This window comes from Narcine bancroftii, chromosome 6, assembly GCF_036971445.1.
Source record: "Narcine bancroftii isolate sNarBan1 chromosome 6, sNarBan1.hap1, whole genome shotgun sequence".
Lineage (NCBI taxonomy): Eukaryota > Metazoa > Chordata > Chondrichthyes > Torpediniformes > Narcinidae > Narcine > Narcine bancroftii.
This window is the reverse complement of record NC_091474.1, coordinates 196,339,095-196,483,273: the sequence shown is the minus strand read 5'-3', so window position 1 is coordinate 196,483,273 and position 144,179 is coordinate 196,339,095. Positions and strand designations below refer to the sequence as shown.

Here is a 144,179-nt window from a genome sequence, read left to right as displayed (position 1 = left end):
TCTCTGCAGGTGCATCTGCTCTCTGCTAAGGCATTAAAATTGTTATATTTCCCTTCTTTCTACATTATATTGGCAGATCTCCTAGAACGCTTCCACCAGCGTTGTCTCCGCTCCATCCTCAACATCCATTGGAGCGCTTTCATCCCTAACGTCGAAGTACTCGAGATGGCAGAGGTCGACAGCATCGAGTCCACGCTGCTGAAGATCCAGCTGCGCTGGATGGGTCACGTATCCAGAATGGAGGACCATCGCCTTCCCAAGATCGTGTTATATGGCGAGCTCTCCACTGGCCACCGTGACAGAGGTGCACCAAAGAAAAGGTACAAGGACTGCATAAAGAAATCTCTTGGTGCCTGCCACATTGACCACCGCCAGTGGGCTGATAACGCCTCAAACCGTGCATCTTGGCGCCTCACAGTTTGGCGGGCAGCAACCTCCTTTGAAGAAGACCGCAGAGCCCACCTCAATGACAAAAGGCAAAGGAGGAAAAACCCAACACCCAACCCCAACCAACCAATTTTCCCCTGCAACCGCTGCAACCGTGTCTGCCTGTCCCGCATCGGACTTGTCAGCCACAAACGAGCCTGCAGCTGACGTGGATTTTTTACCCCCTCCATAAATCTTCGTCCGCGAAGCCAAGCCAAAGAAGACATTATATTGGCAGATCCCACATACTTCTGTTTGGAAAACTGACAAAATCTGGAAGTATGTAGAAATGGGCAAATATTGTGTCTAGTTCTAACTAATTCTAGGGCAGAATAGTTAGTGCAACAGTTAACGCAACCCTATTACAGCACCAGCGACCAGAGATCAAATCTTTCATGGTCTGTAAAAACTTGTATGTTCTTATCGTGACTGCATATGTTTCTTCTGGTTTCCTCCCATGTCTAAAGACATACAGTGTTAGTAGGTTGAGGTAAAACATAGGATTCTGTTGACACCATAATTAAGTGAAAAAACACAAACGCTGGAGAAACTCAGCCGGTCAAACAGTGCCTTTATGTAGCAAAGGTAAAGATACATCACCAATGTTTTGGGTTTGAGCCCTTCATGAAGGTGTTAGTATGGTCACATGGTGTCTTTGGACAGCGTGGGCTCGGGGAAGGGCCTATTACCGTGCTGTAACTTAAACTAAATTAAATCAGGTATATTGAAAGGAGACATCAATCATAGAATATATGATACAATACATAATACATTTACCACAGCGGTTAGCACAAAGCTGTTACAGCGCCACCAATTGGGACCAGGGTTCGAAGCCTGCGGTGACTGTAAGTTCTCCCCGTGTCTTCGTGGGTTTTTTCCCAGGGGCTCTGGTTTCCTCCCATCCTTCAAAACGGGGGCTGTAGGCTAATTGGATGTCATTGGGCAACATGGGCTCATGGGTCAAAATGGCCTGTTACCGTGGCATATGTCTAAATTTAAAAATTAATAACTGGATGTAGAGCGCGTCGAAAGAACCAAAGACTTGTTAAATAGAATCTGTACTATCACACTGGACAAATGGGAGAATCTCCTAGTTTCTGCGACATTGACGCATTGGATGTAATGAACTTGACTTTATGAAATGTACTTAGTTTTAAAACAAATATAACAATGGCACTTAAGAAATCTGATTACATAAATTTTCAGGAAAATCTGTTAATGCTTAGTTATCTCTTCGTTCCATCTTGCTTCAACCATAAGGTTTTGTAGCTTTTTTAAATTATTGCATTTTAAACTGAAGGCAGACTTGTTTAGATATCTACTGACATTTTGATCATGAATAGGAAGTGACTGAAATATTTAAATATAATCTACAAAGAACATCAGAAAAGGAGGATGAAAAAGAAATTGGACCTATGAAGTGTCTTTTAATGTCTTCAAAGTGTCCTGAATCAATTCATGACCGGTTTTCTCTCAGTGCTGTTATTGTATTGAGCAGTCCTGCTCAATATTCAAATTGGAAATCCTTGACTGAGGCTTAATTACATTCAATGACAAGAGTGCAACCATCCAAACAAAGCTCACACTTAGAAATTCAGATAACATGATTTGGTTATGATTTTCAAAAGTAATGATAAGAATTATGCTGGTTGACAGGACTAAAATTAATGATAAGACTGGTATCTTTTTCTGGCACCAAAAGTTAATTGGTGCACCATCTACTGAAAAATAATCAAATATTAATAAAACCAATGATTGTTTTATCTTCAGTACAGAAGTTGGACAAACGGAAAGAAATTATTGGAATTTCTAAAAAAGATATTTCTCATGAACAAACATTGTAATTTAAAACTTAGTTGGGTTTGAAGGTAGTGACTTAAGCACAGATTTCCAACTGGCACTTAAATGTATTGTAGCATGTGTGCTAACGGGAAGTGTGGAAATAATGACACACACCCAAGAAGTTGAAGTTGAAGACTGATTTATTGAGTTGGCAGCTCTGCTTATATTCTCGCCCCACAGCTGATGACAGGAGTGACGTCACGGCGGCACCTCCCTTGGCATTTCCGCCATTGCTCATTGTTTCCCACCATGCAGGTGGTCACCTGGTATGAATGTTATTGGCCCCCACGGGATCTGCGTGGTCGTCGCATTCGTAAGCCATCTGTTGTACCAGATCATGTCCTGGTTAGCGGGCCACTACACGACCCCCACCCCACCCCACCTTACCGCCAATATCCAGCACACATGTCAACCCATTGTGTCTGATTACTTTATACGGCCTCTCATATAGCCATTGCAGAGATGTTTGGTGTGCCCCCACCACCCCAAGTAAAAACATGCTCACAGTCTTTGGGGATGTAGGCTTTGGCCTTGCCGTGCGGAAGAGGCTGTGGAGGTGTTAGAATACCCAATATTTCCCTCAGCTTAGTCAATGAGGCTATGGGGTCCTCTGGGTCCTTGGCAGTAGCCAAGATCTCCCCTGGTATCACCAACAGCGCGCTGCACACCATCTCGGCTGCTGAGGCATTGAAATCTTCTTTCAGTGTAGTGCGGATTCCCAGGAGGACCCAGGGTAGCTTGTAAGTTCGGCCCCTTGGGCCAAACCATCATGGCCACCTTGAGGTGTCTGTGGAACCACTCCACCAACCCGTAAGGCTGAGGGTGGTAAGCCATGGTATAGTGGAGCTGGGTTTCCAGAAAATTGGCCAGCGCCACCCAGAGTCCTCAAGTGAACTGTAAACCTTTATCAGAAGTCGTATGCTCTGGGACTCCGAATCTGGACACCCAGGTGTTAATCAGTGCCCGGCGCAGGTCTTGATGGTTGTGTCAGCCAGCAGGATTGCTTCATAGAAACATAGAAAAATAGGTACAGAAGTAGGCCATTTGGCCCTTCAAGTCTACACCACCATTCAATATGATCATGGCTGATCAGTACCTGCTTCCTGCCTTCTCCCCATACCTCCTGATTCCCTTAGCCACAAGGGCCAAATCTAACCTACTCTTAAAAATTGACAGGGAACTAGCCTTAACTACTTTCTATGGCAAAGAATTCCACAGATCCACCACTCTCTGAGAGAAGAAATTTTTCCTCATCTCAGTCCAAAAAACCTTCCCCCTTATACTTAAACTGTAACCCCTGGTTCTGGTTTTTCCAGCATTGGAAACAACCTACCTGTGTCTAGTCTGTCTAAACCCTTAAGAATTTTATGTTTCTATAAGATTCCACCCCCCCTCAATCTTCTAAATTCCAGAGAATACAAGCCTTGTCTACCCAACCTTTCTTCAAGTCCTTCCATCCCTGGTATCAGTCTAGTGAATCTTCTCTGCACTCCCTCTATGGTGAGGATGTCCTTCCTCAGATAAGACCAAAATTGCATACAGTGCTCCAGATGTGGTCTCACCAAGGCCCTTTACAGCTGCAGCAGGAACTCTGTACTCCTGTACTCAAATCCTCTTACTGTGAATGCCAACATAGTATTCACCTACCTCACCACCTGCTGCACTTGCATGACTGACGCTCAGCAACACCCAAGTCTCTCTGCATCTCCCCTTTTCCTCAACAGATACCATTTAGATAATAGTCCACATTCTTGTTCTTACCTCCAAAGTGGATAACCTCACATTTATCCACATTATATTGCATCTGCCACATCTTGGCCCACTTGCCTAACTTGTCCAAATCATTCTGCACCCACCAAGCATCCTCAATACAGCCAACCCCGCTCCCCAACTTCAAGCCGTCTGCAAATTTTGAGATATTGCTATCTATTCCCACATCTAAATTGTTGATATATATTGTAAACAACTATGGCTCCAGCATGGAGCCCTGCAGTACCTCACTAGTCTCTGGCTGCCATTCCAAATAGAACTCATTTATACCTACTCTTTGCTTCCAGTCCATCAACCAATTCTCTATCCACCTCAATACCATGCCTCCTACACCATGCTTTTTAAGTTTGTACGCTAGTCTTCTGTGTGGAACCTTATCAAATGCCTTACGAAAGTCTAGATATACCACATCCACTGATTCCCCCCTATCCACTCTACTGGTTACATCCTCAAAAAAACTCTATTAGATTCATCAGACATGATTTTCCCTTCACAAAACCATCCGTCCAATGATGCCACTACTCTCCAAATGTACTGTGATTGCATCTTTAATAAGTGATTCTAGCACCTTCCCTACGACCGATGTCAGGCTAACTGATTGGTAGTTTCCCAGTTTATCTCTCCCTCCCTTCTTAAAGAATGGGGTTATGTTGGCCACCCTCCAATCCTCAGGAACTAATCCGGTATCTAAAGAGGTTCGAAAAATTATCACTAATGCTTCCATTATTTCCTGAGCGACTTCCTTCAGCACTCTTGGATGCAGATCATCTGGCCCTGGGGATTTATCCGCCATTAATCCCTACAATTTAACTAATACAACCTCTCAACTTACGATTATTTCCTTTATACCCTCCCTCACGAGGTCCCCGATCCTCAAAAATTTCCTGAAGATTAGTTATGTCCTCCTTGGTGAAGACAGAACTAAAGTAGTCATTTAGACAGTCTGCCATACCTTTGTTCCCCATGATTAACTCACCCGTTTCTGTCTGCAACGGACCCACATTTGTCTTAACTAACGTTTTTCTCTTAACGTATCTATAAAACCTTTTACAGTCATTTTTTATGTTCCCTGCCAGCTGCCTCTCAAAATCTCTTTTACCTTTCTTAATTAATCCTTTTGTCCTCTTCTGCAGAACTCTGAATTTCTCCCAGTCATCAGGAATATTATTTTTTTGGCTAATTTATATGCTGCTTCTTTGGATTTGATACTCTCTCTGATTTCCCTCGTTGGCCACGGATGCGCTACCCTCCTTGATTTATTCTTTCTACAAACTGGAATGTACATCTGTTGTACTTGCTCCAATTTATCCTTAAATGATTGCCATTGCATTTCTACTGTTAGTCCTTTAAGTACCATTTGCCTATCTATTTTAGCCACCTCATGGAGCAGTCAATCAAGGTGAGGAGCTATCTCGCCCTGCAGGAGATTGGTAGCAGCCCTACAATGTCAATATGGACGTGGCTGAACCTACATCGTGCTGGATCAAAAGTATGGGTGGAGGGTGCCTTGACCTCTGTCTGCATTTTAGACATCTGGCAGAGCGTGCAAGTCTTGGCTCATTGACTGACCTGTTTTCAGAGGCCGTGCCAGATGAACCTACTGACCACCATTTTGATAGAAGTTCTGATGGCTGGTGCACCAAGTTTGCCCCGCATTAAAAACCTGTCACCTCCTGTGGTGAATCTATGTCGAGCTGTTAGTCTACCACTCTGCCTAGCCCTGCCTTACTGACATTAGACGTGCATTATCTCTACCACTTGGGTATAACTGTGTATGCACCCATTGTCTTTCATTATTGTACCATTAGTTTCTGCTAATAAAAGCCATGATTATGGTCTGACTACGCCGCCATTGTCTACTTCATTAACTGGCACTTCACCTCCATGCTGCCAGCTTAATGTGGTGGGGTTTACCAGTGGAGACATTGCAGTGGAGCATCTAGTTACCAAGGCCGATGGCGACATCCTCCAGCCTGAGCCCCGAAACTCTCATTCTGTATACTGGGATCTCAAGGTCTTCCTGCTACACCCTGGCTAGAACAGAATAGGCTATTCCCTGGGACAGGGCCTGGACGGACTCAATTGCGAGGTGGAACAGTGCATCAGCCACCACATTAGTCTTACCTGCGATATGTTGGATGTCTGTGGTGAACTCAGACACATATGAGAGGTGTCGCTGCTGCCTGGCCGACAGGTCAGACACTTTATGGAAGGTTAAGGTTAACGGTTTATGGTCTGTGAAGGCCCTGAATTGTTTACCTTCCAAAAAATAACTGAAGTGCCTGACTGCCAGGTACAGTGCCAATAGCTCCCAGTCAAAGGTATTTGAGTTCGAAAGGCAGGAGGTGCCTACCAAAGAAGACAAGGGGCTGCCATGGTCCTTCAATGAATTGCTCCAATTTGTCCCCGTCCACTGTGCTGGAAGTGTCTACTGTGAGAGCAGTTGGCACCTCTGGTCTGGTACCAGAAGGGTGGGATTGGCCAGTGCTTCTTTGGCCTTTTGGAACACCTCCAAGGCCTCATTGTCCCAGGTAGTGTCTTTACCTTTCACCACCATGAGTGCGAAAAGGGGGCACATGATGCGGACCGCTGCCAGTACGAATCGGTGATAAAAGTTAATCATACCGGAGAATTCATGCAACCCCTTCACTTTGCGGGGCTTGGCGAAACATCGAATGGCCTCTACCTTTTTGGGCAGGGGTTTCGCTTCATGCCTGTTGATTTGATGCCCCAGGAAGTCAATCATTTCCAATCCAAACTGGCACTTAGCAGGGTTTACAGTTAGTCCAAATTCCTGCAGCTGGACAGATAGTCAACTTAGTTAGTAGGGCCGTGTGATTGAGGCTGGCAATGAGAACATCGTCCAAATAGTTGAAAGCAAATGGGAGATCCTGGCCCATCACATCTATGAGCCACTGGAAGGTCTGGGCTGCATTCTTAAGTCCAAAGGTCATTCTCAGGAATTCAAAGAGTCTAAAAGGGGTAATGATGGTGGTTTTAGGGATGTCATCAGGATGGACCAGGATCTGATGACAGCCCCTAATGAGGTCGACTTTTGAAAATAGCTGCGCCCCTTCAAAGTTAGTGGTAAAGTCTTGGATATGGCGCATGGGGTATCATTCCAGTATGGTGGCCTCATTGAGGTGGCAATAGTTGCCATGTTGCATCATCCTTTTGCTGCCTTCGGTACCTTGTGCGGTGGGGGGGAGGCCCAGGGGCTGTTGGAATGCCTCACTATCCCCAGCTCTTCCATTTTTTAAAACTCTCCCTTGACAAGGTTGAGCTTCTTGGGGGGGAAGGCGGCACGCCCTGGTGTGGAGTGGGGGGCCTTTCAGTGAAGATGTGGTGCCTTGCCCCATGCTTTGATTCAGCAGAGGAAAACTGTGGCACCATGATCTAAGGGAACTCCACTAGAACGCATGAAAATGAATTGTCGGACAGACAGGCAGGTAAATTGGCTTCACCCAGGGTGTTGTTCGAAAAGTCCTGGCGTGCACCAAATGCCACCGTTTAAGGTCCACCAGCAGGCAGAGGGTTCACAGGAAGTCTGTTCCCAGCAGCAGTTGCATCACAGCTGCAATCGTGAATGTCCACGTGAACCGGTTGCTGCCAAAGCGGAGAGGGACAGTGCAGGTATCAAATGTTTGTATGGTGGTGCTGTTCGCTCCCCTCAGAGCCAGGCTCGGCTTGCCATTCTGGATGTTGTAGGCCAAGGTGGGGGGGGAAGGAAACTTATTTTGGTGCTGGTATCAATAAGGAAGCGCCTTCCTAACAGAGAGTCCTGCACATGGAGGAGGCTGTCACATTGGGCAACCACCGTAGCCATTAACGACGGTTGGCTATGGTATTTCCCTGAAACGCGCAAAGTGGGCGGCATCGACGGGTCTCCGTACCCCATCATTGGTGATAGTAGCAATACTGTTGGGCCAGGGAGTCCACTTGCCTCTCTGTTTGCTGTGGCTGTGTGCAAGGCCTAACGATCTGCTCCACCAAGATGCCATTTTCTTTTTTGACTCTCCAGAGTACGTCCGCCTGGGCTGTGGCTTTCCTGGGGTCATTGAAGTTCTCTTCAGTGAGCAAGAGTCAGATATCCTCGGACAACTGCTCCAGGAAAATCTGCTCGAAGAGCAGGCAAGGTCTATGTCCCTCAGCAAGGGTGAGCATTTCGCTCATGAGGGCAGACAGGGCCCTGTCCCCCAAACTGTCCATATGCAACAATCAGGCAGTGCTCTCACGCCATGAGAGCCTGAAGGTGTGGGTTAATAGCACCTTGAGGACATCGTATTTGCCTTGTTCAGGTGGCTGCTGCAGGAAATCAACGACTCTTGCTGCCATTTCCTGGTCGAGCGACCTTAGCACGCAGTGGTAATGTGTGTTGTCGGCATTGATCTGTCAAAGGTGGAACTGGGCCTTGGCCTGTTCGAACCACACATGTGGCTGCGACTCCCAGAAAGTTGGCAGCTTCAGCAAAACCATGTGAGGAGCCGTTTGGTCCATCATCTTTCAGACCAACTGGCGGTTGGACCTGCCATTGTCGCCAATGTAACGTGCGCACTACCATGAAGTGTGGAAAGAATAACACACACCCAAGAAGTCGAAGTTTAAGACTGATTTATTGCACTGGCAGCTCTGCTTTTGTTGGATTGTGTGGCATTCCTGCTGTTACTCATTGTTTCCCCCCATGAAGGTGGTCACCTGGGACAAAGGTGGTCACCTGGGACAAAGGTTGTTGGCCCCCTCGGGATCTGCACAATTGCTGCGTTTGTTAGCCAATTTGTGTACTGGTTCACGTCCTGATTAGCGGGTCATTACAGTATGAACATTTCAAGGTTACTGTAAGTTTAAAATTACATTATATGGAAGATAATCATTTTAAAATGTTCCATACATTCATCACTATTTAGTGACTTATCAGTGGAAAAATATGAAAACATGAACATAAATGTTCATTTTCATCTGTCTGATGGCAATTCATCAGGATAATGTATGATTACAGAGCAAAATCATTACATTCTTGAAGAAGGACAGTTAAGCATTTAAAACATACTCAAAGGTATGATGGTTGGCAAGATATTTGACCACTGAAAATTGCCCTTTGTATGTAGATGAGAGAATCTGGGGGAGGTTGATGAAAATATAGGAAGAATAAAAAACATAAATCGGATGAAATGAAGCCATATTTCTTCAACTTTTCAGGTGTCAATTCCTAGTCTTTCAAATAAGGGTTATTTAAAGAAAAAAATAATTAATTTATTCTGATATAATGGTGATTTTGCTGAAATTTTTCCTTTAGATCCTATAAGTTGATCTCGCTTATACGAATAAGTGTCTCAGTACAGGTAACTTGTATTTTTGTAACAATAAAGGATTCCACTTATAAATAAATTGACTTATCTTATTTTGAAAAATCTGATCCAATTCAACCTTTGCCCACATTGGTGGTTGATCAATATTAAATAGCCTATTAATGAACTTTAATTGCGCTGCCTCATTATAATTTTGAAAGTCTGGTAATTGAAGTCCACTTAATTCATAACACCATGTTAATTTGTGCATAGAAACTCTTGACAATTTACCTTTCCACAAGAGTAATTGAATTACTTTATTTAATTCCTTAAAAATTTTCTTTGGTATTGCACTTGGAATAGACTGATAAAGATATTCTATAGGGGATATATATTCATTTTTATACAATTAACTCACCCAATTAAAGTTAATGGTAAATCTCATAATGGATGAAAATCTATGTGCAGAAAATAAAGTTAAAAAAGTAATACTGTCAAGTTTGACTGGAGAGGTTATGTTCAGTTCTCATCACCTCATTATAGGAAGATGTGGAAGCTATGGCGAGGGTGCAGAGGAGATTTACCAGGATGTTGCCTGGATTGAAAAATAAGTCTTTATGATACAAGTTTACCAGAGCTATGGTTTTTCTCTTTGCAGCAAAGAAGGGTGAGAGGTGACTTAATAGAAGTCCATGAGTTTCTGAGAGACATAGATATAGTAGACAGCCAGCACTTTTTTCCCAGGGGTGGAGTAGCAAACACCAGAGGACATCTGCACAAAATGAAGGGAGGAACATTCAGGGAAGACATCATGTTTTTTTTTTAAATGTTGTGGGTTCCTGGAATGCCTTGCCAGGGGCAGTGGTGGAGTTTGCAATATTAGGGGTATTTAGGAGCGGCAGGCATGTGGATAAAAGAAAAAAAGAGGTAGGGAGGGAGGGTTTTATTTTGTTTTATAAGAACATATAGGTGGCACAACATCGAGGGCCAAAGGGTTTGTTCTGTGCTGTAGTATTCAATGTTTACTTACCATAAAACTCCGTAATATAGATTTTCATACTTACAAAGACAATCTAATGGTGGTTTCCAATCAGTTGTGCTGAAATATCATCGATTGGAACACGGACTGACCTTTTGGACTATGAACTGTCTGCTGGGAACTCTGTGTGACTTGTGGGTGCAGCTGAGTCAAGCTGTGCAGACAGAGAGAGAATGGAACATTCAGAATGGAACATTCAGGACAGCAGTTGGACCAGAACTTGGAGTAGCAGAACTGCAGCAGTTGGAAAGGCAGAGATCAACCAGGAGAACTGTGTGAAAGGCACATGTTTCATAAGGTAATGAAGGGTTAAAAAACCACAATTTGATAACCAAGGGAAGTCATCTTAGATCCTCTTTTTCAAGGATACGTAAGCTTACAGCAATTCAACATCAGTCATTTCTCTCTCGAACATTCAATACGACATCCTTTCATTATTCAGATGGGGGATCTGAATTTGGACATTGAGCTTTGGAATTGAATTCTGGACACTGTTTTTAGACTGACTTATGTGAGACTGACCTGGGGTTTTACTTGGTGGATTTTTTTTCTCTTTTTGAATAATGGGCATAGACTGTAATGGTCTTGGGGTTTTTTTTTTGACATGTGTGCTGTTTATGAAAAAATCATATTTGTATATTTGTTATAGTTACTTATAGTGGGGTTAATTAGGTTGAGACATTATAATGTTAATAGTCATTCATAAACTTAAATCTTAATTTTAATCCTTTTGAACTGCGTATTCTGTTGGCTGCTGGTTTGAGGTAAATAACAAAGTGGGGAACTCTTCGGGATCCAACAGATTGAGATGTAACAAAGGGAACATTTTCTTTTGAGATGTGCATTTCTTTCCTACATCCATTTGTAGGAAGCTTCAGGTTCTAGCAAGCTGCCATGCATTTTGAAATCGTGATCGAGTCCAGCATCATGTTTTTTTTTTTAAAATCCAACAGCTATCAGACTCTCAAACCTCCCTTCACTACTCCAATATTAAATGATTTTCTAATACTACAAAAAGATCTATCTGTACTATTGAAGAGCCATATTTTTTTTGCACTACTCTAAACTGTGAATATTTATTATCTAACTATCTTCTATATTTATCTTTCCATGCAGGAGTTTAATATATAGTACTGGAGTTGATTTTTCTCCCCCAAAGTACCAGTTTGACTTTTGAAAATAAGAATTTTGGTTAATATATACATATTTCACCTATGTGTATGTCTATAACCTAATTATTGTTATCACATTGTTCTTCTCTTGTTTGGAACATGCAAATGCACTGAGCTCTGACTTAACTAAATTCAAATATGTTTTGGCACAAATTTCTGCTTTGGTTGTATGTGGAATATTTAGGTGTGGAAATAAGAAACTTTATGATTTGTCTCAGTTTCGCCTTTCTTTTTCAATATCTTTATTAAGTTTTCAATAATAATGAACACAAAAGCCATTAAAAGCAGAGTAAGCACATAAAGAGTAAGCAGATATAGTTATTATATGTTGAAAGAAAACTATTATATATAAACAAAGCACTTTAACAGACAAAAAGTATATTACACACTTAAACAAATATAAAATGGCCAATTGAAAAAGACAAGAAAAGATATTACTATTCTACAAAATCTAATCCTTTCCCTTCTAAAGTTATTGGCAGTTGCATATAATTTACTACAACATAGAGAGGACTAAAATCATAAAACAATATCTGAATAATCTTATAAATTATGAAAATAGTTGATAAAAGGAATCCATAATTTAAAAAAAAAATTCAAACACGTTACATTGGTAGATCATCGGATTTTTTTTCCAAAGTTAAACATGCCATCATATCAGATAGCCATTGAGTATGAGTAAGAGGGACAGCATCTTTCCATTTCATCTGTATTGAACATCTAGCAATAATGGAAGCAAAGGAGATTACATAGGATTGAGAGACCGTTAAATGCAAGTCAGTTATTTTAGTTCATCCAAATAGGGCAATTAAGGGATTTGGTCTCAAATTTACATTAAGGACTAAAGATAAGGTTCAAAATGTATCTTCCCAAAAAAAGGGAAAGAGAAGTACAAGACCAGACATGTGGAACAGAGTACTCTGTTCAGTCCTGCACCTGTCACATTGCGAAGAAACGTTGGAGTAAAATTTAGCCAATTAAGCTTTAGAAAAGTAGGCTCGATTGTAAAAGAGAGTGACAGTCACAAAAACTAGAATTTACTAATTTTAAAATAGAATCCCATGTAATATCTGAAAATGAAAGCTGAAGATCTTGCTCCCATAACTTTTTAATCTTATCTAGGGAATTGTCCCTAGACTTTAATAATAAATCATATATAACTGAAAGCAGCTTTTTAAAATTCACTTTAAATTTCTATAGTATTTATATAAATGACCTGAGGAAGTCTCAACAATAAAGAATTCAAAAAAATCCTAATTTGTAGGTATCTAAAAAAAGTGATTCTAGGGTAGTTTGAATTTAGAAGATATTCAAATGAAGTTAAATTAATAAAGGATGGAATACCCAACTTAAATCATTCACTAAAATTGAGTCATGCACAGAAGGTGAGGGAAAAAAATAATTAATATAGGGCTAGCAAGTAAAAAATCTATACTATCCAAAAGATTTTCTAAATTGAAGCCAGATTCTCAAAGCATGTTTAAAAACAAAATTATTGATTAACTTAGAAGCTGAAAAAGGTAATGGTGCTCCAAGGATTGAAATAAGAGAGTATTTTTTAGTCGAATTGATTTCTAAATTAATCCAATTTAAAGCGTCAATTCTATCATTATAATGAATACAAAAAAATGATATTAGGTGGTGCCAAACCACCCTTCTTTTTAATATTTTGTAGGAGACTTATATTTCCAAATATATGAGGAAATGATTGAGTCAAGTGAATAAAAAAAGTTTCAGGAACAAAAACAGGAACAGCTTGATAGATATATAAAAACTTAGGTAATATGTTCCGCATTAATTTGCCTAATTAAAGACAATGAAAGATGTGACCATTGAGCAAAGGACTTAACATAATTCAATAAAGTAAGAAAATTCTCTTTAAATAAATTATTATAATTTTAATAATAGTGACACCTATATAATTAAATTGATTTTTAGTTATTTTAAAAGGAACAACAGTATCTAGGAAACCAGATGATGTCAATACAAACAGTTCACTTTTCTGAAGATTTAGTTTATAGCCTTAAAATTGATCAAATTGGTGAAGCAGAGACAAAATAGATGGGATCGAATGATCAGGATCTGAAATATACAACAAAAGATCATCGGCATATTAAGAAACCATGTGAACTCTTCCACCTCTTAAAATTCCAAAGATATCACTAGATTGCTGAAAGGCCAGGGCCAATGGTTCTAATGTCAAATTAAATAATCAAGGGCTAAGAGGACAACCTTGCCTAGTCCTATGGGAAAGATTAAAGGGTTTAGATTTTAAAGAGTTTGTAAAAATTGAAGCAACAGGAAATAAATATAACAATTTGATCCAATAGATAAATTTAGGGCCTAAGTTAATTTTTTCTAACACTTTAAATAGATAGCCTCATTCTACCCTATCAATGGCTTTTTCAGCATCCAGGGAGATAACACATTCCAAAGGAGAGACCGGAAGGGAGTAAAGAATGTTCAAAAAATGACGGATTTTAAACTGTGAGTAACATCACCTAATAAACCCTGTTTGATTTTCAGAGATGATAAGAGGAATAATGTTATCCAACCTACGTCAATTACTTAGACAAAATCTTAGCATCAGGATTGAAAAGAGAAATAGGCCTATAAGAGGAATAATCAGATAAATCCTTGTTCTTTTGGGGGATAAGTGAAATTGAAGCTTCGTAATAAAAAAAAGCAGGTAATTTTCCAACAGTAAAAGATTAAGAAAACACTGAATCTAAATAGAGTACCAAAGAATGCGAAAAAGTTTTATAAAACTCAGCTGGGGGATTATGGGACCAGGAACTTTGCTGGATTGTAAAGAGTTAATTGTTGCACCAATCTCCTCAGGGGAGACAGGCTTATCCAATGATAACTGGTGTTGTGAGAAAACCAAAGGAACAGTCAGCCTATCAAAAAATGTCTCCATACCGACTGAATCTTTAGGAGATTCTGATTAATAGAGATTGGAATAAAATTGTCAAAAGGCTTAATTTATCTCTAAATGGCCAGTGGTAATCATCCAATTATCTTTACGGATTTCTGAACTAATTCTCTTAGCAATGAAGCCTTTCAATTGATTAGCTAATAACTTTCCTGTTTTATCTCTATGTGCATAGAATTCTGATTTACTCTGCAAAAGTTGAGTCTGAATAGGATAAGTAAGAAGTAAATCAAACTTAGTTTTAAATTCAAACTTTTTTATATAAAGCTCAGGTTTAAAAGTCGCAGTATATTGTTGATCTAGCATATTGTTGATCTATTAGTTTCAGTTGATTGTCCAATTCATCTCTTTTCAAATTAGCTTTACTTTTTTTAATATTAATCATAAAAGAAATGATTTGATCTCTAATATATGCTTTAAAGGAATCCCATAGAGAATTCCGAAGAAGTTTTTCTTCAAAGAAGAAGGCAGTTTGATATTTAATAATCAGGATCTGATAATAGAACAAGATTCAAATGTTTCGTAATCTAGGTAAATCCATAATATTAATTGATAAAACAACCTGAGAATGATCAGAAATTAATATGTTCTTGATTATTGGAATTGTTTATCTATAATTAAATAATCCATTCGTGAATATGTATGATGTACATCAGAAAAAAGGAAAATTCCGTGTCATGAGGATGAAAAAAAATCTCTAAGTGTCAATAATGCCACACTGAAGCATGAATGAGTTAATAGGCATAGCAGACTTGTTTAAAGTGGCAATTTTAGGAGATGAATGATCAAGTGTAGGATCTAGCCAGCAATTCCAGTCTCCTCCTATGATCAAAAAATATAGATTTAAATATGGTAAGAGAGAAAAAAGCCATTCAAGAAATATGGATCTTTCACTATTATGGCCATAAATGTTAACAAAAACAAACAATTTATCATAAAGTTTACTGAATAAAATTAAATATCATCCATTAGGATCAGCAATTACACAGTGTGTATTAAATGGAATAGATTTATCTATCAGTATTGAGACTCCTTTAGACCTAGTCATAAAATGCAGAACAAAAGTGCTGTCCCTTCCAAAATCTCAACAAATGAAAGGTATCAGATAGACAAAGATGAGTCTCTTGTTTAAAAAACCCTGTTTTAAATATTTTAACATGTGGAAATATCTTGCATCATTTAATAAGATGATTCAAACCACAGACATTGCATGAAATTATTTGAATATTTTTATCCATCTGCAAATTTAAAGTCCAATATTAGAAAAAGTAAAATATTGTGATCAATATAATTAGTAAGCAATTAACACCTTAACTGTACTAAAGCTGCTGCATTTTTTCAACACCAAAACAGCTTCACAAATGGAACCCAATCTGCAACTCTCCCCAGAAAGGGATTCCAAGCTAATCTTGAAAATAACGAGCTAAATTTCTGTGGAAGGGTAAGTTTCCCCAGAGTCTCTATTGATAAATTAACACAGAATTATGATTTGGAAGGATTAAAGCTCCCAGAAATTAAAAAAAATATTATTGGACAACCCAAATGAAGTTCGTCACCTCCCTCTTTGACGAAGAAAAGTCTTCTTGGGTAAAATTGAAACTGCATAAGGTTGGTTAGAAGATAACATAAAATTTTATATATAAATAGAATTCTAAATTACTATCTGGTCCTAAAGAAGCCCCCTTACTATTACAATTTGGAATAAACTCAATGGTCAAATTTGTGTGGGGGTGGGGGGGGCTCTCACCCAAAACACGCCAAGCTCAAAATAAATTAATTCTGTTAACAATCGATTATAAATTTCTAGAAACTTTGTTTCAGAGTGGGATCAAATATATCAAAAATTGTTTTGAGCAGGACAATTTATGACATTTGAACAAATCAGGAATAAATATGTAGTTTTAAATACATCTTTTTTTTCTGATATCTTCAGTTAAGATCTTATTTAAGGGATAAATTATGTCCAGTACTGACCTTACCACAATGTACTGAAATAGGGACTCTGATTCGAAAAGGGATCACAAAGAAATTTATTTCAAAATCGTATTTCTTCCTTCAGGCCCTAAATAAAGTCGAGAGAGAGATGGGAATCAGATTTGGGTGTAGAGATCTTTGTCAGGACAGTATGAGCAATACAATTAATGGAAGGTATAGGTGGTGCAATATAATATTTTTGCATTAGCTGTACCTTACTCCACAAAAATTAAATAAATTGATATATGAATTAACCAATTTATGCTTTCGATGCAGTCCAGACCTGGTCATGCCCCAAGGTAAGATCCTTCTGGGATGATTTGAGGAATCTCCTGGAAAAAAAATTACTGGAATTTGATACCGTCAGGTGCAAGAATTGTTTTTATTGGTGAAATTAGCAGATATAACACTTAAAAGGAGATTATCGAAAAATCAATTGAAATGAGTTGAACTTGCTTTAGCAGGGGCCAGGAAATGCATAGCCATTACTTGGAAATCTGAGTCCCAACTGAGTGTGATGCACTGGAAGTCAGAAATGCATAGTTGTGTTCCCCTGGAGAAAATTACTTACAACCTCAGAAATTGTTACATGTTTTAAAGAATATGGAACCCGTATTTAAGATAATACAAGAGTTAACCTTTGATGATATCCTCTTCTGGCCTCCAGTACCACTATCTCCAGTATCCCTAGTGATGTCTATATCAAGACATTTATCCCTTAAGGGAGGAAGTAAGCTCCAAATGACTCATATAACATTTCATCTGTATGTATTTTATCCTTTTGGAAACAGATGATTTTGTCACATCATATGCGAAAATTACCCCTTTTTCATTTTTCCTTTGGGGAGGGGTCTTTCTTTCTTTCTATTTTCTTTTATTTTTGTCTGTTTCCTACTTTTTTTAAAGAATTGGCACTGAGTGTAATTTTGTATTTATAAACAATAGTGCAGAATTTGATAACTGTTAAAATGTGTTAATTCTTCCTTCTTTGTGTATCAACATGTACTTTAGTTCTGGTATCTTATTGTATATATCAGTGACGTTTCTCTGATTTTGTTTGTTTTGTAACTTCATGTTGATTGAAAATCCTTAATTAAAAAAAGAAAAATAGCAAGCTAGCAGAGAGAAAAAGAATCAAACCTCCCCCAGCTCTAACCATGCCTCTGTGACACACTGAACATGTTTTGACTAAGTGGGAGACCACAAGATCAGAAAACAAAGATGTCGGTAACTGAACTTAGAATTTTAAACAAAATTCACAAAACTTCAAAGGAATAATCTAACACTGAATCCCAACTTTAATTCAGAAAAAAAAGGTGAAATAGGACATTAACAGTCCTATAAAAAGAAAAGAAACGCAAAGAAATATGAACTTTTCCTTGCAACTATAAAAGTGGTCAACCAAAGAAATCTGAAATTTCCCAAGAATCTAATAAATGGCAAGCAAAAGTTAAAATTTTGTTAATGGTCAGAGATTGTGTTAAATCTTTCCAAGATTTCTTTATTGACCAAAATTTTGCCTCTTTTGAACAATTATCTTCTAAATTTAAAATGTCTAAACATCATTTTTTTTAGATATTTATAGTTCAGGAGCTTTATAAATTTCTTGGCTTGACGTCCTGTTTTGTGGAAACTCCCAAAATGTTTGGCCTGGAAATCAGCCTGAAGAAAACTGAGGTCCTCCATCAGCCAGCTCCCCACCATGACTACCAGCCCCCCCACATCTTCATCGGGCACACAGAACTCAAAACAGTCAACCAGTTTACCTATCTCGGCTGCTCCACTTCATCAGATGCAAGGATCGACAACAAGATAGACAACAGACTCGCCAAGGCAAATTGCGCCTTTGGAAGACTACACAAAAGAGTCTGGAAAAACAACCAACTGAAAAACCTCACAAAATTAGCGTATACAGAGCCGTTGTCATACCCACACTCCTGTTCGGCTCCGAATCATGGGTCCTCTACCGGCATCACCTACGGCTCCTAAAACGCTTCCACCAGCGTTGTCTCCGCTCCATCCTCAACATTCATTGGAGTGACTTCATCCCTAACATCGAAGTACTCGAGCTGGCAGAGGTCGACAGCATCGAATCCACACTGCTGAAGATCCAACTGCGCTGGGCAGGTCACGTCTCCAGAATGGAGGTCCATTGCCTTCCCAAGATCGTGTTATATGGCGAGCTCTCCACTGGCCACCGTGACAGAGGTGCACCAAAGAAGAGGTACAAGGGCTGCCTAAAGAAAGCTCTTGGTGCCTGCCACATTGACCACCGCCAGTGGGCTGATATCGCCTCAAACCATGCATCTTGGCGCCTCACAGTTCAGCGGGCAGCAACCTCCTTTGAAGAAGACCGTAGAGCCCACCTCACTGACAAAAGACAAAGGAGAAAAAACCCAACACCCAACCCCAACCAACCAATTTTCCCCTGCAACCGCTGCAACCGTGTCTGCCTGTCCCGCATCGGACTTGTCAGCCACAAATGAGCCTGCAGCTGACGTGGACATTACCCCTCCATAAATCTTTGTCCGCGAAGCCAAGCCAAATAAAAAAGAAAACTCCCTCTAGATTTGGAATTAAAAATAATAGAGAAGATTTATAATCTTAAACCCAATACTAAAAAGTTGTTATCACTTCTCTATGAGTAATAATTCCCTGGACAAAACTAAGAAACAATGGGATCAAGATTTTCAGCAAGAATTTTCAGATGCTACATGGAATTCAGTCTTGAAATTGGTTTATTCATCTTCTCTATGCACCCGACATTCATTATTGCAATTTAAAGTAGTACATCGAGCTTATCCAAAGTTCAATTGGTTAAATTTTATTCTAATTTCTCATAAAAATGTGATAGATGTAAGACTGAAGAAGGTACATTATTTCATGCTTTGGTGATATTCTTTGCTTTCCAGTTACTGGGGAAGTATCTTCTGTATTTTGTCTTTAGTTCTTAATTTAATTTGGATCCTAATCCTTTTCTAGCCCTATGTGGAATAAGTAAATCAGTTAATTTAAACTTGTCTGGGTTACAATCCCATGTAGTTGCCTTTGTTCTTCTTGCCAGAAGAGCTATACTTATGAGATGGAAGGATGTTGTCCCTCCTACACATACTCTATGGTTATCTAATGTGATGGCTTGCTTGACTCTGGAAAAAAAATTAGATGCTCTACTAATGTAATGAACTTTAATTTTCTAAATTTATGGAGTCCTTTCTTAAATTATTTTCAGAATTTATAAGATTATTAGATCCTATTTAGTTATCCTTTCTTTCATGCATTAATGAAACATATATGTTTAATCATAATTTCACAAGGCAAGGGTTAGATTATTAGAATAGTTTTTGTTTTATTTACATTTTGGTTTTTGTCTCTTTCATGGGTTCTTTACAGCTACTTAGTGAAGAACACAACATGTATATACATAAAAACTCAAAATATTGGAAAGAGAAAAATAACAATCAAACCCAATCAAACCCAAAATAACAACAGTTCACTGAATAGCTTGGACAGAATGAGACTGTTCAAGAAGTCGGCCACTTCGTTAATATGTCCAGCAAGGTGATTCACAGCCAAGCTGGAAAAAGGAAGGATGGTTTGAAGCCACCTTGGTAACTTCTTTATACTGGGTACCTTCCTTCATGATCTCTGCAGCGTAGTCTTCAATGATCCAAATGCTGTCCACGATATTTCAACATCCATACAAGTTGATCTTTGATCCGAAATCGATGTAAGCAGAGAATAATTGAATGAGGTTTGCAGCCAGGAGCTAGTTTAGGAATTAGAAATCTGTCCCCTCTGCCAACTTCTAGTACAATAGTAGCAAGTCTTGACCAAACACCTCACGGAGTAATTTAGCAAACAATTTGATAAGGTGGCCAGATAAGTCCGATAATTCTTAAATTGTTTCTTCTGCTCCTGGCCTCCAAATCCATGACTTTCTTCAACAAATAACATTAGATCTGTTTAACACAAGTGTTATGTCATTGCAAGTCTTGAAGATGGGCTTCCAGAAATTCATCTGAAGTTTCCAGATTCTTAATTTTGGTATCATGAATTTCAATAACAGTCTGTAACTCATCCAGTTTATTGGCAACCTGAGCAATAGATACCTTGTTATCTTTTCCATCATTTTTAGCTTCTTTAATGTCTTTTCTCATGTATTCCTCAATAATAGAGATCAATTCCCTTGAGGTGGAGGTTTCTTCTTTTTTTCCCCACCCTTAGCTCCTCATTAAACATTTAAAAAAATAGAATTTTAGGGAGAGAAAAAGGGTAAGAATAACTTTGGAAAAAAAATATGGAAGTTGGAAGAATTAAAATAGTTAGGAGCAGGTAATAGAAGCTGTTATCCCATGGGCTCCTTTCATAATTTAATCCATCTTTTATGATCTGAACTGCTTTTTCATCAAACCTTTTGAAAGTTCCAGCCTATTGTGTTTAGTGTGAGTTCAAATTCTAGCACTTTGCCAAGATCAAAATAATATCAGAAAAAACAAAATCTGCATCCTCATTTGTATCCAATTGAATAAAAGTAGTAGAGTTTATTATATTATGTAAGTAAGTACAAGGTATAGTTGACAAAAATTCTTACTTGCTGTAACCACAGAGTTGTAATTATACTATTGGCACTGCTCCGTATAAGCAAATATTAAGTATAAAACCATACTTGCAGTTGAGCAGTTAAAATATGGGCATGTTTTTATGAAACCATTTTTTTTGTAGTTACCATCTATCCAGCAGAGGGAATTGGACAGAATCACCACAGGTCTTGGTAACTTCAAATCATCTCCCAAATATTGCATTCTACATAGAGCAGAAATTGAGAGAAGGTTCAACAGAGATGTACAAGATCGTTACTGGTATTGATGGGATATATTAGAGGGAATATGTTTCCATTGGCACATAGTTCAAGGATAAGGTGCTTAGATTTAAAGTTTTGAGCCAAATAGACAAGAGCAAAGAGTAATGAGAGCATTGTTACTCAGAGGTTAGTTCAATAACCTTTAAATAATTGAAAAGGATAAAGGTAGTTAACAGTAATTTGACACAGTTAATCTGCTACATGTAAATTCTATAAAAAGTTTGTTCATTTTAATATTCCCCAATCTGAAGGAATGAAATCTCGTTAATACATTGCTGTTACTTTATAAAGTTCCCATTTGATGCCTGTCTATTAAGGTATTTATGAGACTTACATTATTTTAAGCCAATAGACTAAAAAGTAAATGCACCTTTGTTGACCTCACCAAAGCCTTCGACACCGTGAGCAGGAAAGGGCTTTGGCAAATACTAGAGCGCATCGGATGTCCCCCAAAGTTCCTCAACATGATTATCCAACTGCACGAAAACCAACAAGGTCGGGTCAGATACAGCAATGAGCTCTCTGAACCCTTCTCCATTAACAATGGCGTGAAGCAAGGCTGTGTTCTCGCACCAACCCTCTTTTCAATCTTCTTCAGCATGATGCTGAACCAAGCCATGAAAGACCCCAACAATGAAGACGCTGTTTACATCCGGTACCGCACGGATGGCAGTCTCTTCAATCTGAGGCGCCTGCAAGCTCACACCAAGACACAAGAGAAACTTGTCCGTGAACTACTCTTTGCAGATGATGCCGCTTTAGTTGCCCATTCAGAGCCAGCTCTTCAGCGCTTGACGTCCTGCTTTGCGGAAACTGCCAAAATGTTTGGCCTGGAAGTCAGCCTGAAGAAAACTGAGGTCCTCCATCAGCCAGCTCCCCACCATGACTACCAGCCCCCCCACATCTCCATCGGGCACACAAAACTCAAAACGGTCAACCAGTTTACCTATCTCGGCTGCACCATTTCATCAGATGCAAGGATCGACAATGAGATAGACAACAGACTCGCCAAGGCAAATAGCGCCTTTGGAAGACTACACAAAAGAGTCTGGAAAAACAACCAACTGAAAAACCTCACAAAGATAAGCGTATACAGATCCGTTGTCATACCCACACTCCTGTTCGGCTCCGAATCATGGGTCCTCTACCGGCACCACCTACGGCTCCTAGAACGCTTCCACCAGCGTTGTCTCCGCTCCATCCTCAACATCCATTGGAGCGCTCACACCCCTAACGTCGAGGTACTCGAGATGGCAGAGGTCGACAGCATCGAGTCCACGCTGCTGAAGATCCAGCTGCGCTGGATGGGTCACGTCTCCAGAATGGAGGACCATCGCCTTCCCAAGATCGTATTATATGGCGAGCTCTCCACTGGCCACCGTGACAGAGGTGCACCAAAGAAAAGGTACAAGGACTGCCTAAAGAAATCTCTTGGTGCCTGCCACATTGACCACCGCCAGTGGGCTGATAACGCCTCAAACCGTGCATCTTGGCGCCTCACAGTTTGGCGGGCAGCAGCCTCCTTTGAAGAAGACCGCAGAGCCCACCTCACTGACAAAAGGCAAAGGAGGAAAAACCCAACACCCAACCCCAACCAACCAATTTTCCCTTGCAACCGCTGCAATCGTGTCTGCCTGTCCCGCATCGGACTGGTCAGCCACAAACGAGCCTGCAGCTGACGTGGACTTTTTACCCCCTCCATAAATCTTCGTCCGCGAAGCCAAGCCAAAGAAAAATGCACCTTAGTACCACAATCTGAACAACAAATAAAAATTCTGTTAACAATCCAGCGCACAGATGATAGTCTATACCAGCCATTCTCAATGGGAGCCATATGACCCTCTTGGGGCCACAGCTCATTTAAGGGGAAGGGGGCACATGGACTGAAATCCTTAATTAAGAGGAGCTCAAGGTGTATTATGGGCATGAAATCTGAATGGATTAAACATATTTTGGGGAGGGAAAAAGCTTTGCTGCTAGACTTGGCTGTGTAGTTGCCAAGTAATGCAAGATTTTTTCCAAGGTTCAAGGCATTTGGAGACAATCTAGATTGACCTAGAATAAACACAGAAAATTAACATTATTTTCAGAGCATTCCTTGCTTTGACATGATTGCATTTGACTGACGTGAAACCATTTTTGGCTATGAATTGCCTTCCACTTAGTTTTTCTCTTTTGTTCTATTGCCTCCAGTTCCAGGCGTGCAAGCCGAAAAGTTTTGCTCCATTTTTCTTGCAGACATAACTACACTTATTTTGGTTCAAGTTTTCGTGAAGGATGGAGAATGTATCAATGGCTTGTTTTTATTGAAGATCGCAGGTAATGCTCATTATTTTCCATAAAATTTAATTCAGTTTGTTAGCTAACCTTTATAGGAAGTGTTTCATTTTGCAACAGCTAATTATTGTTACTTCAAGAAATACTTTTACCAATGAGTTACTCGGCAAAAATGTGTTGGCACTATTCAGTGGAATACTTTATAGTTTCATTACATCTCTGCAAAATCCTTCTCTGTCCAGGTGTCTGATTTGTTTGAATACATTTTCAAATGAAAGTATGTGACCTAGCAAGCTGAAACCAAACCTTTAGAGAAGATAAACCCTTGGATTACTTCAAATCCTGAAATAATTTCAAGAGAAGGCCAACACTCAAATAGATAATTACTGAAGCATTATAGAAATGAGAAAATGGTCTTCTTGTATCATACAAGATACGTGAATTAATTACTAAAGTGGTAATCCTCAAAATCACTGAGTCACTTATTTTGCCTTCAGTGTCCTTAATAATATCTGATGTCAAGAACTTATTCAGAAAACTTCTTTGAGTAATTTCATCATCCCTCAAGCAAATCTGCAGGAGAGATTTAATGATTTAGTGCAGAGAAATGGACCAGAGGCCAATCCACAGGACCATAAGAATGGTAGAGAGGATCACTGAGCCTCCCTCCCATTGACGTGATCTACTGAGATCGTTTTCTGAAGAGGAGCACAAAATCATTAAGGACCCCCCCCCCCCCTCCCTGAACACACCATTTTTCAGCTGCCATTGGGGAAGGGATACAGGAGTATCAGAGCCAGAACCACCAGGCTGAAGAACAGCTTCTTCCCATGGATAGTGAGAATGCTGAACGACCAAAGGAACTGCTCACACAAAATATCTGAGACTCTCATATTCATGAAACAATATTTATTTATTTGTATCAATGAAATACTTGTTCTGCATATGTATGGTTTGTCTGCAAGTGTGTTATGTCTGGTTGTGCGTCTGCATGCTTTGCACCGCGGACTAGAGACTGCTGTTTCGTTGAGTTGTACTTGTGCCATCAGATGACAATAAACTTGACTGAATGACCTTTTAAACCTTAATATCCCCTTTTAGATATTAGATTCATTTGGGAACAACCCACTGATGTTGATACAGAAATTCAAGAGAGGTTGATTAATCTTCAGAGTGATATAATTGCACTCAGTATGTTCAATCAATTTAAAAATATTTTTTTGGGTTAAGAGTGACCTGCTGAATAGATTTCCAAAACTATGGGAAAAGACCAAAATATTTTTTCGTTGGCTTTCCTTAAAAAATTCGTTGTATGTAGATTCAGCAAGGTAGTTTCCTTGACAAAATCCAGGAACAAACTTGATATTATAAAGAGAGGTGACTTTGATTTATAACTATCCAATTTGGAACCTGACATCAAAAAAACTTGCATAGGAACATCAAGCTCAAGGATCTCACTAAAATGTTCATTTTATAAGAATTATTTCGTAAAGTTCTTTTTATTAAGTTTTCACATCCTCAAATTTATGTTTAAAGTTCGTTCATGACTCATTGTGTATAAACCATTGTGCTCTGATAATTTTTTAAGAATATTTTGTAATATGAATGTTTTCTTCTTTTCTACATGTTCAATAAGAATGATTTCCTATTTATCGGTTGCCGCAGTTGTTAAGTTCAGAATAAAAGACTTATTTTCCTTTCACCTCATGTAATATAAATACTTTTTATGTTTTTTTTTACGTAGTCAGTAGGAGAGAAGAGTGGAAGAAACTAACCAAATGACTGCTTCACAGGAAAGGGAGAGCATAAACTTTCAACCGAGTCCTAAGGGAGTTTACAAAAAGGTTGAGAATGGCTGGTCTATACTATATATTTTCCATTTTCCACTTGCTGGTTTCATCTCCTATATGTCTCATCATCCTGATGCATGTTGAGATGTTCAAGGCTATTTCTTACTAAAAAGATAAAACAAGAACTAACATTCATATAGAGTATCTTATAACTTCAGACATATTAATGCTCTTCACAGCCAGAATTTTTCAGAATTACACTGTACTAATGCAACCAATTTGGGCTCTTCAAACAGGTTTGGGCATTGATTTGTAATGCCCTACTTGTCTTCCACTTGTTCCATGGGATAGTTTCTGTTTACTTGAAAAGGCAAGTTAAACTCTGTGACTGACATCTCATCGAAAAGGTAACTTCCTCCAGTAGCATAATACTCAGTCAGTCGAGGAGACCTGCACTGTGCTGCAATTTTAAGAAAACCATTAGGGAGTAGCATTGACCACCCACTATACCTTTCCTTCTTTGACCAATGATGCTGTCCATCAGAAGAAACTGTGAAGAACCCTTCACAAATTTGGCTGCACTCAGTAATCCCGCAATATTTTCTGATTGCTTTACAAGTCAGTCATCCACAATTTTAACCAGCAGGTTCACCACAGACAAAATCCCACCATACTGTGTCGTTACTTCACAATCTTTCTCACCAATAATTACCTTCATTTCTTACTATCCTGTTCTATCATTTAAAAACTTAAAATACTTAGAAATACAGGAACAGGAGAACTTTCATTGACTAGAAGGCCCAATGTGATATATTTCACATGGAAGGGGTAAGTGAGGAACTTGCTGGGAACAATGTTGAACATTTGTTTAACATGGAAGGTTAGTTAGGAAGGTGCAGTCTTTAGGTATAAATTTTGAGATAGTCAAATGGATTGAACATTGGCTGAAAGGGAGAGGCCAGAGAGTGGTAGTGGAAAATTGTCTGTCAGGTTGGAGGCCGGTGACCAGTGGTGTGCCTCAGGGATCTGTATTGGGCCAATTGTTGTTCGTTATATACATTAATGATCTAGATGATGGGGTGGTGAATTAGATTAGTAAATATGCAGATGATACTAAGATAGGCGGAATAGTGGATAATGAAGAAGGTTTTCAAGGATTGCAGAGGGATTTGGGCTGCTTAGAAAAGTGGGCTGAAAAATGGCAGATGGAATTTAATGCTGATAAGTGTGAGGTGCTTCATTTTGGTAAGTAGAATCAGAACAGGACATACGTAGTAAATGGGAGAGAATGATGAATACAGAAGGATTTAGGAGTAACGGTACATCGTTCTCTGAAGGTAGAAACTCACGTGAATAGGGTGGTGAAGAAGGCTTTTAGAATGCTGGCCTTTATCAATCATTGCATGGAATATAGGAGTTGGGAAGTGATGTTGAGATTGTATAAGGCGTTGGTGCGGCCTAATTTAGTGTTCTGTGTGCAGTTCTGGTCGCCTAATTATAGGAAGGATATAAACAGAGTGGAGAGAGTGCAGAGAAGATTTACCAGAATGTTACCTGGGTTTAAGCATCTAGAGTACAGGGAGAGATTGGGCAGATTAGGTCTTTATTCTTTGGAGCGTAGAAGGTTGAGAGGGGATTTGATAGAGGTATTTAAGATTATGAAAGGGATAGACAGAGTGGATGTGGATAGACTATTTCCATTAAGAGTAGGAGAGATTGAAACAAGAGGACATAAGTTAAGAGTTAAGAGTTAAGGGGCAGAGGTTTAGAGGTAACATGAGGGGGAACTTCTTTACTCAGAGAGTGGTAGCGGAGTGGAACGAGCTTCCGGGAGAAATAGTGGCGGCAGAGTCAATTTTATTATTTAAGAAAAAGCTGGACAGGTATATGGATGTGAAGAAGGTGGAGGGTTATGGTCATTGTGCAGGTAGGTGGGACTAGAGAGGAGTGTTTAGTTCGGTGCAGACTAGAAGGGCCTAATGGCCTGTTTCCGTGTTGTAATTGTTATGTTATGTTATGTTATTATGATGTTGTGTCCAAGAATAGGTTCCATGAGAATCTTTCAATGAGAATGGGTTCAAAGAGAATCAAGGCTGGACACTTGTTATCAACGAACAGTGGTTTTTATTTACACACGGGAATTCACAGAGGGAACACACACACACACACACACACACACACACACACACAAAGATCAACCCAGAATAATACACAAATAACAACACATTGGGTGCAAGTAAATTGCTGCTAAACTTCCGATTTGGAATGCAAGGGTTAAACACACAATGCCCATCCACCCACAGGCACAGCACACTAATGAACAGTAAATTAACTATAACTAACAAGTGTTTCAAATGAACCTGGTTTTCAGCATTGACCACAGCACAGGATCTGGATGGTCCCATTGCAGTTGGCCCTCTGATGCTCGAGGCAGCAGCAAAAAAAGCCAAACAGGCTTCATGCATGCCTTTTCAATGCAGGGCCCAATCATTTCCAATCTCAGGCCTGTTGGAGAGGTCACATGACCATCCACAATCCACACTACGTTCCATCCCTCGGAAGTCACCACATTATGCCAATCCATTTACAGGCTAGTACCCCACAAATGTATTTACATTACACACAACCCATACCTACTGATGGCCTACCATCCACCCCCCAGCCCCACAGGTCCACCAGATTCTATTTCTTCAAACTCGTCCCTGGCTCATTTAATTTGTTCACCAGCTCTCATGTGTGGCAAGTGAGTGGTAATCCCCGAATGGCCCGGAATGCAAGTGTCCTCCTACTTACTGACAACAGCACCAGTACCACCTCTGTTCACGTGCAGGTAGTTCAAGGTCATCCTGACTCCTCCTTCTGCCAAAGTGCTACAGCCACTTCATTGCTAGTGTCTCCACCACAGTGGCCATTCGTCCAGGTGCTCCTTCACATCTATGAGGCATATGGTGGCACACATCCCAGATACTGTATCATTCTATGGAGTCAATCTGACAGCCACGCATCTAGGACATACCATTTAGCCCCCAGGAGCATCCACCTTCACTGGGCCATGAGCTGAGGATCCTCTTGTGCCTGGATACTGTTCCTGCTCGCACTCTCACCAATTACTTGAAGCAGTGCTGGCTGTACCGTCTGTATAAACATTCCCAAGACCGGCTCACAGTTCAGGGACTCACTCTGAGAGTTGGGACTTTGTATTGGCCAGATTGTACACAGGGAAAGACCTGTCCAACTACCCCATTGGGAAACTGGATGTGCATTGTTACTAGTGTGGGGTGAAGTGATTGGCGACTGTTACCTTCCCAACAAAGGAATATCAAAATCCACAGAGCTGGGCAGTTTCCCTACAGAGTCTCTGTTTGCAGTATCAACAGGGATCAGTGTTCGCAGCAGCCCTTAAAAAGCATTCAAGTTGTTGGCTTTCTTGGTGTATTCATCAGCCACACGTCCAACCACTACTGAGTGTCACCATCACCAGTTCCACAGCCTGCAGGAAAATCACGTATGAAGGAAGGAAACTCACTGTCTTTGGGTTAATCTATGTCCATGTAGACAAGTCATTCCCGTTTCCCCGGTAATGCCACCCATTGCTAATCCATGCGCTACAAACCTCCCTCCTTCTCAGTGCCACTTTCCTGGCCGGAAGACTCAATGCTCTACCTATCCACCTCTCAAAAAGGGCACACCACAGGACACTCAACAGTGAGTCCACGTGATGGTTAGAGGGAAAGGTTACATTGGTTAGCATTGTGCAAAATCATTGCAATGACACAGGTCCAGTTCAAACTTCTTGAACCCAACCCGCAGCGCCAAATGTTGTATTCAAGAATAGAGTCGACGAGTTATCAATGAACAGTGGTTTTTATTTACACACAGGGAAATTCACAAAAGGGAACACACACACACAGACCAACCTAGAATAATACACAAATAACAAGTGCAAGTATATCACTGTTAAACATTTTGAACTCCCTATTGGGAATGCAAGGGTTAAACACAATGCCCATCCACCCAAAGGCACAGCACACTAATGAACAGTAAATTAACTACAACCAACAAGTATTTCAAATGAACCTACTTGCCAACATTGACCACAGCATGGGTTCCGGGATAGGCCCATTGCAGCCGGCCCTTTGATGCTTGGCTGGGGCTGGCAACCTGGACTTCAGTGATGGTTTTGAGGCAGCAGCAAAAACAAAAGAACCAAACAGCATGGTTTTTCAATGCAGGGCCTGATCATGCAACTTGCTTGGACAAAATGCACGTCAGCCTCACCTCTAACCCTTGATTGGCAGGTGAGGTCACTTCTGATCTCAGGCTCGCTGGAGAGGTCACACGACCATCCACAATACAAATGGAAATTGGGATAACCCAGGAAATAGTAGGCTAGTGGTCTTCACATCGGTGGTAGGGAAACTATTGGAAAGGGTACTTAGGGATTGAAGTTACGCACATTTGGAAAGACAGTCAGATTACAGCAAGTCAGCATGGCTTTGTGCAGAGGAAGTTAGATTTTTTTTCAAATTTGACCGAGTGTTTTGAGATGGTGACAAAGTTAATTAATGTGCGTAGGCCAGTGGATGTTGTCTATATATGGATTTTAGTAGAGCATTTGACAAGGTCTCTCATTTAGGTTGACCCAGAAGTAGAGATGCATGGGATCCAAGGAAAATTGATGACGTGGTCCATAGATGAAAGAGGGTAATGGAGGCAGGGTGTTATTCTGACTGGAGCTTGCGACCAGTGGGTTTCTGCATTGATCAATGTTGGGACCTTTATTTTTTGTGATGAATTTATACACATATATCTATATAAATTACTTGAATGATGGATTAGTCAGTTTGTACACGTCACTAAGACTGGTAGAGCTAGGAACAGTGCAGAAGGTTATCAAATAATAAAAAGGATATGGATCAGTTCCAGAAATAGGCAGAAAAAAAAGACAGATGAAGTTTAATCAGATAAGTGTGTGAGAGATGGGAAAATTGATCTAAAATTATGAACATGGAAGAAACTGAAGTTCATCAGTAAAATGGCTGTAACCAGTTCAAACAGGATAAGCTTGGGGCTTAGGATGCAGGAAAGCAGAGTCAGCACGATTAACATAAGAATCTTCTAGTCTTTGTGACAAGACCATAGGACTAAGATAAGGAATGGTAAGGTACAATAGAATGTAGGAAGTTGAGGTAGTCTGGATCAGATAAGGGTCTCCTAGCCCTGGACAGAAGTACCAAGTCATACATTTCTAATTAGCTAACCATACACAGATTTATACATATGAAATTAGCCAACCCTAGATAGAATGAGTCAACTCTGCATATCAAGAGACTGTAGCCCCGAGAATCAGGAAGGTGTGAATAAGGACAATGACATGAAGGGACACCGACAGGATACCCCCCCCCTGGTTCTCCAAGTATACTGAAATTGCACGTAGGCAGGCAGGATTGCCTAATGCCAAACCTCTCCAGCAGGAGGCAGAAGAATGTAAGGGGGAGGGTATTCCTACACTGAAATCAACTGTATAAAAGTTGGGTGAGCCCCAGTGTGTGTGTGTATTCCCAGGGTAAGGGGAAGCACCCAACTTTGCATTGTTGTAGTAATAAATGTTCTTTGTTCTCAATTTTTGTCTCGAGCAATTTCTTTAAAGGTACTTTAATTCCTAACAAATGGGGGCTCGTCCGGGATCACACTCCCTCCACTGACAGAGTACCCCGACGACGAGAGTAGGTGCACCCCGGCTGATTCAGCTGGACTCACGGGCGACGGGTGGCTGGTCAGTGGAAGAAGCGAGTGATATCCGAGAAGAGGCATTGAGAACAAACGGCGGAAGGACGCGCGCTAGAGCAGTACTGCCAGAACTCGGTAAGAGTATTTTACTTGTTCCTAAGTATGGGAATAGCGGGCAGTAGAGATGAGAGTCCTGACACAGGACGTGACCACCAGATAGCTACGTACAGCCCGCTTGGGATGATGTTATCTGAGTGGGGCACAGGAAAGACCCGCGGTAAAGACAAACTGACGACGGTCAGGTATTGTTGTAATGAATGGGTGGGATACCCGGTTAAAGGGAGCTCCGTGTACTGGCCAAAATTCGGATCCGAGGATGAATGGATGTGTGAAGCTTTGAACTTATGGCTCTATCAAAACCAGCCAGACAATGTTGAGAGCAGGGAATATGCAGCCTGCTGGCTCAAGGGATCCATTGAACAGCTGGTTTTGAATGAGAAAGAATTCAGGAATAAGAGAGAGGAGGAACCTCTTGTCCCTGAACCACAGGGTTGGGATGTGTTACATTCCCTCCCTCCACCTTATGTTCCTCCTATGCCGGCTCCTATCTTTCCTTCCCCTCCTATTGCCTACCCTTCTGCACCTCCCCCTCCTCCTCCCATACCACTAGAGAAGAGAGAGGAGAACCGGAGTGGTATGGTGACTCGCTCACAAAGCGCTCGATTACCACCCCCGTTAACAGTAGAGGTAGAGCATTGTTACTCCGAACAGCGTGAGACCCCTCAGGAAGAAGTGGCAGAACCTTGCGATGTATTCCTCAGGGAACAGGAAAACAAATCAAAGAAACCAGAAATTAGCTGGATGCGACCCCTACGGGAGGTTCCCGTAGGAGAAGGTCTTGGGTTCGTAAATGTGCCCCTGACCAGCACTGAAGTACGAAATTTTAAGAAAGAACTGACCTCCCTGATAGAAGATCCCCAGGGATGTGCCGAACAGTTAGACCAATTTTTGGGACCAAATATATATACAATATGGGGTTCTCGACATAGAATCCCCAGCAGGGGAACAATTGGTACTAACAGGTTTTGTTACCAACTCAGCCCCAGACATTAAGAGAAAATTACAAAAGACAGAAAATTGGCATGAGCAGGGAATAACCCAGCTTCTACAGATCACACAAAAAGCATTTGTCCAGACATCTGAGGATAAGCAGAAAGCAAAGGCTAACATTCTGATGCAAGCAGTTAAAGGAATAGTAGATGAGTAACATGAAAAAAAAAGGCAGGGACTGTGTGCCAGCTCCTGAATGTTGGGAGAAGTGCAGGGAGTGGGAGAGTAGAGACCAGAGATAATTTCATAAATCACGACTTCCCACTTCAGTCACTGACCAATATTGATTAAAATTCATGCTAAAAATTAAATGTCATAAATGATCGTTTTTCAATACTGTAGAATTAGCGAATTTAACTACCAGTTAATTCCAATTTATGAAATAAATTGTATTTAAATGTGATTTTGCACAGGGAGTACCTGAGAGTTGAGTGATGTTATAACATTTGCAGGGAGAAATGTTTGCGCAAATAGGGTGAGTTCTATACATCTTAACTTTAAGTGTATGTGAGATAAAGAAAGGATCTGATGTGTAAAGTGGCTGGATCAGCCAGTTGAAGGGGGAGTGTGCATGTCCCTTTAAGTGCACTGTGGCACTTGAAATTGAGGCTTCAGGCTCTTGTCTTGCAGTTAGAGGTATGGAGCCCTATCAACACATTTAATACATTTCTTCTACACATTCAGCAGTCAAGGTCCGTGAGTTTAAAAATCACCCACCTCTGGAGAATAAAGATACCTCTGGGGATTCCTATGGGGATTCCTATAAGTTTAATCATTAATTTCTCTGGTGCATTTTCCTCTGGAGTGAAATTAATGCCTCAGCACAATTTCTCTGTATTGCCGCTGTTATTTAATTCATGATAACTTTCCCCATTCATCAGGTTTATATTTAAATCCGGTAGTGCAGAAGTTACATTGTAAATAATCACGGAGGTAAACCCTGCGCAACTGGATTCAACTTAATGGAGAAATAAACCTGCGAACTGGTCTATGGTGCTGTGTGAGTATTGCAATAGGTGGAATATGATTTAAATTGGTGGCATAGTTCAGAACAATTGGGTGCATAAGAATAATAATATCATTGAGAACTCACAGATCTTGTACCAGATGCTATTCAGTACATCTTGACTTAAGGACTGGAGAAATTGGCATGTTAGAATGAGATTGGCATGGTACCAATATTTCTTGATTCAATAATGACTCCACAAGCTCCAGGATTCATGCAGCAGAACTTTTAAGTGGAATATAATAGAAACTAGCCAGTACTTAAATTATTGTGTGTGCAATCTTCATAAGAACATCTTTTAACTTTTTTTTGGTGCCTGTTTTACAGACTGTTTTAAATAAGGCCAGCTCCTGTGAGCTGTGGCACAAGGCATTTTACTTAAGGCAGAACTAAAGGTTGAATATGTTTCAAGTTCTCTTGCAGGGGCTCTTGTGCTGCAATGTCTGTTATGTACTCACTCTAACAAATTGGAGGGTTGTGCCCCATACAGACAAGCAGCTCCAACTGCATTTTAATAAGGTCTAACATATTCAAAACCCATGCAAATATGGTTTGTGTTTCATTTTACAATTTTTACACTAACACAAAGGAAAGTCAGATTGTTACAAAGTGCCGTAATTTAACATTTTTTTTCGTTTCTTTAATGGTTTATTCAGTTATTGTTGTATTTTACTTGTCTTTTGATTATTCAGTTCTTATTGTATTTTATTGCAGTTTTCAATGAGCTTTACATTTATTGTGCTTTATTCAGTTCTTATTGTATTTTAATGCTGTTTTTAATGAGCTTTACATGTATTGTTCATTGTTGTTTACTAATTTCTTTGGAATATTGTTCGTTAATGTTTTAAGCCCCCTGGAATAGGGGCAGCAGAGGTTACAATTCAGCTCCTTTAGAATGTAGACAGGGCATAGATTTAATGTATAGTCATAATGGGATATAAGGGATCCCAATACGGACCAGGGGAATTAAACAGCTTTAGTGGAGTACATCTAATTTGTATCATAGCCTACACAGGTATTAAAGACAGGAGTTTTGAAGCGATAGCACAAAGGACATGGTGGGACAAAGACAGACAGAATGGTAGTCAGGATTGTACATGTAACAGAGAGAGAGAGAGTTAATACATATGCTAATGTACACAGACAGGCTGCAACTCACAAGTTCAATTATACATATGCTAATGTTAGCAGACAAGCTGCAACACACAGTTAAATCACAAGAAACAATCCCCCCCCTGCTTGGTCACTTTTCATCACCCCATGAAAGGGAGCACCAGTTTCCAACAACGTGAGCTGCTTGACACTTTAATATCAGGCTCCAAACAGCCTTCGGAGATCGGTGGCCCTAGGGTTCGGGGCTGAAGAGGACATCAGATACGAGCCACAATCAAACGGAACCGCCTGACTACTGCTACTCGTTCGCTGCTGAAGGCAGCGCTTCTCATAGACTGCTACTCGTTCGCTGCTGAAGGCAGCGCTTCTCATAGACTGCTACTTGTTCGCTGCTGAAGGCAGCGCCTCTCACAGACTTCGTCGGGACAACACTTACAAAGGTCGTGTGCTTCAAAGACACTGCTTCAATATTTCAACGTATGGGATGGACTAGACTCTTTACTGAGAACTGGAGCCTGATACTCCAAACCCTAATAAGCAGCTGGACTCACTCCCCTGACCTTCATGGTGCTCCCCTACCTAAAGACTTTACACAGGTGTTACAATTCGGTTATTGACCAGCTGGGTAAAACTACACCTTACACTTGAAAGATCAGTATTACTGATCTAAAAGAAAAGTGAGGAAGGGGGGGGGGGGGGATCAGTCACACTGACACTAGTAGCCAAAGATCAGTAACACTGATCATGGTGAAAGATCAGTATTACTGATCTAAAAGAAAAGTGAGGATTGTGAGAGATGGGAAAATTGATCTAAAATTATGAACATGGAAGAAACTGAAGTTCATCAGTAAAATGGCTGTAACCAGTTCAAACAGGATAAGCTTGGGGCTTAGGATGCAGGAAAGCAGAGTCAGCACGATTAACATAAGAATCTTCTAGTCTTTGTGACAAGACCATAGGACTAAGATAAGGAATGGTAAGGTACAATAGAATGTAGGAAGTTGAGGTAGTCTGGATCAGATAAGGGTCTCCTAGCCCTGGACAGAAGTACCAAGTCATACATTTCTAATTAGCTAACCATACACAGATTTATACATATGAAATTAGCCAACCCTAGATAGAATGAGTCAACTCTGCATATCAAGAGACTGTAGCCCCGAGAATCAGGAAGGTGTGAATAAGGACAATGACATGAAGGGACACCGACAGGATACCCCCCCCCTGGTTCTCCAAGTATACTGAAATTGCACGTAGGCAGGCAGGATTGCCTAATGCCAAACCTCTCCAGCAGGAGGCAGAAGAATGTAAGGGGGAGGGTATTCCTACACTGAAATCAACTGTATAAAAGTTGGGTGAGCCCCAGTGTGTGTGTGTATTCCCAGGGTAAGGGGAAGCACCCAACTTTGCATTGTTGTAGTAATAAATGTTCTTTGTTCTCAATTTTTGTCTCGAGCAATTTCTTTAAAGGTACTTTAATTCCTAACAAGTGTGATGTGTTGCACTTCAAGGTGGGGGGGGGGGGGGGGAGGTCAAATGTAGGCAGGACTTTTAAAACATTAATGTGCAGAGAGATTTAGGGAGAGAGGTTTCAGGTCCAAAGATCCTTAAAAGTGGCCAGCAAAGGAGATAAGGTGGTAAAGAAGGTGTATGGTATGCTTGCCTTCATTGGGCAGGCCACTGAGGATAAAAATTAGGAAGTCATGTTACAGCTGTATAAAAACTTCTGTGGACATATTGTGTGCATTTCTCATTGATCTATTACAGGAAGGATATGGAGCTTTTGGAAAGTGTAAGAAAGGGATTTACCAGAGTGATGTCTACTTCAGAGGGTATGAGCTGAATAAGAGGTTGGACAAACCTTTTCTGGAGTGTCAGAGGCTGAGGGGGTAGACCTAATAAAAGTTTATACAATTATAAGAAACACTGATAGAGTAGATAAAAAAAATCTTTTTCCCAGGGTAAATATGTCACATACAAGAGGATGTATTTCATTTGAGGAGGGGGCGGGGGTCAGGAAGCTAAAAGTAAATATGCAGGCAAGTTTTTTTTAAACACTAAATGATGAGTGCCTGGAACAGGCTGCCTGCCAGGAGTAGTTGTGAAGCCAGACATGTTGCATGCAAGAGTCTTCTGGGTAGATACATAAAGGTACAGGGATTATTTGCAAGCAGTAGAATTTTAGCTTAACTTGGACATCATGTTCGATTTAGACACAGGTCAAAAAGCCTGTTCATGTGCAGTACTATCCTAGATTCTATTCCCTCAAACTTATTGTGCCGTTGAATAAGATCATGTGAGGTATCAAGAAACAGAATTAAATACAATCTCAATGATTAATAAATTTTTTTGGCAACTAGGCATGAAAAAATATAGACCTAATGTGTAAAATAGTTTTTGTTCAAATGGGCAAAAAGATTGCAGGAATATTTGAACCAGACACTTTTGGAATTTGTAACAGCAGTATATTATTGATATCAGATTTGTGCAAAAAAATTTCAAATAGAAGAGTCTCTGGATTGATTGGGTGGGGGGGGGCGTGGGTTGCGATGGGGCTGGGTGGGAGTGTGTTTGCCATGGCAGCGCTGGACAGCAGTGGTTGCCGTGGTGGCGCTGGACGGGAGAGGGGCATCAGGCCATCTACAGTGAATCAGAGCCACTGGATGTGAGCTTTGGTGTGCAGACGACATCTGTGGAAAAAATGTTGGTTTTTGGAGGTTTTCAGATAAAAGATTTTGACCCTGCATTTTTATTTATTTTAATTTGTATTAATGTTTTACATTGATATACATCAGTTAATAATGTTTGAAATAAAATTATTTTAATTTGTATTATCCTTAGTAATGTTTAAAAACTATCCACAGCCTTTTCAAATACTTGTAAATGTCTTTGATTTCACAAGCTCTTAGCATGAGCAATCCAAAAAGGTCATGTGTTTGTGAGCTACAGGCTAAGGCAATCACAATCTAGCCTATTATCTCTACTGTCTTTTATTTTATCAGCAAACTCCTAAGAAAGTAAACAGTGCATCTTTCATCCTATTAATTTTAATTGGTAATCTCTACTGCTGGGAAATGCACTGACTTGGAGGCCTCTTGAACACAATGCAATGTCAGATGCACATCCATATCAGTTTGGAAAGTGGGAGTTTAAGAGTTTGCTCTGAACTACTTGGAATCCCAGCAGTTTTCTTAAAGTTACTGGAGACTGGGTCAAAACTAGAGAACTTCCGTGTATTGTAACCTCTTAGGAGTAACCTTAGTGAGTTCCTTCTAGAAGCCAGTATTTTTTTTTAATATAAAGATTGGCTATAATGGCCCACAAGTAGTTTGAAAAAACTCATGTGGCCATTTAACCTTCTAAAACATACATCTTTGGGACATGGGATAAAACCAGAGAATCTGGAGGAAACATATGCAGACACAGAGAATGTACCAAATCCTTAGCAGGGGAATTGAACCTGGATTGCTAGCAATGTAATAGTGTTACGTTAAATATATCTCACTAGTAAGGCCAGCATTTCATGGTCATCTCTAATTACTCTTCGGAAGGTGGAAGTGGGCCACCTTCTTGACTGCTGTAGTCCTTATACTGAAAGTAATCCCAACAATGCTATTTGGTAGAAGTTCCATATTTAGACTGAACTGCATTGAAGGAATAGGGATTCATTTCCAGCTCTGTATGGTGCATGATTTGAAGGGGAACATGAAGGTAGTAGTACTCGTCCTTTTTGGTGGTTGAGCTTGCAAGTTTGAGAATTACAAATAAAGTAATATAGGTGAATAACTGATACTCAAAAGGTACCCACTGCAGCCACAGTGCAGCAGCATTAAAGAAAATTAAGGTTTAAAGAATTTTAAGGTTTAAAGAATTGGTGGAGTTCCAATCAAACAGGCTACTTTTCGTTAATGGTAATGGGCTTCTTGGGTGTGGTTGCAGCTGTATTCCTCCAGGCAAGTGGAGAATATTTCATTCTGCTTCTTGCTTGTATCTTGTAGATAGTGGAAAGCATCCAATACGTCAGTAGGCTTGATCTCGAAGCAGGATACCCAGGTTCTAATCTAGTCATGTCTGAACAGCTTCTGCTGCTGAGGAAATTGAATGCAACTGAACACTGCACAACCATTATTGTAAAGGAAATGTAACCGGAGTGTGGTTTCACAAGGGAAAGTAGTAAAATGATTCATGGAAGATTTGGTTTATGTTTTCAAAGTTGCAAAAGAGACAATACATTATGTTGGTACTTCATAGTCTGTACTTCAATGCAAGGAGGATATGGAATAAAAGAAATTAATTGAGAGCATGATGATGAAAGAAGGGCAGGAATATTGTCACATTGCTGGTCTTCAGAAAATATAAAGTTGGCAATATTATAAAGTAAATAATGATAGCTATGGAGCCAGAATTATAGTCATAAAGATTCAACCAGGAAACAAAAAAACATTGCTAAAAGTAGCAGAACCTCTGACACAAAAGGTGTCGACAAAGGTTGTATCCTTTAACAGCTGAGGTATAGAATACAAGTGCAAGGAAGTCTTGCTAGAATTGTGTACAGTATGTTAACCCAGATCTCGAATCCTGAATCCAATGCTTGAGATCACATGACTTGAAAAGTTTAATAGAGAAGATTTATGATAATACTACCAAGGCAAATTTTTAACCTTAAGGAAAGATTTGGTGGGCTGAGTTTGCTTGCTTTATAAATAAAAAGCTGAAATGTATTCACACTGTAAAAAAAATTATAAAGGCTTTATGGTAGGAATGGGGAGGAGCCTAGTTGATACTGAGCAATGCCAATTTAAAGTAACCGGTGGAGAATTAGACAGCAATTGGGAAAGAGAAAGCCACCTATTTGCTGTTAGGGATTTGGCATTCAGGTCAATGCTGGTACAAACATTATCACACATAAGCCGCTCGACTACATACTTTATAAAGTTTAAACTTCAAGGGCACATTTCAAGAACTTTTAGAAGTGACATCATTAGCTCCTTTTGACGGCAGGACCTGCTATAAATGAGCAAAATACATGTCTGAACAGCTTCTGTGCAGTGCATCAATATTTCTCCTCGTCTGCAACTTTAACTATTTCCTCAATAAATTCCCTTTAATTGAAAACTAACGCTACTCTCCCAGACCGGAACGTCTCTCTTTCCATCAACATTGCCCGTCCTTGTTCAGTGATCCACTTATATCTTCTAAATCATCTTTATAGACATGCATTCAGGTCTAAGGTCAGAGCAACTGGATTTAAAAGTATTGCCTGAAATCCAGTGGCAAAATGGGTCTTCTTACAAAATGCATTCGAGGAATGAGTGGACGACCTGGCAACTTGCGCTACCTGGACTGACACACCCTCCGGAGGGAGGGAGGGAGAGAGAGGGGGGAGGGAGGGAGAGAGAGGGGGGGAGGGAGGGAGAGAGAGGGGGAGGGAGGGAGAGAGGGGGGGAGGGAGGGAGAGAGGGGGGGAGGGGAGGGAGAGAGAGGGGGAGGGAGGGAGAGAGAGGGGGAGGGAGGGAGAGAGAGAGGACTGCAACTCCCGTCATCCTTTGCCGCCGTGGCCGCGAAGTCCCGGATGCACGTGACACGTTTCCATCAGGAAGGGAGCAGTGCAGAGCGTCAAGTCCTAGGGTTGAACCAAACATGGACAGTTTGCTTCATAAACGCAGCATCTGCCCTACGGGGACAGACACAGTGTCTCTCACAACTCCTCGACAGGTACCAACGTTTCTTTGGCGGAGATGGTGGGAATGGTTCTATTGGTCATATGCCGCCTCGCACTCGCTTCAGCCCCCCCCCCCCCTCTCTCTGGTGAACTGAAAGGGGTCTCCTCGGTGCTGGTCGCGGGCAGAATGGCCGAGTTCGTGACTATCCCAACCCGCTGAGATTGCATTCAGAAGTCGCCAGGATTCAGCTCCACAGAGTCACGGCGGCCGCGCTCCAGCCATCACCCGGGCGGTTGGAAACAGCCGCCCCACTCCGTTTCTGAGCGGCCCAGCCGGAGGTCCCGGCGCTGTGTCATCCCCCTCCCCCCCCTCCCCCCCCCTCCCTCCCTCCCCTCCCTCCCCTCCCTCCCCTCCCTCCCTCCCCTCCTCCCCTCCCCCCCTCCCCTCCCCCCCCTCCCCCCCTCCCTCCCCTCCCTCCCCCATCTCCATCCCTCTCTCCCTCCCCATTCCCATCTCCCTCTCCCCCTCCTCCCTCCCCATTCTCCAAACGACAGGCTGTATGTGGATGGTCATCATCTCGACTGAAAACCCCATCCGCTGGTTTTTGAGGAGACATTAGTTTCAACGGTGACTCCAACACTCGGCACCAATGAAAAGTTGTGTCTTTATTTCTAAAGATTGGAAAAGATCCAGTCAGAATTTCCTCTTGAACAGGCCCAGGCGAGCTGGTGCTCTGACAGGCTGAATTTCCCCCAACATTTCCAGGTGCTGACTTGTTAAAAAACACCACACACACCAAATACTGGAGCAGGTCCAACCGTGTCCTTTATATAGCAATGGTAAAGCTGCCCTGAATCTGTCCCTGGTGCCTGAATTTGATTTGCCTCTGTGGAGAATAACTTCGTGTATGATTTCAACCAATGGTGATGACCTTAAAAGTGGGCTTCCTCTTTTCTTATTCATGCTTTAAACATTAGTGTAAATTAATTTATGAAATTGGCATCAATTGAGACATTTATTATTTTAAATTCGACGTAAATTTGTTGCATGATTCAAGCTTGAGAACATGTTTTTTTTCCCTCCCTTTGATTCTTTTGCTCCATTGATAAAACGTTGTGGTCAAAGATTTGTTTTTCTTGCGATAGTTTTCCAGTAAATTAGTGTTACTCCTCTTTGGAAGTATGTGACTTTGTAGTTCAGCCCCTTACTTTATTTTCTGGTGACTGTTAGCTTGTATTTATGCTGATAAAATCTATCTTATCAGTGGTATTTAAATTGTTTATAATATTTGGTTCAACTTCACTCCAACTCCTTTAAAATATAATCTAATTTCTGATCCGTCAACCTGCCAAGCTTTAAACTGATTGATGTGTTAAGAAGAAATAATGCACAGAATAATTAAGGAAAGATTTCTGGGGGAAAACAATCTAGATATTACAAAATTATGATGAATAGTGCCTGAGAATGGGTGTATTTGGATGGTGTGGGCCAGAAGGGCCTGGTACTTTATTGATAAATAAAGAATAGTAGCAAAGGATAGAAATAGAACTATTGGACTTGCTCCAAAAAAAAAATTCTTCCAGAATGATATACACTTAGTTAGTTTTGGGGGGAAAAAAACTAAAAATTCTCAATGATAAATAATGGTAGTAAAGCAATACATCATTAAAACATTAAGGATTCTGTAGAATAATTCATGAGACCAACCAACCAAGGCCAATTAGTAATTTCTGAACTGCAAATCCACTTGTCATGGTCCACGTGGATATAGTCAAGAGGCTCTGTGGAAATTGTTGCTATAGGTAGCTATGGAAGCAAAGTTGTTGGATGTATTTAAGGCAGAGATTGACTGATATTTGATTAGTCAGGCCATCAAGGGTTACGGGAAGATAATTGGGGAGTGGGGCTGAGTGGGAAGATGGATCAGCTCATGATGAGAATAGTGAAGCAGGCTTGATGGGCCTACTTCTAATCCTACATCTTGTGAAGAACTGGGAAAAGGGTGGTACTGAAAGAATTTGTAGGAGGAGCAGAGTGATTGTCAGGATCACTCGTGTAGCAGTGATCCAATGAGAAGGGGTTTGGCTGGGTGGTGTTTGGGAAGAAAAGGAATGTTTTGTTGTGTCTAGAGTGGAATAAAAGTCTATTTCAAGATGAACTGGAAGGAACTAGTGAGTGTATTCTCTTTGATTAGTTTGTAAGTTGTTGTACAAATTTACAACAGCACTGATTTATATATATGGCCTAAATGAAAAAGCTGGACCATAAAAATAACGCTTTCTGGATTGTTACCTGAGCCACATACAAATTTGCAGAGAATAGATAAGATTAGGGAGGTAAAGGTGCTCTTCAAAAACTGATGTGGATGAGGTGGGATGGTATTCCTGGGACATTAGCATCAGTATTGGGAAAGGAGGGAATGTTTCTGAAAGGACAAATTTCACCTGAATGATGCTGGGAACAGGATCATGCAACTAAGGGTGTGGATTGAGCTTTAAACTGAATAGCAGGGGAGTGGATTCAACAGATTGGAAAAAATAGGATAAAGAAAGGGGAGAAGAGATCATTGAAGTCTCCTGCATAAAAAGTGGGACAGAAAGTTTAGAAAATTATATTAATTTAAATTCTGGCAATACTGAGACAAATGTGGGACAAAAGGTGTTTAAATACACAGTGTACAATGAGCTTAAAGAGCAGTTAGAAATTGTCAGGTATGGCACTGGGCAAAACACATGTGATTGAAAGAGGATCACAGCTGAGAGCTACTTATTCTGTCAAACATGTAGCTGTGCAGAGGGGGTGGAACTGTTGGTTTAAAAAAAATGTTAGATCAAATCCATAGCAAGAAGGTACAAAGGCATCCTTGTGGGTAGAGTTGAGAAATTGTAAGGATAAAAAGACTGATAGAAATTTCATGCAGGACTCCAAAGAGCAACCAGAAGGTAGGGTGCAAATTATAATAGGACTTGGAGAAGACCATCCTATTCTGGTCATTAGGAACTTCAGTATGCAGGCAGACTGGAAAAATCAGGTTGGTGCTAAATCCCAAGTGAAGGAATTTATGGAATGCCTCTTGTAAGGTAAAACATCATGAGATGGGAATGTGTAAGGAGTTACCCTGTGCAGGGCTGTAACAAGATGTGAATGCATCCTTGTACTTACAAGATAAGAGAGACATTGATGGATTGAGAGGCAGGAAGCTAGCAGGGAAAGGATAGCAACAGTTTTAGTCATTGGACAAGTAATGATATGATGATGTTCTAAGCACGTATCCAAGGGTATAAAAAATCACCATTTTGCTGATAACGGCAGAATGCATTCTCCGACTAACATTGTTAGTTGCAAGTGTTACAATCCGGTAATAAAGAACAAAGAACCCTGATTTCGACTCAGTCTGGTGTTTGTCTCACTCATTCATGAACAAAGCAGACCTAACACTCTGGGATGGCTTTTTAGGAGGAACTCGTAATCAAACCTGCTAGGGAAAAGACAATACTGGATTTGTTGTCATGCATTGAACTGAATTTAATTAAGGAGCTTAAGGTAAAAAAAACCCTCAGGAGGCAGTAACTTACTGAACTTACTCTGACAGAACTTACTCTGCTGTTTGATGGGTGAAATCTGATGTGTCACTATTGCAGTTCAGTAAAGGCAACTGTGCGGGCATGAGAGAGGCCCTTCACTTCTTCCTGGACCAAAGACCCAACCAGTCACCCTCCTCTGCCTGGCAGAATGCCCTCATTTTAAATAACGTTTTCTTTAACTCCTCTCATTTCCTTCAAATTAAAGGAGTATGTATGCGCACCCACATGGGTACAAGCTACACCTGCCTGTTGGTTGGCTTTGTGGAGCAATCCATGCTACAAGCCTACACAGGCAAGTCCCCTCAACTGTTCCTCCGTTATATCGACGACTACAATGGGGCTGCCTCATGTAACCGCGATAAGTTTATCAACTTCATCCACTTTGCAGCAATCTCAAACTCACCCGGCCCATCTCTGACAACACTCTCCTCTTGGATCTCTCTGTCTCCATCTCGGGAGACCAGCTTTCTGCCAACATGTACTAAAAACCCTCTAACTCCCACAACGATGTCAACTACACTTCTTGACACCCTGTCCCCTGCAAGGATCCCATCCCCTTCTCTCAATTTCTCTGTCTCTGCTACATCTGTTCCCAAGATGAGGTCTTCAAATCCAGATCTTCCAAAATGTTTGCCTTCCACAACTGTGGCTTCCCTTTCACCACTATCAATTCAGCCCTCACTCGCATCTCCTCCATTTCCCCCCTCTTCTTCACCTACCACCCAACCAGTCTCTGCATCCAACACATCATCTACTGGAATTTCTGACACTTGTTACAGGATCCCACCACCAGACACATTTTTCCTTCTCTCTTGGCCTTCCATAGGGACTGCTTCCTCCGTGATTCCCTCATGCACTCGTCCTTCCCCACCTATTGCCCCCCTGGCACCTTACTCTGTGGCTGCAGGAGGAGCAACACTTGTGACCACACCTCCTCCCTCACCACAATCTGGGGCCCCAAACAGGCTTTTCAAGTGAAGCAACACTTGTATATCCACAGGGCTGATTTACTGCATTGGTCACTGCTTCTCTGCTTCGGAAAGACCAGTCACTGATTGGGAGATCGCTTCACTCAGCATCTCTTCAAGACTGTGTGGAGCAGTCAGTAGTAGGTTTGGTCTCTAGGACCATGCAGAGGAGTGCTGTGTCTCTTCTTCCTGGATCCACACCAGCTCTGCTGCAATTTTTCCTGCGTTTAGCTTATTCTTTCACAAAGGGTTCCGGCACAAAATGTTGGTTAGTCTTTACTTCGTGTAGATGCTGCGTGACCTGCTGAGTCTCTCCAGAACTTCTGTGTATTGCAATATTTAGATCAATCCTGCTTCCTAGGTTCATAACTTTTGTTGAGTTATGACTGTTCTTGTGGTTGCCCATTTATTTTTCAAATCTGATGGAGAGGTTTTTTTTTGCTTCACTGCTCTTTTGAAGAAAGATACTGACCCCCCCCCCAGTTATTCTGGGTGGAAAAAATATATTCTCAAATCCCTTCACTGACCTCATTGCTCATGCAGATCTTTGATGTTCACTCTGCTTAGAACTCATTATTATACACACTTCAATTAACTCTCAGTATCCTTTGTAATATAATGTAAGCAACCCCACCTAAATCTGGCTTCTGTGATAATGAAAATGTTCCATCCTTGGCAACATTCTGAAAGTGACTGCATCCTCTTTAGTATCACATCCTTCTTGCAGAAGGGTGACCATCATTGTACATGGTTCCAATATGATCTCTGATCTTGTATTCTCTGGACGTGTCATCTTAACTGTCCTTTCTAACAATCCTCCTATCTTTCAGGATCTATAGACTTGCAAAACAGGAACCTTTGGCATTTTAATATTTAATATTGCAATGTGTGTTGTTCATAAGACCATAAGTCATAGGAGAAGAAGTAGTCTGCGCTGCCATTTTATCATGAGCTAATGCATTTCTCCACTCAGTCCCCACTGCCTGGCCTTTGATTCCCTGGCAAGAACCTAGCAAAATCTATCAATTTCTGCCTTAAATATACCCAATGACATGGCCTCTTCAATGGCTTGTGGCAACAAATTCCTCTTATTTAACAGCCTCTGGCTAAGAAATTCCTCTGCATTTCTGTTTTAAGCAGATGCCCTTCAATCCTGAAGTTGTGCCCTCTTGTCATAGTCTATGGTAAAGATTAATTGATGCATGAGGGCATTCAGGTTTAAAACTGATGGTGACAATGGTGCTGTGTAATATGTTGGCATTTGGGGGAAAACCACTCCAGTGGTTTTGTAATTTCAGTGCATTTATTTTCAATATTGTTTTCACTTTTAACCATAAAACTTTACATCTTTGAAACAGATGATTCCACCCACCCCAAGTTCTAAAAATTATTTTTTATCATTAACACTAATATTTAATGCGAAGGATTATGATAATTTTTTTTAATGGGTATGAAGGTTTTAAATTAAATTTTAAATTTAAATGTTTAAAAATTAAATTTAGACAAAAATTAAATTGCCAATTTGCACCCAATCAACCCCAGTATGTTTTGAATGGTGGAGGAAAACCCACACAGACGCTGGGAGACCATACCAACTCCTTACAGACAGCACGGGATTTGAAATCTTCCCTCTGGATTAGTATTTTATCTTTCAGGATCATTGATTAAAGTCATATCTCTCAAACTTCTCACTTTTCATTCCCATCAAAACAAACTATTAAATTTTCCCTTAACCTTCTCTGCTGCATTATAAATAGCTACATCTTGTGCATCAACTCATGACTGGCTTCCCATTCTTGGCATCGTCCTGGTGAACCTTTGCTGAATCTGCTGTAGCTTGGCCTTACAAATGTTTGTAAAGTCTCACTCCTATATTTTATGACAAACTCCTCAAACTCAAAATGCTGTTGACATTTTTATGGATTTTACTACATTTATCCATCCATTCAAGCAATTATTAACAATTTAAGTAAATTCATAACTTGATGTCTGGGTTATTGTAAACATGAGCTTTGCATTATACATTATTAGCTGTTTGTGATTAATTTAATGTTTTTATTTCCTTGGCGTTACTTCTGTATATGGTAGAAATATTTTATCCTGTTATTCAGAATCCAGAAGAGTTTTACCAGTATGTTGCCTGGTTTAGGGTGTATGAGTTATAGGGAGATATTGGACAAACTTGGGATGTTTTTTCTGGAGCATAGAAGGCTGAGGGGAGACCTGATAGAGGTTTATAAAATTATGAGAGGCATTGATAAGGTGGACAGTCTTGACTGCATTTCCTGAATAAAATTGTCACACACCAGAAGATGTGTTTAAGGTGAAGGAAAGAAAGTTTAGGGGAGGTGTGTGGAGCAAATATTTCCTATTTGTGAGGAAACTGTTGTGCCTCATGAGCCTAACTGAGTTTTTTTTGAGGCTGTAACAAAAGAAATTGAAGATAGGGTGGTAGATTAGCTTGCCTGTTAAAAGCAGAGTAGTAGACGTGAAGTATTCTGCCTGGAGATTATTGACTAATAGTGTTCTATAAGGATCTGTTCTGGGTCACCTACTCTGTGATTTTTATAAATGACCTGGATGAGGATGTAGAGGGATAGGTCAGTAAAATTGCAGATGATGCTAAAGTTGGAGGAGTTGTGGATAATTTTGAAGGCTGTTGTAGGTTACAAAAGGATATAGACGGGATGCAGAGTTTGGCAGAAAAATGGCTGATGGTGTTCCATCTGGATAAGTGTGATGAATTTTGAAAGATAAAACTTGAAGGCGGAGTACATGGTTAATGGTAGGAAACCGTATGGAAGAACAGCGACCTTAAGGTCCAAACCCATAGGTCTCTCAAGGTTGTTGTGGATGTTGATAGGATAGTTAAGGAGGTTTGCTGGGTTTCATTAGTCAGGGGATTGAGTTCCAGAACTGTGAGAGGGATGTTGACCACTTTTAGAATATTGTGTTTAATTCTGGTCATCTCATTAAAGGATGTGTAAGCTATGGAGAGGGTATAGAGGAGGTTTAGCAGGCTGTTGTTTGGATTGAAAATTGTCTTGTAAGAGGCAAGGTTAGCAGAGCTAAGGCTTTTCTCTTTGAAGGATGAGAGATGACTTAATTGATTTCTGCAAGATTGAGAGGCATAGTTAAGATACAGCCCCAGGGCAAACACCAGAAGACATCTGTCCAAAGTGAAGGGAGGAAAGTTTGCGGGGAGACATCAGGGGTAAGTTTCTTTTTTACACCTAGAGTTGTGGGTATTTGGATGCATTGCCAGGGTTGGTGGTAGGGGTTGGAACAATTGGGGCATTTTTTTTGAGGGAGGGTCCAGTTTACTTTTCTGTATATATAGGTTGGCACAATATCATGGACCAAAGGGCCTATACCTTGCTGCAATGTTCTATGTTTGAGAGCCTGGAATGGGTTGCCAAGAGAAATGGTAGTAGTAGTTCTAACATTTAAGAGGCTTCTTGGTGGACACATTAATATGAAGGGGATGGAGGGATACATTATCAGCATGGTTTTAGCTTAATTTGGACAGCATGTTTGACATAAACCTATTGGCTGAAGGGGCAATACTTGTGCTGTTTTGTTCTATGTTCTAATTCCATGGGAAGTTGCAGAGATTCTGATTTGAAAAGAGATGACTATTAAAAATATTTCCAAATTTAGTTACATGCAGACCATTGTTCGTATTTTTTTAAACTTGTGAAGAAATGTTATGGGTTTACTAATTGTACTTTTTCCATTTATAAATAATGATCAGTTTTGTGTATTTGGGAATGTGGGTAAATTTATTGGCTATCCCAATAATCACATGGGACTGGATTTGTCCACGACTTGTGGTTTGCACAGTGTGCAGCTTCGTGATGAACAGCATGTGCAGAAGTGAAGTGACTAACCTTTGTGTGTGCTAAACATGTTGGACTCAATATTTGAATTTTCCAACTTCAACTAACTCACTTATTCTTTGTCTGTATTGCAAAAGGCCATTTTTACCTGTCTCATTTTTTAGCTCAGTTTTTCTTTTTCTGTTTTTATATCTGGGCTTCTGGGCTTGATCGACAGCTTTAATACTGGCAACACCTTATACAGTCCATGATTCTACCTGCTATGTTTATTCCTTTGGTCTCACCCTATTAGAGATGTTTGCTTCATTCTGCACAGTACTTTCCACCTTCTCTGCTGTTGAAAATTAACTTGTCCCTTCCTCAGTTTAAAAAGTTTTGTCCTGAAATTTTAACTTTTTCTTCCTTTAGAATCTAGAGTCTAGATGCTGCCTGCTTGCTAGTTATTTCCAACATTTGCAGTTTGTGTTTTGATTTTCAATTTTTTGTTTAAATGTCCATGTTTATGCTCAGATGTCAAGCTGCCATGATATGTGGTAGGATTAAGATTAAATTGGTGAGGTTCCCAGTAGTGTAGATGATAGTTGGGGGAGGGGATGAGAGGAGAAAATAAAAGTGGTATAAATCTAATTCAAAATCTCAGCCCAGATAAAATCGACATATTTTTGGGTAATTTTGTTGAATATTTTACCTTAGTCAATGTTTTCTACCTGATGAGTTTTGGCAACTTGGATATAGTAACTTGGATATAGTAAGCCAATAATATTTGTTAGCTATTCACCAAGACAAATGATTACTTAAACAAAAGTTGCTTTTAATTATCTTTAAACCTGAAAACAGAATCACACTTTAACTTATCAATATTGACTGAACTAACCTAACTTAGCCCCCTTCTAATTCGAAGCGCATATGTGTGTAATGTGTATAAAAGTTCAGAAAAGTTTTTTGATTCACAGTCCAATCTCACTTCTCATTCTTCCAAGTTCACTTTTTAAATAATTTTTTTAAATTTTTCAAACTGTAAACCATGACAACCAAAATATGTACAAATATTTCCTCATTAAATATACACAATGACATTTCCCCCCTTTTTTCCCCCCTTCCCACCCCCCTCCAAAACCAATAAATATTCAACATATACAATACAATAAAACCATAAAACAATGTCTTCACACAAAGGAAAAATAAACCAGAAAAATGTGTCATCTACTTTTATACACTAAATCAAATAGTTTTGTCTTCTTATCATTTTAGGGGGTGGAGGTCCGAGGCAAGCCCTCTTCCATGTATGGTTCCCAAATTTGTTTGAACAATGTGACTTTATTTTTAAAATTATATATTATTTTTTCCAATGGAATACATTTATTTATTTTCATGTACCATTGCTGTATTCTCAGGCTCTCTTCCATTTTCCAAGTTGACATTATACATTTTTTGCTACTGCTAAGGCTATCATAATAAATCTTTTTTGCGCTTTATCCAATTTAAGGCCTAATTCTTTATTTCTTATGTTACTTAAAAGAAAGATCTCTGGATTTATTGATATTTTGTTTTTTGTGATTTTATTTATTATCTGATTTAGTTCTTCCCAAAACGTATTCACTTTTGTACATGCACAAATTGCATGTATTGTTGTTCCCATTTCTTTCTTACAGCGAAAACACCTATCTGATAATGTTGGATCCCATTCTTTTAATTTTTGTAAGTTCACTGATTGAAGGCAATTCTTATAAAATTTAGCATTCATAAAGTTCACCAGGCTTTAGTGCTTGAAAGGTAAATGGTTACTGCTCAGGAAGGTTCTTGTCAGTTTTCAGAGAGAGATTTGTTGTATGCTGGACACCCACAACTGAATCCTTTTTAATCAGCCACTTCAGTGTCTTGCCAAAGAAACTTTTCCCTTCAGGGTTCTCTAGATGATGACCTCTTTCTTTCAGGTCACCACAGAGTTCCTTTTTAATTTCCTTATTTCAAGTGAAACATTAGACAGCCAGTCCTCTCCTCTTGCATGAACCACAAGGACTTTGACCAGACCGAACTAAGCACTCACAACCTGCCTTCCAAATGGGGTTTTCCACAAGCTTGCCAGGTTGTCCTGTTCCAGTCCCAGCTGCTGCTGCTGACATTGAAACTGCAGAACTGATCTCTCTCTCAGAGAGAAAGCCTGTTTGACTCTCGCTGCTTGCAAAACTACATGACCATCCTAGAACAGCAAGTTCCACTCCAGACAGCTCTGACAAGTTTTTTCATCTGTTGCCTTTTTGAAAACAACAATCCATTAGTGAAGTCTCTTGGCCATTCTCCAAAGCTTTTGCAAAGGCTCTGGGGCCAGCATGTCTAGCAAGAGCAGAGCTCCAGTATTTTAAATAAGATCTGTTTTAAAGAGTTTGACCTACGCTAAAAAAAACCTGCCACAATTTATCTCCCAAAAACTTATCTATATACAATACAAACACAACATAATCTGTCACAGCCATTTCCCATTCCCATCCACAGCAAGTTTTTAGCGTTGAATAGAAAGGTCAGAGAGCAGTTAGATGTAAGCTTCATGTCAAATATTCTTTAATACAAATGAATCACTATCAGTGCATTTTCAGTGGAATTTCACTTTATTTTATTTTATTCTCCATAAGATCAAATGATGTAGTTCAGAAATAAGCACTTCTTAACTGGGACCTCCCAACACAAAGTAGGTGAGACACTTTTCAAATGCTAAAGTAGATTATTTTTTTTGTGCAACATTTGGAGAAAGTACTACAATGGTGTGGAAGAAGGACCTTTGACTTTTCACCCTATTTGTCAATGCTGATTCCCAGCAGAACAATCCCATCAGTCCCATTCCTTGTCTTTTGTTTCCTGCAGTCCTGCACCTTTTTCTCTCTCGCAAATGAGCCGGTTTTTGTTTCTTTTATAATTTACCAACACTAAAGGGTAATTAATAGTAACTAATTATCCGAAAAGCATGTTTTGAAACCCACATTATCTTTTCAAATAATAAACCCCAGGCAATTTCTTTTTAAAGTTAATGAGGTTTCAATTTTTGCTTTCTAAAATAAATCATTAAAGATACTATTTTCTCAACTATCTCTTTTATCAAAATAACCTGCAAAACAAAATAAAATTTTCAACATTTTACTAGCTTGAGCTGTAGCCTGCCTGCCTTGTTCTTTCACTCATTTTGCAGCCTACCAATTAGCAGTCCAAGTGCACTAAGAATCGCATTGGAGCCTGGATGTCTGGAAGAACAGTCTGCTACTGACACAAGGTAAAGTTGTAGCTCCCTGTAACATGGTGCTAGGGAGGCAATGGTCAGAGCATCAAAGGTCTTCCCAGCTTCTCACCAGAAATGGAGCCATATTCTGGCTGTCAAGGCAATAACTGGGCCAGGTGATGCAACCTATGGTATGGCTCAAGTCCCTTGAAGGGTGAACTGTGTAGAAGTAGGAGGCTTCCTTCTTTGAAGGAAAATATTAATTATTTATTTCTTTACAATAATCCATGTCATCCAAAATAATTATTCTGACGAGAATTTTCAATCTATGTTTTTAGCTGGATAAAACTTGCTTTCGGATTTAAAAAAAAATTGTATACTCTTTGAAACATATCATTCACAATTGTGTTTTAATGTGGTCATTATTTAAAGGATAATTCTGATTTGGCAGAATCACAAATAGCAATGAGGAAACATACAGGAGGGAGATAGATCAGCTCACTGAATGGTGTAACGACAACAACCTTGTGCCCAGTGTCAGCAAATCCAAAGAGATGATTGTGGACTTCAGAAGGAAGGCAGGGGAACATGATCAAGTCCTCATTGAGGGCTCAGTAGTGGAGAGGGGCAAGAACTTCAAATTCTTGTGTGTCAACATCTCCGAGGATCTGCCCTGGAACCTCCATATTGATGCAATCACAAAGGCGGCTTACCAGCAGTATACTTTGTGAGGTGTCTGAGGAGATTCGGTATGTCACCAAAAACTTCTACAAGTGTAACGTGGAGAGCATTCTGGCTGGTTACATCACTGTTTGGTATGGAGGCACCAATTCTCAGTCAAGAATAAACTCCAAAAGTTTGTTATCTCAGCCTGAGACATCAAAGGTACAAGACCTCACTTCATAGAGGACATCTACATGAGGCAGTTTCTTAAAAAAGCAGCCTCTATCCACAAAGACCCCCACCTCCCAGGCCACGACCTCTTAACTTTGCTACCATTGAGGGGGTGGGGGGGGGGGGGCGGAAAGGTACAGGAACCTAAAGATGAGCAATCAACAGCACAAAGAGAGCTTCTTCCCTGTTGCTATCAGATTCCTGAGAAATCAATGAACTGCCTTACTTTTCGTGTTCTACTTTTTTTTTGATTTATAGTAATGTTGAAAGATGGTTATAATATGAATGTTTGCTCTATGATGCTGTTGCAAAACATCAAATTCCCAATTCTGAATTTAACTTTAGAAGTTTTCTGTCATTGGGAATGTTGTATTCAAGGTTCCTTTTCACATAGTTCATCGATATCTGTGGTGTAATTGCGTCTTTGAAATGTATCATGCATATTTGTGTCTCAACATGTCTAGAGTATGGTCACATTATTATTGGTGGTAATCCATGGGAACCTTTCAGTAATCACAAGTATTACGTAATTACTAGAACAGAAGTTCAGAATATTCTGGATTGGTGGGGGTGGGGGGTGGGGAGGAAGGAAACATTGTCTATTTACTACATCCTCCTTGAAAGTGGTTATTGATTAAGATCTTCTTGTGGATTAACACACCTTAAGCTAGCTTTGCACCTTCAGTCGCAGACTGGTATCTGTTCCATAGAGATAATATCTGATTTGCATCACGCTGATTCAGAAGAAATTTACTACATGGAGTAGTAAACTCCAGGCATACCTTTCACTTTCTGTACTTTTACCTGGGCTATCTTCTACTTCTCCCTCCATGACTCCTTCATCCATCAGCCATTCCTATTGATTTCCCCTTTGGCACCTTCCACTGTGGCCGCAAGAAGTGCCACACTTGCTCCCATGCCTCCTCCCTCACCAACATTCGTGGTCCCAAACAGTCCATCCAAGTGAAGCAGTGTCTCACTTGTGTATCCGTGGGTGTCATCGACTGCAGTGGGTGCTCCCGCTGTAGCTTTTCTGTTGTGGACGCAGGCTGGGAATTTGCTTCACTGAGCACCTTTGCTCTGTCCTCCTCAATGACCGGGTTCTCCCATCGGGCAACCATTTTAATACTGTACCTCGCTCCCTCATTGACATGTCTGTTCTTGGCCTCGTATACTGTCCAGTCAAGACTACCCATAAATTGGAGGAGCAACTCCTAATGTTCCATCTCGTCACTCTCCAGCTGCATGGCGTTAACATCCATTTCAGTGGTTTTTGCTATCCTACCCCATTTTTCCTCTTCTTTCTTCATCCCTCTGTCTTTCATCCAGCTCTCCACCCCTTTCCCTCTCCATTCATGGAGGTATCCTCCTTCCCCTTGTTTGCATGGGTGCCCTCCCTCCCTTGTCCATCAGTTAGTTACCTCCTGCCTATGGGACTATGCTCCTCTCCCATATTTTTTTTGCGCGTCTGCCCACATTTTGTCCATACCTTGATGAAGGGCTCAAGCCTGAAATGTTGGTTATGAATCTTTGTCTTTGCTGCATAATGTACACTGTTTGACCTGCTGAGTTTCTCCAGCATTGTGTATTTACTTCAACTACAGTGTTTGCAGACTTTCATGTTTTACTCATACAGGTACTTTGAGACTTTGTGTTCATGACTCGATTGCTGCATTTTATGGTTATTGATAACTTGCTGTGTCTTGTTGCATGATTGTCTGGATAATGAATTAGAATCAATATTAAATTATTTACTTTCTGTAAAATTAAACTCTTAGCTCCATTAGTAAAACTGAACCAAGTTACCATTCTTTAACATAATGCAAACTAACAAAAGAAAACTGGTTCATGAAAGATTGTCTACCTTTAATTCTACAAATGAACTTGCTACAATAATCTCACATCAGAAAGTTAGCACAATTTGCTTATTGCAACCAAAACAGAAACCACCTCAAGGATCCAACTGAACAGTTTGGAGAGCAGTGGTGGGGCATACTTCTGAATTGTTTTTCATTTATTCCATTTTGAAAATGTGAATAGACTGGTTTGTGGCTCAGGTGAAAATTCAGTTACCTTGTAATATTCTGAGTATTCTAGTTCACTAAACAATTTTGTAGGGTTTTTTTCTGTGTATGATGAAAGCAAAGAAAACATTTAGATTTATCAATCTAATAGCTATTTCTGTGTTTAACTCGTGCAGGGGAATGCTGTATAAATCTGGATGAAGTAAGAAACTACACTAAGAGGAAGCAAGGTATCTAGTGTACTAGAGACATCAAGTTAACCTCAATGTATCCCATGTTAACAGTTTTGAGTATGTTTTATTATATTTGCCTGCGACGTAGAGCCAGATCTGGTACAAGAGGAGAAATAATGAATTGTCGAATAATGAATACTCGGCGAGCAATTGAGTCGAGCAATCGCATCCTACCTCTCAGCGTTGAACTGGTGCAGCATGTCAAAGAAGTGGTGGACTTCAGTTCTCAGTATGGCAGTGAGAATAGCTTATCGTACACTATGTGGAATTTGTCTGGATTACCCAATGTTTACCCAAGTTGCGGGGATTTCACTCAAACAGCTGTGTTTCGGACATATGGAAAATGGTGGGAAAAGTGTCCAAGTTCCCGTCAGCCTTTCAGGAGGATGCCTCGTACTTTTCAGAGCCAGGAATATGTTGAGCTAGTTTTTGAAGAGGCTGTGTATCCGACTACTATTGATATTTTGGAGACCTATCACCCTGGAGCAATTGTCAGGATCTTGGCTTGCTCAGCAAATCCTTACTCCCAGACATCTCCATCAGAAATTAGGTAAAGACAGCTTCAAAAATCTTGACAACTGTTTAATCTGTTGTGTGTTTTAGTTATGCATAACATTACCTCACAATATAATGTGCAGATAATCATCTTTGAATGCCCTGAAGTAGAATCTAACTACATCCTCATTTTGTGCTTTCTATTGATAACTTGCAATCAGGGTATCAAGTGATGTACTGAAATTCAGAATCTGTACTTTTAGATTATAATCCTGCATTATTGATAATCTTTTGTTCCATTAATTCTATAGAAGCAAAGGGATTATTTGCCCAAGTTTTTAAAATGGTCATTCATTCATTTTTAGTTGATTTTATAGAGCTAGTTGTGCCGATGGTGGATTGTTCAATTAGATTGAATTTATCTGAAGCATTATAACTGAAAATTATAAGTTCAAAATTGTACAATAAAGTGTACATGAGGGAAGATATTTAGCTTTCTATAGAATGTTGTAGTCTATCAGAGGAAATGGTGTTAGTTAGGATATCTGAAATGAACATTGTGTATTTTTTAATCCTATCAATAGAGTATGATACTGCTATAGCAGATTGAGTATGGGACTGAATAGTATTAAAAATTGATATTTACTTGTTACACTAAGAACAATAAAATCCAGACTGCTTGGGGACTGGGATGGTTCAGTTTTTCCCGATTCTCGGGCAATACTTTTAAAATTTAAGGAGAATAAACCGATCAATTTTGATAGTTTATTAATGAAACATTTTTCATATAAAATACAAAGTACAAAAAAAAATTCTTGCCTTTCCGTGACTTCTGCGTGATCGCTTGTTGCCACTGTGTGTCTGTGGTGCTTATGCATGCGTGCACACAAAAGCCAAGAGTTTTCAAGAAGTCCACAGTCTCAGGTGATCTGGATTTTTACTGTAGGAACTTGGATTCCAAACGACTTTATGATAACAAAGACAGCATGTTTATGTGAAAGGTATGCTTTTGTCTTTCATTTTGGCATTAAGGCTCATGAAGAAAGTTTTATTTTCTGCATCCTTAATTTCAAATTTTCCTATTTAGCGCAGACTGAATTTGTTGGTTTCTAAACCTTATCAGAATTATTAAGTCTGTCCTGGAAACTTTCAGAATATTTCACTGTAGGTTTTATCCTGTGCTCCCATCAAAATTGGTAACAACTGCTAGGTTAAACTTGAAAGACATTTGAAAAGATGAGAGTGACGGGCAGTCTTGAACCAATAGTTCAGGATGCAGCTACAAAAATGTGTAATTTCTTTACCATGTGCACTTGTGTACTCTTTGATGGTATCTATCTCTCCATTCTTTTCATATGGTCCTGAATATAAATATACATTATTTTTGTTTAAATGATCTAAATTCAGTTTGCCACAATAGTAAATGTGATTAGAAGGATTGATAATTGTGAATCAACCAGACTTAAAAACCTAAATGGTTCGCTGATATCCTTTATGCAAATAAATGTACTATCCATACCAGATCTAGTTTTCACACGAGTCCACATGTGCTTGATTTTTCATGAACTAAAGTGATGGGCACTAGCAGCAGGTCAATAAAGAAGTTACTGAGACATTTTACTTCATAATGTATCTATAATATAGATTTTGTTCATGATTACTTTTTTAAAAGATAAAGATTAATTTAATTTTATAATGTCATCAGATATTATGTTCTGAACTGATTTTATGATAATGTTTTAATTTAAAAAATTCTAAAGACCCCAAATATTGTTTGTAATGGAAATTCAATGTTAGGGAAAACCAATTTGTCTTCAACAATAGTGAATCACAGCCAAATGACTTATTAAAATTTTCCGCTTGCTTGCTGAATTGCAGTTAGTCACCAGTGTGAAGTCAGGACTGCAGTTGTGCATCGATACTGTTGATATATTTCTGCTTTAAGTAATTGTATTTCATTTATCAGGGCAGTTGCTTTTGCAGCTTGTCACATCTTGCCCACCTGGGGCATGGTGAAGCAATTCATCCAAACAGGGAACGACATTTGTTTCCTCTGGTCAATGAAAGGAAAATCAAGAGCAGGCACTAAGATTTCATATAATTCTTGATCTTTCCAAAGTCTTTGTTTTTGGAAGGGAAAAGGTTACTGGTACACACAGTTTATACTCCTGATTGATAATTGCTGCCTTTTTATGAGATTTCACTCACCTTGCTTTGTTTGAAGCACTCCTGAAAATTGTCACCTGGGATAGGTGCTGGTTGACTATGGCCATGCTGTGTATCCCAGCAAAGAGTCGATGTTTTCCAAAAATGAGCAGTGAAATTGAGAGGAAAAGCAGCATTGAAATCCACCTGTGGGTATAGCAAAACATTCCTTGATTATCCCAGTTAACAATTATTGCCAATTGTAAATGCATCCCCTTTTCTAAGTAATGCAGGGAACATCAGCTAGTAATTGTACTTGCGTTAGAATATAGAAAAATTACATCACAGTACAGGCCCTTCAGCCCACAATGTTGTGCTGACCTATATAAACCTACTCACCAAACTAATTCTTCATTACCTCACACATGTAGCCCTCTATTTTTCTTGCATTGCAAAATCTGAGTGTCTTTCAACCATCCCTATTAGACCCGCCTCCACCACTATTCCTGGCAATGCATTCCAGGCACTCACCACTTTCTGTGCATGTGTGTGTATATATGAGGCAACATCCCAGTTAATCTCTATACCCTCCCATAGCTTCTACTTCCTTCCTCTAATGAGGTGACCAGCTCTGAACACAATTTTCCAAATGCAGTCTAACCAGAGTTTTATAGAGCTGTGGTATTACTGTTAATGACTCATAATGAAGGGCAGTATACCATAAGCCTTCTCAACTACCCTATCGAAATGTGCGGCAACCTTGAGAGATCTATGAATTTGGACCTCAAAGTTCCTCTCTTCTTCCACGCTGTTAAGAATCCTATCGTTAACTATATACTCTGTCTTCAAGTTTGACCTTCCAAAATGCAGCATTTCACACTTATCCAGATTGAATATCTGCCATTTTTCTGTCCAACTCTGCATCCTATCCATGTCCTTTTATAACCAACGACAACCTTCTACACTATCCTCAACACATCCATCCTTCATGTCATCTGAAGACTTGAAGACTCATCCCTCTACTTCTTTGTCCAGATCATTTATAAAATTCAGAGAGATGGGGTCCTAGTACAGATTCCTGCAGAACTCCTCTAGTCACTGACCTCCAGGCAGAATACATTCCATCGCTTCAACCCTTTGCTTTCTGCAGGCAAGCCATTTGAGTCCACATACCAAGGCTCTATGGATCCCATGCCTCATGACTTTCTGAATAGGTCTATCATGGGGGAGCTTGTCAAATGCCTTTCTAAAATTCATATACACCACATATGCAGCCCTACCTTAAATCACTTAATTAAGTTTGTGAATCATTTTTTTAAAATTTGTGGGAATGGTTGAACGAGAACGGCCATTGGAGACCCTACAGCGCGACTGTGTGTCACCACATCGAGAACATCATCAAGTCCAATGCCAGGGGCAGCGTGGTCCTGGGCCCTAAGTTTGTGAATCATGACCGAACCTCTCAAAGCCATGCTAACGATCCCTGAGAAGACTGTACTTCTCCAAATGCTCGTAAATTCTGTCCCTAAGAATCCTTGCCAATAGTTTCCCCACCACTGATACAAGACACACTGGTCTATAATCCCCAGGATTTCCCCTTTTACTTTTTAAAACCGAGTCCACATTTACCATTCTCCAATCCTCCGGTACCTCTCCTGTGGTCTTGGAAGATGTAAAAATTCTAGCTCCAGAAATCTCTTCCCTCGCTTCTGCCAAAACCTGGAGTATACCTGTATGTCATCTAGGGACATCAATACTATTGTTTTTAAGAAAATCGAGCACATTTTTAAACTTTAACTCGCTCCAACACATAAGCTTGTTCTGCACTGAGCTCATATTGACCAATTCCCTCTGTCTAGAAAGTATTAAAGGAAAGTATTCATTTAGGACCTCCCCTAGCTCCTCTGCTTCCGGGCACATGTTGTTTTCTTTATCCTTAAGTGACCCTACCTTTACTCTTGTCAGCCTTCTGTTCTTCATGTTTGCATAGAATGTCATGGGGTTTTCCTTCATCCTACCTGCCTACTCATGCCCCCTTCTAGCTCTCCAAAGTCCTTTAAGTTTCTTCCTTGCTCCCATATAATTCTCATAATCCTTTCTGTCTTTTACTTCCTAAACCTTGTGTATGCTTCCTTCTTCCTCTTAACTCGCTGTCTCGTCTCTTTTGTCAACCATGGTTCCCGTATCCTACCATCTTTTCCCTGTCTCAATGGGGCAAGTGCCCAGAATCCTGCCCGAGTAGTCCCTAAACATCCTCCACATTCCTTCTGTGCTTTTCCCTGATAACATCTGTTCCCAGTTTACTCTTTCCAGTTATTGCCTAATATTGTAAGTATCCCTTCCCCAATTAAACACTTTACCATTTTGTCTACTCCTATTCTTGCCCATATCTATGCTGAAGGTCAGGGAGTTGTGGTCACTTTCACTGAAATAGTCCCCCACTGGGAGGTCTGACACCTGACTGGGTTTATTACCCTGCTTTAGATCCAGTAAGGCTTCTCTAGTCGGCTTGTTCACATACTGAGTCAGGAATTCTTGCACGTATTGGATAGATTCTTCCCCATCCACCTCTCTTGCAGTTAGGAGGTGTTGGTCAATATTTGGAAAGTTGAAGTCTCCCATAACACCAACCCTGTTATTTCTGCACCATTTCAAAATCTGTCTACTCATGTGCTTCTCAGTGCCCCAAAGGCTATTTGGGAGCTTATAGACTACCTTCCTGTTTTAGAACCACGCACACTGACTCAGAAGACAGTCCATCCACAATGTTCTCTCTTTGTGCAACTATCCCTGATTTGTAATGGTTCTCACCTTCCCGCCGCCCCCCCCCCCCCCCCCCACCACGCAGCCCTTTGTTTTACCTCCCACCTTATCCCTTTTTAAGCCTCAAAAACAGTGGTTCTCGACCTCTTTCTTTCCACTCACATGCCACTTTTAAGTATTCTCTATGCCATAGGTGCTCTGTGATTAGTAAAAGATTGCTTAAGGTGGTATGTGGGTGGAAAGAAAAAGTTTGAAAACCACTGTTTTAATCATACCTAATTGAATGGTTACATGCACAGTTTCATAATTCCGAAGGAAATGGACCAGTGACAATTTCTCTCAAGCAAAATATTTCATTAACAATTAGGTCTAGAGCAGTGGTTCTTAACCTTCCCTTTCCATTCACATACCACCTTAAGCAATCCCTTACTAATCATAGAGCATCAATGGGATAGGGATTACTTAGTGGTATGTGAGTGGAAAGAAAAAAGGTTGAGAACCACTGCTCTAAAGCCTGGTATCTGCATCAGCCAATCCTGTCCTTGTGTTAGCCATGTCTTTGTAATGTCCACAACATCATAATTTCATGTACTGATCCATGCTCTACCTTCATCTCCCTTATTCCTATATCTTCCTGCATTGAAATAAACACATTTCAAACCCTCCAACTGACTATATTTACGCTCCCTCCACTGCCTGACTTTCCTCACAAACTTGCTACACATTGCATCAACTTTTCCACCATCTCATTCTGGTTCCCTGCCAAACTAGTTTAAACCCTGCAACAGCACTAGCAAGCCTTTCTGGCAAAGATATTCATCCCACTCCAGTTCAAATGCACCGTGTTGCCGATACAGGTCCCATCGTCCCTAGAATAGAGCACATTATTTCATGCTTGAAAGACCTTCTATCGTTATCTGTGCTGTTTAACTGTGGATCTGTGTTCTGCTAATGCTTCTGGTCTGCTTAAAAAAAATTCTTGATTATCCAAAAAATCTGTATATTCACACAGTTCAGGTCCCAAGCACTTTGGATAATCAGAAATGCACTTATCTCTGTCTATCTATATACCAAGATAAATGATCATGGTGTAGCTGGCTCAAGCAGCCAAATGGCCTACTGCTGCTCTCATTTTTCATTGTTCTGGTTTCTTTCCTTTCCGTACATCTGTCTAAAATCATTCATCCACTGCTTCTTGCCCATGTTATATTTCTTGTCGTACCTTGCTCTTTTTTTTAAAAAAAGACCTCTAAGTACATTGTAAGCATCATCAATATTTTTTCTTTGTCAGATTGTTATGTGACTATCCAATCAGAATTCTGCCATCCAAATTAAAGTAGAATCACAATGTTCATCTGACATTCTAGTGTTTACTGTTTTAACTGTAGAACCACAGAATGAATAAACAATGGAAGGAATACAGTGGAAGGTATTTAAATATATACACAAACTTTTGTATTCATAGTTGAAGGCAATGTAATGAATTTCTTCATTGTGTTACAGATTGTCATCCTAATGACCAAATAAAGATTGAAGGAACACATACATATTTGTATAAATTACGTTGATTTTTATCAACTGAACAATCTGATGAATTAGTATTGAATTAAAATTTCTACACATCTTTCTTTGTAATTACTTTCCCACATTAGTTTCAGGTTGAATATCCACATAATTAGAAAAGTCAACATTCAGTTGTCCTTGGAGATGGATTCTTTCTTTAAAATCTTCCAGATTTAGTGAATTGTTCATCGATTGTTACCCATGCCATGTTTAGTATCTGAAGAGCAAGAAAGCTTGGGAGAGAAAGTTGCAGTACAGAATTTGAGATTGTACAGAGAGACATTTTCTTGGCAAATCTAGCAGAGTTCTGTATTCATATAGCCATTTTCGGAGCGGAAACAGGCCATGTTGGCCTTTCGAGTCCGCACCAGTTCACTAGAACAACTCCACTAGCTCAAACCTCCCGCTCACCGCCAATAGCCCTCCAACCTCCTCACCTCCATGTACACATCCAACCTTCTCTTAAATGACCAAAGGGACCCTGAGGCAACTATCTCATTTGGAAGTTCATTCCATTCTGCCACCACTCGCTCAGTGAAAAAGCCACCTCTAATATTTCTCCTAAAGTGTTGCCCCCTTACCCTTAACTCATGGCCTCTTGTTCCAACCTCCCCTGCCCTCAGGGGAAAGAGTCTGTTTATGTCTAGTCTCTCTATTCCTTTCATAATTTTAAATATATCTATCAAGTCCCCTCTCAGTCGTCTACGTTCCCATGAATAAAGTCCCAGTCTCCTTAATCTCTCCTTGTAATCCAGATGCTGTAAGCAAGGCAACATCCCTGTAAACCTTCTCTGCACCCTCTCCACCTTATCTATATCCTTTCTATAATTTGGAGACCAGAACTGAGCACAGTACTCCAAACCTGGCATCACCAATGTCTTAAACAGCTGCAGCATCACCTCCCAGCTCCTATACTCTATACTATGATTTATGAAGGCCAACATACCATATGCCTTCTTAACCACCTTGTCTACATGGAAATCCACCTTCAGTGAACTCTGTACCATCACCCCCCAGGTCCCTTTGCTCCTCTGCATGCCTCAATGCCCTCCCCATAACTGTATCAGTCCTATTCTGGTTATTTTTACCGAAATGCAACACCTCAAACTTGTCTACATTGAATTCCATCTGCCATCTTTCAGCCCACTCTTCCAAACAAACCAAATTCTTCTGCAATCCAAGAAAATCTACCTCACTATCCACCACTCCCCCTATTTTCATATCATCCATGTATTTGTTTACCCAGTTAACCACACCTTCCTCTAAATCATTAATAAACAATGATAAATAACAAGGGACCCAGCACTGATCCCTGAGGCACCCTGCTTGTCACAGGCTTCCAACCTGACATACATTTGTCCACCATGACTCTCTGCTGTCTATCTCCCAGCCACCTCTGAACCCATGTCACAATCTCTCTACTAATTCCTAGTGACTGAACCTTTCTTATTAACCTTCCATGTGGAACCTTATCAAAAGCCTAACTAAAATCCAAATAGATCACATCCACTGCTCGACCTAATTGATGTTCATCAAACATCACTTTCCTTTTACAAACCCATGCTGGGTGCCCCTAATCAATCCCTGCCTATCCAGATATGCATATATACCATCTCGAAGAATAGCCTCCATAACCTTCCCCACCACTGAAGTCAAACTTACTGGCCGATAATTACTTGGCCTACACCTACTGCCTTTTCTGAACAATGGAACAACATTTGCAATCCTCCAATCCTGTGGTAGCACCCCCTCCTCCAGTGATCTTTGAAAAATCACTGTCAGTGATTTTGTTCCCTGACCTCCCTTAAAGTCCTGGGAAAAATCCCATCAGGACAAGGAGACTTATCCACCTTAATTGACCCAAGAAGCTCCAAAATTCTCACTTTACTAATCCCTATCCTTTCCATAACTAAGCCCTTTGCCTCTCTTATTGCGCATAGCCCAATGTCCCTCCTTTTACTGTTCACATATCTGTAAAAACCCTTAGGATTCACCTTCACCTTATTAACTATGGACTCCTTCATACCTTCTTTTTGCCTTTCTAATTTCCCTCTTAAGGTTCTTTCTGCAATCTAAGTAACAACCATACATCTCAATCCCTTGTTTTTTATATTTGGTATAGGCCTCCCTCTTGTCCTGAACCAACTTCTTAATTTCACCAGAAAACCACAGCTCCCTCGAACCTTTAGTCTTCCCCTTCGGCCTGACTGGAACATAAAGATCCTCTACTCTCAAAATCTCACCCCTAAATGTCCCCCAAATTTCCTCTATATCCTTTCCGGCAAAAAAATCAGCCCACACAACTCTCTGCAAATCCCTTCTAATTTCTCCAAATCTAGCCTTCCCCCACTCAAAGACCTTCAACCTCTGACCCGACATCCCTTTCCATCATTAAGCTAAAGCTAATGGACCCATGATCACTGGATCCGAAGTTCTCTCCAACGCTTACCTCCATCACCTGCCCCATTGCATTCCCAAACAACATAGCTAAAACCGCTCCCCCTCTAGTTGGCATCTCCACATATTGCTGCCAAAAGCAATCCTGAACATAATGCATAAATACTAAGCCATCCTGCCCTTTTACTGACTGTGTTTCCCAATCTATGTTTGGAAAATTGAAATCCCCAACCAACACCACCCTATTTCTCCTGCACATCTCACCTATTTCCTTGCACATTTGCTCTTCTAATTCCCTTTCCCAATTTGGAGGCCTATAATATACCCCCATAATAGTTACCTCCCCCTTCTTATTTTTCAGCTCTACCCACACTGCCTCCCTCGACGAGCCCTCCAGTCTACCTTGCCTCAGCACTGCTGTAATATCCTCTCTGACAAGTAATGCCACCCCTCCCCCTCTTAATCCACCAACTCTGTCACATCTAAACCAGCGAAATCCTGGAACATTCAACTGCCAGTCACAACCTTCCATCAACCACATCTCGCTGATGACCACAACATCATAATGCCACATGTCAATCCACACCTTTAGCTCATCCAACTTTCTTACTACGGTCCTCGCATTAAAATGTACATCTCAGGGATCTCCTACATCCTACCTTCTGCATATCCTCCTCTCTACCTTTCTCACAATTTTCACTACAACATCTTTTTACTACTTCCTGCTTTTCCTCCCTCAAATTATTCAAACTTGTCTCTTTCCTTAGCCAACTAACCCTCACCCTCCTGTCGTGTCTAACTTGAATCCCTGTCCCTAACCATTCTAGTTTAAATCCCCCCCCCCCCCCGACAGCCCTAGCAAATGCCCCCACCAGGAGACTGGTCCCTCTGGGATTAAGATGTAACCCATCATTACGGTATAGGTCCCATCTTCCCCAAAAAAGGTCCCAGTGGTCCAAGAACTTGAAACCCTGTCTCTTACTCCACCCCTTTAGCCACGTGTTTAACCTCAACCTAATTCTATTTCTGCCTTCACTGTCACATGGCACAGGAACCAATCCAGAGATTACCCACTTAGTGGTCCTCCTTTTAAGCTCCCTACCCAACTCCCTATACTCATTCTGCAGGACCACTTCTTCCTTCCTTCCAACATCATTGGTACCAACATGTACCACAACCTCAGGCTCCTCACCCTCCCCTTTTAGGATGTTCTGAACGCGCATAGTCACATCCCGGACCCTGGCACCAGGGAGGCAAACCACCATCCGGTTTTCCTTATTGCATCCACAAAAACCTCTGTCTGTCCTCCTAACCATTGAATCCCCTATAACTATCACCCTTTTCCTTTTATCCCTACCTTACTGGGTCACAGAGGTTGACACCAAACCTCTGCCCACCATAGTCTGACTATCCCCCTCCTCAGTATTCAAGGTGGAGTACTGATTTCTGAAGATTACAGACTCGGGTACTTGCACATGAACCTGAGCCCTCCCTTTCCTCCCCTCCTTCCGTGGCCCCTGTGCGACCACCTGCCTGTAGCTCTTGTCTACGATAGCCTCATTCTCCCTAACCAGGTGAGGTCATCGAGCTGCAGCTCAAGTTCCTTGATCCGGTCCTTCTGGCCACACTCCTTGTCCGTGATGACCTCACTCTCCCTAACCAGAGAGAGGTCATCGAGCTGCAGCTCAAGTTCCCTGACTCGGTCCTTTAGACGCTGCAGCTCAGCCCACTTTGTGCACACGTGGATGTCCGGGAGACGTGAAGACTCCTTGACTTCCCACATGTGACACTGAGAGCAGAAAACTGCCCTCACACTCCTCCTTCTCCTCACACCTTACAAAGTAAAAAAATAAACAGATATATATTAAATTAACTGTGAATGTCTTACCTTTCGTCCAGCACGCTCGTCTTCCGCCTCTGCTCGCTGAAGCCTCAAAGACCCACTCCTTCACTGGGCCGCTCCCTTATACTTACCCTCCTTTTATTGGCCCCTTGGCCAATTAACCCCCTCACTCTCTCCAAGCAGCTCCTCCTCCAGGTAGTCGCCCGAGGTCAGGAATGTAAATGTCATAGAAACCAGTTTACACTGATCCAGCATTCTCCTCTTAAAGGTTACAGATCCAATGATTGCTGAATGGACTGAAAAGTTGTTTTGAACTACAACAAAAAATTGAATCACAAAATAAAATCATGTTAACTTTATCATTTGGAAACTCGTACTCTTAATCCTCCATTGCATTTTTTCTCACCTTTTTCAGCTGGTTGACACAATCAACTCGAGCACAAAAAACATTGCTACATTTTTTAAACTCTTTTTTGCAGTGTTAATTATGGAATATGAATGCCTTTTGTTTTTGCTTTCTGATATTTGTGTCCAATGGTACATAATTACATCAAGCATAATTGTCATGTTATAATATAGGAAGTCAGCACAAACTATGGACAAGCCACAAAAATAGAAGTGATGTTTCGCTGAATATAATAAGAACATTAAAGTATTGGTTTAAGGACAATTTTACCTTTAGCCCTTTGATAATTAAGAAAGCATAATCATGTTGTTTAATCTTTTAATCCATATGTAATCAAAAAGAGCAGAAAGAATGAAAGGCTTTTACTTTAGGGCAGAGATGGCCAAATGTTTTTGGTTGTGGACCACATAGAGAAAAATATTAAGGAATCATCGGCCAAACAATATTAAGCCTGGCATTTTTCAATCAGTTACTCTGCAAAGAAAAACTGATTTCAGACCAGTAAATCCCTGACCCATTGAACATTAATTTTCTCTCTAAATAACTATATGACAGTTTAATCATTGATATTACAGTAGTTTATTGTCGTGCTCACATATTACAGAAGGCATTTCTGTATCTGCTGCTCTGAAATTTTATTTAAATACAATAACACTCTCATTCAAAAGCCCATGCAAAATTTAAAAAGCCGGGTGCAAAATGAGAACTGGAGAAAAGATTAAGAAAGGGACAAGGAAGTCAACATTCCTCCACAACTTGGCCCATGTGCCCACCTTTAATACTTATGATGCAATGGTGTAAAGTTAATAGATTCCTTGAATATCAAACAAACACCTTGATTCTGTGATTGAAGTATTTGTTTTTCCACAGTCTGAAATTTTCAACACTCCCTTGCTATTTTCTGTCTTTTCAGTTCCATCATGTTTAATCAACTGAGGTGAACATTTTTAACTGAAAGAAACTTTCCCCCATGATGAGTAACATTGTAACTGTTGAATTAGTATTGTTCAAAATGGCAGAGGCATCTAGTGTTGAAATTAAGAAGCGCAATGTACATACAGTGCAATTTATTGTTGGAGACTATGTTCTAATAGGCTAAATTCTATTTTATTTTTTTAAAATCCAGCTTGGGCCACTTAAAAATGGGCAATGGGCTGCAGTTGGCCCGGGGAACATAGTTGCACCATCCCTGGTTTAGGGACTTGAACTTTAGGGACCAGAAGTTAACATCTTGTTGGTCATTCTGAAGGCCAGAGTACCATTTGAATAGGTAAGGAAAACATGGATAGATTGAATATATAAGAAATGCAGATCACTTTTTCAGGCATGTGAATTTTATGCATTTCCATGTTTTTAAAATCCATTTTCCACATTTTTGAATAATTTCCGTGGTCAGGAGCTCAGATTGGAGCCCATTGGTCGTCTCACTTCTATCTTTGAGCAGAAGTGCAAAGAGAACCTCGGGCTCCCAATGGGTAGAAGCAGCGGGGCCTCGGTAGAGAGGCGTCAGTGATTGGCGGTGGCCAGCATATGTTTGTTTTTGAAAGTCAAGAAAAAGGTAGAATAAAGCTGCGACTTGATAATTGTAACTGGGAACAAAGTGAAATAAAGCAGTGAACATACCATGAAGGTAACAAAAAGGCATGGAGAAAGAAAAGAATAATTTGACAAATCACTCTTCGATGAACATTTTCAAAGTCAATAAAAATATTAGTATACAATGACATATTCATGTTATTTTGTAATGTCTGTTTTCACTTTGAAATACAAGAGGCTTGAAACTGGTATATTTTCAAAATTTTTCCAAATGGGGGCGCTGCCTCCAAGCCCCTCGCAAGGGGCGCTGCGGCCCCTTGACTCCCACTGTACACCTCATGCAAGCGCTTGGCTGTTTTGACCTCACTCACATGCCTGCTTTTTGATGTAACTCCATGATTTCTACAAAATGAAACTACACATGATTAAATGTCAAATAATATGTGAAAAATACTTTTAGAAACAAATTTGACAAATGTATTCTCATTAAAAGGAAAACCTTTAAGGTAATATATAATGCAGACAAGATAAATACATGCTATAAATTGTTAAACTACAATTTTCTATCCTATGGTCAATAGCACCAACATTCGTAGCAGAGATTAGAAATTATTAATTTATTGTACAATTTTTATTTTTGCAAAATTTGGGTGGGAATGTGAAAAATGCAGCAATTTTTCAGCATTGCACTAATCGGCACAGTTAGCCTAATGGTTAGTGCAACACTGTTGCAGCGCAAATGATCGGCACCGATGTTTAAATCCCACGCTGGCTGTAAGGGGTTCGTACGTTTTCCCCATGTCTGTGTGAGTTTCCTCCTGATGCTCCAGTTTCCTCCCACCATTTGAAAACTTACCTGGGGTTGCAGACCATTTGGGTATAATTGGGTGGCATTGGCTCGTGGGCCAAAAAGGCCTGTTACCATGCTACATGTCTAAATTTTAAAATTTTAATTTAAAAAAAGTATGACTAAATATTTATCCTTTGAGACAGGCTGACATAATTCATGTTTTGTGTCTACAGATGGGAAACTCTATGGGCAGGGGACCCTGGAAATATGAATGGCACACAGGCTCGCCAATTTAAACCATTTATTAAACAAATTAACTTCACAACCAACTTGATTCGACTGGAATTAAACAGTTCTCCCCTAGAATACTATACTGAATTGGATGCCGTCTTGCTACATGGTGTCAGAGATAGACTTCTTCCCCTATGTAAACCATCCATGTTAGATCTGGAATATGATGACAAGGAAGAACAAGGTTTAGAATTCTTCAATGAACAGATGAATGGAAAAATCTTGTCTGAATGTACCAAGAATGGTTACTTTGAAAAATTGCCTTATGAGGTAAGAATAATGATAATTTGCATACAGAATATCTTTGGAACATATTTAATGAATTACTGGATTTTTTAAAAGATATACTCATTAATATGCTTTTTATTTGCCTTGGGAACTCTGGTCTTGGCTACATGAATTTCTAAGTAACTTGATCCCAGACATTCATCAATTCCATTGTCCAATCAATAAGACGAGGCACAATATTTTGTTGAAAGATATCGGCAGCTTTATGGGTGACGTAGCTCATGCATAGGTATGATTTTGTATTCTACATTTTGTACGCCTCCCCTGGGGGTGTTTACTTTTTTCATTTTATAACTTAATATTTTGAATACTTTAGGACAAGTGTTAGAAATTAGGTCATCAATGTAATAAAATTTTAATTCTAATAATGCCTCAGATTATTATGTAAGTATAACATATTCTTACTTAAAGCCTATTTTCAGATAAATATCAGTGCATACATTGGAAACTGCTATAGAATGAAACTGCTAAAATCCTATTTTGTGATGAACTATTATGCTCCTTTGGATTAGATAGTGCAATAATATTTTTAAAGCAAGAACTTTAGTTATATCGGAAATATTCCAATTCCCAAACGCAACAACTTGCTCACAGAATCTATCAATAAAGTGACTTTTACTAATGACACTGTGGATTGATCTTGAACTACAAGGGGTGATAAAGTTCCCCAACACATCTGAAATAATCCTAACACTCCAATAGAAATTCACTCCCTGAATACGATAACTGGGAGATGTTGATTTCCTTCATACAGTTTCTGAAGAAAGTATACTTAATGTGTTTTTTTTCAGCTGAACTCCTTATAAAGTAGAAGTTAATAAATCCAATTGCAAGACTATTACACACTGCTCTGTAGGCAAGGAGAGGCTTTTTTTGTTGTTGTTGCAGGAACAAAAAATACAAAATAATGAAATTTTATGTTCAGTGAGGGATTTTTCACTGCAAGAAGCTTGTTTCCTTTTCCAAAGTACAGTGTATTTTGGTGATTTCTGCTTTGCAAGGTGAATGATTGGTACTGGATTTCAAGATAGTTCTTCTAATTTATGAATTAACTGGGTGCTCAAACCTGCAGGAGCAAACCTTGAGTATTTCATTATTACCAGCAATCATTTTATTGTAATATAAACTACGTAATTGATTCTGACCATGAAAAGTAGAAAAAAAAGACATCTTTGATAAAAGTAGAATTTGCTGAATGAACTCTGTGACTATTCATTTCTTAGCATCTGCTGAGTGTGGAGATTCAATCATTTTGGAAATATTAGGAAGTTTTTAAAAATAACCATTCTAGTAAGGATTTGTGACTGTCTAATCAACTGTTAATGATAATTATCAGCAAAAAAATTAAAATGCTGGAGGAATTTAATGGATTGAGCAACATCAATGGGCAGGAAGAAATTGTCGAGATTTTGGGTCAAGATCCTGCATCAGGATAGACTCAACCGTCATCATTTCCCTTTACAGATGTTGCTCGAACCATTGAGTTACTCCAGCATTTTGTTTCATTTTTGCACCAGTTTCCAGCATCTGTTGTCTCCATTGATAATTATGACATCATTCATGCTCAGAAAAAGGCTTCAAGACATTTTAATTGAACTTGTAACAAATGTAAGTTCTGGAAATCATTTGTAAATATTTGAATTTTAATGCAGGTTTTATTGATGCTTGTCTCGTTCATTATGCTTTTCTGTATATCTTATTCTTAAGACTGCTGGAGGTAGATTTCCCTTTGTTTCATTCCAAGTTTTGAGCATGGCAAAAAAAATGACAAAGAAATGCTTTATAAAGCATTGTTTTATTTGACATAATTAACATCATTGATTGATAATGAAAATATTGATATTTGGCGGCCTGGTGCAGCGGCGATCGAGCCAGCGCTCTGGGCAGTTAGTGAAACCAAAAGCCAGTAGCCCATGCAGCGGCACTGGCCCCAACAAGCGAACCAGCGGGTGAACGGCAAGGGCAGCTTAAAGGCCAATGACCCCAAAATTACACTGGCCTTGCTGTGCAGCCAACAAGCAGGGACTGTGCACAGGGAAGAAAGGCATTGTTATGCAGCAAAGTACCCGCGCGCAAGAAACTCACTTTCGTTATGCATGTTGTGACATCAGCCAAGGGGAACCATGGCAGGAATAGTGCAAGTATAAAAGTTGGGCCTGATCCCTAATAAAACTCAGAGCTTAATCTGACGACACCACGTGTGTGTCTTCTTTCGAGTAGCGTGCAACTAAAGATGAGTTTATTGCCATATACATAAGTATAATGTATCCTCCAAAATTCTTACACTGCAATCAAACAGGTACTTGCTTTTTAAAAAAAAACTCCAATAGTGTACATTGTCTTAACACATGGAAAGATAAATTTGAAGGATGGTAGATGATAAACATTCACAATTACAGGAATGCAAGAAACTAAAAGTAGTGCTTCAGTAGCACAGTCAGGACTTATTATATGGTGCTGGAAACTTTATGATTAGGGTAGTAAGAGGAAGGTTCAAGAGCCTGATAGCTATTGGTTAAACACTGATTTTGAACCTCACAATGCAGCACTTCAGTCTTCTATACCTTCTCCCCAAAGGCTGCAGTTACATTATGACTAGGGTAAAGGTGGGAGGGGTCCTTTATAACGTTGGATGCTGCTTTGAGGTAGTGCCACTCATAGTTCTCTTCATTGGATGGGAGCTTGTGATGGATCTGGCTTTGTTTGCTACTTTCCAGAGCCTTCTGGACACTCAAATTACTTAATCAGATCTTGATGGAATCAGTCCATATGCTTTACACTGTGATAGAGTAGAATGACTTGCCAAATCTCAAAATTCTTAGGAAGTAGAGATGCTGCTATGCCTTCTTCATATTTGGGTCAATGTCCTGGCTTCAGGAGAGGTTCTCTGATTATGTGGACTCCCAAAAATTTGAAAATATTAATCCTCTCCACCTCAATCCCATTGATGCTGACAGATAGCCTCCCCCTTCCAAAAATCCATAATAAGGTCCTTGGTCTTGAAGATGTGAGCAAAATTCTTATTCTCTGGCACCACCCAATCAGATTTTCAATCTCCATGAAGTGGTCGAAATTCCATTAAAATTGTACATATAGAATGTAGAACCTTACCGAACTAGAGCAGGCCCTTAAGCCCAAAAAAGCCTGTGTTGACCATCACACCAAATTAAGCTAATCTGCCTCTGCAGGATAAGTATCCCTCCAATTCCCACACGTTCACATTCTGTTAAATTACTCTTAAATGTTGCGATCAAATCTGCTTCCAGCACTATTCCCACTCCTCCTGCCACTGACCGCATGTTCTCGGCAGCTACCTCTCTTGACATTCCCAGCCTGGAAAATAGATTCTGACTATCTACCCTTTCTTTGTCTCTCAAAACCTGATAGAATTTTATAAAATTGTGCCTTAGCCCTCAACTCCAGAGAAAACAATTTGTTTGTCTCTTTGTTGCTAATACTCTCTAATACAGGCAACTGATCTATATCCTGTTGTAACTTTTGACAACCTTCTTTACTATTCACAACTCCACAAATCTTTGTGTCATTTTCAACCTTATTAATCCACCTATCTACATTTCCATACACATAATTTGTGTATGTCACAAACAACAGACATCCCAATACTGATCCCTGCAGAACACCACTGGTTACAGACCTCCAGTCAGGGAAACACCCCTCCACCTCTACAATCTACCTTCAATGGTCAAACCACTGTTAAATCAAATTTACCAACTCACCAAATGTCTTAATCTTCTAGATCATCCTTCCCAGATATGCCCTACCAAAATCCATGTACAGCATCCACTGTGCTACCCTCAGCAATAATTTTCTATCCCCAATAAGCATGTGTTTTATTTTCCAAACATGTGTAAATCCTAACTTTATTTCCTCTCCCATGGTTTCCCTACCTCTGTTGTGAGGCTTACCAGCCTATACTTTGCAGGATTATTCCTATTGCCCTTCTTTAACAAAGGAACACTTGTTTCCTAACTCTGGAGAAAATCATATTTTGGTATGTTTGTCTGGAATTCTTCATCAGAACAGAAAAATAAACTATAATAAAAACAGAAAATGCTGGAAAAACTCAGTGGGTCAAACAGCATCTGTCTCAAGAGAAACCATTAACCCCCTCCTTCAAATGGAAAAAGTTGCTTTCTCACTGCTGAAGTTCCTTTTTTTTGGGCTGTTATTATTACACTTGACTAGTTTTTTTTAGCTATACAATTTGTATTTATTTTTTTAATTATTATACTGTGTGCTCTTTAGATGTGGACAATTCAGTTGAGGTTGCATTTACTGCCTGTGTCTATTTAGCCTGAAATGGTGTAATTCTTTTCAAATTATATAAGGAATATAAGAACATAAGAAACAGGAGAAGGAGTTGTCCATCTGCCACTGCCCTTCATTAAGATCATTGCTGATCTGAGTGTGGAATCTTCTCCACCTACCTGCCTTCCATAACCCTTAAATCCCCTACAATGCAGAAATCTTTCCGATTTTAAAAAGTTTTAAATGCATTTAATGAGGCAGCCTTTGTTGCTTCTACCCCCTGGGGAGAAGCAGTCCTCCTCATCTGTGCCAAATTTACTCCCAGAATCTTGAGACAATGATCCTTTGATCTAGTCTAACCTATCTGTGGAAGCAACTTTCTTATCTGTCCTTTTCATCGTTTTATGTTTCTACAAGATTTTCTCTCATTGTTGTGAATTCCAGCAAGTTTTGTCCCAGGTAACTCAATCTCCGTACATGGGCTAATCCCCACATCTCCAAAAGCAACTTGATTGACCACCTTTTTTTCCAAAAATATACTCTTTTTACAATAAATTATATATAATACAATAAATTGTTCAAGACTTTAAGCTTCATAGGGTAAATCATTTACAAAACAAAAAAAACTGTTCAAAACTTATTACAATGTCAATCATCTTGTCAATGTACATTTCAAGTTTTATATTCTTCTGTTAATATTCTTGATACCCTGTCACCACCCATGTGGCACCATATTGTTTCTCCCCCCGCCCCCCCCCTCCACATCCCAATTTTCTGATGGTTATGAGGCTTCCCCTCAATGTCAGGGCCTCAGTACCCAGTAATGGGAGGACTTTAAACTGCTTTTTAAAATTTTAAACATACAAATTTTATTCAAATTATATCATTACAAACACAAAACTCACATAGAGCTACAACTAAAACCAAAACCCACCTTAACATGTGGCAACAAAACCGTGAGAGGCAGTCATTACGACCACCTTTCTATTACATAGTATTGCGCATCAAATTAAAACAATTTTCGTTATCAACCAAACACGTGATCCCTGTAAGGTAAACCCGCATTGCCCTTGCGATGGCTGCACCAAGTCTCAATGTGTCCCTGAGCACGTACTCTTGCAGCCTGGTGTGTGCCAGTCGGCAGCAGTTCAGGACTGACATTTCAGTATGCTGAAAGGCAAACAGTTTTTGGGCTGAGTTAATGGTTTTTCAGCACTTCTGGATGTCAGACTCAGAGTATGTCTCTTGGAACAGTCCGTAGATCAGAGTCCTCTGTCACACTGCCACTGGGGATGAACTGTAACAAAGCGCCTTGCATCCCTCTCTGCACACTTTGTGAATCTATATTTGGCAAAGAGTGGAGCAACAGTCTCCACTGCAACTGTCCTGGGGACAATCTGTGTGGAGGGTGATGTTCCACTTATGCAAGAAGGATCTCACTGGGAGGGCTCTTCTGACCACCAACCCTGGCAATGAGGCATTCTACCACATGACCTGAACGGTCTGCTCAAACCATCTCACCAGATCCATCGAGTCCTCCTCTCTGTTTCTACAGCACTTTTCGTGCTGACCACTGCCTAGATAGCCTTGTGGTCAAAGGTGTTGTCCTGGAAAAACTTTGCCATGAAGTATAGGAAGTACGGCAAGCTCCAGCTAACTGGGATATTGCACGGTAACAGGGCAAGGCCTATCCTTCACAACACTTGGTACTTTGTATTTTGGTTCCATGAATTGCCTGATGCAGCCACACACAAAGGTGTTCATCAGGACTCCCCAGTGACCTGATGGGAAGTGACTGAGGAGGGGTGAGGGGAAGGTGTGGTGGCGTTGGCCATTTGCCTCCTTGTTGCCAGTATGTAAATAGTTGCGCATTTTGGGCAGACCTTGCAGAGGTGACCTGCTTCCCCACACAGTTTGCAGCATGCTCTTTCTGCAGTCCTTGGTCTGGTGGCCTGCCTTGCAGTTTTTGCTGCAAGATGACTGGACTGCCTCAAGTGTGTTCTCTGGGCTGTCTGGCATAGATCAGGTACCCACGATTTTGGAGATGGAGAGAATTTATAATTTGCATCCACTTTTTGTTCTAAATGCATAAAATTTTTGTTCTGTTAAATGACACAAAATGAATGAGTGGTTAAAACCAAATTTATATCATCAAGCATTTTCCAGTAAATGAGCTCATTTATTTTTTGCACTATTTATGATTACTATTTCTGTGAAGAGCATAACATTTGTTAAAAGGTTCAATTTGGGAATAGCATTAAGAATTTAAAATAATTGTATCATTACATTTTTGTTCTTTTTTGCATTTACAAAGCAGAAGGAGCTACTTTTTATAGCGAATCATCTTTTAACACGTTGTTAAAATTCAAGGAGATCCGTCGTCCAGACATTTTTTGCAGCATCCTCAGTATTTCTCTTTTATGTGCATTTTGCAAGCAAGTTGATCTAAATTTATAATGACTTATAGTTCAGTACTGTTTTGAAGTTTGTTGTAGTTTACAGCCTCAATTAGTGTAGTCATTTATCCGTTAAATTGTATATGTGTGTAAAAGACTGGGCTGTTGATACATTTTCTGGCATAGAACTTTGATTTCTATTTATCTGGAAGGACCACTGTCAATTCATGTACATCTCATCTTGTCACTGGATGAGATAGAAAATTGATGTTGTACTGCACAATTATAATTGCATTGATCTCAGAAAGTTTAGTACTTACAGCTGAATCTTTCAGGAAAAATTGGTGAGAAAAGAACTAGAGGACATGGTTAAGGGTGAATGGTGAAATGTTTAAGGGGAACATTAGAGGGGACCTTTACTCAGAGGGTGGTGAGAGTGTGAAACGAACTGCCAACTGAGGTGGTGGATGCAGGTTTGATTTTGACATTTAAAGAAAGTTTGAATAGGCACATGAATGGGAGGAGTATGGAGATCAGTGGTTTGGGAGCAGGTCAGTAGGACTAGGTGGAGTACATCACCCCACCTAGTCCATGCCAGTTTCTGTGCTGTACTGTTCTATGGTTCTAAGACATTTACAATTTCTGAGCACTAAGTATGTGAATTAATATGTATTCTGAAACTGCATGTTTCCAGCAAAGGTCCACCTGCTGGAGTCAAGCAAGCTGGTGATTCTGCCAGAAATTCACATAGAATATGTGAATCGGGTGCCTGATCCAAGTTTGGATAATGTTGCATGAAACATTGCACAGAATGTTTCTGTTTTATAGGGGCCTTTTAAAGTAATCGCTGACAGTAAAATAAATAAGGATTATAAGCAGAAAATTCAAAGAACACATAGGTCAAGCTGCATCCATGAAGGGGGAAATGGCTTCAAGTTGCAGATCGCTTGTCAGAATATGCAGTGGTACAGTTAACTCCATTATGTTGAATGTAGGTTTTTTAGGCACCAATAAATGTTTTGGGTCTCGTCACCCATTCTACTCCCATTTCTTGATGACCAACATGCACTCTCATTTGCACTGCAATTTTCTGAACAGTGCTGGCTGGTAGGTTTTGCAAGAAACGGAACTATTCTTTGCGACTTGGAAACGTGAATTTTTTTTCAGATTTCTCTCCCCACCATGAAACTTCATGATTATAATCTGGAAAGAATGCAACTGATTTTCATTTTTAAAAAATCCTTGTGGAAGATTTATCTTGTGTTTTTTTTTAAAAATGAAACCGAAATACATTATTTATAATAAGGTACAAATCACAACAACTGGTTTATGTGAGGTATTTGTTCACATGGGTACAAGGAGATTTTTGTCTTTCTCCTTCCCAACCACCTACACGTAAACGTTCACTCGCTAACCCTGCAAGATCATTGATCAAATTAGTGTTTTAGCCAAATGTACTCAATTTTCTGAAATTTTGGCAGTATTTGATGTGGCTCCCTATGTTTTTTGTGGTTTACAATGTACTGCTATTGTGACTTCCTCTAGTTATTGTGTAATTAAACAGTCATCCATCAGCCTACGATGCAAAGTACTGCTAGGAGATGACAAAACATTAAGAAAAGCTTTGTAGACAAAATATACATAAACCTGAGACTGGCTAGGACAAGAGATCTGAGTTTTGCAGTGAAAAGAGTACTTGTTTATGAAGAGGAAGTGTACTCTGTAAATGAGCTGGGGAAGTATGGTATTTACTTCACATTTTGACACTGTAAAATTACTTGATGGATTTATGTGTACTTCAAAGATATGGTACTTCTATTGTATATGTTGAATATTTATTGGTTTTGGAGGGGGGTGGGACGGGGGGAGGGAGGGTAGGGGGGGAAAAAGGGAGAAAATGCCATTGAGTATATTTAATGAAAAACGTTTGTATATGTTTTGGTTGATATGGTTCACGGTGTGAAAAATAAAAAAAAAATATTTAAAAAAAAGATATGGTACTTCTCAAGCTTGAGAAAAGAAAAGCAAGTTACTTTTGAAAATGTAAAGATCACAAAGCTGTCTTGCATTTGATTACACAACTGGTGAAAGTGTTTGGAGTTTTAAAATTTCTTCTACAGTGCATTTAAAAATGTTGCATAGTGGATCAAAGGCAGAGGGCAGTGTGTTCCTTCTGAGATCCTGCCTGTGAATCTGTAAAATTTCACTGCTGCAGCAAAGAGAATTATTCTCTCCTGTCCTTGTGCATAAGAAGCAAATATGCCACTTTATGATTAAAAACCACTGTCACTGAACAATCATTATATTTATTTATAAATGATATTTATTTACCAATCCTTATTTATTATCTCTGTCTTATGGTAATTTAATTTACACTTTTGAATTTGGTGCATCTTGCTTACCTGTGTGAATGTAGTAAGAAAGAATGTTGGTGCATCTTTGCATTGTAGCTATGTAACTGACAATAAAGTCATATCATTATCATATTTTATTCCACCAAGCTATAAATAGCCAAATAAACATTTATCATTAAATCATCCATATTATATCACATTACTAGAATTAAAATAAAATTCACCCCTTATCTCCAAAAATCTTTTTTCTGTTCAATTTTTGTCAGGTTCAAGAAGTGGAACTTGAAGCAATCTTGGACAAATGGCTAAACCTGGAAACAGAATTGTATTGGCACACAAACTTTTTGAGTCCATGCCCATTCTTTTCATAGTTATCCAACTAGTCTCACTCCCCTTCCCTTTCCCAGTAATTACTTTCCACTTCCATTTTGAAAGACACAATTGAATCTACTCGCATGGCCATATAACTTTTCTGAAACTTGTTTTATTTTTGTACCATGCCATCTAATTTTATTAAGAAGATCTTGTCTGGCATTCAATACACTATTTTCACCTGCTTATTCCCTGGTTACGTCTTAAATGCCTTCCGATGTTTTACCAGTATAAAGGCTATATAAATGGAAGATGTTGGTGAATTTCATTCTGCCATGTATGATGTCTCTGCAAGCAAACCTGTTATACTACGTTCACAATTCTAACATTGCGTAGCTGGCTCGTGAAAGTCCACCTAATATATAAATGTATTGCTCACTGCTTGCTAAGAAAAGGAAAACCCATATAAATATTATGCTGCAGATCAGGATCCTTTTATAATCATTATCTTTCCAATATTTTAGTTACTTGTGACTTGCATCCTGTTTTAGAAATCCTGAACAATTTGAGCATAAGATAAGCATTTCCATGCTCAGGCAAAACCATGAATGTTTTCAGTCTATAATTAATAAATTGTCAAAATTTAAAAAAAAAAACAGGATTTGTGGAATAAATAATGTTGCTTAGCTAGTATTGAGCTTTATATTCTGGTCATTGAATTCTAATGTTACTGAGTAATTTACATTATAGTAAGAAGAAAATATATTGGTATGTACAACTTTTCATATGGGGAGGAAGTTTGGTAGTCAAATTAACCTGCTCTCGTCAATAAAATTTTCTGCAGTTAATTTAGTATAATTCACTATATAAATCACCTACTAGGCTATAAAATAAGTGAAGCAAATGCATAACCAATGACCCAGGTGAAAACGTCTGGAGCATACAGTATTGCATAAATATAAGTATATGTCACAGGCCAGCAGTGAAATCTGATAAATATCTTCACAGATGAAGCTGACCAGATAACTCATGAATGACAAAGTTGCAAGTGAGTGATGATCATTCTCCTGAGTGGGGTTATTTATCAGCTTGCACTGCTAATTGCAGCTGTATCCTGTCGATATTGAACGTTTAAAAGTATAATTTTTAAAATCTATTTTATGGCAAGTCTGATGCTGTGAAAAATACTCCCGTCTCCTCTTGCAGGTGTTGTATAAATGCGAATGCCACATTCTTCTTTCTATTTAAACTGCGGTGGTGATTAATCGAGATATTTACATTTTTATTTGTGAATTGGTAAATTCACTTGTCAAGTTTTGAACAAAGTTGATTGGTTTCCATGGTGAGATGAGGACAGAGGGATAAATGTGTGAAGCATAGGCAATTGCCTTTTAAATCAGCCATTTTCAATGGGGGGGGGCACAGCACATTTAAAGGGGGCCACACACTGAAATTATATTTTTGGATTTTTTCTATAGTACAGTAGGAGAGAAGTACAACCATGGGCAGCACATTTAGCACAATGTTATTACAGTGCCAGTGATTGGGACCAGGGTTTCAATCCCACACTTTCTGGAAGGAGTTTGTACGTTCTCCCTGTGTCTGCATGGATTTACCCCAGGGGGTCCAGTTAATTGGGAAGCACAGGCTTGTGGGCTGAAATCGCTTGTCACTGTGCTGTATGTTTAAATTTAATAATTTAAGAAACCAACTAAACATGACTGTTTCACAGGGAAGGGAGCCCATAATCTTTGAGCAAAGTCCTAAGTGGGTGGGGGGGGGGGGGGGGTCATAGCCAAAAATCAGTTGAGAATAGGTGTTTTAAATGACTGTGAGTATTTTCGATGATTAAAGAATTACAGTTGAGGAATAGTTTTAAAAATCCATTATACAGGTTGCTGCACGGCACGTAATAGTATTTTAGTCTGATTTAGGATGCATCTTTTCACAATGAAATTATAGTTGTGTGTACCAAGATGCAGAGAAAAGCTTTATCTGGCATGCTATCCAGGCAAGACAAGCCAACAAGTAATGCAATAATAAAGCAAGATTGCACGGTACAGTGTTATAGCAAGTCAAAAACTGTAAGGTATATCACTAGTGAAACCAGCAGGATATAGAGAAAAGTACAATTAAACAGTGCAGGGGTGTTGTCTTTTACCAATGAGTAGTTAATTCAAAAGTCTGATAACAGTAGGAAAGTAACTGTCTTTGAATGAGAGGTGTCTTTTGTTTTTAAGTTTGTTTCCTCAGAAGGGAAAGGAGAGTGTGACCTGGATGGGATGTGTCCATTATATTGGCAGCAGAAGGTATAAATGAAGACAGATATAGCTGAGTTAAGTTAGCAGGAGTCTGGGAGAAGGAGTAATATGTTAATAAATTTGAGGTATCCACTTTGGAAGGAAAAAATAGTAAATTAGGCTACTGATCATCAACACAGGCACCCCTCCCCCCCCCCCCCCCACCCCCCAAAGGATGCATGCTTAGCCCACTGCTCTACTCATTATACACCCATGACTATATGGCCAGGCACAATTCCAATGCCACCTACAAGTCTGTTGATGACACCACATTTGTTGGCAGAATCACAAACGGCATTGTGCAAGCATACGGGAGGGAGATAAATCAGCTCGTTGAATGGTGTAACGACAACAACCTTGCCTCATTGTCAGCAAAACCAAGGAAATTTGATTGTGAACTTCAGAAGGAAGTCAGGGGAACATAACCCAGTCCTCATCATGGGCTCAGTAGTGGAGAGGGTCAAGAACTTCAAATTCTTTGTCAATATCTCTGGGGATCTGTTCTGGAGCCTCCACATGGATGCAATTACAAAGAAGGCTCACCACCGGCAATACTTTGTGAGGTGCCTGAGGCAGTTCAGTATGTCACCGAAGACTCTCGTAAACTTCTACAGGTGTACCATGGAAAGCATTCTGGCTGGCTTGCATCGCTCTCTGGTATGGAACTGCCAACTCTCTGTCCAGAGGGTGGTTAACTCGGCCTGCAACATTGATTTCTTTCATAATAGGTAAGATAGAAGCAGGGTGGTTATTTCCACTGGCTTGCATGTAGGACTAGAACTAGGGGGCATAACCTCAGGATTTGGTGGAATAGATTTAAGACAGAGGAGGAACTGCTTCCAGAGTATTCTATCAATGTATCGTTAGAGTATGCCTTATTAAATATATTTAATAAGGCATGGATTTTTGAATAAAAAGGGAATTAAGGGTTATGGGAAATGAGTAGGTAAGAGTTGAGTCCATGGCTTAATCAGCCATGAACTTAATGAATAGTGGTGCAGGTTCAATGCGTCAGATGGCCCTATTCCTGCTCCTATTTCGTATTGTGTGGTGCTCACCATTTTGCAATTTCTTTTTGATTTTTGGACAGAGAAATTCCTGTACAAAGCTGTGATGCATCCATAGTAAACTTTGTATGGTGAATCAAAAATAATAGTTCAGAGATATTGAGGACCCTCCGAATTTCTGAAGACATCTGAGAAAGCAGTCATGACTAGGCTTTCTTAGCTGTAGCCATATTATGATTGACAGTCTCTTGGTGATGTTCCAGTCTAGGAACTTGAAGGTCTCTGCCATCTCCACCTACATACCATTGGTACAGATGAGACATTCCCCTATCCCTTCCACCATTTTCTGAAGTCCATGACCAGCTCCTTGTTTTGATTGCATAGTTGTACTGCTGTGCCTTGGATTTTTAGCCCCATCTTGCATCTCTTGCTGTACCTGTGACTTCTTCATGTGCTCTGATCGTCTTTTAAGTGAAACAAAGCTGCCATTTAATATATTGTCTTTAAATATTATAAAGAAGAGCAAGTTTCAGAATTATTTTTATGGTAGATCTGAAAATTGTACCACACTTCAGTTTCAATGCCAGCCTAACAGTTGATTAGAAGTGTGTATTTAGAGTGTGATTCAAATTGCCACAAGTAAAGGCTGAATGTTTTGCTCATTAAAAAAATTAATTTTTTGGGTGAAAATGAAATCATCAAAAGACACTCACACTCGACCCCCATTTTTTGGGCTGTCCGGGCCTCCCAGGAACAACTCAAAAAATTTTAAAACTATTCCCCCCCCACCCCAAATCACAAGTAACAAAGCTGTTGTTATTTAAAAAGAATTTGGCCTACCAGACAGCAATGGAGCTGGAGTGGTGACATGGTGCTCCAGGCAGGAGCAGACATCTTGGCCTACCAGCCAGCAGCAGCAACGGCACATGGAGCTGGAGCGCTGACATCATGCTCCCAGTGCAGCCTACCAGGCAGGAGTGGTGTCGACGACCTCATCGTCCCATATAGGAGTGGTTATGGCGGCGCCTAGCAGTGGGGAGGTGTTGGGGAGTGGTGACACCGGTGGTGGGGAGGTATTTCTAGCATTGGCTTGTATTGCTGAATTGACGCCAATCTTTTTTTTTCATTCTGAAAGGTATATCCAGTGTATAAATTAAATGCCACCCACCCCCCACTGAGAAATTTTTTAGGGTTTCACGACTTGACTTACTCACTGAAATATATGGTGATTTTTTTTTTCTAGGCTTAGACAAGATATAATATGAGAAAACTATTGAAACACTGTTGGAGGTTTAGAGTCTTTCCATTTAAATAGGATGGCTCTTCTAGCTAACAATATAAAGGAGACCAGAACCAATTGAACAGGTACAGAAAAAGCTCCCTATGTCTGGGTCAATAACCCCAAAAAGAGCAGTTATTGGATTGGGCTGTAACTCCACCTGGAGTATAGTTGAAAAGATATTAAAAATTTCTTTCCAATAGTTTTCTAAGGATGAACAATGTAGCAATTTCAGATTTGTATCTGTCACAAATAGGGTTAATATTAGAAAAAAATACCAGCCAATTTATCTTTGGACATGTGAACATGATGCACCACTTTGAAATGGATTGATGAATGTTGGGTGCATATAGAAGAGTTATTTACCAGTTTAAAAATCTTGACCCACAGATTCTCAGGTAAGAGTCTTGAACATTCCATTTCCCAAGCCTTTTTTAATATTATGAAGGATGTAATTTTAATAATCTATCATGTATAATTTGGATTAATCCTTCTGAGAATGATTCAATTGAAAAAATATTAACAACTAAATCTGGTGGATATACAAATGGAATATCCAGTAATATGATATTTAAGAAATTTCTGTCCTGTAAATATCTAAAAACATGAATATTTGGTAAGATATTTACTTGCTAGCTGTTCAAAAGGCATTAAACAACCTATCCCCTCCCTCCCTTTTCTACCTATCATCTCCTGCCCTGCCACTCCCTTCCCCCTCCCACTCTTATTTTGACACTTACTAGCATTTTCTCATACTTTCATGAAGAGCTCTAGCCTGAAATGTCAGTTGTGTATCTCCACCTTTGCTACATAAAGGACACTGTTTGACCTGCTGAGTCTCCAGTATTGTGTGTTTTTACTTAAACAATCTGTTTGTTTTTTTGTTCAGTAACTATACAAGTATTAAAATATTTTTTGATGAGTCTGCATTCATTAAGATTTGAAAAACACATTTTGGAATGCAAATTTCTTGTGCATTATTTGTAGGACTTCACCATCCAAAATAATATTTATTTCCAATGATAGAGGAAAAGAGCTTGGCAAGTCAAACTGTCAGGTTGCATATTTTTAGGGCCCCCTTGAGGTTTGCCCTTTGCCTAGGTCTAATGCAAGCTGTTAGTGCTAACAGATCATCCCAGTGTGAAAAGACTTGGCCTCTGGGAGCTCTGTTTGACACTTTGGTAACTTGCAGAATGTCACTTCTTGGTCTCACTGATGTGTGAAACTTGCAATGCTGTTAAAATGATGAAAAGTAGTTAAATTCAGAATGAACCATAGAACATTACAGCATGGGAAACAAACCTTTCTAGTCTGTGCAGATCTATTATTCTGCCTTGTCCCACTGACCTAAACGTATTCCATATTCCTCCCATTCATGTACCTGTCCAATTTTTTTAGTTAAATGTTAAAATTGAGCCTGCATTTGCCACTTCAGCTTGTTCAACACTCCCACCATTCTGTGTAGAAATTCCCCATTATATTCCTCCTAAACTTTTCTCCTTTCACCCTTAACCAATGAGCTCTGGTTTATATCTCACCTAATCTCAGTGGAAAAAGCCTACTTGCATTTATCTATGCCCATTGTAATTCTGTATTCCTCTGTCAAATGTTGCCTCATTCTTGTATGCTCTAAGGAATAAATTCCTCACCTGTTTAACCTTTCCCTGTAACTGAGTTCCTCAGGTCATGGCAACAGCTTAGTAAATCTCTCCACTCTTTCAATTTTATTGATATATTTCCTTTAGATAGGTGACCAAAACTGCACCCAATACTGCAAATTTGACCTAACCAATGTCCTATACAACTTTATCATAACATCCCAACTCCTTGACTCAATACTTTGATTTTTGAAAGCCCATGTGCCAAAAGCTCTCTTTCTGACCCTACCTTCTGTGACACCACTTCAAGGAATTGTGTATCTGTATTCCCATATCCCTCCGTTTTACTGCACTCTTAAGTGCCCTACCAGCTACTGTGTATGTTCTATGTTGGTTTGTCCTTCCAAAATACAGCACCTCACAGTTGTCTGCAATTAATTCCATTTGTTATTTTTCAACCCACTTTTCCAACTGGTCCAGACCTCTCTGAAAGATTTGAAAGCCTCCATCAATGTCTACTACACCTCCAATCTTTGTATCATCTGCATAATAAGAAAGAAGGGGACTCAAATGGAAGAGAATCTATCAAAAATCAGAGTGGCTTTGGGGGGAGAGTCACGTGATGGAGTAGTGGCCGGACGGTGAACTCCAGCCCTCTCCAGAAAAGTCGGGAAAAACAAAGGAAAACACAAAGGCACAGAAATAAAAGTTAAAGAAAAGTAAGTATAAAGGTGGAAAGAAGATGGCGACAAAAAAAGAAAAATCGAAAGCAACGGTAAGAAGAGAGGAAGAGAAGACAACGGAGGAAGAAGGTGAAGGCCTTACCTGTTCGAAGAGGCCCGTGGTGGAGAGAGAAACCCGCTCCCTCAGGTCGGTAGATAGTGGACTACAAAAATGGCTCGCTGAGCCGAGTAAAAGTGCGCAACCGCACATGAAAAAAAACACACCGACGGGAGGGGGTACCAGCTGGGGAGTCGATCTCCACAGCCGGCAACGACAGCTGCAGAACACCTGCAGCAAGAAGAGAACTCAGAAGACAATGGAAACAAGAAAGAAGAGAAGAAAAGGGCAACAAAGAAACAACAGATGGCCAACCCAGAGGAAGAAGAAGAGGAAGAGGAAGAGTACAGTGAAATAGAAGAAGAAGAGAAAGGCAAGATAACGGTTGTACTTTCTCTTATTAAAGGATACATGGAGTCATTTAAAGAATGGCAAACACAGGAATTTAATGATTTAAGAAAAAGAATAAACAACACAGAAGAGAAAATGAATAAAATAGATATGACCTTAACAGAAATGGGAAAGAAAATGGACAAGATGGAAGAGCGGGCAGTAGCAGCAGAAATGGAGGTAGAAGACTTAAAAAAGAAATTGGAGGAATCTAATAAAAAAGCGATAGAGACACAAGAACTGTTAGCTCAAAAAATAGATATAATGGAAAATTATAACAGAAGAAATAACATAAAGATAGTGGGCCTTAAGGAAGATGAAGAAGGCAAGAATATGAGGGAGTTTATAAAAGATTGGATCCCTAAGACCCTAGGATGTCCAGAACTACAGCAAGAAATGGAAATAGAAAGGGCACATAGAGCATTGGCCTCTAAACCACAACCACAACAAAAACCAAGATCTATTGTCGTAAAATTCCTAAGATATACTACAAGAGAAAAGGTACTGGAGAAGACAATGGAAAAAGTAAGAGAGGGCAACAAACCACTGGAGTATAAAGGGCAAAAAATCTTCATTTATCCAGATATAAGTTTTGAACTCCTAAAGAAGAGAAAGGAGTTCAATACAGCAAAGGCGATTTTATGGAAGAAAGGGTATAAATTTATACTAAAGCATCCAGCGGTATTGAAAATATTTATTCCAGGACAACAAAACAGACTATTCTCGGACCCAGAAGAAGCACGAAAATTTGCAGAACAATTACAAAAATAGACTGAGGGATGAAGACGGGTAATGAGAGTAAAAATGATCACGATTGATATGTATGTGGGTAAAGAGGTATAAGAGTGAATAGATACAATGTGCATACGTGAATGTATCTGTACTTAGAGGAAAATATAGATAGTATAGACAAGAATTAATAAGGGAAGGTAATGGAATAGAGAGAATAAGGAGGGAATTAAAAGAGTGACCTTTGTTACATATGAAAAGTGAAATCTTTTCTGGGGGGGGCTGGGTGGGGGGAAATAGCGGTCACTGCAAAATCATTTGACGCTTGCGAGTGGATTCGCAAACCCAAATGGAGAGGGGAGATGTGGTTGTCCGACAAGGGATAAAGGACAACTCAGGAGGGGAAGGGGAGATTGGGGATAAAGAAGATATAAATAGGAGAATAAGGAAAATGTTGGATGTTGTAGGAATGTTGTCTTATAAAGAGTTGAAAATAAGAAAACAGAAATGGAAAAGGAGGAAAGGTAATGATGGAAAAATGGAAAGAGAAGATAAACAAAGTATAAAATGGCTACGCTGAACTATATGACTTTAAATATTAATGGAATACATAACCAAATTAAAAGGAAGAAACTGCTAAATTTACTGAAAAAGGAAAAAATTGATATAGCATTTGTCCAAGAAACACACTTAACTGAATTGGAGCACAAGAAATTAAAGAGAGATTGGGTAGGACATGTAACAGCAGCATCGTATAATTCAAAAGCAAGAGGAGTGGCTATATTAATTAGTAAAAATGTGCCATTTAAAATAGAAGAGGAAATAATAGATCCAGCAGGGAGATATGTTATGATGAAATGTCAGATATATTCGGAGTTTTGGAATCTACTTAATGTATATTCACCTAACGAAGAAGATCAAAAGTTTATGCAAGATATCTTTTTGAAGGTAGCTAATACGCAAGGGAACATACTAATAGGAGGGGATTTCAACCTGAATTTGGATCCAAATATGGATAAAACGGGGAAAAAAATTAACAGAAAGAACAAAGTAACCAAATTTATAATTAAATCAATGCAAGAAATGAAACTTTTGGATATATGGAGGAAACAAAACCCAAAAGAAAAGGAATACTCATACTACTCGGCTAGACATAAAACATACTCAAGAATAGACCTATTTTTGTTATCAGCTAGTATGCAGGATAGAGTAAGAAAAACAGAATATAAAGCGAGAATACTATCAGACCATTCACCCTTAATATTGACAGTAAAGCTAGAGGACATCCCTCCAAGAATGTATAGATGGAGATTAAACCCCATGCTACTTAAAAGACAGGATTTTAGAGAATTTATTGAAAAACAATTAAAAATGTATTTTGAAGTAAATACGGAATCAGTGGAAGATAAGTTTATACTATGGGATGCAATGAAAGCATTCATTAGAGGGCAAATAATAAGTTATGTAACCAAGATGAAGAAGGACTATAATCAGGAAACAGAGCAGTTGGAAAGGGAAATAGTAAACATAGAAAAAAAATTAGCAATGAAGGAAGATACAACTAAAAGAAGAGAATTGGCGGATAAAAAAATAAAATATGAAACATTACAAACATATAAGGTAGAGAAGAATATAATGAAGACAAAACAGAAATATTATGAACTAGGTGAAAAAACGCACAAAATCCTAGCATGGCAGCTTAAGACAGAACAAGCTAAGAAAATGGTATTGGCATCAAGGAAAAAAGACAAACAAATTACATATAATCCAAAAGAAATTAAGGAAAACTTTAGAGAATTCTATGAACAATTATACCGAACTGAAAACGAAGGGAAAGAAGGGAAAATAGATGAATTTTTGACTAAAATTGAACTACCAAAACTACAAATAGAGGAACAAAATAAATTAACAGAACCATTTGGAACAGTAGAAATACAAGAGATAATAAAAAAATTACCAAATAATAAGACACCAGGAGAGGATGGATTTCCAATAGAATTCTACAAAACATTTAAAGACTTATTAATTCCGCCCCTCCTAGATGTAATCAACCAGATTGATGAAACACAAAGCTTACCAGATTCATGTAAAACAGCAATAATTACAGTAATACTAAAACAAGGGAAAGATCCACTCTCACCAGCGTCATATAGACCAATATCTTTGCTAAACACAGATTATAAGATAATAGCTAAACTATTAGCAAACAGATTAGCAGAACAGGTACCGAAAATGGTAAATTTAGACCAAACTGGATTTATCAAAAAAAGACGCACAACAGACAATATTTGTAAATTTATTAACTTAATTCATGCAGTAGAAGGAAATAAAGCACCTGCAGTAGCAGTTGCTTTAGACGCAGAGAAGGCAAAAATTGCAAAAATTCAGTTTACCGGAGAAGTATATTAATTGGATTAAAGCATTATATAAGGGACCGTTAGCGAAAGTGACAGTAAATGGACATGTATCAAAGCAATTTAACTTAAGCAGGTCAACACGGCAGGGATGCCCACTATCACCTTTATTGTTTGCGCTAGCTATTGAACCACTAGCAGAATTGATAAGAATAGATAATAATATAAAAGGAATAAAAATAAAAGACAGGGAATATAAAATCAGTCTATTTGCGGATGATGTTATAGTGTACTTAACAGAACCAGAACTATCAATAAAAGAATTATATAAGAAATTGAAGGAATATGGAGAAGTGTCGGGTTACAAGATAAACGTAAATAAAAGTGAAGCAATGCCTATGAATAATGCGGATTTCTCAAAATTTAAGAAGGAATCTCCATTCAGATGGCAAATGCAGGCAATAAGATACCTAGGTGTACAAATAAACAAAAATCTAGGCCAATTATATAAACTCAATTATAATCCACTAATGAAAAAATTACAGGACGATTTAGAGCATTGGAAAGATCTACCACTAACACTGATAGGAAGGATAAACTGTATTAAAATGAACATTTTTCCAAGGATATTATACTTATTTCAGGCATTGCCAATACAACTGACAGAAAAATTCTTCAAAGAGTTAAAGAAAATAATAAGGAAATTTTTATGGAGAGGGGGGAAACCAAGGATAGCACTAGATAAATTAACAGAATGGTATAAACAAGGAGGCTTACAATTGCCAAACTTTAAAAATTATTATAGAGCCGCACAATTAAGATACCTATCAGATTTTTATCAAACAAGGGAAAAACCAGACTGGACGAGATTAGAATTAGATAAAATAGGGGAAAAGATACCTGAACACATATTATATAAATGGGATGAAAAATTGGTACAACATAGAACTTCTCCAGTATTACATCATCTCCTCAATATTTGGAAGAAGATTCATGTAGAAAGAAATAAAACAAATTATCAATTACCAAAACTAATATTGACGCAAAATAAGCTACTCCCTTTTACAATAACCTTTCCTTTAAAGAATGGGAAAAAAAAAGGGATTAAAAGAATAGAAAATTGTTTTTCAGGAAGTAGATTCTTATCCTTTGAATAAATGAGAGATAAGTACAATATAACTGGAGATACAGCGCTGGCATATTACCAACTGAGATCCTACTTGAAGGATAAATTAGGAAGCAATTTGAGTTTATCAGAGGGAAGTAACCTTGAATATGTGATTACAGATACAATGTTAATCAAAAGATTTATAACAAATATGTATATTAAACTGCAAGAAAAGGAGAATGAGGAAACAAATGGTAAAACTAAACAAAAATGGGAACAAGATTTAAATATAAAGATAAAAAAGGAAACATGGGAGAAATTATGTTCTGGAACGATGAGAAATACAATAAATACGAGGCTACGTATGATACAATATAATTGGTTACACAGACTATACATTACACCGCAAAAGTTAAATAAATGGGACCCAACAGTACCTGATAGATGTTTTCGATGTAAAAAAGAAATGGGAACAACAATTCATGCAATCTGGACATGTGAGAGAGTAGAAATATTTTGGGATGATCTCAATCAGATATTAAATAAAATAATAGAAAACAATATACCAAAGAATCCAGAGATCTTTCTCCTAAGTAACATAAAAAACAAAGAATTTGGAATTGATTTGGAGGATGCACAAAAAAGATTTGTTAAGATAGCCCTAGCCGTAGCAAAAAAATGTATTATGTCAACCTGGTAATTGGAAGATAATTTGAAAATACAACAATGGTATATAGAAATGAATAAATGTATTCCATTAGAAAAAATAACATATAGTTTAAGAAATAATATTGAAATATTCGAACAAATATGGGAGCCTTACATTAAATACAATAGCGAAAACCTACCGGGGACAAACATTACCTAAGTTGATGGAAGGAGAAGGAAAGAAAAGAATGGACTCAGTAGAATTTCTGGTGTATTTTTGTTGAATGACAACATTGTCTGACTGGTTTAATGCAACCTAGATTGTATACCTAAAATGGATGAGGGGCGGGGGTGGGGGGGTGGCTTGGGAGGAGTGGGGGGGGGGGGGGAGAAAAAGTCACTGTATATGTGTAAAAAAGAAAAAGTGTATATCATGGCTAATGTGATTTATGGTGTGAAAAATAAAAAAAAATAAAAAAAAATCAGAGTGGCTTTCTGTCCATGAAAGTGGATGTCATGCTCAAATGTTTTATATGAATGAGGTCATCATTTATGCTGTCTTCATCTGTCTTCACATCTTTAAGAACATAAGAGCAGGGGAAAATGATTTTACCTCTTGAACCTTCTCTGCCACTCAGTAAATTGAGATCAATCTTCTAATTCAGTGATTTTTCTGCATTATTCCTATATTACTTGAATGCTTGAATATTTAGAAATGTATCTGTCTTAATGCAATCAATTTACAGCACCCCAGTTCAAATTCAAAATTGCCTATTCTTTCTATTGATTCTGTGATGCTTAGTGGATTACAGTTGGCTGAGGAAAGCATTCCTCTTCCATCAATCTTATTGAGGTCTGTAAGAATTTTGTACACTTGATGTTTTTTGAGTTGCATGGTTTTTTTTTTCTGAGTCTGGATTAACGGACAAATAGAACAATGCAGGTGATGTTTTGTTAAAGATTTAAGAGAATTTGGGTAGCAAAGAAAGATTGATAATGGAAAGAGCTGAGTACATTGCCTTTGAGCAATGGAGTGCTAATAGACAACCTCTATCTTTATTCCATTTATATTCTCTTTAATCGGTCATTCAAATCCTAATGCAATAAATGTACAGGCAGAAATATCTTTTTAAAGCATTAAACATGAACGTCTGCAGATACTGTGATTGTAGTGCTAGATAAACTCAACAGGTCATGCGATATCTATAGGAAGTAAAGAGTAACTAACGATTCAAACCTGAGCCCTTTGTCAAGGACCCAGGCACGAAAAGTTTATTACTATAGATGCGCTGTGACCTGCTGAGTTTCCTCAGCACTTTTGTGCATTACACTGTCATCTTAAAGCATTTGTTTTGTTTGGGGGAAAAAAACTGCAACTTGTTTATAAATAGACAAATGAGCTGGTAGATTGCCTAAATATCTTGCAGCCTATTTTGTATGTCTCTGGAATTGTATTCTGTATCATGTCATTAACATGCAATAGAGCTGGTCTTCAGAAAACAAAGCTGCGATTGAGTGCAGAGAAGTTTCAAAATAACTGTAAAAGTAAACAGTTTGGCCTATGAGATTTATAGTTGTTATAAAATGTTTCATTCATCTTTTAATCATATTTTTGATTTCAAAATTGTGTGATTATGTTGCTCAGAAGACATAGGTTGGGTCTAGAAGAATATGAATCAAATGCAGGCAAATGGTACTAGGCTAGCATACCAACTTGGCCACATGAATGGGTTTGGGTCAAAGGGCCAGTTTTGTGCTGTATAATTCTGATTCTAAATTGTCCATTCAACCTCATGGAATTATGTGATTAGATCAGTAATTTCAAGAGGAGTCCTATAGAAGTGTTAATATTTTGTTGATGGTTAGAAATAATTTTTAGACGAGTTTTAATTATATTTGTAGTTGCATTACTTAGATTGTTACTAATTATTTATGCACATTTCTTTCCAAATTTACTTTGTCTCTCAAAAAAAAATGGTGGCACTGCCGGAGCTGCTCTTGCAGTGGCGCTGCCACTGGAGTGGGCCTGCGGAGAGTAGAGACACAGCACTCATCTGCAGGGCTCTTTTGCCCAGTCCAACCCTGAACAAGCTTTAAACTGCCTTTTAAAAAAGTCAATGGTTTATTTCAAAATCCAATGCAAAGGCTCTGGGCCCAAGTGACTCCTCTGTTCGGCAGCAGCCCAGGGGAGCAGAGGACCAGCATGGAACAACAGAAAAGCAGAGGAGACAACCCTATGAGATGGGGACCACAGCAGTGGACCAGTGAGGGGTACTGTGGCTGAAGAACACACAGGTGACGGACTGTCAGTGACTCGCGGCGAGAAATGCACACATGCTGCGGACTGTTGGCAACCTCAGTCAAAGAACTCGGTCCAGGCTCTGGAGTGCTGGAGACTGGCTGACGAGTGTACCGGATATCAGAATTGGGATGCCAGAGGGCGCTGAAGGTTTTCTGATAGTGTTGAAGGTTTGGATCTAGAACTTGGGTAGCTGATGGTTTGGACTGGTCTGTGTGGCTGTAGGAGCGCTGGAGGCGAATCCACGGACATTTAGTAACTCTGGAGGGACTCTTTTGCTCTTTCTCTGATTGTAAGAGGCGCTCAGCAATTTTTGCTGATGGTGAATCTGTCTGTCTTATGGCAGACAAGTTAATTTTATGTAATATTATACTTGTTTTATTGCATGATAATAAATAAATCTTGATTTCACGTAGCAGTTGTTAATTTTATATTGCAATTCCCTGAGCAAGCAAATTACAAAAGTAACTTCTGAAATCTTGCTACCTTGGTTAAAGAAAACCACCATATGGGCATGGAAGAAAAGTGCCGGCACTTTGTCTGTCATATGATAATATAGGTTGCATGCATTCTATTCTTGAATGTTACTAGAATTTGTAGCAGTACACTGAAGCATGATTCATAACCTCTTGGGGCAATGGAACTGAAAATACCAGCCCCTTGTGATCTACATCCTTTTATCGACATTCCTTTTCTTCTCTTCACCCTGCCCTTCTCTGCAACTTAAAGCATACTTTTCCAGTTCTGATAAAAGGTCATGAACCTAAAGTGTGGACATTTGTTTCTCTCCCTCAATGGATGATGACTGACCCCCTGTGTGCTTTGGCAGCTCAACTCTTTATCTGCTTAAAATTTATTGGAGTATACAACATTACACTAATAAAATTGTCTTTGACTTAACCCTACTACATATGCTTCTTCCCTTCCCCACTTCCGCTCCACCAACAAAAAGAATGACGCATCCTGATGATGTCATCAGAATACACTAAGAAATGTATAAGTTTCTCTTCAGTGTCTAGTATTCCTCCCTTATCCAACACCACTAAAATGTCAATAAGTTTATTTGGCGCTTGTGCAATCTTGATATAAACAAAGTGACTAATGTATTGATTCATAAAACTATATCAAATTATATTTGAATTGCAGCCATAGGAAACTTTGGTTCTTGGAGACATTTCTGAAAGATGTGTTATTTAAAGCCAATTTGTTTTGTATAAAACATTTAGTTTGGACATGTATATTTTCAGATGCTGAACCAAAATATTATGATTTATAAGATGGGTTGCATTCATAGAATAACTTTCCACTTCTATAAACCATGGGATGAGGGGCACCAGCTGATGTCATTCCAATTAACAGGACTATATCAGCATATTCAAAATCTGGGAGCAATTGCTAAACAGTAGTTCAATAAAACACCTTATAGTTTTGTCTCCAAAACCAATAGCTTCTATTTATTATACAGCACAGTAACAGGCCATTTTGGCCTACGAATCCATGCCACCCAAATTAACCTACACCCCTATACATTTTGAACCAATTATTTTTATGCAATGAAAACTCACTTAAGTATTTTGAATTCTCATTTTGACCCTATTGAGTTCAGGAATAAGGAAGAGATGAAGAGGAAAAAAGAAAAATAAGCAATAATCAAAAGATTCAAAAAAGATATTGTTATGAGCCCATAGAAACCCAAAACCATCAGCAATAGATAATCACCAAGACAAATGGTTACTTAAACAAAATTGCTTTTAATTATCTTTAAACATGAAAATAAAATCAAACTTTAACTTATCACTATTGACGTATTTAATCTAACTTAACCCCCTTCTAATTCTAAGTGCAAATGTATGTAATGTGTGTGTAAGATCAGAAAAGTTCTTTGGTTCAAAGTCCAATCCCACTTCTCATTCCTCCATGTTCACTGGTTTCAGGCAATTCTTATACTGTTCACAAAATTTAACATTTATAAAGTTCACCAAGCTTTGGTGCTTGAAAGGTAAATGGTTAACACTCAGGAAGGTTCTGTCAGTTTTCAGAGAGAGATTTGTTGTAGGATGGACACCCAGCCACTTCAGCGTCTTGCTGACAGAACTTTCCCCCTTCAGGGTTCTCCAGATGATAACCTTTTTCTTTCAGCTCACCACAGAATTTCTTTGTTTCTCTTATTCCAAGTGAAACATTAGACAGCCAGTCCTCTCCTCTTGCATGAACCACAAGGGCTTTGACCAGGCTGAATCAAGCACTTATAACCAGTCTTCCACATGGAGTTTCCACAAGCTTGCCATGTTTCTCTCTCTCTCTCTCTCTCTCTCTCTATTACTCTCTCTCTCACTCTCTCTCTCTCACTCACTCGTTCTCTCGCACTTTCTCAGAAAAAGCCTGTTTGACTCTCTCTGCTTGCAAAAGCACATGACTCTTAGAACAGCTCCAGGTAGTCTGCAGCTCCAACAAGCTCTTTCATCTGTTGCCTTTTTATAAACAACAGTCCATTAGTGAAGTCTCTTGGGCACTCTCCAAAGCACCTGCAAAGACTGTTGGTCCAGCATGGGGCAGAGCTCCAGTATTTTAAATAAGATCTGTTTTTAAAGTGTTTGTATGTGACTTACTCTAACAAACCTTTCCCAATTTATCTCCCAAAAACATATCTATATTCTCTGTCACAATATAATGAGACTACATTTCCAATTATGAGCAGTTTACACCATGAAAGTTAAGGAAGTATTGGCATGAAAATAACGAGCACCAACATTTAACTTGAATATGCCCTGGTTTGTCGTCATTATAATTTAAATAAAACACTATTTGATGGTCAAAAAATTGCAGGAATTAGCTTATCACAAGCCAGATTAATTTATTCAAAGTTTATGCTGTAGCATCTATGAATGAGATACTTCATCTTGTGATAATAAAGCTCCAGTTTTTTTTTCAAGTTAATGGTGTTTTTTTTTTATTTGCCACATGGTATGTGAGAGAAATAATTGGTTCTTCTTAAAACTTAGCTTAATTCCTTGATGTTCCTGAAGCACAAATTCATGGGATTAAAAACAAAATCTTTGATTATCTTGGTTTTCTAGTCAGGTCGATGCTTCATTTCCCAAAATATGACTAGAAGTTGGTATTGGTTAGGGATAAGCTCAGAATACTGTATAATATTATTGGGTTTGTGGCACACCTTTGACTTATTGAAACATGACTTGTTGAGTAAATAGAGGCCAAGAGAGTTGTTGCAGGATAAGAACTGATGAGATTCTGCCCCTGTCAGATTGAGTATTTAACAGATTGAGCAAAAAATTCATTACTCTTCTTTACTTACAAACAATTCCTTCGACTTTCTGACCAAGCTTATAGATTTTCATTTCTATTCCTTTGTTTGGATTAATGCATTTGATATTTTTTAAGCTATATAATCCAAAATTTGAATAATTTGAGGAGGAGGAGGAATTTAAACTTAAAATGGGTCTCCTGAGGTGAACCTCTTGATTAAGCCTCGGGAAATACTTTTTGAACACTTATGCGGAGATTGAATCAATTCCAGATTCTCCAATGATTTGATGTGGAAATGAGTATGGTTATTTGTGGTTTAAAGTGACTTGATTGATTTGCCACTTGAGTCCAAATAGACCACATGTGGCAAGAGAAAATCAGTTTCCCACTATGGCTTGTTTCTCGGTAATTTTGATTGGAAAGTATATCACAATAGATGCATTGTTCAGAGCAGATGATAAATCTCAATGTTTGCCATTTTTGAAGAGTGGTTGCTTACAAGTATATTTTTGTAGGTATTTATGTTCACATAGAATTGATCACGGCTTGTGAAACATTGTATAACTTTCGGAAGCCTATTCAAGTTTATTAATCATCAGATGGTACTAGTGCAACCTGACAAAATAGCGTTCTTCAGTCCATAGTCCAAGCACACTTGCAGACAAGTCTGTTATATGTATACAAGCATTTAAAATAAATATTATTAATAAATGAATAGTAGAGCATCGGAGAGTTATTATACCAGCTCATCATTCATTCAGCAGTCTTACTGCCCAGCTCTTTATTCTAACTGTTTGACATTTCTTCTCACGTCAAGTCATCTTATACTCATCTGAAATTAGAAATAATATAGTAGTTGTCAGGAACAATTTTGTGTAATCTAGATTGTGCATTAAATTTGCTGAAATTATTATTCATTTCATCATGTTGTTCACTGCTTTGCCCAGCTCTGTAGTTAATGCCTGAGGTTAGAACACTTTGGAGAACATGGTCACGGTAGTTATTGTGTTAACTATATATGAATTTTCAATGAACTGTAGATTTGCGATTAGCTTCTTGTTTTGACTGCTCTGCCTAAAAGACAGCATGTACCTTGAACAGCCTTGCTTTCGCTGCCAAGTGGATTGGATTACCCAGGTCAAGAATGAGTGCACTCCAATAATCAAATGCTTTTGTGAACAAAGCCATTCATTAGTTGAAACTCCACTGTGTGCTCATAATTGATCAGTGCTGTGCAATGGAAATAATGAAGAAAAGGGAGCATTTAATTCATGATAACAAATCGTTGTTCTTGAATTTGTGCTTGGAACCAATTTGAGACCCATGAACAAAATTTAGCACTGAATGAGAGAATATTTATTTCTTGGTGGTCAGCACTATTTCGAGAGAGCATGAAAATGAAATCAGACTGTGGGTGAATGGGGACTTGTAATGCTGGAGAACAAAACCATGCTGAGTGATCAGACATGTGGCAAATTGTCACTTTAAGAAACAAATTATTCACAGGATGTAGGTGCCAGTGGTGAGTCCAATATTTATGCCCATCCTCGCCTATCCTTTCATGGATGTTGGAAAGGATTTATGTTGGCTGTTCCAGGACCCAGTGATAATAGTACAATGGTATTTTTTTTTCCACATCAGGAATTCGAAGAGACCCTGTAAAGGTTGTGGTTTATAAATGTAAATGTTTTAAAATTTAGACATACTGCCGTATGTATAACAGGTCATTTTGGCCCACGAGTCCATGCTGTCTAATTTACACCCAATTAACCTACACCACGGGTATGTTTCGAACAGTGGGAAGAAAACGGAGCCCCAGGGAAAACCCATACAGACACAGGGAGAGCATACAAACTGCTTACAGACAGTGTGGAATTGAAACCCCGGTCCTGATCACTGCTGCTGTAAAGGCATTGTGCTAACTGCTATGCCAACCGTGCTGCCCATGTCTCTATGTGCTTGTTGCCTTTGCCTGTTGACAGAGGTTATAACTAATTTAAAATGAAAGTTGATTTGTAATCAGAAGAAAAAATCCTTCTTGGACTTCTCCTATATTTTTAATATGATCATGTGCTATGCACCAGACATTGGTGGTAGCAGCATGCTACTCCTGCTGAGCTCTCTTCTACTTATGCAGCCTCTTAGAATCATGAATAATTATTTCAACAGTTCTGGGTCCTGAAGTCAGCAATGAGGCAAATGTGGGACCCCTCTTTGCCATATTAGAGGAGGCGTTGTTCAATAAGAGGGGTGAAAGGATAGTTGGGGTGCAGCTGGACTTGTGTGCCCTGATAAATGGTCATGAGATCCTCGGGGCCAAACTGAATGCTGCTTTTAGACCATATAGTTGCGAATGGAAGCAGGCATGCATCTGGTTTTACACATCTCCCATTGGAGCTAATGAGTAAAGAAGGTCATTTTAAGTACAGTAAAACCCTTGTTGTCTGGAATTCGAGCAACCAGCAAAAAAGAAAATAGAGGAAAATAAATGTAAAATATTAAAATAAATAAGAATAAAATAATAGGTTAAAATATGTACATTTAAAATTGTGAAAGTAAATGTTCTCTGAAGTAACACTTTGAAGATGAAAGGAAACATTCAGATAGCAGAATGCCTTGGCTATGGTTTGCTCGTAGCAGGTGTTTGATAAAATGGCATCACCCAGGATGAAGAGCTGGTTGATGCCACTCGTCGTTGGGGTGACTTTCTTAATGTAGCTCTTTATCACTGTGTAGGTAAGAATCGCCCAATCAGAGTTTTCATGTGTAAACTTGGGAGGGAGGATTTAATTATCTTTAATGTTCTTATTCATCTTTCGGTGACTCTGTGGAGGGGAGGAACCTGCAGATGCAACGACGCTTAAATGTTTTCAAAGAATGGGACTGCAAATAAAGTAAAATGCTTTTAAGTTTTATATATTCATGCAAGAGCAGTTTGTTCCGTGTAAGTACAATATCGTATTATTGTCTTTTATCTTTTAAACTATTTATTCTCAATGCAGGTGTATTAGTTAGGCATTGTAAGAGTAAGTCTTAAGCAACCGGAAAATATCAGGCATCAGGAACTTATCAGGCATCTACCATTGGTGCCATATACCAAAGGTTTACCATATCTAGCAGAGTAATGACTTAATCAGCAAATATTGCAATTTTATAGATTACTGTGAGAGGTTTGGTTTTGATTTCAGTTTTGTCTTGTGGGATGCATTATAGGTACGTGCCAGCAATCTGCTTGCGTACTCCAGTTCCAAAACCAATATAAATCTTTGAGTGGGCCTTGCTTAAAATAATGCTGATGTGGTCCACTTGCCAGGTATCCATTTGAAATTTTATTGTCTGACGTCCATACTTACGAGGTCCTGATGCAGAGGGATCATGTTGTTGGCCCAGGACATGTTTGATTTCAATTGTTGTTGTTCATCAGAGCCATTCATGTAGACTTGTCCCAAAAATGTCACTGAAATCCTTGAAAGCAGGCCAAATCCTTTGCCCAGTTTTGCTGGCTATTACAGTTGTTTGTTTGTGTGTGTGATAATAGTTTTTAAAAATATTACCAAAAAAGGACATACTAAGACCAATAAATAATAAAACAAAACTTAAAAAGAATTTACCTCTTCATTTGCCTCTTAATCCACAACTCTATTCCTGTTGAAATCTGTGGAGAACTCGATCATACAGCAGATGATAACAATTTGGACTGGCCTAATCTACACTCTTATTTCCAGCGAATCCCAGCTAGACTGGGCTTCTGTCACTGGATTCCATCTGAGATTTGAGATTGACAGCTCATTTGCTGAAGTCCCAGGCTTGCTGCCATTTAAACAGCTAAACACTTGCAGTTTTGTTTCACTCAGCCCTTTATTTGTATGCATAGGATACGAGAGATGCAAAAAAACAAAACTAAAGTCTCTGCTCCTTGGTAATGAGGAGACGTTAAATTAGTAAGCAACATATCAACCACATGAATACTTTCTGATGCAGGGTAATGATAAGACCACAAGCTCCTCTCCACTGAAGCTGCTTTGCCTGACTTGCTCATTATTCGCAGCAGTCTGCATTCATGTTTTGTCCTAATGTAAATTGTGAGTTTTCATTTTGGGCTTGTGGGCAGAGAGTGTTGAGGTACTTTCATCCCTGAACTGTTAATTCATAAGTAAAATTGAGGCATTATTGTAATGATGTTCTGCAAGTGCATCTACCCAGTTGTACAATGTTTAGAGATGGTGTGGCTAGCTGAAAAGACCAAATGGGGCAGTAAATATGAAAGAATACCATCGATGGGTTGATAAGAGAGGGAGAGAATTCTAGAAGGGAGGGGGGGGGGGGAACAGCTGTGAACAAGAAGTGCAGATCCATCAGCCAGTTTCTTTTTAGTAAAAACATCATGGATTGTTTTTCACGCCACTAATTTCTGTTTTGCTTTCGAGGTAATGAGTTTGGATTGTCTTCAAGATCCAGTGCAGTCAATACTGGTACATTGGAGAGATCCTGTTTTTAAAAAGATCTGAGAAGGACTGTTACAGGTGGAAAAAAAATGTTTTTTCAGGTAATGAAAAGAAGGCTTTGGAGGAATCAAATTGAGGAGCAGATGCCTGTTCAGTGCCACAGTGCATGTGTGATAGCAGATGTAGAAGGGTGTGCACGTCTTCAGTAACTAAACAGCTGTTCCACATTTATAGCAGCAGAACACATATAACTGCAATACCCACTATGTATAGTCTTGTCAGGCCAGTTCAAATCCAGGCTAGATCTACATGAAAAAGGATGTTTCACTTTCAGCCAGGTGAAGAATAATAATATAAAAACCTATTCGGAAAGTGGAGTTGGAGTCTAATCTGCAGTCTGCTGAAGGAGAGAACAAGGGTGTTTCAGGCTAGGGATAGAGATCTTTGCAAGAAGTCCATGTACAACCTGCAGAAGGCTATATCCGAAGCAGAGTGGCAATTCAGGAGGCTAGAGACATACATGCCAGCTATGGCAGGGAGTGCAGGCCATTACAGCCTACAAAGGCAAAGGCAGATGCTAAAGACAGTTGTGATGCCTCCATGCAAATCAACTGAACGCCTATACCTACTAGAAATCCTGAAATGGCTGACGAGCCTGTGGCATCTGTCTCTGAGGACTATGTCAGAACATCATTCAAGAGGGTGAACCCTCTCAAGGCGACAGGCCCGGATGGTGTACCTGGCAGGGTATTGAAAACCTGCGCCAACCAACTAGCCAGAGTGCTCGTGGACGTTTTAAATCGCTCATTACGACAGTCAGAGGTCTCAACCTGATTCAAAAAGGCATCAATCATCCTGGTATCCAAGAAGAGCAGTGTGAGTTGCCTCAATGTCTACCCCTCAGTAACACTAACCTCTTTGTTGATGACATGCTTTGAGAGGCTGGTCATGGCCAGAATTAACACGTACCTAAGCAAAAATCTTGATCCACCAGTTCGCCTATCGTCACAATCGCTCCACAGCAAATACAATATCGCTGGCCCTCCACACAGCTCTGGATCACCTTGAAAACAATAATTCATACTTATAGTTGCTCTTCATTGACTACAACTTGGCCTTCAATACCATTATTTCCCTCAATGCTGGTTGAGAAGCTACAAACTCTAGGCCTCTGTACCATCCCCCATCTTCCTTCCACCTCCCCCACCCCACAACTGTATCCTTAATTTTTTTCATCGGAAGACCATAGTCGGTACGAATTGGAAAGAAATAATGTCTCCTTCTCACTGATTATCAACACAGGTGCACCCCAAAGATGCTTGCTCAGCCCATTGCTCTACTCGCTATACATCCATGACTGGCCAGACACAATTCCAATGCCATCTACAAGTTTGCCGACGACGCCACAGTTGGCAGAATCACAGACAACAATGAAGAGACATACAGGAGGGGGATAAATCAGCTCGTTGAATGGTGCAAGATAACAATCTTGGGCTCCTCGTTAATAAAACCAAGGAAATTATTATGGGCTTCAGGAGGAAGTCAGGGGAACACAACCCAGTCCTTATCGAGGGCTCAGTGGTTGAGAGGGTCCAGAATTTCAAATTTCTGGGTGCTTCTCTAGGATCTGTCCTAGAGCCATCACGTTGATACAATCACAAAGAAGGCATGCAAGCGGCTATACTTTGTTAGGCATGTGAGGAGGTTTGGAATGTCTCTCTTGTAAACTTTTACATGCGTATCGTGGAGAGTATTTGATTGGTTGCATGGAGGCGTCAACTCTCAATACAAGAATAATCTGCAGGGGGTTATTAACTCAGTCTGCCACATCACAGGCTGCAAACTTCACTCCATTGAGGACATCTACATGAGGAGGTATCTTAAGAAAACAGTCTCTATCCTCAAAGACCCCCGCCATCTAGACCATGCCCTCTTCAATTTGTGAACATGGGGGGGCGGGGGGGAATGTACATGAGCTTGAAGACAAGCACTCAACGACACAAGGATAGCTTCTTCCCCACTGCCATCGGATTTCTGAATAATCAATAGTTTGATGAACCAAAGACACTGTCTTTCTCCCATGCACTCTTATCATTGTTTTTTTCTTACAGTGATGTAGTAAGATGGTATAAAATGAATGTACATGTCTGATGCTGCTGCAGAGCACTGAATTTCAGGACAATAAATTCTGATTCTGAAATTCTGATTCTACTTATTTTTCTTATCCTACCCTTAATGTGCCATTCCCTGCCACTTTCCCTCTCGCCCCCTACGACCAAAGGTATTTGAGACATTTTCAGATTCTATTTTGTATCTAGTTGATTATGGCTGACTGAATTTTCCACAAATATCTGCCTTGAGCATGTTCTGTAAATGCAATGAAAAGTTTCCTCAATCACTGTTCTCAGCTTGGAAAATGAGAGGAATGGCAATGTAATTATATTCACTCAATTATATCAGAAAGTGAAAAATCAGCTAGCATGTGTGTTCCTCATTCCTTTGCATTAATCCCCACTGCAAGTGTAGATGATGAGTAATGAAACTGGATGAGACTGTAACAGTTTTGCAGTTGAACCACTTGTAGCCACTACCTAGTTTTCACAACATGAATAGTGAATTGGATGATTATTGTAATGAATCAAAGCAAGGAATAGTTGGTGAACAAAACACATTTTCAAATTCTCACAAACGCTAATTTTGAAAGGAATCTGCCCATTTCCTTCATGTGTAAAATGCAGTGAAGTTCTTGCATTTCCTATACTGTTTGTTTCTCCCACAGTTAATCCAGCTGATTCTCAGTCATCTGACAGTGCCAGATCTTTGTCAATTGGCACAGACCTGTAAGTTGCTACACCAGCATTGCTATGACCCTCTTCAGTATGTCCAGCTCAGTTTACAACCTTACTGGGCAGGCTTGAATGATGCCTCTCTGGAACACCTGCAGTCCCGTTGCACCCTTGTGCAGTGGTTAAATCTGTCTTGGACGGGGAATAGAGGATCTATCACTGTGCAAGGATTCAGCAGGTCAGTGTTAAAGTAATTCATGAATAAAATCCACTGATGAGAGGTGAAAGTATGTTAAATGTTTCAGTGCGTCATCGGTGATCAGCCACTACAAAGTTTATATTAATGCAGGTGATGCCCTTTTGAAGGGCAGTTGGTCATTTTTGAATGATGTGGCTTTAATACAAAAATCAAATGAAAGGACAAGGCTCCTTAAACTATTGATGGTGAAATAAGAAGAAGGAGATTTAGCCTTACTGGAATGAGAAGGCCACCAAGAAGAGAAATTGCTTTCTTAAATTCTGATTTTGCAAATAGTCACTGTTTAACTGCATTATGGGATGGATTTCTGATTTTAATTAATCTTAATATGTCTGCTATAGTTTATAAGATGGTTCCCAATGGATTTTGCACTGCTCTACCATGCATCCACCAGGGAATAATAGGCCTCAGCTTTCTGTGCCTGCTAATACGGGGCTCATTTTCCTCAGGATTTGAGGGAATTCTTGGAAATCATTTAACCTTGTGTAGAATATAGTTTCTATTGAAAGCCGAATCGCCTTTGGGAAATCCTTGCAGTAAAGAAGCTGTTTTCCTTGCAGTGCATTGACTAGTGACAGTGCTTGCCCATTGGAAATAGATAATAAATATTCTGCCTATGAGAGATAAAATTTAATTATTTAAAATAAATTTGATTATTTTTGTATTCTGGTTTTACTTTAGCACCCAAATTTTCTTCTACTCTGTCCCCTTTAAGTTCTATAAAAAGCTGCATTCTTTCTTGAAAAGGTGGTTAGATGAAAAGTCTGCCCAATGACATGAATACTGTCATGCTGGCTGTTTGAAAATGATCATTTGTATGAATCTGCAACATTAAGATTTATTAACATTCATATTATTTCTATTCCTTATGTATATTGGATGCACAAAGGATTGTGCATACATCTTTGTGCATTATGTATTCCGATGCTTTGTTCTCAGACAAACCAATCAAAATTGCTTTGATTTTTTAAAATTTTCACCTCTTCACTTGTTTTTAAAAAGTCAATTTATTTACAAAATTTGGAAGGAAATCCACCAGAATAAGATGAAGGATATTTTTCCTAACAAAGCTTAGAATGCTCTAATTTAAGTTGGATTGGAGGAGAAACAAATATTTGAATAAATAACAACTTTTTTTTAATGCAATAACAATTTAATACAGTGGTTCTCAACTTTTTTATTTCCACTCACATACCAATTTAAGTAATCCCTATGCCATAGCTGCTCTGTAATTAGTAAGGGATTGCTTAGGGTGGTACATGGGTGGAAAGAAGAGGTTTGAAAAGCTCTATTTTAATTGTACCTAATTGACTTATTATGTGCACAGTTTCATAACTCCAAAGGAAGTGGGCCAATGACAATTTTTCTCAAGCTAAATATTTTACTAACATTTAGGTTTATAGCAGAGATTCTTAACCTTCCCAATCCCTTACTAATCAAAGAGCACCGATGGCATAGGGGTTACTTAAAGTGGTCTGTGAGAGGAAAGAAAAAGGTTGAGAACCACTAATTTAATATATATATATATAAAATGCTGATTTTTTTTCAAGCTTTTCAAAGCCTCTCTTCCTTCATTCAAAATGTAATAACCACTAAATAATAGATTTTAACACTATTTTGCTCATATTCCAATTTTTGTATTAGATACTACATCTCTGGAGTTCCTATTAAGTTCCTATCATCTTCCACATACCCTATTTTTAACTACTTCAGTCTGCTGCAGCTTAATGGTGAAATGAAATGCACCAATGTTTCTTCATTTACATTCATTTATTTTTATTGTCAATGAAGTGATGACATAATTCTTACTATCATATTGTCCTGGAACAAAAACAAAAAATACAGAAATCCCACAATAGGCCCATTATCACTTGAAAGTGCACAATAGGATGACTTTACTGCTCAGATTATTTTGTCAACATATTTCAATAGTTTATGCATGTTGACTTCATTTTTCATTGGAATTTCTAATTGACATGTTAGATAATTTTTACAAATGATGAGCAGCTTCATTTGAGTACTTTAACTTGGGTGCCAGTTTACCTATTGGATGAATAATTCCACAGGCAATGACCCATTTTCAGATCTGTTCCATATATTAATTCAGAGCTTTGCACCTTTTCACTTCCACTGTAACATCTGCTGTTTTTCTATAGCTTAGTCCTGACGTTCCCTCTTTATGTGATGCCTAGTGCATAAGCTCACAGCTTGACGCCTGGTACTTTGACAGGAATTAACCCTTTGATTGCTGTGCTTCCTGTGCAGATTCATGCAAGTGTGTGGATTTGAGCTGGTGCGCCTAGAATTGGCCTGTTGCCACTTCCTGAATGAAACTTGCCTCGAGGTTATTGCTCAGATGTGCCCAAACCTCCAAGAGCTGAACCTTTCATCCTGTGATAAACTAAACACTCAGGCTTTCTGCCATGTTGCTAAGATCTCAGGTCTCCGACGTCTGGTCGTTTACCGCACAAAAATTGAGGTAAGAACTCCTGCAGTGATTGGCACTCTAACAGAGAATTGCTTAATGCTACTGTGTATTCTTTAAATGAAACACAAGCATGTTTGAGGAATGTGCACTGAATGAAACAATATTTTTTTAAAAAATTTCAATGGTTCTATTGTCTTTCTTGTTGTCTTTTCTGTTGTGTATAAGGCCTTATGTACCTATATACTGTAGACATTCCCAGACTGATGCCAGACTTCTAGGATCCAAAATGATCATTCCGATTTTGTCCAAATTCTTGAGATTCAAGTGCAATTAGCTTCATTGCATGCTCATTAGATGTACAATTTTTATTAGGAAGGTCAGGAAAAATTATTGAATTTGTGTTGATTGTTTGCTGTGGCTTTGACCTGATGTGAGAGCTACATTGCTGTTTGTTTCAGTGAATTTTTATTCCCAATAAAGAGCAACCCTTATGCATGCAAGTAGATTTAAAGCTTGAGGAGCCTTGGAAATTAAAAAAAATACACTTTATAGAAAAATAATCCATACAAATTAATACATATTGAAATTCCAGGAAATCTTCTTCACACTTTGTAACTGGCATTTGAGATGGCATGTTTGGTTAAGATGAGATAGTGTGCCTGGGAAATTACTTCTATGTTAGAATGAAGGCAAAAGTAAAGGCCAAGTGGTTCTCTGGATGGCTCTAGGTGGCTGTGTTGGATTGGAGCCAGGGGTTATTGAGTTAGGAAAATATTTTGTTTCCTGGGAAATAGTGAAAAGTTGCCTATCAGATGGAAATGAATGCTGTACTAATTGCCTTTCAATGAGAGAGGAATTCCTGTTCATCAACAGGCTTGCTAAAGTCCAAGTAGACCTCATTCATTCCCTTATCAATCCTTGGTTAGATTTTCAAAACAAAAATCTTGTCAGAAGATTGCCAGAATCTCTTTTGTAATGTGGATATGTTCTAAGACATAACTATTCATTTCCCGTTATTCCTTCATTTTCATGACCTTCTCCACAGTGAGGTGAGACCTTGTTCATCTCCTGTGGCTTTATATATAGATGTTCATTAAGGAGACCTGTTCTGTCTTTAATTTCCCTTTTGCTTTTAATGTAGAATCTCTTTGGATTCTCCTTTACCTTATCTGCAAGAGTTATCTCATGTCCTCTTTTTGCCCTCTTGTTTTCCCTCTTAATGTAGTTGGAAAGTATCCCTCCATTTTCTGAGGCAGTAAGGATATACATAGAAGAATGGAGATTGTTGGTCCAAAGGGAGTTACAGATGCAATTACATTAAGGAACTTGCCTTACTATAGTCTTTCACATTTGATGAATGTTGGATTGAGTAATCTTCTGTGTCCTGTCGTAACCCTGGAGTTAAATGATGAATTAGACCAAGATCTTTTAGTAACTTGAGAAACCACAAGAACAAAGATGACGATTGAGTACAGCTGAACACTATCAATGTTCAATGCAACCACAGCTTTTATATTTTATGTACTGAACAAATTAAATATGCTATGCCTTATTATTGCATGAGTGATTATGAAGTGAATAATTTTGTTTTGACGTCTTCATTGTTCATTGCCAATTCAAATTGTATTAATTTTGTTTGTAACAGTTAAGCAAAGTGCCATCAAATGGGAATTTAAATGTATTATGAGAATTGTGAGATTGTCAAAGGAAACTGATTACATGGTGGTCTGCAAGAGCTTGCTGAAAAATTGGCATTCACTGCTTATTATGAAGAAATTAATGGCTATTTCAAGGTAGAGACAGAATAATGGAATTTAGTAAAACAAAATAAGATTTAAAGACCACAAGTAACCTTGGTTATAAAAAGTGAACTTGTTTATTTTTCCCAAGAAAGTGTGTTTTACGGACTTTTTGTGAATATCTTTTTGAATTGCAGCTATGAAAATGCATAATAGTGTCTCACCAAGGAACCAGAAATGCCAATTCAATTTCTTTATGAATTTTTCTATACTTAATAACCAGAAGTGTATAACAGATAGGTGCACTGCATGGCAGTTCTTCACAGCTGGGTATGTGTTAGACAAAAATGGTGAAATGGTAAACTTGTGCAATTTATTTTATCTGGTTCAGAACTACAAGTTATCCTACTAGGAAAGGTAAGTAAATATATTTAACATAATTTACAATTGGGCACTTAATTTTAGTGATCTGCTACAATATACTTTACATTAAGTCCCCTCTTTGCTGTGCTATTTATTTTATAATCATTGAAATTTTGGCACAAATAGTGACTGTATTTGGAGGATCATTTAAAGTATCAATCCCGGTCATTCTTTGACTTAAGTTACAACTTGCATTAATACATGTTGCCAGCTGGGGCCCAGTGGGTAACACTTCTGTTTCTAAGATTCCTGTGGCTTCCACTTCAGAGACTGGAACACAGAAATCATTGCTGACAGTCTAATGCGGCACTGAGTGAGTGCTGCAGTTTCAGAGATTCCATGTTTTGATGAAACAATAGAGGAAGCTCCATCTGCTCTTTCTGGTGTGTACAAATGGTCCCATCATGCAAATTTGAAGGAGAGAATGCAATTCACTAAAGGCCTCCTGCCCAACTATTCTATAAATTAAGACAGTTCCTAATGCCTTGCTATTTGTGGGAGCTTGTCATGACCGCTGAACTTCAAACTTTTTAAAATCACTATCTGTTTATGGGATTAAGATATTGTTGACAAAGCTAATATTTACTGTGCCATTAAGAAGGTGGTGCTGAGCTTGAACCGCCATAGTTCTTCTAGTTGGTATTCTTATTATTCCATTGGGTAAGGAGTTTCCAAGTAAATTAATTTCCAAGTCAGAATTGTTTGACATTTGGAGAGGAACTGGTTAGTGATGGTGTTCGCTTGTCCCTGCTACTCTTGTTCTTTCCAGTACGACTGTAAAAATAACCATTTAAGTTAGTATCAAAAAGAATCAAAGGGGATTTGATAGGCTTCTAGGGGAGAATAAGTTAACTGTGTAAATGACGGGGACTTTTTTACTTTTCCACTTAAATCCTCATATTAAAAACCATACACCATTACTCTTTCTAATTGCTTGCTATACCTGCATGTTAGCATTCAGTGATCTATGAACTCAAGAAAGAATCTCAAAATGCAATATTTTTTGTCTGGCTTATTGATGGAAGATTGCCTCCAATCATAAACTTTAATTAAAAATGGTTTGCGAATTTCACCAAGTAAGTTTTATACTCAATATGAAATTGAGCTGTACTTAAAAGAATTGTCCTAGGTTTGACCCTTTGCCTGTGGAAAGTTTTGCTGTTTCTGATAATGCTGTAGTCGACTTTATCACTGGGTTCGGAAGCAAAGGGAATCAGGCACATATAGGTGATTGTTTTCTAATAACCCTCTTCACCATTGATTGGGAGACTGATTCTCAGCTTTGATTGGTGCACAATGAGAGCTGAGGGTCATGTGAAAATTGGCATTTGAGGGAATATTCAAGTCATTTGTGAAGCAGTCTTCATCTTGAAGTAGCTAACAACGCGCATTTATTTAACAACTATCCTGTGATGCATTGCTATTTAGATACAGAGGAGCAGTATTAGAGCAGGTGACCAAAAGATGAATTTCATTGAACTGAGAGAATGACTTGGAGAATAAATTCTAAAGTTTCTGTCCTTGCCAGTTGAAAATATGGCTGCCCAATTATGACAGTGGGATACAGAAGTGGGCAGAAATGGAGAAATATGGAAATGTCAAAGATTTTAGGGCTGATCAAATTGCAGTTTGGACATGACAGAAGTCCATGGGATAGTGGATGAGAAGGATATAAAAGTAGGAAGACTGAGGGAAAGATGACATCTGTGCTTTTAGCGCAGAACTATTTAAAGCATTTTAATTGATCTGCAAGGTATAAATTCCAAGATTTTTTTTTTTAAACAATTCTGGTTTTTAAAATGTGTTTTGTGTTATAAAGAGGCTCTTTGAGAAGTGTTTAAGTTCTAGGTTACATTGGTTGCAGAGCCTTACCTAAATCATCAAAAGTAGATGATGTAAATATCACAATTGAAAGACTTCCCTATAAAATGTTACATTGTAACCGGGTGATCATTATACTTGAAAGGTTGAGAGTGACTTTCACCGCTGTTATGCACTTAAATACTGTAATATTATTGCACATCTGTTCAGTGAAGGAAAAATATAAATAATTTTTTGATATTTTGAATTTTGTTTATGTGAGTGAACAGCATGGATTTGAATTTAGAAACACTATTGCATGGAATATGTACTTTGAAATTTAAAGAAGCAAGCTTTTCATCATTACTTGTAATTTTTAGTTTTGATGTCCATGAAGTGGTGATCATATTGACAGACACACCATAGCTACTACTGATTCCTTTCAACAAACTGTCATGGGTTATGTGCAGAATTGTGTTATAAGAGAAGGAAGGAATGTGAATTTGCGAGAAAATGATGTGGTGTGATGTTATATATGAAATAAAACAGTTACTTTTTTCAGCTTTGTCATAGTGATACATACTTTATTATTTCAAAAACCGTCTGGAGAGATAAGATTCTAAACTTCAGAGTACGGCTTCTCATCCTGCATTATCTCTTGGAATTGCTTACTCCAACATAAAGCATTTGTCCCTTTTTCTCATGGCATGGAGACTTGATTTATGTACTCATTTGTTTTATTTTGCCCAGTAATTTTACACTGTGGCATATCTTCCCAAATTCTGGTAGCTTGATTTTTCATATGAGAATGCTTTATAAAGTGGCAGGATTTTTACATCAGATTAACTGAATGTGGCCTGGAATGGAACCTGAATTGTATTTAGTATTTGCAATGTTGTTGTTTATCTATTCAGTGATGTGCTTATCCAACTCAGCCTCTGACACCAAATGAAAGAGATGAACAACCAAATTAAATCCTAATGATTTTGGTTTATTCTGCTGCCAGAAAAAGAAAATTATCAAAACGATCCTCTTTCTCTCTCCCTGCCTAGTATTAAGGAGATGCAAGAAGATAAATGAGTTCAATGTTAACCCAAGAGAGAGTGAATGGTGAATGAAATTTTAAATGAATACAGAGAAATATACAGCTCTGCATACTTGATGCTAACATCATCCATTGGACATAAATTTTAGTCAAAATCATTTAGGTGGAGTTGTACTAAAACACAGCTTTGAATCCATATCCATGCAAAAAGAGTAGCTAAGAAGGTGATTGCATGCAGTAAAACAGTGAGTGTGAGATCACTTTGCTGAATACCAAAACAATGTATTTGTTTAATAGCCAGCATTTCTTCACTCTGGCCATTTGAATGATATAGTTAATTTTGAATGTCGCCATAATTAAATTTTGGTACCTCACTAGTTCTGCAGTTTTCTGTTGGACTGGACCCCAAGTAGCTCTGAAAGTATGTAGTAAGTAGTTCAGGGGACTAGAGTAAGTGCATTATCAGGGAGACCAAGAAAGCACAAAAGAAAAGAAACAGAGGGTTATGTTGAAGGTTAAAAGCAAAGAATAAACACAGAGCTGAATGTCCTGTTTCAATTAAAAGATTTTTTAAGGATAAATTCTCCTTTGTTTGCTAATTATTGTTAATGTTTTTTAAAAAAAAAGTAAGATTGTGTTTTGGTTGTCCTTGCCTCCAGTCTTTTTCTTCCATTAGAGTTTATTTTTTAACTTATTTTGAATAAGTTGAGGAAAGGGGCAAGTGTTGTGATTAACCACAAGTTCAGTACTCATTGTCATGCTATTTGATTGAATTGTACTCTTGTAATTCTGTAGTATATGTTATTCTACATTTTGTGTATGAAAACATTCCTGTTAACTATGACTGGAATCATTTGGGTGGCAGTGGTCTACCCTGTTCAGCCCTGTCACTATGTGGTTTGCTGTTGACAGTTTCTTTAGAGTTGTCTGATCTGCAAATGTCATGGTTGCCACTTTATTTCTGGGACATTCACTAATCTAGCCTGGTGCCTTAGTGGAAGGTCTCAGGATTTTCAAGATTTCTCCCTCAGGGAGAGGTGTTCAGAGGCACGGAGCCCTTGGTAACTACGATCTGTGCAGATTCACATCTAGGGGGAACTGCATTTTGAGCCAGTAATGATTTGTTTGGCCATGAGCTAATCGATGGTCTGAATACCTTGGGACTCATTAAACTGCATTTGTGGTAGATGTAACCTAAGTTTAGAATGGTATTTCGGGAAAAGCAGTGACAGGCTTTAATGCCTAATTGACCTCTTTTCCCTTTGTTTCTCTTTTTTGCCTTTCCTCTGATGTGTCCCATGACGGTAGCAAACAGCACTGCTCAGCATTCTTAACTTCTGCTTGGAACTTCAGCACCTCAGCCTGGGCAGCTGTGTCATGGTAAGAACTTGGAGTTGTATGTACTAATGGTTTTCTTTAAAAATCAATTGTGGTCAAAAGTATTGACATCATAATATTTTTTAAACCTCATCCCATTTTTCCCATTCACAGAGAAATAGAATATAGCTTCATGTAATAAATGAATAAAGCTCAAGATTACTTTAGTTTCATGAAATACATTATTACAAGAATAGGTCTAAAATTATTGATGAACCATTGTGAAAGAGGTTATGTCTCTGAACTGAACTTTTAGCCTTTAGTTGCTTGTTTCCATTTGTAATTTACCACATTTTGTTAGACTACGTAATTCTAAAACCCTGGTTACAAAGGGATCTGATGCAAAATAGATGAGAGAGAAACTTTTATTTTACCACATTTATAGTTGCTCCTCATGTACGTTTACAATAACAACAAACAGGAGCTTGGAATATATTCATAGCCTTGGTAAACTAGATTTATCGTACTTTGCATTCACAATTTTATGGTTGTGTTTCTTCATGCTTTTGACAATTTGAAAGGAAAGATGCTTAAATTCTACATGAAAAAGAAATGACAAGATTGCATCATGATTGTATTTTCTTTTTCTTTTTGATATTTGGTGTGTTTTTAGTTTCAGTGCAATCTATTTGTGTCTCAGAATATCAAATTGTTTAATCCGTCATGAGATCCAGTTCCGGTGGTTTTTAAGATGGACCACATCCGATTGGCTGTTTGGTGGTAACAGCTATTTCAAAATTAGCTTCTGAACCAAATAACAAGTTTCACAAGTTTGAGCTGAATGTGAGAAATGGTTGTCAGTCTGACCAATTATATTTAACAATTATAGCCGCATCATTGTATTGTAAAATGAGAAAAATTAAGAGAAGCTTCTCGACAAATGTGTCCCTTTTTCATGGCTTTGAAGGAATTTGACTAAAACAATGGGAGGTTTGTTTTATATAGGATGTGGTGAATAATAAAGTTTATTTGTATCTTATAATTTAAATTAGCTATGTGTCTGCTGATATTTTTGGAATTTGAAGGGCTCATACTAGACAAATATTGTTGATAAAGCATTCATGAATATAAAATACTCAACATATTTTGTACTTGATAATATATGAATGTTGTTGAACTAGAGATTAAAATACTCTAATGTAGTCAGAAATGTGCACTATACTGTATGTTAAAGAGTTTGCAATTAATGTACTACTTTCATTTGGATAAAACATGTTTTTAGAGATTTTGAAAAAAGCAAATTTCTAGGGCTAAAATACCTGATTTGTGTTCTACAATCTACTTAATAGAATTGTGTTTGAGGAGATTTTTACTGCACAAAAACACTTTAAAAAAAAAAACCATGATACCATAATGAAAGGAATTGTATATCTCCCACTGTGAATGAACAACTCAATTAAATCACCTTTAATAAAAATTAGGAACATTAACCTTGACACTGATCTGTAGGGAGAATTTGATTTGACTTCAGTTCTTTATTCAACTATTCAAATGTTAACCTGTTTAAAATAAATGGATTATTATATTTATAAAATAACAAACCAAAAAGAATTTCTATTAATTGTATTAGGTTGGTAATAAACTGTTGGCCCCATTATTGTGAGAAATGCAGAACCTATAAATGTAATGCGGATCTCTTTTTAAAAAAAAGAATATTTGGCCATGGTGAAGTTTATATGATGTGGTCAGATATTTGAGAAGAGTAAGGATTATGTTCAAAATATCACTATCAAAACATTTTAAATCATGTTCTTAATTTAGTTTAGGGCAGGAAGAACCTGAGTGTAAAGAAAACAGTTGCATTTAATTATAGAGGACTGTTTATTTTAAATATTGGTCCTCCATTAAAAACACATTTGATATTTTTAAAGAGGAGGAGAATATATGAGAATATATTTGATTTTTTTTAAAAAAACAAAGAGTGGAATATTTCTGCATGAAATTGTCCAATTTGTCCTGTTGGTAAAATGTTATTTTTATTTCCACGCATGTGGTGACTTTCTGGACATCAGAACAGGCCCTTTGACCCACAATGTTGTGCTGGCCTATATAAACCTACTCAACAAACTAAACCTTCCCTACTTCAAACCCATAACCCTCTACTTTTTTTTTGCATTCATGTGCCTGACAAGAGTTTTTAAATGTCCCTATTGTACCAGCCTCCACCACCATTCCCCGGCATTACATTCCAGGCAGGCACTACCACCTGTATATGGGGGGAGGGGGGGGGGACACTCACCCTGATGTCTCCCTAGCTTTCCTCACTTTGTACAGATGTCCTTTGATATTTTCTTCTGTCACCTCAGGATAAAGGTGTTGGCTGTCCACCATATCCATGCCTCTTACAATCTTGTAAATCTTTATTAAGTCACCCCTTATCTTTTTTCATTCCATAGAGAAAAACTCTATTAACCTTTCCTCATAAGACACGTTCTCCAATGCAGGCATCTTCCTGGTAAATCTGCTCTGCGCCCTTTCAAAGCTTCCACATCCTTCCACTAATGAGACGACCAGAACTGAACTGCAATATTCCAAGTTTAAGTTCTCCTTCCTGGCATAACTTTAATCAGTTGTTTCTAATTATGTCTCTGCCAGGAACACCCTCATTTATTTTAAAAAGAATAGCAACATTGGAACTGCAGGGGAATTAACATCTGAAGAAAGCATTCAACTTGCTTGCTGGACACCAGACCTGAATTAGTGCATCTCACTGAGCATAACCAAAATATTTTTTCATTTCTGCAAATAAAGAGGTATTCTTGTTTTTTTCAAACCCCCCCCACAGCATATTGGGAGATCAGAAAAGGAGGAATCAGAATTATCAGTCACTTTTGTAGTCTTTTGTTGATATAATTGAAGATCTAATCTGTTCTTTAAGTTTCTTTTATTGCTTGAGTATGAATACCTGAGAACTACCAGTAGTTTTTGTGCCAGATGTCATGTTGTAAAGCCAAACAAAGTTGAAGTAAACTTTGAGTCAAAAAAAATATATAAAAGAGGTAGTACCTTGATATATGTTATTTTCTTGTTACAGTTTAAGAAACTTCTCAAATGGAAGCAAATCTTACACTTCCTTGGAGAGAATAAAAACTTGGATGTCTTCTAATCATTCTTTATTTTACCTTTCTGACTGACATTGGTTGCTGTCGTCTAAGTAACAGATTGCTGGAATAAGGAGAAGGCCTTGTATACTGCTATAGATATTTCTTACTGAGAGGGAAATTCTCAGTATGTTAAATAACATTTGGTTAGGAAATGTGAAGTATATTATTTGCTAATAATACTTCATAACTCTTCCAATCTTCTTTGAAAATAAAATTCCTCCTTCAAATGCATGTTCCTAAAGAGTTCAAACAGTGATCAGGATCACATTTTTATTACGACTAATTGTTACTCTTTGTCATATAGGTTGAAGACTATGATCTTGTGGCAAGTGTTATTGGAGCCAAATGTAAGAAGCTGCAATCCCTGGATCTATGGAGATGTAAAAATATTACAGAAAATGGCATTGCTGCTATTGTAGCAGGTTGTCAACTTCTGGAAGAACTGGATCTTGGATGGTGCCCAACTTTACAGAGCAGTACAGGATGCTTTATAAAACTTGCTCGCAACCTTCCCAATTTGCGCAAGATCTTCCTGACAGCCAATAGATCAGTGTGTGACGCAGATATCGAGGAATTGGCTACAAATTGCCCTCATCTATTTCATGTTGATATATTGGGTAAGGAAATAGCTTGGCATTCTGAAATTTGTGGATGTGGGTTGACACTTAATTTTTTTTTGGGAACAGAAGAAAAATTATTCAAAAAGATGTATTTTCCCCATCATTTCATATTTCCCTGCTTCTTAGTAGTGCACTGTTTTTCAGAAAATATTATTTCATTCACTAATTTTAACAAGTCAGAAGTCTGATAAACTTTTATACTGTGTTAGTTTCCAGAATAAGCTAGCTAATTCTTTTTTTAAATGTTTTATTTAAAATGTTTCTCACTTCCAGCTCCTTTTTGTGTACTTTGCCTGAAGAACCCAAGATTTCATTATGTCTGATCTTGCTCCTAATCTCTGTACAATAAAATTAAGCTGGTTTGTTTTCTTTGAATTTTGTGACATTTTGAATAGTGCTCAGAGACTACAGTGTTATTTTAAAGCATTGCATTTCCCCTCCATCCCTAACATACTGAGGGAAGTAGTGTTATTAATTAAAATAATGTTATCAATAAAAGTGATAATCCCCTGCTTCCAACCACTTTAAACAGCAGCTGTGAGCCAGTATCAGTGGGTGATGGCTGATGGAAGTTTTACTTGTTTTTTTTTAATTGAACTATTGCTCTGCGTGGATGTACTCAGCAAAACTTCCACCAGTGTTCGAGGCTGTCTCTGCCAAAAGGGATACTAACAAAAGGCAAACATGTTAAATATCAAGCTGCTCTTTTGGTCTGTAGTACAAGGCTTTGTTGAAATTCTTTGAAGTCAGTAATCCAGCCTGACTTCATTCTGCATTAGAAGTTTAAAGCAACAATTTATCAAAATAAACCTCAGTTCCTTTGAGGATGATTTAATTTTAATTTAATTCAAACAAAGATCAAAACTATGCCAGTTTGGTACTACAGTCTAAGTAGCCATATCAACAAAAATTTAATTGTGTCTGCATCTGTAAAATCAACTGGATCACTGAGGTGTTTTTGGCAATTTCTTGGGGTGGAGGGTGAATTGCTTTCATTCCAGTTTGAATAGCTGAAAAATAGGTGCAGGAAAATGCCATGTTGTCATCCATTTCACATGATCCTTTCTGATCACCAAAATTCAGTACCCTGTTCCTGCTACCATTCCAAAATCTGTGATCTCTTCAGCCAATATCGAACACATTCTTGAATATATTTAGTTACCTGCTTTCTGCGTTGGAGAATTCTACAAGTTCACTACGCTCTGGGAGAAGAAACCTTTTCCCACCTCAGTCTTGCATGGCTCATGCCTTACCTTTGGACTGTTCCCCCTGGTATAGGACCCTTCTGTCATAGTGAGCATCATCTTTTCTGTTTCTAATCTGTCCAGTCCTATTTGTTCCAGACTTCTATGAAAGACCCTTTTAATTTTCTGAACTTTATCAATTATTATCCTTGTTTACTCAATTTTTTTTAAACCAAGCCTGCCATCATTTCACTACACTCTTCCCACAAGAACTTCCTTCCTCTATATTATCAATAAAACTGCCTTCAAGCACTGTAAGCTGCAGCTATCAATAGCAGTAGATTGCTACTAAAACCAGTTTCTCTTGCAGAAGTAACATTATATTTGGATAGGCAGTGTAACTCCCAACAGCATTCAATAATGTTGTCTGCTGCATAGTCTACTCCATTACTTGAATCCTCTTGCTATAAAGTCCAGCATACCGATTGCCTTCAGAGTCGCCTGTTGTCCTGGCATGCTTAGTTTTATGGATCTGTGCAAAAGGACACCAATGTCTCATTGCATCTCTCCCTTTTCAAATCTGTTGCAGTACAAATAATAGTCAACCTACCTCATATTGCCACAAAGTAGATAACTTCACATTTGTACACTGCATCTGCTATATTTCACAGTCCTTCAACCTGTGGCGATTCTCTACATCATTTTCAAGGGTCTCTCTTACCAGCTTTGTGTCCTTTGCAAACTTGGAGCTATCACATTTAATTTCCCTCATTTAATTTATTGAATAGATGTCAGATTCCTGCACAAATGCCTCAACCATTCTGATCCCCTCCCTCTTCTGATTCTGCTTATTCGTTGATGAATGGCTCAGGCCTTAAACATCGGCAATATATCTTTGCTTTTTCTTTGGCTTGGCTTCGCAGACGAAGATTTATGGAGGGGGTAAATGTCCACGGAAGACTGGCTGAGTTCCTCCAGCATTATGGTGTGTTTTCACCCATTCTCCACGCTCATTTTTACAGCACTGTAACAGGCCCTTTCGGTCCACAAGCCCATGCCACCCAATTACACTCAATTGACGTACAATCCCAGTTCGTTTTTGAATAGTAGGAGGAAATCAGAGCTCCCGGGGAAAGCTCACACATAAAGTTAAAGACAGCACGGGATTCAAACCCTGGTCCCAATCATTGGTGTTGTAACAGCATTGGACTATCCATGCTCTCTGCAGCGGATTCACCATTTTCCCACAGGATACCCCTGCTGCTCCAGTTCTGATCCATTTTGCCCTTCCCCATTCCTTAATAGCTTCCATTATCTCCTCCTCTGCTCATCAGATTCCATCACTATAAGCCTTTGTCTCCACATTGCCCTCCCTCTAGATGGCTGATTACCATACATGATCACCTTTCTCCACCAGATCTCTTCCCTTTGTATGATATCTGCCAATCATCTATCTCTGCCTCATTTGCAACTTGAAAAGGAATGAGTGAGATTTTTATATTGTGGGGATGGAAATCCTGTTTGCTAGGAGCATCAAAATTGAGGGGAGTGAACACAGATGAGGAAAAATATGAATCGGTGATCAATTTGGAATCCATTGCCTGATGGGAAGATTGACCTGTTTCAGTGTTAGCTCGCTTTCTCTCTGCACAGATGCTTTGACCAGCTGAGTATTTTCAGCTTTATCTTTCTTACTTCACTGAAATGATGTCTTGAATAAAGTTATGAAAATAAATTCAGTACTCCACGGATTTTAAATGGGTTGACGGATATTTTCAAGAAATTGGGGGTGATTAAAATAATTAAGTGATGCTTACCAAATTTAACAAAGAATTATTGCAGATCTCTGTGTGGTTTTTTTAATACTTATTGACTAAACAGAAAGACCATTTCCAGGATAAGGGACTTTTTCTCAGTATTTTTGTGACAGATGATCCTGGAGGAGATTTTTAAAATTGATCAGAGGTGACATGCGACGGGAAGTAAACACATCAACTCTCAGTATTACTGCATAGTAACCTTTCATTACTTTTCACATTCCAAAATGTATTCATTACAATGTTCACTTGCACCTTCAGTGGCACCACTGAAAAGAAAAATAACTAGAATACTGTGCCATGCAGATGTGTGAATACTAATATAATCCTGAGCAGATTATATGCTTTTGTTGAAGATTGTAAAAAAAATTTAAGCAAAGACACAAGGGAATTTATTTCAATATTTTGGACATCTCATGATTACAATGAATGATTAAATTAAAATTATTGTAGACTTAATACATTTTGTTACAAAAGAAACCTTTTGGGAAACTGCATTTTGTATGCACTGACCAACACCTTCATCTTGTGCAGTATCTTGTCAGTAATCTAAATGCAAGATGCTACTCAACAGATATCAGCAGCCTAGCCTAAGACGAGTGCATATTTCATTGCAGGGACATTGAAAGGTTATTTCTGATGTGATCATGTAGATTGTCCATTCCTTACTTTGTAATTCCTTTGTGTTCACTTGGTTCATTACATTCATCCAGTTCAGCCCATTTTTTTCAGAAATTGTCAGTGCTTCATAAGGTTATGGGATTGAAACTTTGTACATTTTAAAAGGTAAATATCACTACCAAGTGTTGATTGGACACTGAATTACCACATTTTCAAGAAAACTGGTGTTTATGAACATTTTAAGAATATTCAGATGCAAGCAATGCCTTTCTATTTTCTGCCATGTTTTCTTGCTTCAAAGAGCACATCTTTATGTTGAGAAATTTTAAAGTATTTAATTATTCTAAGAAGTTCTAAGCAATTACCTACATGATTGAGGTTGCTTAATTTTTGGTTTGGAAAGCAGAATTTGCCAGAAAGCAATATTGCCCTGGTAACATGATAATTACATTACCAACACTAGAGGCATTGTCTAGAATTAAGTCTTGATCCTGGTTTAATGATTGGTGAAATGTTTGAGTAGTATTCCTAAATCTCATGTGATGCTGGAATTTAAATAAAACAAAAATTTTAAATAGAAGGGTTAAGTTTTGGCCACCCTATGCCTGTTATTCCCTTGAATATGGATCAAGGGTGTTTGAATTGAAGTGTTATAAATAATTGAAGAGTTTTCTAGACTGCTTTGAAGGAGTCTAGTGGCTGTGAGGAGTGCACAGCAATGGCTGAACCTTAAAATTCAGGAATAATTTCAGAGAGTATTTTTTTGTGAAATCTCAAGCTTTATAAAAGATTGTTTTTATTAATTTTTCACACTGTGAACCATATCAACCAAAATATGTACAAACGTTTCTCATTAAATTTACACAGTGGCATTTTCTCCCTTTTTTTCCCCCTTTCCCTCCCTCCCCTCTTCCCACCCCCCTCCAAAACCCATAAATATTCAACATATACAATACAATAAAACCATAAAACAAGATCTTCACACAAAGGAAAATAAACACGAAAAATGCATCATCTATTTGTTACACACTGAATTTAGTCATTTTGTCGTCTTATTGTCATTTTAGGTGATGGAAGACCTCGGCAAGCTTTCTCTGTTATGTTCCATGTATGGTTCTCAAATTTGTTCAAACAATGTGACTTTATTTTTGAAATTATATGTTATTTTTTTCCAATGGAATATATTTATTCATTTCCATGTACCGTTGCTGTACTCTCAGGCTCTTTTCTGATTTCCAAGTTGACATTATACAATTTTTTGCTACTTCTAGGGCTATCATAATGAATTTTTTTTGCACTTTGTCCAATTTGAGGCCTAATTCTTCTTATGTTACTTAAAAGAAAGTTCTCTGGATTTTTTGGTATGTTATTTTTAGTAATTTTGTTTAATATCTGATTTAGTTCTTTCCAAAATGTATTCACTTTCGTACATGCCCAAGTTGCATGTACTGTTATTCCCATTTCCTTCTTACAGTGAAAACATCTATCCAGTAATGTTGAATCCCATTCTTTTAATTTTTGAGGAGTGATATATATATATATACCCTGTCTAACCAATTATACTGTGTCATGCGTAACCTTGTGTTTATTGTATTCTTCATAGTTTGCAGAACATAACTTTTCCCATACTTCATTTTTTATCTTTGTTTAAATCCTTTTCCCACTTCTGTCTAGGTTTATAGTTTATTTCATCATTTTTCTTATCTTGCAGTTTAATGTACATATTCGTTATAAATCTTTTAATTATCATTGTGTCTGTAATCACATATTGAAAGCTGCTTCCTTCAGGTAATCTGAATCTGTTTCCCAATTTGTCCTTTAAGTAGGCTTTCAGTTGATGGTATGCAAACATTGTACCATGAGTTATTCCATATTTGTACTTCAACTGTTCAAATGTTAATAAATTATTTCCCAAAAAACAATTTTCAATTATTTTGATTCCTTTTCTCTCCCATTCTCTAAAGGAAAGGTTATCTATTGTAAAAGGGATTAGTGGATTTTGCATCAATAATAATTTTGGTATTTGGTAATTCATTTTTTTTTCCTTTCTCAGTGGATCTTCTTCCATGTATTAAGTAAATGATGCAATACTGGTGAGCTTTTATATTGCACCAACTTTTCACCCCACTTATAAAAGTATATGTTCTGGTAACTTCTCCCCTATTTTATCTAGTTCTATCTTAGTCCAGTCTGGTTTTTCTCTTGTTTGGTAAAAATCTGATAAAATAATTTAATTGTGCAGTTCTATAATAATTTCTAAAGTTTTGGTAACTGCAAACCACCTTGGTTGTACCTCTCTGTTAATTTATCTAACGCTATCCTCGGTTTCCCCCCTTTCCATAAAAATTTCCTTATTATTCTCTTTAGTTCATTAAAGAATTTTTCTGTTAAGGGAATTGTTAACGATTGAAATAAGTATTGTATCCTTGGGAACATGTTCATTTTAATGCAGTTTACCCTCCCTAGCAACGTTAGCGGTAATTCTTTCCAATGTTCTAAGTCTTCCTGCAATTTCTTTATTAGTGGCTGATAATTTAGTTTGTACAAGTGGCTTAAGTTATTATCTAATCTGATACCTAGGTATTTAAATGGTGATTCTTTTTAAAATTCTGTTTAATCCGCGTTACTCATTGGCATGACTTCACTTTTATTGGCGTTGATCTTGTATCCGGATATTTCTCCGTGTTCCTTCAATCTCTTATATAATTCTTTTATTGATATCTCTGGTTCTTTTAGGTATGCTATGATGTCATCTGCAAATAAGATGATTTTATACTCCTCATTTATTTTTATCCCTTTTATTTTATTCTCTATTCTTATCAGTTCTGCGAAAGGTTCTATTGCTAAGGCTAACAACAATGAGGGGGGTGATGGACATCCCTGAATAATTGACCTACTTAATTTAAATTGATTAGATACATATCCATTTACTGCTACCTTTGCCAACGGACCATTATACAATGCTTTAATCCAATTTATATATTTTTCTGGTAGATTGAACTTCTATAATACTTTAAATAGGTAGTTCCACTCTACTCTGTCAAAGGCTTTTTCTGCGTCTAAAGCAACAGCCACTGTTGGTTTCTTATTTCCTTGAACTGCATAAATTAGATTAATAAGTTTACAGACATTATCCGCTGTTCGTCTTTTCTTAATAAATCCAGTTTGATCTTGTTTTACAATTTTTGGTACACAATCGGCCAATCTGTTTGCTAATAATTTCGCAATTATCTTATAATCTGAGTTAAGTAGAGATATTGGTCTATATGATGCTAGTGTTAATGGATCCTTCCCCGTCTTTGGTATTACTGTAATTATTGCTGTCTTACATGAATCTGGCAAGTTTTGTGTTTCTTCTACCTGGTTCATTACTTCCAGGTAAACAAATGTTTGGTTACACAGACACCCTTCCTTCTTCAGTCTTTAAATGTCTTATAAACTTCTGTTGGAAATCCATCCTCTCCTGGTGTTTTATTGTTGGGCAGCTTTTTGAATATATCCTGTACTTCCTCTATTTCAAATGGTTTTATTAGTTTGCTTTGTTCCTCTTCTTGCTATTTCAGCAGTTCAATTTTAGCTAAAAATTCCTCTATTATATCATCTTTCCCCTCGTTCTCAGTTTTGGTATAATTGTTCATAAAATTCCTTAAAGTTTTCATTAATCTCTGTTGGGTTATATGTAATTTGTTTGTCCTTTTTCCTTGATGCCAATACGGTTCTTTTAGCTTGTTCTGTTTTAAGTTGCCAGGCTAATATTTTATGTGTTTTTTCTCCCAGTTTGTAATACTTTTGCTTTGTTTTCATTATGTTCTTCTCCACCTTATACGTTTGTAATGTTTCGTATTTTATTTTTTTGTCCGCCAATTCTCTCCTTTTCGTAATATCATCCCTTTTTACTAGTTCCTTTTCTGTACTTACTTTCTCCCTTTCCAACTGCTCTATTTCGCGATTGTAATCTTTTTTCATCTTAGTTGCAGAACTTATTATCTGTCCTCTAATGAAGGCTTTCATTATGTCCCATACTATAAATTTGTCTTTCACTGATTCTGTTTATATCAAAATATGTTTTAATTTGGCGTTCAATAAACTCACTAAATTCCTGCCTTTTAAGTAGCATGGAGTTTAACCTCCATCTATATGTTCTTGTTGGGATGTCCTCCAGTTCTATTGCTAATAACAGGGGTGAATGATCAGATAGCAATCTAGCTTTATATTCCGTTTTCCTAACTCTCCCTTGGATATGGGCTGACAACAGGAACAAGTCAATCCTTGAGTATGTTTTATGTCTACTCGAATAATATGAGTATTCCTTCTCCTTTGGGTGTTTCATTTCCTGCATTGATTTAACCATAAATTTGGCCACTTTATTCATTTTGCTAGTCTTTTGTCCAGTTGTATCCACCTTTGGGTCCAAATTAAGGTTAAAATCTCCTCCTATCAATATATTTCCTTGTGTGTCTGCAATCTTAAAAAAATATCCTGCATAAACTTTTGATCCTCATCATTAGGTGCATATATATTGAGCAAATTCCAAAATTCTGAGTATATCTGACACTTTATCATTACATACCTCCCTGCTGGATCTATTATTTCCTCCTCTATTTTGATTGGTGCATTTTTGTTAACTAATATAGCAACACCTCTAGCTTTTGAATTATAGGATGCTGCTGCTACGTGTTCTACCCAGTCTCTCTTTAATTTGTTATGTTCCACTTCAGTTAGATGCGTTTCCTGCACGAATGCTATATCTATTTTTACCTTCTTCAATAAATTTGCCTCTTCCTTTTAATTTGGTTATGTATTCCATTAATGTTTATAGTCATATTGTTCAAGGTGGCCATCTTGTATCTTGCTTACACCTCTTTTCCACCTCCTCACCATCTCCATCCCCTTTTTTCCCATTTTCATCTTAATTTTCCCTTATTGAACTCAATGTATGACAACACATTTAAAACATAAAATACCCCAACAGTTCCCACACCCAATAATACCATAACCCCAAATGCTTTACCCCCCCCCCCCCCCCTGAGTTTCCCCTTATCCCTTGCTGGGCAACCACAACTCCCCTTTCCATTTGGATTGTGAACTTGCTCGCAAGCATCAACTGATTTTGCAGTGACGGTTATTCCCATTTCCCCCCAGCCCTCCCCAGAAAACACTGTTTTACACATATAACAAAGCTCTCTCTTTTTTCCACTTCCTTCTCTTCTCTTTTCCCTCTTTAGTTCTTTACATATATACTGTTTTTACATCTTTATATATACTTTATCGCCGTTCTTCATTCTTGTTACATCTTTTCATCTCTTCTTCTGTCTTGCAAACATTCTGCAAATTCTTGTGCTTCCTCCAGATCTGAGAACAGTCTGTTTTGCTCCCCGGGTATAAATATTTTAAGCATGGCTGGGTATCTTAACATGAATTTATAACCTTTTTTTCCATAGAATCGATATTGCTGTATTAAACTCTTTTCTTTAAGAGTTCAAAACTTATGTCTGGATTAAAAAATACATATATTTTTTGACCCTTGTATTCCAAAGATTTATCATCTTCTCTAACTTTATTCCTTGCCCGCTCCAATATATGTTCTCTTGTCGTATATCTCAAAAATTTTACTAAGATGGATCTTGGTTTTTGATGTGTCTGCGGTTTCAGAGCTAATGCTCTGTGTGCCCTTTCTATTTCCATTTCTTCCTGCATTTCTGTCGTTCCCAGGACCTTCGGGATCCATCCTTTTATAAATTCCTTCATGTCTGTGCCTTCATCACCCTCCTTCAGGCCCACTATTTTTGTTGTTTCACCTACTATAATTTTCCAACGTATCAATTTCTGAGATAACAACTCTTTGTGTCTCTTTAATTTTTTTTGTCACTTTCTTCCAATTTTTCTCAAGTCATTTACTTCCATTTCTACAGCCGTTTCCCGCTCTTCCACATTCTCTACTCTTTTCCCTATTTCTGTCGTGACCCACACTAAACTTTGTATTTTATCTTCTGCTCTTTTCATTTTCCTTTTAATTGCACTAAATTCTAATGATAACCATTCTTTTAATCTCATTTGTTCTTAAAAAAAGCTTTATCTATATTCTGTCCATCTATTTTACCTTCTATTTCTCTGTGAAGATCTTGAACTTCTTCTTCCTCTTCTGTGTCTGTACCTGTGTTTGTGTCTTCTTCTCTTCTTTGAGTCTGTGTCTCTTCTGTTTTTCCTGATGAGTTGCTTGTATCTCTTTGTCGGGCTTCCTCTTGCTGGGTCTCTTGGTGTTGGTCCTCCCCTCCTGGGCTGCTCATCTGTCAGGCCTCCTGTCGTTGATACTCTTGTTGGTCACCCCTCCGTTTTTCTCCCTTGTCTGTTTCCTCACTCCCTCCTCTGCCTTTCTCGTCCTCCAGCTGAGTGCCCTGGTGTCGGGCATCACTCAGCTGTTCGCACTGTGGCTGCCTGCTCCTCTGCTGAGCCACCCTCCCGTCGGTGTCCTCTTTTTCCTTTGAATGTGCAGTTGCGCACTATTGTGTGGCTCCGAGAGCCATTTTTGAAGTCCACCGGTCGGGAGGTCGCGACTCCACAGGGCAGGCACTAACCTCTGCAATCGGGTGCTCCTTGCCACCACAGCTCCCTGTTCCTTCGTGCAGGTCTTCCTTTCTTCTCTGGTGACTTTTTTTTCGGTTGTTTTTACTTTCTTCTTCTTGGGTGCCATCTTCTTTCTCTTCTCTGTAACTTTATCTTCTATTTATATTTTATTTTTTGTTGTGCTTTGTCTTTTCCTAACTTTTTGCCTATTATTCTGGAGAGGGCTGGTTTTCCCGACCAGCCACTACTCCCATCACGTGACTCCTCACTTCATAAAAGATTGTTGAGGAGAGTTCAGTATAAAATGTTTTTTAAATCCTCTCAGGCAAGGATACAAAGAGTTAAGAAACCAAGGAGGCTAGCTGAGTTCAAGATATAGATCAGAGTATTTAATTAAATTGTAGAAACAACTTGAGATCTGCCTCTATTCCTGAAATCTCTTCTTGCGAGTTAATTGGTCCATCACTGTTGTTACCAAGACCCTTGATAACTAATTTGCTCACTGATAATAGAGTATTTCAACGAAAGTAAAAAAAAAAATATCAATCAGGAATTCAAGAAATTGTACTAGTATATTTTTGTATATCAAATTACTCATTGGAAATTTTAATTAAAAAATACTATGGATGTTGTGAAACTGAAATAAAAACAAAATGCTAGAAATACAGTGACTATTATGGATTGTTTAACCTATGATTTATTTTCCTCCTTGAATTTTCCAACAGGAACAAGGATGGTGAGCCCTGGGGCCTTACAAAAGTTGCTACAGCACTGTAAAGAGCTTCGTCTGCTAGACGTTTCCTTCTGCTCCCAGATCGATAGCCGGGTGGTGCAAGAACTCAGCACCAAGTTCCCAAATGTATCAATTAAGAAGAGTTACACCCAATGACCAGCCTTATTGCTTCTCAATACCAAAAATGAGTACCGGTAATTATCTGTTCTGATTTGTTTTCTGAAATTTATCAAAAATCATCTTAATTTGAAGCTTATTTTATTCACTCTTTTGCACATTCCCACTCTAGTTCTCATCTGGGAACTTGTCATAGGTATAACAATGCAGAGTAGATCTGGGCAACTAAATCAACACTTGTTATGTGGAGTGAATGATGAGTGAAAGCAAAGTTTTGGAAGGAATGAATCAAGTGTCTTTTTGATATCTCAATACCCAAGATAATGTTTATATTCCTCTGCTAAACATCTCCAACAATTTAAAATAGTTTTGTTTTCCTCCTTCCCTCCAAACAAAAATGTTTAAATTCCACAATGGTTTACTGGAATGGATCTTGAGAAACTTGATATTCATGGGTTTTGGACAGAAGGATTGATTGCATTGTTTGAAAGTTTGCCTTAGCAATCTGGTTTGTATGTTCATACTTGTATTGTTCACTGAGTAGCTACATCTCAAAACAAGAGTTGCCAGTGCAGATTGAAATTTCTAATGCACGTCACAGTGTAGAACGTGGAAATGCTTTAATTTTAGTGGATACTGGTAAATATTTTCACTACTCTTGGGGGAAATACTGACATTCCGATATGTCTTTACACTGCCAGAGTTGTATTTCAAATCACACAATATTGCTATTTGAAAGAACTTTGTTATAAGGAAAGCTTGGTTATTTTAACAAAGTTACAATAATGTGTGCTTTGTATTTTGCATGTTGCCAGCCTAGAGAATTCCAAGTTATCCCAATAGTATTCTATATTTAAAAGGCATAAAACAGACTCCAACACATTGTGTTCTATTAGGAAAGTTCAATGTAAAAGCAAGTTGAAATACTTTTACCACAACTATTATTATATTTGGCTTCTGAAGGTTCTGAGTTTTAGCCTACATTTGACCATGAAAAAGTCTTATTGCTTACACTTGTACTTTCCTAACAAGACTCAATGTGTTGGAGCCTGTTCATAATTAAATTAAAATTTTGTCAAATTTCCTTATCATTTGTTTTTCCTGAATATATTGCTTGAAGACTCTAGACACTGGAAAATAACCATCTAGTTGAAATCTTATTTCATTATTGAAAACATAGATTGAGATTTTTCTCTTCCCATATTTGATATATTTTAATTCTAATTGAATGCTTTGAGAATGCTCCAATTGAGGAAATATTTAGTCCTGCTAGTGTTAATTGGCAACATCTGCTTGAAATATTTGCACATTTTTATAATTTAAGTTCAAGTTTATTCTCTTCCTTTTGTACAAGTACAAGCCAGCGAAACTGTGTTCTCTGGTCCTCGGTACAAAAATATGCAGACACATATACAGACATATATCCTTCTCGCCCTCCCTCTCTTTCTCTCTCGCACACACCCCGTATATGCATATGCAAAAATAAATAAATATTATTCATAAATAGTAGAGACTCGGGGTGGGGTTTGTATGAGCACTTGTTCAGCAGTTTCACTGTCTGTGGGAAGAAGCTGTTTCTCAGCCTGGTGAAAGATAATTATGCCTGTAGTCATTGCTTAAGATAAAAATAATCACTTTATGGAACCAACTTTTACTCGTTAATCCATTGTCCCATCTTTTGATCAGTTTACATTTGAAAGAGTTTTGTGTATTATGAAACTGAATATTGTGATTACTGGTAATTGTATGTTTCCTTAGTGATGTTTTGTCATGTTTAAAACATTTACATCCTTTTACACATTCAAACTACATTGAATTTGATTGAAGACATGATGAAATGTGTTCTTAAAGCAGGTTGTAGAAAATGCATGTTTCTATTGAGAGTCCCCATGTTCAATACTTTAAGAATGTCTTTTATCAGGAATTTATATCAGATATTAATGTAATAATCAGGTATTTTACTGAATATTGGCTTATTTGCACAATAAATTAGAAAAATGCAAAATGTTTTTATTTGAAGTTTTGGCTAATTGAATATTGCTCAGGTGTATTGTTTTCAAATGGCAATTATTTAATGCAGAATTAAGAATACCTCTGAATGACTACATGGCAGTAAGCTCATTTCAAATCACTTTCTCAATTGTAGTGATTCTTTTCTCTTTGTTTAATGCTTGGAGAATTTTGCACAGTTGAAGTAAGATTGCTGTAATGCAAAGGCAAATTATGCTAAAATTGATTTTGGAGAAATTTAGAATCAAATGCATTTGTACTTGGATGGCCAACAAAAGTCACATTTTAATGATTTAAATGGAAGCAAATATTGACTGTTTCTTCACATCTGTTAATTTCCAGAAGTTCTAAATTTTATCAAAGCAGGTTTAAATATGTAGGTAAAAATATTTAGCAAATATTCCATTTCCTATCATCAATGCACACTTGTAGATCATGTCAAAAGGTTTTTTAAATAATGTGACATTTATTCAGATGCCTTGTTGTTCGGAGTAGACAATCATGTCTGTCCATCCACCATGATCTCTGGCCCTGTGAATTGTAGTTGTTGTCTCTTCTCCTTCGGTGAAGGCTCCATCTTTGAGCTGAGACTGTAGTCAACGCTGAATTCATGATTATACAAAGGAAAAATTCTGAAGTGGTTTCCTGTTGCCACCCTCAGTTGCAGTGTCCATACTGGATGGGTAACCCTGGCCATGGATCAACAGATTCATCTGCCCAGTGTTAATAGTTTTACCACCATAAATTCCAATTTGTAGAATCTGCTTGTAAAAATCACCCACCATCTGCAATCCATATCTTTCATGTGACCCTGATTGGTGGGGGGGGGGGGGGGGGGGGGGTTAAGCAAGTGCTACACCTTGCTCAAGGGTGGCCTGTAGGCTATCAGACGGAATGAGTGCCTTGCACTTCTTGCTGAGCAATTGCGCAGTAACAACACCGATAATGTGACGAGAAGAAAATTGTTTAGCTGCCAAAACATTACTTTTTATGTGAAAGCACACTTACGAAACTTTCAGATAATCAATGTAGATAGTCAAACAATTGTCGTCTTAATCTATTTAACGTATGTTTTCATATTTCATTCAATGTTGTGTGGTGCAGCATATAGATTAAAATTTGTTTTCTAGGTATATATAGTTTTATTACTGGCAGCCATAATTTTCTTGGACTAGGGTTTGCATTAATATTTTTAATTTCTATATACATGCAAATATTAATGCATAAATATATAATATATATTAATATAAATTATATATAATAGGGATTTTGCTTTTAATGCTGCAAATGCTTAGCAATCTGTGGCTTTAAGAACAAATTATATTTTTTGTTGGATAAGAAACAATGTTACGAAAATGCTATTATCCAATATTACAAAATCTTTATTGTACTGTGAAACCTTGGAGGCTTTTTTTTAAGAAAGTAATCTCCAAAGCAATGTCTCTGAGAAAAAATGCTTTTAATTCTGCCACTCAGATGAGTCAATAAAAAAATCTTCAAACCTCCCATTTAAATTGCTCCTCAATGTACACACGATAAACCAGTCTGAAGATATTTGTTCAAGTATGTGTTTTCTGTTGCGTATTTACTAATTTGCATAACTAGTGTGATACCTCATTTGAAAACTAGAGAATTGAATCATCTGCAGTATACCTTGTATAGGATCTACTTGTCTACAGCAGCACTGAGCAACGTACTCATCAACTTGGAAAGCACAAATCAATTTCATTGGAAATTCACATATTTACCTTTCCTGGTTTAAATAAAGAAAATAAATCTGATTGAGAAGTGAGTGATTGGAGGGAAGGTGTCAAAAGATCTCTTCCACCCTATTGAAATACAATTTAATCAAGTACTGATATTGACATTACTGCTTCGCATTTTATGTCTGAATCCTTTGGACTGCCACAACTTTGTAATGCAGGGAAATCAAAATAAAAAGAGAAAAAAATATATTGTTAGAGAAAACAGCAAATGATTCAATTGCATTGCAGACTTTATAAACATTTATTTATCCTTAAAATTTCAAATCTTGTATCTGGGGAAGTAAAAGAACTGAAAAATAATAAATGGCACCAAAATAAAAGATTTAAGGCCATTCCTTTGCAGCCTTGTGACCTGAACCCATCCAAGGTGAGTGCTGCTCTGCATACTGGTCAATCAGACAGGTTAACAGTTTCACAAGGTCCACTTCTGCAGAAAATGTGGCTCATCCTATCCCATCCTGCTCTCCATCTGTTTTGCAAAGCTGTTGAAAATTATACAAAAATCTGACATGCTTTATTGCACTATTGAAGAAACAATACAGAGTGGAGAAAAATGAGAGATGTTTGATAAATTACCACCAGTTGCATTTTAACTCTTTTGAACTGTTGAAACCTTGCATTTGATTTTTGACCATGATTATGCAGCTTGTTAACAAATAGAGCATTTTTGATTAACTGTATTTGAAAACTTGTTGCAATGCAATAACATCCACATAACTATTGATGTAAAAGGAAATTTGCGATTGCTTAGGAAGTCATTATTTTGTATGTATCTCTTGACTTAGTAAAATTGATAATGTAATTGAAAGATTTATGTTTATTATTCTGAAGTATCTCCCTACCTTCCAGGAGTGGCCTTCACACAGGAACAACAAAAACTCCAAATATCCATATCACCCCACAGGTTTAGACAGAATACCAGAAGTGCAGTATTTGCATCCTATTCATTAGCCAATTGTTTGTGAATCACCCACAGATCAGTTTAGACTGCATGCAGTCCATGAAAATGTCTAGGAGTTGCAGAGGTAAAAGTTCAGAACAGGTAAATGGTTATATGGAATTCCTGTTTCAATCTTATTACACAGACTGCATTCTGGAAAACTGGGAATAATTTCCCTGAATGCAGAAGCTGAGGGTTTTTTTTAAAGAAGTAAATAAAGGAGAAAAAAACTTGAATATCTGTGATGCCGTTTAGAATTAACCATGAAAACTATAGTTACTGACTATAAAATATAGAAAGCACTACAGCTAATTTGTGTATATCAAGCTCCCACCAACAGTAAGGTGATAATATCAGATATATAAAAAAAGATTTGTATTGTGCTTTACAAATAATTTACAGAGCATCCCAAAGCATTCTGCTGCTATTAAGTACCATTAAAGTGTATTTCCTGTTGTATAGTGTGGAAGCATATTCACCAGTTTGTCCACAGTAAGCTCCCACAAACTGCATAACTTATTTGAAAATGTTAAATGTGAGATAGCTATTAGCAGAAAAGCAGAAATTATTTCTCATCTTAAAAATTGTCATCTGGCTTTTCTATATCCTCAGCATGAGCAGTGATGTTTTGGTTAAATATCTTGCCTGAAAGGCAGTCCAGCATTCTTTCAATGCAGTCAGTCTTTGGGAAGGAATAATTTGCTTGTGTTGACTAGGACACAAAAGAAAACATAGGAGTACTGTATACTATTTAGCTCGCAAATGACTTTGGCTGTTTAGTAAACTCATTAACTAACTCCATTTAGTGGGCTGAATTGCCACCCCAGGCGGTTGGTACAAGATGGCGTGGGCCTGCCATCCCTTCTCAGGAGAAGCCCCCATTTGGCAGCACACTTTGCCTGGGTGATGTCGCCACTTCCTGGTTGCACATTGCTGGGCAGGCAGTGACTCCACAGCGTGCTGACATCACTCCCTTAGATCAGTATGCCCCAGACAGAAAGTGGGTCATCCCCTAAAGGTAGCGTCAGAGATTCCAATAAAGTCAGTTACTGGTTCCCCCATGTGCTGTATGGATGTACTTCATTTCCGCTACATTGATAACCCTGAAGGTTCCAACGTCTTTGGAACCCAGCTCGAGTGCAACAAAATGCAAGATGCTGCTTCCGTTACAGTCGCAATGGCTGCGACCAATGCTGCGCGTGTGCATTTGCCACCCTTCTGGGTCAACCAGCCCAGGAACTGGTTACAACTGGCCAAGTCACAGTTTCAGGTCAGAGGCATTGTCTTGGAGAACACCAGGTTCTGGCATGTTGTCAGTGCCTGGATGCTGCTACCAGAATCAAAGTAAGCTCCTTCATTGAAAATCCTCCAATTGAGTGTAAGTACGAACAATTCCAGCATTTCCTCCTCAATTCATTGGAACTCAGCCAAATCGAGTGAGCCCTCTGCATCCTGAATATGCAAAGCCTGGGTGATTAGAAATGGTGCACATGCACAAAATGGTGGTTTTAGTAGATGGGCACACAAACTGTTTCTTGTTCGAGGCCCTGTTCCTCTCCAACCTAGTCAAGTTCTGTGGCAACCATTTACACCACACCACAGCCAACCATCCTCAGGCAAACAAACTTGTTGAACATTTTCAACGCCATCTGAAAGCTTGACTACAAGGCCCGAAGTGGATGGACGAACTCCCATGGGCACTGTTGGGAATTTGCACAGCACCAAAAGAAGACTTGCAAGCATTGTCCACTGGGCTTACCTGCCCAGGGGACATTCACTTCAATCCTCCTGGCTCACAACCCAGTGCCTTAGACATCCTCCAGCACTTGAGGGAACAAATAAGTAAGCTGAAACCTCTGCCACCTTCCCATCATGGCTCTCCACCCTGCCATATCCCTGCAGATCTACAGTCCACTGACTTAATTTTCGTTTACAGAAGACAGCAAAGAATACCCCTGCAATGCCCCGATGAAGGCCCATTCAAGGTGTTATAGTGTGATGGTGTCGTTTTCACCCTTGACATTGGCGGGCGGCAAGACATGTTTACCATTGACCGCCTCAAGGCTGCACATTTGGATTCAGCCCTACCTGTCCTGGATACCCACGTCAGATACTGAGGTCGCCCACCTAAAGACAGTACTGTGACTTGCTCAAAGGGTGGCAGTGATTCCAGGGGTGAGGGGGTGTGGTAGCAGGCTGACCCATTGCATCATTAGACGGGCTGAATCACCACCCCCAATCAGTTGGTACAGATGGTGCAGTCCCCTTTCCCTTCTCAGGAGAAGCCTGCATTGCCTGGGAGATGTCACCACTTCCTCGTTGCACGTCACTGGGCCAGCAGTGACTCCACAACGCGCGGACGTCACTCCCTTAGATCTGCTCACCCTAGATAGGTAGTGGGTCTTCCACTAAACGCAACGCGAAGGATTCAAATAAAGTCGGTTACAGGTTCACCCTCATGTTGTGTGGACGTACCTCATTTCAGTAGTGCTGCTGTTAGCAGCTGTGACAACCATATATTTCCCAAGTCACTGAGTGCTCTTGGTTTTTGTTTTAAAGTTTCGGATTTGAAATGAACAATATACCGAGCATCAATTGTTGTTCGAGGAATACAATTTCAGATTTCTATCACCCTAGCAATCTGGAAATGTAACCACTCCTGAAAGTTATCACTGTGATACCTGGGTCATGCTTCCTTGGACTTCTTCTTTGGCTTGGCTTCGCGGACGAAGATTTGTGGAGGGGTAATGTCCACGTCAGCTGCAGGCTCGTTTGTGGCTGACAGGTCCGATGCGGGACAGGCAGACACGGTTGCAGCGGATGCAAGGGAAAATTGGTGGGTTGGGTGTTGGGTTTTTCCTCCTTTGTCTTTTATCATTGAGGTGGGCTCTGCGGTCTTCTTCAAAGGAGGTTGCTGCCCGCCGAACTGTGAGGCGCCAAGATGCACGGTTTGAGGCGATATCAGCCCGCTGGCGGTGGTCAATGTGGCAGGCACCAAGAGATTTCTTTAGACAGTCCTTGTACCTCTTCTTTGGTGCACCTCTGTCATGTTGGCCAGTGGAGAGCTCGCCAAATAACTCAATCTTGGGAAGGTGATGGTCCTCCATTCTGGAGACGTGACCTACCCAGCGCAGTTAGATCTTCAGCAGCGTGGATTTGATGCTGTCGGCCTCTGCCATCTCGAGTACTTCGATATTAGGGATGAAGTCGCTCCAATGAATGTTGAGGATGGAGCGGAGACAACACTGGTGGAAGCGTTCTAGGAGCCATAGGTGATGCCGGTAGAGGACTCATGATTCAGAGCCAAACAGGAGTGTGGGTATGACAACGGCTCTGTATACGCTAATCTTTGTGAGGTTTTTCAGTTGGTTGTTTTTCCAGACTCTTTTGTGTAGTCTTCCAAAGGCGCTATTTGCCTTGGCGAGTCTGTTGTCTATCTCGTTGTCGATCCTTGCATCCGATGAAATGGTGCAGCCGAGATAGGTAAACTGGCTGACCGTTTTGAGTTTTGTGTGCCCGATGGAGATGTGGGGGGGGATGGCTGATGGAGGACCTCTGTTTTCTTCAGGCTGACTTCCAGGCCAAACATTTTGGCAGTTTCCGCAAAACAGGACGTCAAGCGCTGAAGAGCTGGCTCTGAATGGGCAACTAAAGCGGCATCGTCTGCAAAGAGTAGTTCATGGACAAGTTGCTCTTGTGTCTTGGTGTGAGCTTGCAGGCGCCTCAGATTGAAGAGACTGCCATCCGTGCGGTACCGGATGTAAACAGCGTCTTCATTGTTGAGGTCTTTCATTGCTTGTTTCAGCATCATGCTGAAGAAGATTGAAAAGAGGGTTGGTGCGAGAACGCAGCCTTGCTTCACGCCATTGTTAATGGAGAAGGGTTCAGAGAGCTCATTGCTGTATCTGACCCGACCTTGTTGGTCGTTGGACCTAGATTCCCCACATACAGCGGAAATAATTTCACTCTATCAACCACGTTCTTCAAAAAAATGTGTAATTAAATATTTTGTGTCTTCTTTAAAACTATGCATTTCTGACAATGTAACATTGCCACAATACATCACTGATTTGTCGGCCAGGACTTTTGTATTTTAGTCCTGGGAGTGGAACCCACTGACCAATGGATGACACTAATGTCTAGTGGTGGTTTCATATTATTCCACCAACTACTCTGTCGAGATTATGGTTAATTGTAGTGGTGATTGTAAAGTGGCATGCTACCAATAATGGTGTATTTAATTATATTTGACAGTATTTAAAATAAATGTCAAGGTAAACTGGTGAAGATTCATTGAGATGGTTCACTTTTGATATCTGATGTAATTGAAACATTGTCACTTTGTACATCTGGTTTTAAAATCATATTTTCATGTCAATGCAAAGGAGTTTCATATGGTAATGACAAGGGGCCCAGTGTTTTTCATATAACTGAAATGGACAGACACCTTTCTAAATGAATCATGAATTTTGTGATTTCTATCCTCTGTATGGGTACTATAGTTGTTAACACAGCACTATTGCAGCCCCAGAGACTCCGGTTGGAATCCAGTGTTATTTGTAAAGAGTTTGTACTTCCTCCCTGTGTCTGCGTACCTTTACTCTGGGTGTTCCAGTTTCAAATTAATTTTTTAAGTATAGACACACAGCACAGTTACAGGCCATTTCAGCCCATGAGTCAGCGCTGCCCACTTTACACTCAATTAACCTACACCTCGGTACGTTTTGAACAGTGGGAGGAAATCAGACCCCCGATACAGGGAAAACATACATACTCCTTACAGACAACTTGGGGTCGAACCCTGGTCCCAATTGCTGGCACTGTAAAGGAGTGGCACTAACTGCTACACCAATCGTGCAGCACCATTTCAAAGATGTATGGGGTTAGTAGGTCAATTGGTCATAAGGGTGTATTTGGGGAGCACAGGCTCATGGGCTCTCTGTATCTCTAACTTTTTTTTTAAAAAGAATTAAAATTTCAATGATTTTGTTAACGATAGAAGTGTCTCAACATTCCTCTTTGCACTGTTATTGGCCTATCGTGGTATTAGAAGGAGCAAAACAAGCAATGTATGCTGTCTTGTACAGGCTTTCATCCATCCAAGTTTCTCATCCTAAGAAAAGCTTAGGCCTTTCCTCTTGTGGTGATGTATTTCCTCCATTGTATATAGTTATCATTGTCAATTGTATATATGGAGCTGCCCACCCATGGATGACCCATACCCTATGACTCCTCTCCCCGTGGTCCTAGGCTATAAAGGTCAAGCTGCCATTCTATCCTGGGATCTGGGCCATCAAGGTTCTTTTGTGTATTAAAGCTTATCGTTTCCTTAGCTTGTCTCTGTGGTTACTGGTAGTGCCCTACACCCCTTTGAATGCCCATTGCCAGGAACTGAAGCAGGATGCGCACATTAAGTTTACTGATAACTTAAAAAGTAACAGGAAGTACTTTTAGTTTATTTTTATTCTTAACCTTGGAGAACTTCTTTAACCTATTACACTGGTCAACAACTTTTTTTTCCAAAAGGTTTGCTTGGCATGATAGACAACTTCAAGCTGAACACAGACAGTGGCAGATTAGGCTGAGTAGACTGAAGCCTAGTGGCCTGGAGGATAAGGGGGCCTGAGCACCTAGGCTTCAGCCTACTCTGTAAAGGTTAGCCTTGTCTTGGTTTATCATTTCACACTTACTGTGCAGGTGAAGCCGATGACTGCAAACCAGAGTTGGCATCGTGCCATTGCTGGGGTGATGCATGTAGTGGTTTCTGGGAGTTGGTGGTGACAGCATGAAGATTTGCAGTGTGTGCAAAGAGGAGGCTTCGAAACACCGGTGTCCAGCCTGTCAACTGCGGTAGGTAAGTGAATAACTGGAAGGGTGCACGACCAGCAATATCTGAGTGTGTGTGTGTGTGTATATATGTATATATGTGTGTATCTCTCTCTCTCTCTATCTATATATATATATTATATCTATATATATATATATCTATATATATCTATATATCTATATTATATCTATATATATATCTATATATAGATATATATAGATATATATCTATATTATATATATCTATCTATCTCTCTCTCTATCTCTCTCTCTATCTAGAGAGACAGTCACTGGGTTGTGAGCAGAAAGCACAGCTTTTATCTGGAACCGTGAATAGTGGGAAAGGTAGGAGAACTAATCACTTGTCAGAGTTGGAGTGGCTGGGATTCAGTTTGCTTACTGGGCGCTCAAGGGACCACCAGGTGGCTATGTGGCTAGTTGAATTTGTGACTTTCATTCACTCCCTCCAGATGTTTCTGCGAGAATAGAACATTTATTTTTAAAGGATGATATTTGCAGTTGTGTGGTTAATGATGACCAGCTGCACAGATTTCCCCATAGACTTGGCTGTGGCATTTCCAAGATTGGGTAATACAGTAAAGGGAAACCAGCATTTAGCAAGTTAGATTTCTTCGTGTAAATTAATCCAATCTTCTATTCTTCCCACACCAACACCTATCAAACCTAAGCACTCCTATATGAAAGGCTAGTAGCAAGTGACACCCGGGTGGCCAGGTCCTTGCTGGGGACAGCCTATGCCACTGCAGGGAGCAAGTGGCAGCAGGGATAGCCAGGCCCGTGGCAGAGAGTGAGAGGTGCAGGGGGTGGTAGGGCCTGATGAAAGCTCAGCCTAGGGTCTGAGTGTAAGAAGTTGGGGAAACATTAAATTAACATTTATTGAATTTAGCATGTTGAATTGCATAATGATGTTGACATATTGCATTAGTTCAACTGACCAAAAATTCTTTTTGATGCTAATTTTCAGTTACTCAGTGACTGCCCTTCCTAAGAAGACTGAAGCAGGCAAGGCTACCGGCCACCATTATTTCAACTTTTTATCGGACCCCTATCAAGAGTGTCCTGGCCGGCTGCATCACAGTGTGGTATGGTTGCTGTGGAGAAATGGATCAGAGGTCAAGCCACAGGACCATAAGAGTGGCAGAGAGGATCACTGGAGTCTTACCCCAAATTGACATGATTTATCAAGATAAATTGTTTGAAAAGGATGTGCAAAATCATTGAGGACCCCTTCCACCCTGCACACATCATCTTTCAGCTGCTCCCATTAGGATAGAGATATGGGAGTATCAAAGCCAGCACCACCAGGCTGAGGAATAGCCTCTTCCCATGAGAATGTTGAATGACCACAGGAACTGCTCACCTTAAACATACATAATGATCATGTACAAAATAATATTTATTTATTTGTTTTTATAAATGAAATACTTGTACACCATAATGAAGGGCTAAGTTCGAAACATTGATGTATCTTAACCTTTGCTACTTAAAGGTTCTGTTCAACCTGCTGTGTTTCTCCAGCATTTGTGTTTTTTCAAATACTTGTACTGTATCCGTATTGTTTGTCTGTATGTGTTAAGTCTGGTTATATGTCTGCACGTTTTGCACAGAGGACCAGAGAACGCTGTTTCATTGGATTATACTTGTACAATCAGATGACAATAAATTTGACTTGATGCCTCTCCTGTCAGTGGGCAAAAATAGTCAGCCTGCATTGATGGATTCCAGTTGCCTTGATACCACTTTTCCATGGTCACAATGTCCTGGTGAAACCTTTCACCATGTTCATCTCTGACTCCACCAAGATCAGCAGGGAAGAAGTGCAAATGCAGAAAATGAATTTTCAATGATATGTTGCACTTAATGTTTTTGTATGCTTGAAATAGTCTTAAATATAACAAGAAATCACAAAAAGGGTTGTATCTTTTAAAATCCACATAGTAGAAAACAATTTGAGGTTATTTTAATGATCAGCAGGCCAAAATCCATCAAATATAAATGAAGCAAAATTTTTTATCTAGTTTTTTCCATCTGAAACTCGCCAGTCTTGGGAGACACATGATTCAATTTCCAAACCCAATGATGGGCCTAGGAGATCTAAAGCATAAATTCTCAAGGTGGAGTGTGGGGATATTTTGGTGGGGTGTAGGAATATTTTGGTGGGGCGTAGGAATATTTTGGGAAATAATTAAAAAGTTGGATTTTAAAAATGAACTCGTTATATTGGTATGAAAGATGTGACTTGGCAACACTGTCAGTTCAACACAATTGTGATAACTTCTAAGTAAAATCACTTTTTATTTTCATAATGTTTTTACTCTTCTGATGTTTCTCTTGTTTTTCTTATTTCAACTTTTGTTGTCCTTGGTTAACATTATAATTATTTATTTTCTGACTGGTCTTATTATCATCCATTCCAAATTATCTCATTGGCAATGAGGATTCCAAATGATCTCAACAATAATTTCTCCGTCATTTTTCAGTTCTGTAGTGAGACCTGTATCTGTATGATCTTTGTGCCCTAGTGTATTGATGGGGGGGTGGGGGTCCGCCCCAGGCACCAGCTGCCAGCCTGATGGGGTCACCAAAATTGGGGAAAAAAATAGAGACCCCAGAAAGTAAAGCATGAGGTTAATGCAGTTTTGATGCACTCTCTGGGGGAAAAAAATGTCAAGCTGTGCTCGTTTTTTTTTCGATGTTTGGGGGTCCATATTCTTCCTTTGATTCCATCATTACTTTTATTACAATTGTAATTTTAAGACATAAAATATTGATTAATCTGTTTTGGGAGCTCGCACTGTTATATTAATCTGTTTCAGGAAGCTCACTGTTGTATATTCAAAATGAGCAGACCAAGCAAGCAAAAGGTTCGTCAATATGCAGTGGAGTTCTTGAAGTTTGGGTTTATACCTGCTCTACATGATGAAAATGCACCTTTTTGCCTATTATGCCAACAAAACTTTCACCAATGAATCAATGAAAGCAGGGCCGCCTTCAAGCTCATTTGAGGGTAAAACATCTTAACCATGTTGATTCAAAATTGGAATATTTTAAATCACTGAAAGAGAAGTTTGAAAATAAATCAAAAATCACTTCATTATTCACTCTGCAAATTACAACCCTAGATCGTACCCTTGAAGCTAGCTATGAAATTTCTCTGCTGATAGCAAAACATAGGAAGAATCATTTGGAGGAACTGATTAAACCCACAATATCATTGTTTCTCAAAACAGTTCCGCAAAAGAATGATAAAGATGTCTGCGCAATGCCATTGAGTAATAATACTGTTTACAACAGAATAGATGGCATGGGTCAAGATGTTAAAAAGCAGCTTATTGAGAAGTTGAAATCACGAAAGTTCTCAATACAACTGGATGAATCTACCTGATGGGACAATGAGGCTCTGTTATTGGCATACGTGAGATATATTAATCAGGAAAAGTTGCAAGAAGAGATGTTTTGTGAATCATTAGGAACAACCACTACTGCAATTGATATCTACAGCAAGCTCAAAAATTATTTGGATGAAAATGAAATACCATAAGGAAACATTGTTTCTTGTGCTGCAGATGGTGTACCTGCTATGATGTGTGTAAAAAAAATGTTTAATCAAAGATGAAATTCCGAACATGTTGGTTGTGCATTGTGTTATCCAAAGAGAAAACTTAATTGCCAAGCAAGTTTTCCCTGTTCTACATGAGATGCTGCATTCTGTGATCATGTATCAATGCCATCAAAGCTAATGCCAAATGTCTGTTCAAGCAGAACATGTGAGATTATTGCTTTACACTGAAGTAAGGTGGTTGTCAAAGGGAAACTGCTTCAAAAGGTTTATGGAATTGTTTGATCATCTCAGCAAGTTTTTGAAGGATAAAACTGAAACGATGCTCTTGCTAACAACAGATGGTAAAGCTTGTGTGAGTTACTTGATGGACATTTTTGAAAAACTATACATACATTGAACAAGCAACTCCAAGTAGTAAAATGACGCTCGTCGATACAAAGATAGTTGGATTGATGACACCTCTAGAATTATCCCAAAAGAATATTTCTGCAAGAAATTTCAGTCAATTCTATTGGTTGAATAAGTGCAAGGTATTTTTTTGCTGCTGCCAACCTCATTGTTGACTGTTTGAAAATGTCGGTTACCGACTTTAATGATAGATTTTCAGACTTAAAGGCAATCGATTTTCCTTCTTGGATAACTCAGCCATTGCTGGTGGACTTTTCTGAAGTTCCAGTGGAACAGCAAGAGGAGTTATCTGAGTTGCAACATGATGAATCTGTGAAATTTCTGTTCAAAGTGAAAGGAATCATGATGTGGCTGACTAACAAGATCGAAAAGAAATGCCCAAACTCGATAACTTTAGCAAAGGAACTATTGATAGATTTTCCATCATCTTATTTAGTAGAATGTGAATTCAGTGCTGTTAGTGATTTGCTACAATCTAAGAGAAACTACTGGAAATTACCAAAAAATGGGAGATTTAAGGTTGAAACTAACAAAATTAGTCTCTTGGGTTAAAAGAAACTGCAGCCAGCATCGGGTGAGGTTCTCACTGAAGTGACGACAATTGTTGAGATGGTTGACATATTGAAGTAGTAGTTGAATATGAAATATGTATTCCTGACCTTGCATTGAAATACATTTGCAGAAAATTATTTAATTAAAACTTCTTTTGAATATATAACTTTTTTTCCGCACCAGTGGGACGTAGGGTTTTTTTTTAATTAAAGTGGGGCCTAGGGCAAAAAAGGTTGTGAACCACTGATCTAAAGTAAAAAATGGTGCTTGTTATTTTCTCTGCGTTCTGCCTCCTTCCAAAATCTGCAAGCTCAAAGTGAAAATAAATGGTGCATTGGTTTGCCCCAATTTGGGGATTTTTTTTTTGCTCTTCTCTTCAGCAAAAAGCTTTAGAGTAACTGGCTCCTTACATTTTTTTCGAACTTTGTGAACGTGTGCATGTACTGTACACTTGTCCGTCCGGGAACGATGAAATTTACATCTTAAAATAATATGGCTGCACATAAAACAAAGTTAGGCTTGCAACGGCGTTTGAGGATGATTCGTGCACCGGTAGTTTAAAACAAAAATTAAACATATGGTGATCAACAAAAAGTTATAGAAAGCCAGTAGCTGTTCTTTTCTTCAATGAACCAAGACTGGAATTTCAATTCCCATCGCCTCAATCAATAATTTCTACAAATAGACGACGTAATGAGCATACGAAGACTTGTCTCGTCCGCTCCGTCCAGTGTTTTTCCTTTGCTAAATGGTTGGTAGTGGTGGATCATAATTTATAATTGCAGTGGCAAAATGCTTTGGTGCCTTGACCCGACTTTAATGTGTTGTACGTATCTTAAACCAATTCAAACTTTGCCTCTAATCCACCCCACGAAGAAGGCTTCAGGAAGCACCTTAAAGGCATCGAGTACTCTTTGAAAAGGGCTTGCGTGGATGTTTTATCCAAAGAATTTCATAATCGTCGATGATAAACCAACAAAGGACTTCCGGAGAAAGGTGCTTAACGCCACTTAGATGTAACACAGCAGAGTCATTTCAGCGCAACGTTAAACCTAGTTGGTTTATTCGCTTAAATCTGAAATTAAACCAGATAATAATTTGAACAGACAGCATTTGTGGAATGAGAACAGATTTACTGTTTCCAATTTAAGACCTTTCGTTGGACCGAGAACACACGAGAGAGTGAAGATGCGGAAAGCGGAGGTACTCCGCGGGTCGAGCAGCGCCTGTTGGGGAAAGTCAGTGGGTCGGGTCGGAGCCCTTCATTCAAGACTTGTCCAAAGGTTCCGGACGAAACGTTGATTTTAAAAAAAATCCTTCGTCGTTTTTCTATCATAGATGCTGCCTGACTTGCTGTGTGCTTGAACTTTCGAATTTTACTCTGTTAGATCCCTGCGTAAATTCGTCGCAGCCAAGGTTAATTTAAATGTTAAACTTTATGGGATCTCCCTTTTGCATCAGTCAGGCTCTGCCAGCGAATATCAATCTATTTTTATTAAGTAACATCAAACATTTCGAAATCACCACAGGTAGAAGTCGGGAGAACCTGCAAGAATCCGAGCAAAGGCTGATCGCCGTGTGATAGCTGTCTCTGAGGCAGATGTTTTGTTCAGAAAGTGTCAGGTTCGGTGGGTTCAGAGAGATGAGTCTGAACACAAGAGTTTGCAATCAAATGTGACCTTATT

General features: G+C 38.7%; 1 protein-coding gene and 1 long non-coding RNA gene across 8 annotated transcripts; one reads left to right on the top strand and one right to left on the bottom strand.

Moving 5' to 3' along the window:
* The first annotated feature begins 39,917 nt into the window (after window positions 1-39,917).
* On the top strand, window positions 39,918-142,699 carry fbxl4 (F-box and leucine-rich repeat protein 4). 7 transcript variants are annotated; one of them, XM_069887129.1, is made up of 12 exons: window positions 39,918-40,042; window positions 51,563-51,643; window positions 54,684-54,737; window positions 54,829-55,290; window positions 68,912-69,239; window positions 103,572-103,816; window positions 106,103-106,316; window positions 112,581-112,652; window positions 116,058-116,370; window positions 127,285-127,486; window positions 137,823-137,979; window positions 138,937-140,278. In XM_069887129.1, the coding sequence occupies exons 4-10, from the start codon at window positions 54,857-54,859 to the stop codon at window positions 127,446-127,448; spliced, it is 1,770 nt and encodes a 589-aa protein (XP_069743230.1). In that variant the 5' UTR covers window positions 39,918-40,042; window positions 51,563-51,643; window positions 54,684-54,737; window positions 54,829-54,856; the 3' UTR covers window positions 127,449-127,486; window positions 137,823-137,979; window positions 138,937-140,278. The 7 variants fall into 7 exon arrangements, with proteins under 7 accessions (XP_069743230.1, XP_069743224.1, XP_069743225.1 ...); XM_069887123.1 differs by having other exon boundaries at window positions 54,684-55,290; XM_069887124.1 differs by lacking the exon at window positions 51,563-51,643 and having other exon boundaries at window positions 54,684-55,290; window positions 137,823-137,975.
* LOC138736923 (uncharacterized) lies at window positions 53,044-61,460 on the bottom strand. The gene is made up of 3 exons (XR_011340661.1): window positions 61,366-61,460; window positions 57,444-57,587; window positions 53,044-54,201 (listed from the first exon to the last, which is right to left on the bottom strand). It is a non-coding gene; the product is annotated as an uncharacterized lncRNA (long non-coding RNA).
* Window positions 142,700-144,179: the final 1,480 nt, after the last annotated feature.

Bases quoted from the DNA above. Each gene is read 5' to 3' on its own strand.
- fbxl4 (XM_069887126.1), top strand. From the start codon at position 54,773: ATGTATCCCATGTTAACAGTTTTGAGTATGTTTTATTATATTTGCCTG. The intron at 106,317-112,580 runs GTAAGAACTCCT...CCATGACGGTAG, and splicing joins TTTACCGCACAAAAATTGAG to CAAACAGCACTGCTCAGCAT. The intron at 112,653-116,057 runs GTAAGAACTTGG...TTTGTCATATAG, and splicing joins GCCTGGGCAGCTGTGTCATG to GTTGAAGACTATGATCTTGT.